This window comes from Cyprinodon tularosa, unplaced genomic scaffold (assembly GCF_016077235.1).
Source record: "Cyprinodon tularosa strain WSP-4 unplaced genomic scaffold, ASM1607723v1 ctg238, whole genome shotgun sequence".
Classification (NCBI taxonomy): domain Eukaryota; kingdom Metazoa; phylum Chordata; class Actinopteri; order Cyprinodontiformes; family Cyprinodontidae; genus Cyprinodon; species Cyprinodon tularosa.
In genome coordinates this window covers 474,379-590,637 of record NW_024038890.1, presented here as the reverse complement: position 1 = coordinate 590,637, position 116,259 = coordinate 474,379, and the positions used below count along the sequence as shown (strand labels likewise).

At 38.4% G+C, this 116,259-nt stretch overlaps 7 protein-coding genes across 8 annotated transcripts; 2 read left to right on the top strand and 5 right to left on the bottom strand.

The window, feature by feature from the left end:
• Positions 1-9,801: 9,801 nt before the first annotated feature.
• On the top strand, positions 9,802-33,023 carry rorb (RAR-related orphan receptor B). Its single transcript, XM_038287265.1, has 10 exons — positions 9,802-10,174; positions 27,567-27,652; positions 27,754-27,895; positions 27,982-28,413; positions 28,695-28,816; positions 29,026-29,158; positions 31,356-31,463; positions 31,553-31,663; positions 32,259-32,371; positions 32,481-33,023. Exons 1-10 carry the CDS (start codon positions 10,168-10,170, stop codon positions 32,643-32,645), a joined length of 1,419 nt encoding a protein of 472 aa, XP_038143193.1. The 5' UTR covers positions 9,802-10,167; the 3' UTR covers positions 32,646-33,023.
• Positions 33,024-37,020: 3,997 nt separating this feature from the next.
• Positions 37,021-71,835, bottom strand: trpm6 (transient receptor potential cation channel, subfamily M, member 6). The gene is given in 42 exon segments (XM_038287266.1): positions 37,021-37,454; positions 39,434-39,546; positions 39,636-39,687; positions 39,781-39,986; positions 40,058-40,140; positions 40,268-40,566; positions 40,667-40,732; positions 40,878-40,928; positions 41,038-41,063; positions 41,143-41,207; positions 41,289-41,335; positions 44,853-44,955; positions 45,067-45,164; positions 45,238-45,499; positions 46,529-46,831; positions 46,939-47,365; positions 47,487-47,619; positions 47,729-47,870; positions 47,872-47,926; positions 48,013-48,127; positions 50,087-50,261; positions 50,345-50,596; positions 50,722-50,850; positions 50,948-51,103; positions 51,180-51,332; positions 52,347-52,575; positions 54,476-54,747; positions 54,867-54,983; positions 55,088-55,222; positions 55,794-55,847; positions 56,514-56,648; positions 56,748-56,848; positions 57,081-57,153; positions 57,234-57,357; positions 59,969-60,143; positions 60,364-60,535; positions 60,620-60,744; positions 62,988-63,201; positions 63,468-63,657; positions 66,297-66,335; positions 66,517-66,596; positions 71,663-71,835. Coding segments are annotated over 42 exon segments (5,832 nt in total). The 5' UTR covers positions 71,666-71,835; the 3' UTR covers positions 37,021-37,371.
• A 2,377-nt stretch (positions 71,836-74,212) lies between these two features.
• Positions 74,213-77,110, bottom strand: wu:fa19b12 (uncharacterized protein LOC560551 homolog). 2 transcript variants are annotated; one of them, XM_038287292.1, is made up of 3 exons: positions 76,868-77,109; positions 76,613-76,774; positions 74,213-74,753 (listed from the first exon to the last, which is right to left on the bottom strand). In XM_038287292.1, the coding sequence occupies exons 1-3, from the start codon at positions 76,982-76,984 to the stop codon at positions 74,589-74,591; spliced, it is 444 nt and encodes a 147-aa protein (XP_038143220.1). In that variant the 5' UTR covers positions 76,985-77,109; the 3' UTR covers positions 74,213-74,588. The 2 variants fall into 2 exon arrangements, with proteins under 2 accessions (XP_038143220.1, XP_038143219.1); XM_038287291.1 differs by having other exon boundaries at positions 76,613-77,110.
• A 1,849-nt stretch (positions 77,111-78,959) lies between these two features.
• carnmt1 (carnosine N-methyltransferase 1) lies at positions 78,960-86,603 on the bottom strand. The gene is made up of 8 exons (XM_038287237.1): positions 86,419-86,603; positions 86,041-86,236; positions 83,624-83,790; positions 83,320-83,460; positions 81,065-81,243; positions 80,813-80,926; positions 79,711-79,814; positions 78,960-79,620 (listed from the first exon to the last, which is right to left on the bottom strand). Exons 1-8 carry the CDS (start codon positions 86,553-86,555, stop codon positions 79,423-79,425), a joined length of 1,236 nt encoding a protein of 411 aa, XP_038143165.1. The 5' UTR covers positions 86,556-86,603; the 3' UTR covers positions 78,960-79,422.
• A 2,708-nt stretch (positions 86,604-89,311) lies between these two features.
• LOC119784938 (dual specificity protein phosphatase 26-like) lies at positions 89,312-95,041 on the bottom strand. Its single transcript, XM_038287246.1, has 3 exons — positions 94,494-95,041; positions 89,622-89,833; positions 89,312-89,535 (listed from the first exon to the last, which is right to left on the bottom strand). Exons 1-3 carry the CDS (start codon positions 94,670-94,672, stop codon positions 89,339-89,341), a joined length of 588 nt encoding a protein of 195 aa, XP_038143174.1. The 5' UTR covers positions 94,673-95,041; the 3' UTR covers positions 89,312-89,338.
• A 949-nt stretch (positions 95,042-95,990) lies between these two features.
• bag4 (BCL2 associated athanogene 4) lies at positions 95,991-100,481 on the bottom strand. The gene is made up of 5 exons (XM_038287296.1): positions 100,215-100,481; positions 99,640-99,759; positions 99,248-99,466; positions 98,394-98,657; positions 95,991-97,410 (listed from the first exon to the last, which is right to left on the bottom strand). Exons 1-5 carry the CDS (start codon positions 100,290-100,292, stop codon positions 96,967-96,969), a joined length of 1,125 nt encoding a protein of 374 aa, XP_038143224.1. The 5' UTR covers positions 100,293-100,481; the 3' UTR covers positions 95,991-96,966.
• Positions 100,482-104,418: 3,937 nt separating this feature from the next.
• lsm1 (LSM1, U6 small nuclear RNA associated) lies at positions 104,419-110,733 on the top strand. The gene is made up of 4 exons (XM_038287240.1): positions 104,419-104,608; positions 104,750-104,818; positions 104,932-105,047; positions 110,180-110,733. The coding sequence occupies exons 1-4, from the start codon at positions 104,563-104,565 to the stop codon at positions 110,348-110,350; spliced, it is 402 nt and encodes a 133-aa protein (XP_038143168.1). The 5' UTR covers positions 104,419-104,562; the 3' UTR covers positions 110,351-110,733.
• Positions 110,734-116,259: the final 5,526 nt, after the last annotated feature.

Sequence of the window (116,259 nt, the reverse complement as noted above, 5' to 3'; positions counted from 1 at the left end):
CACTTTGACTTTATCAGTACATGAACCGAATTTACGAGCAAGGGTATTAGCTTGAACATACAACAATCTATATTGTCTACAAATATCATCATCGTCTGACAGATTTTCTGTGACGATGTGCCCAAGATACTTGGTTTTGTTTGTAACACCCAGCACAGTATTTGACAGCAGAAAATTTGGAAACTCAGTAGATTTATCTTCCTTACTCCTAAAAAGCTGTCAGTTTTTCCAATTGTTATAAGAACAATTGCAAAAAATCTGATAAACAGTAATATCTTTGCTTTGAATAGTTTTATACATTATTAGTTTATGTATTCTTTTTTCCTCAGAGGAAAAAAAAATCAATGCTTGATTTGATTTCTTAATTTTTTCATATGCGTTTCCTGAATATAAAAAAATTTCATCTTTTCACTAACAACATAGAGCTATTTGCCAATCTTTCTACTCAATAATGCATCATTTCATTGTCATTAATGTCTAGGCTTACCTATCAATGTACTGTAACATGCACGAGAAAAAGACTGGCTACAACCCAGAGGGCTCCAAATCCAGCCCTGGAGCACAACGGTACAAAAGGTTTTCTATTAGACCCCTCTGTCTGTCCATCTATCCATCTCAACATTTTCATATAATACATATAATAATGTAAGTAACAATGCTTTAAAGGATACATTATTCTCTGACCTTGTGTTAATTACATTTTCTGGTTCTGTCTCTCCTCAATAAATATCCCTGATTTATGGTTTAAAACTCTGTTGTTGTGTGATTATTCCACAGTGGTGGGGCTACTGGTCATTTTATTGTAAACTATCTAATATATAATGAGATAAATAACTAAGACCACAAAAGCCAACCACATGAGGGCACTACAAAAAGGCAGAGAACATTTTATAACACAAGTCACTACTAATTAGATAACATTAAGGCAAAATATAGGAAAACAGAAACAATAATGAACGCTGTGATGCCTACTGTACATCACAGTTTAACCAGCTGTTCTTTAGCAAAATTCAAAAATGTTGTCATGGGTTCACTAACAGAGCTGTTGCAAGTAATAAGACATTTAGTAGAACCAGATCATGAGACAAAAAGACAGAAGGACATGAGATCCCATCTCAGGGTGCATCGCTGCTCTCTCCTTCTCCTAGTTGAACCCTTAGGCATGGCCCAGTCTGCTCGCTTCCTCCCTCATACCACCATATGGACAGAGCAGCCTCAAGTATATCTCATCAAACACAGCCTCTCAGTTCCTTCTCCCTCAACCAATTATATACATATTTGGTCATGTGAAAGTAATCATGTGATTTTTAGCCATCTCTATGGCTTTGGAGGATGAGTGAATGGGTGGCAATGAGGGGTAATCCTTCTTAATGGAGCCCCCAACCCTCAGATGGATTGGATCGGGCTGGAACTCGTTCTGATTTGTCCAAAATGGAGGAAAGCTTGTGTTCTGAAGAACCTACCCTCCAGCCCAGACTCCCCACCCTCTCTACTGATATCCCTGGTTTTCACCTTTCTTCACCCTATTCTTCTCTCTCCCTGCCTGTCCTTGAAGAGAGATACTACACACTGACCAGTCTGCGATTTGCTCACGCTTGCTTTGGTCATTACATCACAATCATGGAGCTGTTGGTACAGGAAATAAAGGATGAGGAAAATTGAGGGGAGGGGAGAAAAAAGCGACAGATGAAATGTAGGTCAGTGGAGATGTGCTCGGGGCAGTTTCTCTCTCTGTTTCCGTCTGCTCGTCTCACTCCCTGGGCCACAGCTAAAGAGGCTAAGAGAGACGAGGGGCAAAAGTGCGTCTCACCCACACCAGCCATTGTAAAGCTCTACCTTGCAGACTGGCAGACTTTCGCAGCAGCATCCACTCCGATGATGGTCCCTGAACAAGGTGTGAGGCTGACAGCGAGGGGCAGGAGTGCCTTTTGTCAGCAAAGCTACTCTGATACATTTATGACATAATATTATGTGTATTTGTAATTTGCTCACATCTCCCTAAGCAAATAGCAACAGAGGCAATAAAGTGGTTCAGGTGAGGTCTCTAGCAACCAATCTAAAAAGAGACTCACAGACTTTATTGTCATCTATTAAACTGAAATTACATTTAAACACAAAATGTAGGATTCAGCTACTTTACATGTGTGTTTACTGTTTCATAATAATGGTGCTTACATTAATGACATAAGGTAAAATTGAGATTTGTTGACAGCATTAATCAGCTTTGTGGGCATGCTAGGAACTGATTTATGCTAGTTTAAATACTTTCATTGATAATAGGGATGAATAAGAGAGCTCTAACAAGCATAAATAAACTGAGACAGTTGGCAGTCTACTTTAAATAAGGCTAAAACAACCATTCTGTTTACATTTGGAGGATTTACATTATGGATCACATCATTTATAATGTCAGTATATTTCAGTTTACTAAAATCCACAGATGTTCAGTCTTAGTATAATGCAATCCTGGACATAATGTAACATGGAACTATTCTTTACTTTCTATGCCATATTTTTAGCATTTCTAGAGGAAGTAGAGGAACCCCGCTCTGAGAACCATTTATCCGAGCATCTCTGCATTCTGCGGTGTTAGATTTATTATCCTGAATGTCTAATAAATGACCTTTGTAGGCTAATCATGAACAGGGCCAACTAGAGATTAGAAGGCCGTGTAGAGCACTGGAAAGTGGCTCACAAGTTGGGTTTACCAATGTAAATTCTTTTTTGAAAGTGCAAAAGGAAGGTTGATGTTTAGATTTTCATCTTTAAGATGCTTTCACTTAAAGCTACAGTGTGTAACTTTTAGCGACATCTAGCGCTCAGACTGCAGACTGCAGCAACATGATCATCTCCCCCCCACCGCTTCTCCCCCCCAACAGTACGGCGAGCGTTACGGGACAAAATGTCTTCCACGACGTCCGCATCACCTACCTTCGCAACTGATGAGGTTTGTTTACATAGATAATTTTACAGATAGTATTTCATTAGTCTGTATAGGGTATAGATTTCATGTAGACTTAAGATAATAAATATACCCGTTATTTTTTCTACATGGTTGTGACATTTTGGCGATCTCGCAATCACTAGTTTGTTGGCTCTGCGCTGCCGTAGCGCAAAGATGTCTGCCTCCATGGCTGCGAGACCCGCTCCTATGTAATTATAAATAACGAATTCTAAGGCAACGCAAATAATAAGGTTAAGAGGCTGAGCTCGTAGATGATGATAAAATAACATAGTTATGTATAATATATTACATTTCTGACTGTATATCCCTGTAATTATTACACACTGTAGCTTTAACAGGAAACAGTGTAACAGGAAAATATATGGGTTCTTCTATTAGCTGGTTTGATAGCTCACCTTGTATAAAGTACAGACATTTATTCTACAGAATTAGGGACCAATGACCATTTGGATGATCCAGAGGAGTCATGGGAGAAAGTCGTGTGGTCAGATGACTAAAATAGAACCTTTTGGTCATACTTCCACTTACCCTGTTTGGAGGAGGAAGAGTGACGAGTACCATCCCCAGAACATCATCCCTAGTGTGAGGCATAGGGGTGGTAGCATCATGCTTTGGGGTGTTTTTCTGCACATGGGATAGAGCAACTGCACTGAACTAAGGAGAGGATGACCGGGGCCATGTATTGTGAGATTTTGGGGAACAACCTCCTCCCCTCAGTTAGAGCATTGAAGATGGGTCGAGGCTGGGTCTTCCAACATGACAATGACCCGAAGCACACAGCCAAGATAACCAAGGAGTGGCTCTGGAAGCATATCAAGGTTCTGGCATGGCTTAGCTCAGCAACAGCCCAGAAACCTGACTGATCCAGAGAAGATCTGTATGGATGAATGGGCCAAAATCCCCCCCCCTGCAGTGTGTGCAAACCTGTTGACAAACTACAGGAAATGTTTGACCTTTGTAACTGCAAACAAGGTCTACCTTACCAAATAATAACATTGATTTTCTCAGGTGTTAAAAATTCTTATTTGCAGCTGTATCATACAAATACATAGTTAAAAAAAATCATACATTGTGATTTCTGTATTTATTTATTTTTTAGATTATATCTCTCACAGTGGACATGCACCTACGATGACAATTTCAGACCCCTCCATGATTTCTAAGTGGGGGAACGTGCAAAATAGCAGGGAGTTCAAATACTTATTTTCCTCACTGTATATAGGGAATATTTTCAGCAAATGCTTAAAGTTTATTTAGAAGCATTAAATACATAGAAATTAACTAAATGTGTGCATTACAATGAGAACCAATATACACTATATTGCCAAAAGTATTTGCTCACCCATCCAAATTATTGGAATCAGGTGTTCCAATCACTTCCATGGCCACAGGTGTATAAATTCAAGCACCTAGGCATGCAGACTGTTTTTACAAACATTTGTGAAAGAATGGGTCGCTCTCAGGAGCTCAGTGAATTCCAGCGTGGAACTGTGATAGGATGCCACCTGTGCAACAAATCCAGTCGTGAAATTTCCTCGCTCCTAAATATTCCACAGTCAACTGTCAGCTGTATTATAAGAAAATGGAAGTGTTTGGGAACGACAGCAACTCAGCCACGAAGAGGTAGGCCACGTAAACTGACGGAGCGGGGTCAGCGGATGCTGACGCGCATAGTGCGAAGAGGTCGCCAACTTTCTGCAGAGTCAATCACTACAGACCTCCAAACTTCATGTGGCCTTCAGATTAGCTCAAGAACAGTGCGCAGAGAGCTTCATGGAATGGGTTTCCATGGTCGAGCAGCTGCATCCAAGCCATACATCACCAAGTGCAATGCAAAGCGTCGGATGCGGTGGTGTAAAGCACGCCGCCACTGGACTCTAGAGCAGTGGAGACGCGTTCTCTGGAGTGACGAATCGCGCTTCTCCATCTGGCAATCTGATGGACGGGTCTGGGTTTGGCGGTTGCCAGGAGAACGGTACTTGTCTGACTGCATTGTGCCAAGTGTAAAGTTTGGTGGAGGGGGGATTATGGTGTGAGGTTGTTTTTCAGGAGCTGGGCTTGGCCCCTTAGTTCCAGTGAAAGGAACTCTGAATGCTTCAGCATACCAAGACATTTTGGACAATTCCATGCTCCCAACTTTGTGGGAACAGTTTGGAGCTGGCCCCTTCCTCTTCCAACATGACTGTGCACCAGTGCACAAAGCAAGGTCCATAAAGACATGGATGACAGAGTCTGGTGTGGATGAACTTGACTGGCCTGCACAGAGTCCTGACCTCAACCCGATAGAACACCTTTGGGATGAATTAGAGCGGAGACTGAGAGCCAGGCCTTCTCGTCCAACATCAGTGTGCGACCTCACAAATGCGCTTCTGGAAGAATGGTCAAAAATTCCCATAAACACACTCCTAAACCTTGTGGACAGCCTTCCCAGAAGAGTTGAAGCTGTTCTAGCTGCAAAGGGTGGACCGACGTCATATTGAACCCTATGGATTAGGAACGGGATGTCACTTAAGCTCATATGTGAGTCAAGGCAGGTGAGCAAATACTTTTGGCAATATAGTGTATTTTAACAACACACTGTTATTGTCTTGTGTGGGATGGCCTTCGTTGTCCACCAGAAAGTTGGAACATTTGTATATTTTTATTTGAAAAGGCCATCCTTGGACTACTGTGCTCCTACATCTGTAATTTAATCACACTGACTGTTACCCTTTGTGTTTAAATCTCTTGTTACTCTATGTTCGATTGAAATGAACCGAACTGGGAAAAGGGGGTTTATTTACTTTGATTCATCTACATGAAACATTCTACAGAAACACTGGAAATAAAAACCATTTATTATACTGTACAATTTTAAGATGATACTGTGAACATTTGAAATTGCCTCCCTAAATGAAAAGCTCAGCAAAGCTCTCAGACAGTAAGACATTTACATTAAACATGGAGTGTTTGGGTTTAGGTCTGTCTGAGTTTATCAAATAAGTTTTTCACTGTTAACATTGTTATTATGTGTTGTATGAAAGGGATGGAGAGTGTAATGAAGGGCTGACAGATTTGGTCTGGAAATGTACCATGTATTAAAGGAAATTTTGCAGAATATTGTAGTGTTGGTTGATACAGAGCTCATATTAAACATTTATATCATACATTGCACCTCTTGCCTCCATCAGTAGTTTTGATTGACTGTTTTCTGATCAAATTATTTTTTCTTTTTACTTCTGTAACAGTGCAACCACATCATTTTCTGCTCTTGTAAATTAATTCCCCACTGCTTGGATTCTACTGGTCTTTTAATTCTGCTCAGCTCTAAGTCTGCAGAACTTGGATCTCTCAACTCGTAACTTTTCTCTTTTGGTCTTCAATGTAATTTCTACGAATGAATACCTTCTGACAAGTGTTTCTGATAACTCAATTGGTGTGATTGAGATGGATTTGTTGTTTCTATATCAGTATTGGCTATCTGTGAGAAAATTTTGCTTTTCAATGAACTTATCTAACCATACTGCAGATACTCTTTTAAGATTCTTTTTAAAACTACTTTTTAAAAAATAGTATATAATAAGTATATAAATGCCTTTTCCTTTGCCTTAAATGTTGACATTAATAATTTTAATTGGAGTAGAGTAGAGGAGGGTAAATCTGGTACAATGAAAACCATGTCTAATTTTCTTTCACCTGGTTCACTTACACAGATAATTTTAAACCAGTCACCCTAAACTCAAATCAAGGGCTGTTTTCCTTGTGTCCTTTGCCCTACACACCTAAAGCAAATTGCTAAACTACCTCACCAGCATGCAGTCAGGCTATGGAGAGCTCTGCTGGTGAGCTCATATTGGAGTTAGGTGTGTTGAGACACAGATTTGTTTCAAAGTTGCAAGACACCAGTCCTGAAGACACTGCCTCATTAGACCCTGTATTTGCTGTGCAGTTGAAAATGCATATGGTTAGAAATAATCTCTGTACAGGCTTTTTACTTTCTAGACATCCATCAATTCAGATTGACATACTGTTACTATTGAATACTGTTAGATGTTTTATTTAGGCTGTTATTTAGGCTTTAGGCTGTTGATGACAGAAGTAATTTAGCCCCACTGATAGCAAAACCTCCTGATTTAAGACCAAGACAGTAATTTCTTGAACCCCTTTCCAGCCAAAAAAGATGTTTTAAATCCGGGAACAATTCGCTTTTAGTGGCAGTGGGAACAGCTCACTGAGCCGTGTCCGCACGGCAAGCGAACCGGTTAAAATCCCTTTTAAACGACTCAGCTCTGATAATCATCCAGTAGGAACATTGGACCCGGGTTGACAGGCTAATATTGGTGATGCCACTGAGAGCAAGGAATGTTCTAAAACAAAACATTGCACCTGTTGCTTTTTGATCAAACAAGCCAATACAACTCTGTTTACTTTTGATCAACATGGCGCAACACTGGTATGGGGATTCTGACAGATAAGGACAGCAAAACAATACTAAACACTTACTGTGCTCTGGCTTCCTTACATGTTGCTCTCCATTGTTTACTTTCCCACTGGTGATATCATCAACGCAAACCCAGCAGTATTATGTCACCAGACATGCAGAGTCCAAGCAGCTTGCCAGCACGGGGTGTGTGTGGGGGACGGGGGGGTGATGTAAGGTGTTTTCCAACCCTAGGGGAATATACCTGTAAGCTTCCCCATTAGGATCTTTACCAGGATAGCCGAGAGGAGAGAGCCGAGAGTCAAACCTACTCAGCTGGAGGTTCAAGGAGTTGCCCAACTTGTCCACATGTGCTTTGTGGACCTGGGATCGTCTGATCTCTGTACAATATATCATTGATGGGCAGGATTTTAAGAAGCATGCAGCAGCCAGAAGAGAACTGGTTTGTGGACCACCAGGTTTTTCTCCTGTACTTTTAGTGAATGATGTAGTTCTACAGACTCCCTTCAGCTAAGACTTACAGCAAGAGTTGGCATGGTTTATAATTGAGTTTAAAAGTGGCCAGAATGAAGATGAGCTCCTCCAAACCCGAGTCCATATTTTTCAACTGGAAAAGGGTGGTTTGTCCCCTTCAGGTTGGAGAGGAGCTGCTGCCTCATTAGGAATAGTTCAAGTATCTTGCAGTCCTGTTAACAAGTAAGAGGAGAATGAAATGGAAGAGTGACAGAATGATCCATGCAACTGCCCCCATAATGCAGGCCGTGCACCGGGCTGTTGTGAAGACAGACCTGAGCAAAAAATCAAAACTCTAAATTTACCTGTCAATTTAGCTTCACCTGTGCTCATGAAATCTGGTCCGTAACTAAAAGAATAAGATCCTGGATACAAGCAGCTAAAATAAATTTCCTCCACACTTGAAGGGTGAGGAGCTGGGCCATCTAGTAGACGCTCAGACTACTTTAATGCAGCTGTCCAACAGCTGTGGTGCTGAACAGCACGTAGCTTTTTCTTGCTTTTCAAGTCATGTTTAAAATGTATTCTCATTGGTAAAAAAAAAGTTACCGTCAGTTTCATGTTTAGGTCATGTTTAACATAGCGCAGTTACATACTGTATGGACTCTGACTAAATGAACATCAGATTAAGAAGATAAAAAAACAAAACAAATGCATCACTATAAATCAGATGGATGTTTTCTGATGGATGTTTGTGATGCTAATTAACAAGTTAACGAAAGAAACGGGTCCATTTCTCTGAGCTGGTTCAGGGTCGGCTTTGGAGGCGCCTGTGCAGCGTCTTATCTCTCCGCCAAAACTGGCTGTCACACTGCAGCATTGATAGGGTCTAACACAGTTGCTCCTGGCTCATAAATATACATCATTCTCTCTTTATATTTGAACACACAAAAATATCCTTGTAAAAAATCAGCTGATGAGAAATATGTTATAATAATGGGTAAAGATTTTAATTAGTTGAGTTTAAAAAGCAGCATGCCTTTAGAAATAAAACTCATATATGTTTTACATTCATTGAAATACACAGCTTGTTCTATTTCAAAGCATGAAGAAAAAAGTTGATCAATATGCAATAACTCTGTGGAAGGTGTGATAAAGGGTTTGTTTAATGTAAACCCTCAAGTTTTCTGTTCGATTAGGGTCTGATTGGGGCTGAACATATATTAAATTACATTAAACCACCAAGATGCTGTTTTTTAATGTTTACAAGCTCATCGTAGAATGGTGGTTTTATATGCAATCATCATTGCCATTCTGACTGATCTGCGGATACATGGCCTTATATACAGCAAAGGGATCCACTTTGAATTATGACATCTTTCTATAAGAATCCCATTTAACCCTCTCAGGAAGTATAGGTACGAGATCTTTTCTTTTGGATCAGGACAGATGGGGAACCTTTGAGCCCTAAATGCAGGGTCAACACTGGTCCTTTGCTGATCTTTGCTACTGAAACCTATGAAAAACCCAGCAGAGCTGCTGTTTTTGAGATTTTATGACTTCTATCACATTCCTTTGAAGAAAAAAAGTGTTTGTATGCAGTCTGATATAGTGCACCTGCATGAAGAAAAGATCGTGAGTAACCAATTCACCTGTCAGTGATCATAATGTTTGGTCTTATCTCTGTCTACTAATAAAGCTCCTGTGTTTATTAATTGGTCTGCCATGGCAAGGTTATCAGCTCCCTTAAAAATGCTGTCTAGATCTGATCCTGCGCATGAATTTCACAATGCTGAGTGAATGTAGAAACTTTACCGTTCTCAGAAGGTTAATAGAGTTGTGTGTGTGCGGGTCTGTGTGTGTGTTAAAGCTCCAGGCGATTGCAAAGAGAGAGTGGGAGGAGCGGAAAGTGCTCCAGTCCAATCCGGGCCGCCGGGTAAAGCCTCTCCTCTGCGCTCTCCCCTCCCTCAGCCCGCAGAAAACAGTGAAACCCTCCCATAGAGGTGAGAGCGCAGATGTCACGAGAAACGCGTCCACACGTCCAGAGCACAACGACCGACCTCAGCCCGCCTTCCTGCGCCCCAGTCCGGGATGCTGTTTTAGCGCAGACACGCTTTGCACTCAGGGCAGCCGCTGCCGGGGGACGCTGACGCAGATCATCCACGCTCCTTTTGTCGCCGCGGTGTTATTTTGAACCAGGGATCTTTGCCACCCCACAAAAGCAAAGCAAAGCACAGCAGCCACCCTGTTTTAAGTGTTTATTTTTGGTTCTTCATGACTGCTGCTTTGGGAAGCGAGTCTCAGCACCAGCTCCAGCAGCGCCAACACGATGCGAGGTAAGACCATCATCCACGCACACACACCGCTTTATCCCAATATTTACTTATCTGTGTTATTTAGCACTTTTATTTCAGACCTGCCAGAATCACATTACAATAAAAAAGTTTATTTTCTGCATGTTTGTTGCGGAACAAGGGTTGACTTCTAAATCCACTTGGATCAATTGTTGCAAAATTAAAAGTGGCAGGATTCGGTCCGGACACAGTCAGAAACACAAAGTAGTTGACACTTATTTTAACGGGTCTATTGTCGGGTGATCAGCTTTATTGAACGGTGTTGTGGGGTTATAGGAAACTTTTTATGCGCTCCACTAACCCATTTCCTCTCAAACGCTGAACTTTAACGTTAAAGTCGTCCTGAGCGCACACAAATGCGCACAAATTTACGCCCTGTGTTTTACGCATAGATAACGCACTGACCCACGGGTTATCCCAGTCTATAAACCATTTCTTGCAGGAAAATTAAGTTCAAATCGGAATATTCTAGTTTTATTTGAATATCTGCATGCAGGTTATTATCATTTCAAGTCTAATAACATCTTATGATTAATACTTTAATTTTTTGTTTTGGATCTCACTTTGTTTTTCTTAACTTTGCGCATTTAATTATTATTCAGATTACCACATTCTCTGATTATGCATGATAGAGATTTTTAATCTAGTCTTTAAATCAGACTGATTTAACTGGTTAAACCCCCTCGTGGGGCCACAGGCCAAATATGTTTGAAAACATATTGAAAATATATCTGAATGCTTGGATGTTTGTGTATTGAATTCATCGAAAATATTCGTATCCACCTGCAAACATCCTATTAAACTGAATCAGAATTTTCTTTAAACACATCTTTTTTTTTAAAAAGAATTACCTATTCGAGGGAAACCACGAAGAAATTGAACTTTAAACAATATTTTAGTTATTTTAGTCATACATGTGAGAGCATATTATTCAGAGAAATACCAGGTGAAAATTATAAATGCAAAAATGATATTATGATATTAGGTATTAAAATAAATGTACCGATATGGCATTTCCTTGTCGATACCAATATCCGATCCTCTTTTCAGCCTTATCTGCTTTTTTCATTTTCTTCTTCAGGATACTAATTTTAAAACCAAACACTAAACAGAAATGTATAGATTATTCCCCTTTATGTCCCACATATCTCTTAGACTTAAATTTATTTTTGTCATTTTGTATACACAAGAGTAAACAAAAAGAAATTTCGTTTAACACTGCTCTAGACAATTCGATTTTTTAAAGTGCAGTCTTGAAACAGTAATAAATATCCCTACACATCCCTATACATATCCCAAACTTGTATCTGATTTTTATTAAACTTTAAAAAAGTGACTCAAGTACCGACTCGTGTTTATTGGATAAAAATAGTGACTTTTTTAAAGTTTTGGTTGTGTAAGTGCTATAAAGTTTGATGGTTTGGAGCTTTTGACTTGCTCATACCTGAAAAGAGCCAATTAGGTGAACATTGAACAAGATCTGAGATTGACTGATTGCTGGATAATCATTAGGGAAGGGAAAAGTTGTAATATTTATGAAAATAAGAAAAATAAACAAAGAATTTTTAAATATTTTGATTTAGTTTTCAGTTCAAACAGCAGCTTCAAATGCAAATAAAAGTCTCTTTATCCCTCTTAATGTCTTCTGAGGTGATGTGCTGCAGTAGCTTCAGGCTGTCAAACCTTGGGCCACTAAAACCACGAGAAGGCCCCCCACCTCTCGCTGTAATCCCAGGCAAACTCCTCTCATCCACCTTGTATTTTGTCCATGTTCTAATGGGTCTTGCGTCCACTCTCGTGCACAGAGGCTTTTTGGGATGGATGGGGGGGGGGGGCATACCAAAAGCTCCTGCTTTCACTTTATAGCCGTGCTCGGCAGAAGAGGCCCCTGAAGCGTCTCCCTCTCCCCTCTTCACCATGGCCCCTCCCTCCTACCTCCTCTCTCTCTCCATCTTCCTCTCTCCCTCTGCACGCCCCAAAGGGTTTTGTCAGATAGAATTAAATCAGTGTGGGTTGCGCGGCCCCCGCTTCCAACCTGTGTCTGTGTGTGTGTGTGTGGGTGTGTGTGTGTGAAGGCTGAGCTGCCCTTACACAGAAATTTGCTCACAACCAAGGTTATGAAAAATAGAGGCCTCTCATGAGCCGTGGTAATTAACATTTAACAAAAGCTACAACTCCTGAAGCCTCGAACGAAGATGATGTCACCACAACGCCCGGCGTTGAGCAGCCAGGAAAAATAACTGACACAATACTGTCGGAAAAACACAATCAGCATCTAAGGACGTTTGTTCGTGTAAGAAGGGTCAGCACTGAGTACGCCAAATAACTGTGTGGATGTCGATGTACGACGCGTTAGTGACGTTATTGGAAATCATTTCGATGCCAACCAGGCTAGACTTCAAGTTTTTATTAAAGGTCAAAACCACAATATTTATGATTTAATCACTGAGCTATAACTCAGTTCTAAATGTGTAAGATTATGTAATAGATTTTTAATCTGAGAGTCATTTATTACCATCTAAAATCAATATATATAACAAGGCCTGAATAAAGATTTTATCTGAGGTTTGAATGAAACAGAGTTGATTATTTACATTTAGTGTCAAAGGAGGAATACAAAAATCACCACATCCATTCCATCAGAGTGAAGCTTAAACATAAGAACCAGATATCTTTGTCTTACTGTGAGTCTTTCAGTTTTAGCCTATGAGATCTCCTTCTTAGATGCTTTGGGGGTCAAATAAGTTTAGCCACAGTTGGAGCAACAGGGAAGGGGGGGCACTGTCATTTAATCTCTAGGGGTAATAACTTGTATATCACAGCCTTTACTACATTTTCACAGTTACAGAGGTCTGAGAAGCATTAGACGATGCATAAAAGTGGAAATGATGTATCTCAGAGAACACAAAAAACGCACTCAGACACAAAAAAGCTGCTGCGCTACGCATGACGGCCTCATGCCAATAGAATTAGTCCCATCCTGCTTTACGTTGGAGGCTTGTGCGACTATCGATTTGTCCAGCTCCAGAGCAACCCTGCTGATCAATTTTTAGTCAAAGCCATCGGAAACAGTCTGTCCGGATGGATCTTTGGAACATAAACCTAAAAGGCCTTTGTTTATATTTGATGTAAAATAGGAGCATTTTGGGCAAAAACAGGTTACGCATTTACTGCTGTGAGCAAACCAATGATTAGAAATATAAAAAAAAGTGATGTAGGCCTGTTTTAAAACAAAGAGAAAGTGTCTAAATATGGCTGCAGGATGACTGGGCTAATAAAATACCCCAGCTAAGTCTGGCTTTTTGTTTATTCTCCATGTGCCAGGTACCTATGGCCCTCAAAGTTTAAACATCCGATATTTTTAAAAACCAAAGACGGCTAAGTGTAAATAGCCATAAAACTAGATGTCAATGGAAGTCCAGTGTTGGAGGGAAAAGTCCTTACTCTATATAAGTTACAATTACATTTGCATTAGTAGAGGAGAAATAATTAGGCATTTTCATACTGATAATCTGTTTTCTTTGTGTCTGAGATTTGATCTTTTCTTTTTATCTTAAGAAAAATAAAACATAAAGAAATGCAGAAGTTTATTTGATAGAGGAAAGAAAGGAAATTTCACTCATCCCATTTATGAGTTCAAGCCTATGTCTCTAGGGTTTACCTTATTTTCAATTTAAAATTTGGTTGTTGCATTTATACAATGTGAACAGTGAGATTTGTTTGATTTGATGCATTTAATAAATAGGGGGAGAAATCTGAGTTTTCAGCATTGCCATTGTCAATAAATGTTCCAATAATGATCTCTAGTTGATTGATTGGTGCATCTCAAATATTACTGTTATCTGTAGGTCTGCACAAAACTAAAAATTATTACATATGAACTGAAACACTTCATAGTTACTGTTAAGCCAGCAGCTTAGAGACCCGTCAGTTAGGAAACCGGTTAGCGAGTTGTTATTTTAAGCAAATTGGTGTTATCCAATGTTGCCACCAAGTCAGTTGTTGAACACAATAGTGGGTTCCTGGCCTGAGCAGCTCCTGCTGGCAGCGTTATATCGCTGTGATTCTGGTTGGCTTTCAAGCCGGGGATTTTTGTTTGTGTTGTTTATTGTTTTTTGTGCTGACTAATGGCCCAGTGTTATGTAAGAGAGGAGAGATTACCCCGAGCCCATGCAGGCCACACTGTTAATCCTTCAACTCAGCGCTACTGACTGACTGAGGTACCACCAGAGTGCTGCTCTAACATTAATTCAGGAGTAACTCCTCACTGCCTATACAATGAGCTGCAGATACAGACGCTCCAGTCCTCATCTTGCATGTTTTCAGATTCTTTTCCAAACGAGAACTTTCTAAAGGTGTGGCCTTGATGGGGGGGTCCAGTTGCTATCACAGCCTGTGTTTGTTTAGCACAGGCTCAGTCTGCATCCCGTGTTGGTTTTATCCCTCTGTGGCAGTCCAGAGGGTCTATGTATTATTGCTTTGCCTTTTTCTCCCTTTGCTCTATTTTCGTCTCTTCTTTAAATCTTAATACACACAAAGCGTGGGCTATACGGCACACTTTGCTTGGCGTCTCAGCTTTATCTTTGCCGGGAGGGATTTCAGCCCAAACCGCTCTTAGACGCAAAATCTGCCTTGAAATCACACAGTCCTCTGACAGCTCCTTCTGTTTTTGTCAGTTTTCATCCATAAAGGCAGCGTGTCTCAGAGGGCGCAGCGATATTCAATATTCACATTTTCCCCGATTTAGATTGAAATCAAAACTGAGAGAGGGAGTGTGTGTGTGTGTGTGTGTGATGGGGGGGTTACAACGCTTAGCGAGCACAGAGACAAAGTGAATGATGAAGAGCGAGACAAACTTTGGCCCAAGGTCACAGAGCAAGCTACAATACACTTTACCTGTTAATTTAGCTGCTCTAATTTAAAGTAGCTCTTTTACTGTAAATAGAAACATCAGATCATTCTTAATAAGGAACCTGAATGGGAATCCCTGAGCCTTACAAGCCGTAAATGAAAATAGACGAAGAAGGCAGAATGTGAGCGAATGAGTGAGATAAGAAAACAGGGCAAGTAGGAGAGAGACTTAAGAGTTATATAATGACACAATTGTGGTCATGTGCATATGTCTGCTTGTGCAAGAACCTGCACCTCATGCAGAACAACAAGGGAGGGTGTCCTAAAGGCCTGATTTGTGTTTATCTATGTGCACGACTGAACAGTCTGAGAGCAGACACACAGACAGAGGCTAACTTCCATGCCCTCTGATTGTACTTCCACATTGCTGCCTCCCTGTGCAATGAATAACGCGAGTGCCTGCAATAGTTGCATCCAAAGTCCACGACTGCAAACCACCTATTAGACTTTAGCTAACCCTGAAAGCAGATTAGTCTATATACTGAGACAATGTGTTCAAACCTCTAGCTGTTGTATTTCTAACTAATTTAACACAAAAAAAATGTTTTATTTTGTCTCTAAATAGGTTTTTTCTTTATTATTCCTAAAAGTAATCTTTTCCAAAAGAAAAGAAACAAATAATAATAACAATCTCAACTTTTGTACTAGCAAAAAATAAATCATCTCTCCATAGTTACTCTGAAGGTATAAAACGTTTAGATGAGCTTTGATTTTGCACATCATCTCTGAAATAGTCAGAGTAAATCCTCTGCTAAGGTGTTCTATGGCTGCAGGTGAATGGCACGCACCTCTACAATAAGCCCATTATATGATTTGGTCTACTGTTGGCATCTTTTCTTAATGACAAAGATTAAGCTGTTTTAGTGCTGCTAATCCCATTGAGAGGACTCTTATTTGGTCTACCTTCGTTTCTCTTCCCTTTCCCAGTTGCAGCTCTTAAATCTGTGCCTGTGCGCAGATGAGAGAGACTGTTGACATTAGATCTGCCGTCATTCACAAAGAGAATGCAATTAGGAAACATAGACTACTGTTGCCTTCGCGGCTCTCTCGGCTCACATTTAAGGTTCAGAAGATGTTCTGTTGAATCTTCCCACTGGAGGCTGAGAGCAGGTGAAGAGAGGAACAGGCCGGGTCGAGTCAGATTGAGTCGAGTCGTTTGATAATCTTTGTGATCAATTTGCCTCTGTGAGAGATGCCCCTGGGGGCCACTTTGGGGAGAACCTTGTTAGGCTGAGTTAAATTGCTGCCCGAGGCGAGCTATTAGCGGCCATTCCTGGGAGAGGACGCGTACACACGCGGCCGCACATGTGTGCGCTCACACACTCGCTCCCTCTAACAGCCACACTGAAACATAGATGCATCAAAAACAAACAAGCTAATTGAGAACTCCGACGCATCTCTATTCACTCAAAAGAAGAGACTTTTTGTGCTTTTTATTTCCATGAAAGATGCAATAAATAATAAATGATGTACAATTTGATTAGGTAAATCAATAAAAACATTTAAAAACCAGACGTCTGTGTCCCTATTACATGCATCAACACCTAGAACCTCCAACATTTTCACTCTACAAACTAACAACATCTATGCATACAGTGAAAGTCAGACAAAGGTTGTTGTGATGGTTTAAAGTATAATCGGAAACCTTTTTATTCCCAATATTTCTGTTTGATACATAAATATGACATAAATCCAGAGTATATGTTTTTTTTTTACTTTTTGGTTTATAATTCTATGAAGAAAAAAATAACATTTGCATATTCAGAAAAGAGCTTGAAGAGAAGAGCTGATTGGCATCGACTGGGAAAAGCTTGATCACTGCACGTCTGAAAAATGACTCACAGAAGGAAATATCTATCTTTCATTAAAGGAGAAAACTACCTAAAAGGACAACAAAAATACACTTAAATGAAAGATTGCAGGAACTAAACTGCACACAGATGCAGACTCTGAAAAAATTTGTAAAAACTCCAGACAAAGGAGTAATAATGCGTAGTTTCAAGAAGCATGCTTTTCTTTTAAAGTAAGAGGACTTTGGGTACTAACCTGCAGCCCAATACGTGGATTCAGTTTAACGACATAAAACCATTGCTAAGTACTGAAATGTTATTTCCTCTTGCAAGTTTTGACTTTCTATTCTTTACATAAAAGTCTTTTTTTTTTTCAAACCATGACTACAAGAACACATCAAAAAATCAGGTTTTGAAAGAAAGTGGCCAATTTTCATTTTATCCTGTTAGGTGTCTCCACTATATGCAGCTCTCTTTATTAATGCTTTAAAGTCTATTTAATCTGATTTGTACCAATGTTCCTGTTCCCTGGTTTGTTCTGAGTGATCGCTGACTCCACAAAGGAAAAAGGAAAATTATCCTCGTCCTTACGTAAGACCTGCGTTTTTGTCACCCCTCTCTGTTTTTCTATTTTTCCTCTGTATGCTGGAAAAACCACTTTTCCTCTCCCTTCCCCCTCAAAGACCCACACACTCACACTGTCATCTGCAATTAGGCTCAACAGGAACACCATAGTAAGAGGGGCGCGAGGTTGAGGGAGGACAACCATCGCCAACAGATTATTTTTGACACTTTCCCAATCAGTGCATTTTTTTTTTCTGTATTCTTTTATGAGCTGAATGTATTCAACCAACCAAAGCATGAACAGTTTTTCAGCAGCTCAATCTGAACACATGCCCGTTAGTGTGAAGTTAGATGGAAAGCAACTGTGGGGTACAGGAGGCAGGGAAGCCTGCAGTCGTCTGTGTGTGTTCTTGCAGCCGAGTCTGCCGCGGTAATGACCAGATGCAAGCCTCTCACACTTGCAGTTGCTCCTTCCACACTGATGCACTCACTTGGTCCTTAAGGAAAGGTCAGGGGCCATCAGGGTCCTACCGGTCACCTAGGGGGTTGTACTGTGGGACTGTGTATGTGTGTGTACAGTGGCCTTGAGAGACAAATCTAAGGCGGCAGATGGGCAGACTGTGTATACATGCATGCATGTATGTGGGAGTGTGTGTGTCAAAGCAGGGGTCGAGTTAACCCTGTGGATTTTTTCCCACGCCTCTGTCTTCTCTTATCTGAGCGAGGACACGTGCTGCACTGGGATGGAGATGCTTTGTGTGTCTGTCTGCTGGAGGTTAACCGGGGGAGGGAAAGTTTGAAAAACATACTGTAAAGTCCATCGCTTTTTTTGTCTGTTGTTTGAAAGTGTTTCGCAGTGATGGATGCATTTGAGCATGTCTGAATATGTGCTTCAGTCCGCCTGAACGTATCTCCTGGAGTGTGTTAGTGCGTGCATGCATGGGAATCGATGCACTGGATGACAGCCAGTGGCCCCCTTCTGTTCTCTATCCATGACGTCCAATCACTCCGTGGCACAATATTCTCTGTGCAAACTGCAGCTGATCCCAGACCTGCTAGCTGAGCAATTACCCAGAGTGCTTTGGGGCTGCACAGCAAGCTGGACAAGCTCATGCCCTATGACATAGACTATCTCTGTGTTTGCATGCGCATGTGCATTTTATTTGTTTCTGAGGAGGAGAGGGGGCGTTAGGGGTTGGTGGAGGTTAGTACATGTACCCAATCACAGTGTGGCTGTCTTTAAAAGATGGATTAAAACTTGGTTGACAGCAGGCATCACAATGGGGGAAGGGGAGATCAGCCCACTCGATGACATTATGATGATTACTATAAGACAATGCCCAGCAGACTGAGCAGGGTAAGGATGTTTGAACTCATAGAGCAAATACTGGGGGTATTAGATCAGTATGTCAGCCCTGTGGTTCGACTAGCATCAGCCATTATAGCCTCGACAACCAGACTAATTTACACCACTACATGCCATATTAATATGGAAAGGAGAGGGTGGAGTTCAAGTTCAAAAGCTGAACTAAAAAAGTCTGTGAAAACAGATGAGAACAAATCAGACATGGATATGATGCAAAAACATTTTGTCTGTTTTTATTTTCTTTTTATCTCATTAAACACTATAAAATAAATATTTCTTTATTATCATTGTAAATGTTGAATTTCATTTCTGTAAAGGCTCTTCAGACCCCGTATTTGGAGATCCACGACCACAAGTGGGGTCCCAGCCCTAACTTTTTGAATCAGTTGTCTAAACAACTCCAGGATAATTGGTCCCTTTCACAAATTTATACCTACATGTTCCATTGAATCAATTTCCTCTTTCATTTTATGCCCATATCAAATAATTTCGTATCCATGTACTCAAACTATCTGTTCATCTTTGTACAATAACTTCTGAGGGAACTGCATGTTTTCAAACATGTTGGTTCTAACCCCCTTCAGGACCAGTAGATTCTTATGAAATTTTACAACTTTTGATTCACAATCAAATTAAAATAAATCTGCAACCCTCAGGTGACCGATATTCATTAGGATCATTTTTATGGTATGAAACGACCACAAAACTGTAATATGACTACAGCTAAGGAGCAAAATGACTAGCTCCTGATTTTAAACACATCTCAGGTCAGTGATTTCAAAAATATCAGAAAAAAGCCAGAATAGTTGTTTTCATATTAACTTTTCATTAATTAGTTTCTAAGTTAGAACGTTAAATATGGAAATGTCTTCATTTCTTTATGAAATCTAAAGAAAACTGTTTAAGTAAACAGGTGCCCCTTTTCTACTTAGCACTTTTCTCATTTTAAAACAACCTTCCACTGGATATTTTCTATCAGTTTACTCACTAGTAACTCACTTTGATAATTATTTAAAGTAGTTTTATTAATTCAACTTGTTTCCTGTAAGATAACGAGGTTTTATATAGTTTTTGTCATTAGAATCCAGTATTTTTGGTTAAAAAATAGAACATAGTCAGAAAGACCAAAATTATGAAATGCTATAGAGGCCAGCTTATCATCATCGGGTCAGAACTAAAGCAGTTCAAATAAATTGTGTTTTTAAGCCTTAATAATCCATGTTGATCTGGCAAAAAAAAAAAAAAAACCTTCTTACCTTACCTAATTCTTACCTGCTTTATAATTTTACTATTTATCCCCATCAGTAACAGTTTTTGACTCCATCTAATAAGCAGGATGTTTCTCAGGGTTATCTTGGTTTCATGTGGGGTCACAAATATAAGGTTATAAATGTGACAGTTGAACAATTTCCGATTATTAATAAACTTTCAAGAAAAAATAACTGATATATATAAATGTTTTAATGCATGGTTATGAAATGGGAGGAAGGAGGATGGTTAGAATTGACGCAAAATGTATCCAGAGCCCCATAAATACAAGGACACAAAGTAGGCAGTTTATAAATCAGTGCCTTACAAAAAGTGCCTTACATTCTGTAATCTTAACCAAAAACATTCGTGAAGCTGTGTGTTGACATTTCTTGCACAGAGGTTGATATACAGTACGGATGTAAGATAGGATATCTGAAATGTTTCTGATTTTCTAGGTAGCCTGAGAGTCAACCGCTTTCCTTTTTAAGTTCTCAAGATTTCAAACAACTCACTCAGATTAAAACAGCTCACAGCAGACCATACGCAGTGGCATTTTTACATCGATTTTAATAGGACAGCATGACGTGGAAACATGACAGGAGACACGGGGGAGATAACCCAAGTAAGCTCTGCTTTAAGCAATTCCCAGCAGTGTGCATTAACCCACCCGGCAATCGCGCCACCAGAACTTTTCTCCATGCTTTTCATCATCGAATGTGAGACAGAGGGATAGAGTAGGAGCTTGTTTCCCTCTCTAGACTCTGCGAGATAAGACTAAAACAAGGTTTTCCCAGAGAGATGGAAATAGATCATAAAACTGAGAAACTGAAATGATTTCCCAGTCACACAGCCACTTACAGCGAGGCGGAACACAAGTGAAGAAGTCAAACAGACTCAAGTGAAGGGGATGATCGCATAATTCAACCGCATATAGGCATCTAAGATCAGTGCCGCAGCTGTTCGGATTTAACAAGGGGGTGGTGGGGGGTAAAATGCCGATCTCCTTCATTTTCCCCAAAGATATCTAGTTAGCTGGGAAGCAGCAGTACATATTTTTTTAATGAAGAGGAGATACCACCCACATTCATCTTATCAAATCAACCCCTGAGACTATAGCGGGAGTTGTGTTTGTCTTTCAGAAGAGGCTGACACTGGCAGAAGTTATGGCAAAAAGTGATTTTAACTGTTCTATAAACTGCAACAATAAAACGCAAAGCTCTACTCGTTCCCTGGTATTGTTGCTGCTTGACATCTTTTTTCTCTTTGGGTATATTTCCACCATAGATCCCTGCAGGCGAAGCGAATGAAACATGCATGTCCAGTCTGGCCCTTTGGCAACACTAACACATGGGGACCAAACATGTATAGCAACATCTAGTGGCCTTTCTCAGCTAATGCATTGTCCATCCTTTCAAATCTAATGCTTATAGTTCTACCACCAGGGGTGTGTGTGTGTGTGTGTGTGTGTGTGTGTGTGTGTGTGTGGACACTTGCAGACTTCAGAGTGAAGAATTGTGAAGGCATTAGAGCACGGCGGATGGTTTTGGTGGGGCGTAATGTAGATAATTAGGACTCTATTTAGAGAAAGGGCCAGCCTTGGAAATACACAGGAGAACCTCACTTCATTAAAAATCAATTATTACAAAACACGTGCCAGCTCAATACGGCCCTCATAGCCACAGTCTGCCCCACACACACATACACCAATGTGCAACTCTCCTATTACTATCTTTGACGCCTCCTTAACTAACTTTACCTCCAGTAGGTTCTCTCTCCACTGTGCGACGCACCTGATCCTCCTCTTAGCTAAGATATCGCCAGCGTTGCAGTCCTGCTCTTACATAATAACCTGAGGATAACACACAGTCTCCCGCTGGCTGAGGATGCTGTCAGTCATTCCGCTCTGACTGGGTCGGCTTAGGTCAGAAAGATGTCCCCTCCCACCACTCATAAAAGACATGCAGCTCGAGGGCGAACAGAAATGTGCGGCTTTTCTTGCTCATGTTTTCCTTTCAAAGGGATGTCTGTCAAGAAAAGCTTGTGGAATATCTGCTTTAGGTTTCTTTCAGTTCGGTTTTCTGCTGCAGCGCTGAAGCCCCAGGTTGCTTCTGTAATGCAAAATCATGTCACACAGAATAAAGCATTATCAGTGGCTCTTCTTTGCACCCAACAAATAAACATGTCTGGATTCTGTCACATGTATAAAACACGGCTGAAGTTCAAACTGTGCTGATGTACAAGTGGGAGTCTTTTCATAAAGCGTTTACAAAAGCCTCAGCTGCTGAGATCGGGAGCACAGATGATCGCTGATGACATACAGCGTTGGCTCCACACGCGGATGACATCACTTCCTTTAAGAGTGTGACGGCTAAGCACATCATTGCTTCGACATCCAGACGAGTACGGCGAGTGGGCAGTCACCCTGGCAACAGGGATGCTGTCATGACTGTCTATGTATCCCACCTGACAGTCGCCGCTGGCTATACGCATAGCACACACACACACACACCACAATGCTATCCTCCCACACATGCAAACACACACACATATATGCACACGGGGATACATGCATTACTATCCTTGGTTTTTCCATTTTACAAGTTAAAGGCGTCTCCAATACACAGAATTACAGAAATGCACATGCCCACACACCCATGTTCTTTTGGGGCTCAATATGTGACACAAAAAGAGCGTAATCTCTAAAACAAAATGGTGAAGATGTGGCGTAAATACAAAAGAACTGCTGAAAAAACGTTTAGAGCTTTCTTTAACAATAAACATTAGCTATATATAAAAATACCTTCGCTTTTCTTCGCTGTGCTTAATTTTACTTTCATTACAACTTGTAATTTCATTGTTTTTAATTCCTTTATTATTTGATGCATTGGAACAAATAGTCTAAGGAGGAAATTGGCATGTGTGTATTTATCTGTTATCTGTTAATTACGCTCAAGAGTCACAGACTTAGTGAAATGAATTCCACCTGAGTGTAATCTAAGTGTCACATCGTGTGTCAGTGTAAACACACCTTTTCTGAGAGGCTGCTATACACCTCTAAGCAAGAGGCATCCCATCATGTTGATCAAGGAGCTCTCCAAAAAAATCAGGAACAAAGTTATTTAGGAGTACAAGTAAGGGTGGAGATATAGATAAATAATAAGTCTTTAATGTTTCCATGGAATATTATTAGAATCATATTCCTCAAATGGAAGCACATGGTATCACAACAAACCAGTCAGGAAAGGGTCTCCCACCCAAACTCACAGACTGGGCAAGAAGGGCCTTATTATTAGAAACAGCATATAACCCAACATAACCCTGAAAGAGCTGCAGAGTTCCACAGTTGAGATCAAAGAGTCTATCCATATGACCACAACAAGCCGTCCACTCCATATGGCTGGGCTTTATTGAAGAGTGGCCAGAAAAAGTGATTATTTATAGTTAAAAAAAGGGAATGTGCGTTTTCTCAAGAGCATGTGGGTGACTCCCCAAATGTCTTGAGGAAGGTTCTCTGATCAGATAAAGTTCATATTTATCTTTTCAGAAGAGAAAAAGCTTACAAAGAGCAAACTACTCTTATGCGGCTGCCGGCGTACTGATAGTTCTTCTTTCCTGCCCGATTCCAGATACAAGAGGCCAGATACAAGAGGCTGAAATTAGTTTTCTCCACAGGGTGGCCGAATACTTTCTTTTAGATGAGGTGAGGGACTCTGTCATCCAAGAGAGGCTCAGATTAGAGCTGCTACTCCTCCACATCAAATCAGCTAAGGTGGCTACATTTTAGATGTCCTTAGACATCATCCTGGAGAGGTTCTCCACGTACGTTCTAGAACACTCAAGAGGCCCAGTGGACAACCAGGGACTCGCTGGAGGGTCTCTCGGCTGGCCCTAGAATTTCTTGTGGTTCCCCCAGAGAAGCTGGAGGAGGTTTCTGAGAGGGAAGTCTGAGAGTCTCTGCTGAGACTGCTGCCATGGCGAAACATTCAACGTTAGGGAGACAATTACAATATTTGCCTTTTAAGCATCTAAGGAAAGAGGTTATTCCTGATGCAACTTCAACACTTTTCATCCAGCAAATAACAACCCCACAGTGGAACATGGTGGTGGCAGCCTTGTGCTGTGGGCATGTATTCAAAAGCTTTAAATCAGCTTTAACCAATTTCTCTGGTTAAAGCTGATTGAAAAAGGATAGAGCTAAACACAGAAATATTCTTAGAAAGGCAAAGTCAAAGTCCAGACCCCATTCCAATGAGAATCTTTGATTAGAATTGAAGATCACTTTTTACGAGTGAAAACAGGGGGAACAATTTTAAGAAAATGCAAAAACCTCATTGGCACGTTACGAAAAACTTACTCCGTATTTATTTATTTATTTTCCTATTTATGGTTTTCAGTCTTGATACAAAAATTTAGCTTCTTTAAATACCTGGCTGCCCTTTCCCCATTTGTTGCTACACGCTGCTGTTCAGCTGGCTGAAACAGGGTCAGGGGTTAAGCTACTTGGTAGCCAGCTACGTCCTTGCAGCAAATATTGAACCATTCTATGTCATATTGTTTTCCTTCTTGCTCTGTTAAGACCAACAACATCAAAATAATCAGAACTTTTGCATATAAATTTGCAGTACTCAGATAAATGATGTTTACTTTGAACATTACAATCCTGTAATGAAGTTCATCATAGCTAAACTCTCACATATGCTCACTTGGTTACTGTCCAGCCTTCTGACTGCTGCTCATGTTTGGTCTGTTGACATCATCTGTATCTCGGGTGGAACTGACCTGTTTAGTAGCCTATTAATAGTGCGTCACAGACTCACGTTCAGTGACAGCTCTGTTTGGACTCTGTGTTCTGTCCAAGTCCAGTGCTCCGCTCTGACCCAGTTTACAAGCAAGAACTGGTGGAAATGGGTCAATCAGGAGCTGCAACAAAACTCCAGAGCATGAGCTTTTTTCTACTTCAGGTACAAAAAAATCTTAGTCTTAATATTCAACAAGAAAGATAATGTTTTAATATGCAATAGAAATGTGTTGAAAAAGACATGATAAAGTTGCAGATTCAGACCAGATCTTGGTGAAACTGAAGTTTGCTTATAGAGGTAACAAAAACATTCATAGATTTAGTTTAACAAATCATTTACTTTCTTCTTGCTGGAAAGAATATAACATTACAGAGTGACCTGGCTAGAACCCTGGATTTAACCTAAAGATTAGGGTTATGACAAAGAGGGACTCCAACCTGCTGGAGCTCATCGATAAATATAAATCGTAAGATAACCAGTGGAAATGTGCGAAAACCCGATAAGAAATGATAAGGAAAAACGTTGACTCCTATAATTCCACAAAACATTTTCCACCGATTATTCAGAAGGGGGGAAAAAATGTCAACAACTTGGTTTTTATTAAGATGTAAGTAGAAAACTGATATCTTAGTATTCTTCTCTTGCTATCAACCAAATTTCTGGTCTGAATGAAAATAATCTGATCATTTAGAGCTTGTACTTTAAAGGGCATCTATCATGTAAAATAATTTTTTATCAGCTTTTATCTGTACAGCTTTTCCTTCATCAAAATCAAGCACAAATAGGTGTTTAGTTTGATTCATGCATCTCTGAGTAATCCTCATTAATTCTGCTGTCTGAGCAGCAGCTCCTCCCTTACTTGTACCAAGAGGTGGATAATATTTAGATAAAAGGCTCCCTCCCTTAATTTGAAGGCAAGTGTTTTTCTTCCAGGCTAGCAGAAAAAATATATATTTTTCATAACAAATTAACCCACATAGTCCTAAAGCAATTATTTGATCATATTTGCCTATACGTGACTTTGAAAGTCTGAAGCATGATACAGAACCCTTAGTCCTTTAATGTCTGTAGATAGACACAAGAGGACAAAAGAGATATTGAATTAAATAAAAAAGAATAAATTAGAATAACAACAGCAAGGTATCTATGCCAATAATTTGGGTTTTAATTTTAGTGATTAGACATAGTAGAAGTACAAATATTAATATCCAAAATAGTCTTAGCTCAAATAATCTTTACTGGCAATCCAGGGGTTAAATAATTTTGCATCGTCTCTATTTTAAGTTTTCTTAAAATTTGTAAATACTTAATAGTTTTTATTTTATTATTTTTAATAACTTGACATGGACACATATTTGATCTGAACTTTCCAATAACCTAACGTCCTAATGAAGTCATAAATCTGCTTTTGTTTCTCATTGTTTCCCACATTACTGAAAGTAAATCTTGTCATTAGAGTTTATAGATAGCAGCGATCGGCTGTACCTGCTCAGTTGCTCAACAGACAGAAATTACTCCATTGATCCTCATAAGTCATTATCCAATTATGTATACTGCAGACTCATTGTACAGCACACTCACAATTATACTACATTTGTACATAAATACAAGTTTAAATTTTGCACATATAGGAGAAATTACGTAAACATGACTGCAGTTTAAAATCAACATGATTTGGAAATATTTTAAATGTGGATGAAATTACATGAGCAATGCAATAGAAAGTGTGTACACATCAATGACGGAGCAGTTAGCCAATGCTAACACATGCACAGATACATCTGTTCATTTCTCACACAGAATTCCTAAATTCAGACATGATTTCACCACAGGTAGGACTCAGCAAGGAGATTAACACGTGAACGGCTGTTTCTGCTGAGGGTAAGGCAGCACTCAGCAGAGGAGGGAACCAGCTCATAAGGAAACAATTTAGGATTAGTTAGGCTGTCTAATCTCTTTATATAGACTGTGCCATCTCAGCAGCATACCTGCCTAGCTCCACATCCATGTGCATCCATCATTTCATGGGGAACAGGGGAAGCGCTCTTTTTATATATTATGGATAGCGTGCTCAAAGAACACCACAACAGGTGTTTCTCTGAGCTGAAGTAGTTTTTGTGCATATTCTGTGCCTTTATTTGGGAGCATATATGGAGCTGCCTCTTCACAGTGAGTAAGATGACATGGTTTGATGAGTGCAAGTTGTGGCAGAGAGAACAGGCAAGATGAGCATGAACAGAATGTGTGGTGCTTCAGTGATGTAACCAGTTTTCTCATTATGGGACAAGCCTTTTAACCTGCAGGGGTCTCTGTACTTCAGTCCACAAACAGAATCCACTCACAGGCTAGTCATGTACTGGTGGTGTGTGGAGGTTTAAATTCTGCGTTTGTTGCGCACTTATGCAGTCCTAAGTGCCCAGTTAGCAGAAAACTCCTGCAAAGACATAATAAATGTCCACATGTCACCGTGCCCTCGTGAATTTAAAGTCACAAAAATAGGATCCAGGGACGCGTTGCGAGCTCAATCAGGTACTGCCGACGACTTAAAATGAGAACTCCAGCTGGGTTGCAGGAAAGCTGGCTGAACAAGATTGAGTTCAGGGGAGCAGGAGTTTGTGTTAAGTCCAGAATGTAATTTTTAAACCAAATGTTTTCTGTCTTCTCAGTAATTGTTTTTCTTTTCTTCTTCTCAGCCCAAATCGAAGTCATACCATGCAAAATCTGTGGAGACAAATCATCAGGTATCCACTATGGAGTCATTACGTGTGAAGGCTGTAAGGTATGACCTAAGACCTCATTAAGAAATTTAAAACTAAATCACCTGGTGTATTAATCTACAGGTATTTAAGTGTTTGCTTGTTTTTGGTGGCTTGTACCCAGGGTTTCTTCAGACGAAGTCAGCAGAATAATGCCTCCTACTCCTGCCCCCGACAGAGGAACTGCCTCATCGACAGAACGAACCGCAACCGTTGCCAACACTGCCGACTGCAGAAATGTCTCGCTCTAGGAATGTCCAGAGATGGTGAGACCTGGTTTATCTCCATTAATCTAACGGTTTAGTATTAGTTTTATTTTTGCCACCCTGAGTTCTTCTATCTGCTCCTTTAGCTGTCAAGTTTGGTCGCATGTCCAAAAAGCAACGTGACAGCCTGTATGCAGAGGTCCAGAAGCACCAGGCCCGGCTGCAGGAGCAGCGGCAACAGCAAACTGGAGAAGCTGAGACTCTGGCTCGGGTTTATTCATCCAGCCTAACCAATGGACTGTCCACCCTCAATCATGAAATTGGGGGCACCTATGCCAACGGTCACGTCATAGAGCTACCTAAAGGCGGCCACGTCAATGGAGGTGGAGTCCCTGGGGGCTACTATGGGATGGATTCCACCCAGCCGTCTCCAGACCAGTCAGGTTTGGACATGTCAGGCATGAAGCACATTAAGCAGGAGCCAGTTTACGACTTGACGCCGGTGCCAAATCTGTTCAGCTATGGAGGCTACCAGGAGAGCCAGTTTGGACCACATAATGTCAGCATTGGAGAGCTTGGTAAGAATTGCAGAAGTTTAATCTTAAAATAAACAAAACTTCAGGGATTTTTCTTAAAGGAAATTAATCATTACCCGCAAAGTAAATCTGGAAGAAAGTGTGAGTCAGTGTTCTAATCTGAAGGCACAACAGGAGATCAGGCCGGCTTATGTGGCTAGCTGACAATGTGTCATATTACTGTTCGGAAATCCTCCGGCAGATTGCACTTTGTCAAAGTTAAGCACTTCACATCAAATCAAAGAAATTTTGAAAAGACTAAATGGTTTATTCTCTCCCTATAGACCGCATCGCTCAGAATATCATCAAGTCACACTTGGAAACATGTCAGTACACAACAGAGGAGCTACAGCAGCTCGCCTGGCAGACACACTCCTATGAAGAGGTCAAGATGTACCAGAGCAAGGTGAACCTTCAGATCATCTCATTCTCTCATTCTACTTTATGTGTTTTTTTTTCTTCTGAGGGTGTAATAGAGAAGAAACATAAGCAGATGAGAATATTTGCAGGAACATGAAAAATTACAATAAAAATTAGCAGGTATAATTTATTGCTATGAATGCCAGGACCTCAACATACAGAACAAACACCTAAACTTGTTTCGGATGCTTTCAGCCCAGGGATGTGCTGTGGCAGCAGTGTGCCATCCAGATAACCCACGCCATCCAGTACGTGGTGGAGTTCGCCAAGCGCATCTCAGGGTTCATGGAGCTTTGCCAGAATGACCAGATCCTGCTCCTCAAGTCAGGTGAGATGTTGGAGCAGCAGCTGCTACATTAACTGGATTTAAAAAATTTTTGGCAAATTGCTCCACTAATCAGGATTTTGTGGCTGATTTCCAATGATAAACCTGAGGTCTGTCTTTAAACAACATGTAGTAAAGAGTCCATGTTAAGTCCAACTGTAACTGTTTAGATTTCTCTATAACACATAAATCCAGGGCAGTTTTACCCTCAAAGGTTTATTACGTCACATATGATTAGATTAACAAATCAATTAGGAATCACAATAAAGATCACAAAAATCACAAAATGTAACTCAGCTTTTTATCTCGTGATGTCAACATTTTGAAGATGGCAGCAAAACTGATTAATTTACATCTAATGATTGAAAGAACACGAGATTCAAAATATCTGAAAATATTTTTTCTGTGCTAAAGTGTTTTCTGGGGAAAAAAATGTGACTTGATTCTCTCCATCTATAAATATCTAAAGAGTCCACATATAAACCCACATTTTTTTAAAGATCTATCTGGTATATATGGTTAAGAATGATAAGAACACTCCTATTTTGTTTTTTTGATTGTGTTCTTTAGGGTTACATACATTTTTAAATAAGAAAGGAATACATAGAAAATTAATATGTAAGCTTGCATAAATTATTAGACCACTCTTTTTTTTCCTTTGTGTTCATTGTAGTCATTAGGTTATGTGTCTTTAGAAGAAGAAAATGACATTGGTGGTCTAAAAGAAAAATGTTTCCATGTCTTTTATCAAAAGTCCAGCTTAAAACTGAGTTTTCTAAAAGGCTGAAGATATTTTCAAATCAATAAAGAACATAAACACATGTAAAATAGATACAATATTGAATGTTTTTGAAGTATTTGGAGCAAATACAAAAGGTAAAACTGAAAGTTTAACCTGAGCAGGCTAAACTATTGTTACTGTCACTAGTTTGTGGTTATTGAAGTTGGAACACAGAAAATGTAAAAGAGTTAAATTGGATTTTTCTTTGTTTTCATGCAATTGTATATAAATGGCTAAAGGTATTGAATCATAAACAGAATTTTGTACCCAAAAATTTCCTAGAGTAAGAGCAGCACTACTTTAACATATTTCCACTCAGGTAAAAGTAAATAGGAGTCATCCAAGAAATTATTTAAGAGTTAAAAAAGTACTTGCTAAAACAGCTACTTGAGTACTGAGTAATTGATGGCTTATTACATCTGATTGCATATTTAAAATATGCTAATTCTGGTATTTCAAAGTGATAGAATAAAATTAAAGAAAATAACATAAGTAAATAACAGAATTACAATATAACAAAACCAGACAAAAGAAACCCTTTTCCAAATCATTTTATCAACATATAAAACCATACTTTACTGTAGGTAATATATAAATATTAGAAAAGGCTAAAGAACTTCCATATCTACTCCTTACTTTATATAAACCTGATCCCCTAGTACCTCCATAGGTGTGTCGAGGAACCAGCAATTTTTTCAACAGTAGCTTTACTCTCGAAACATTTGTACTTAAGTAAAAATTTTTGGTAAAGTGAAACAACTCTTAAAAGTACAAAGTTCTCAAAAAGTTACTCAAGTAAATGTGACGAGTTATGACCCTACTCTGTTTATAGATCAAATGACGCCATTTCCAGATGTTTACTCTAGCAATCTCTAAAAAAAAAAACTACTAGAAAAAGTGCCACTGGTGTGACTGGGTGTGGAGAGATCATAGGTGGATAAAATATATTTGAAAGAAGTGTCAATCAAATCAATTATTTTAGCATTTTAGTGTAAGAAAGTAATATTTAAACATAAAATACAATATCTTATCAAAACAATAGGCTACATCATTTTGTAACCCGCCTATAGTTTCTGCCCTGTTAATATGAGAAATTCAGTGTTCCGAATTTTAGCCTTCCTGTTATCTGCCATAGAACTCACTCTCCCTCGTACAGTATAAGTTAACTCCAAATATGTCTCACATATCAAACATGTTTTATCTTTTAAATAGATTTCTATGTATGCCACTTAGTTTGGGCTTATGATGCCATGTTTAGAAAAAGATTGAATTTTTCCGTTTCCACCTTCCTGGTCGCTGTTCAAGACTGGTCTAGCTGAAAATTGTTCAATCCCATTAAACATAGAATTTTTATTCTTTTTACTTTTGCCAAAACTATTTCCATCATCATATTAATTCGTATTAAAATAATTCTTTCAGGTTGCTTGGAGGTGGTCTTGGTACGGATGTGTAGAGCCTTCAACCCTCTTAACAACACTGTTCTCTTTGAGGGGAAGTATGGAGGCATGCAGATGTTCAAATCTCTAGGTAAGGCATTTTTATATATCCATGTTTTCTTTTTCCAGAAGCGACAAAGAAGAACAAGAGTAATAACATTCTTACTTTGTCTCTTTAAGGTTGTGACGAGTTAGTGAGTGCAGTGTTCGACTTTGCCAAGAGTTTGTGTTCACTGCAGCTAACGGAGGAGGAGATTGCTCTGTTCTCAGCAGCTGTACTAATTTCCACAGGTCAGTCTTTGTCCAAAACTGTCATAATAGTTCATGTACAAAACAAATTCACAATAGAAAACAAGATTTTTTTCTCTGATGATACTTGTCCTCCCTGAGCTGGTATCAAGATAAACCAAACAATTGAAAAGGTCAGCGTTTCTATACAGCAACACGTTTATAATACTGCCCATGCAGTATGAATGAAAGTCATTTTAAAGAGGCATCAAAGAAAATGTTGAAATGACAGACTTTACTGAGCATCTACTAATGCAATACCTCCCAACCATCTGTTGCTGCACACTGTCAGCTGGCTGAAAGGAGGGTGTTACATCATTTCCTGACTTGCTAGGGATATTTCTGTAAGGGGAAAAAAGGAAAGTAAGAATTACACTCAATCAAATGGAGTGTCACTCATTGCTCCCATTAAGGTAACAGGGTTTCCAAACTGCAGTTATATTAGCTCTCAAAGTAATTATGAAAAACACATAATGACTCAAGCCTTATTGTCTTTTTCATAGCTGGAGAAATTCAGTTCAACCTTAGTGGAGAGTGGAAGGTCAGCTCTATTATTCCGCATCAACTTTAACACTGAAGAAATCTCATGTCTCCGCAGATCGGCCATGGCTGATGGAGCCTCGAAAAGTCCAGAAGCTCCAAGAGAAGATCTACTTTGCTTTGCAGCATATTATGCAGAAGAACCACATGGATGAAGATGCACTAGCCAAGGTAGGCTGAAGAATTTACAAAAAATATTGAATGCAATCATCGCAATCATAGTTTTTTTTCTGGCAACCAAAAACAAATGGTTCTTAATACTGTTGTCCTTGTTTAACAGCTGATCAGCCGGATCCCGACACTATCTGCCCTGTGTACACTCCACACTGAGGAGCTTCAGGCATTCCAGCAACTCCACCCAGAAACCGTCAACGTTCTCTTCCCTCCGCTCTACAAGGAACTGTTTAACCCCGACCCAAACTCTGCCATGGCCATGCCTAAGTGACCGCCCTGCGGTCCAAATGCAATGAACAGTTGAAGAAAACGGACCAAGAAAATGTGTCAGCTGTTATCTGACAAGACACTCTCGGCCATTCTGGCAACTACAGATGTTTTTGGAGCTCTCCCAGGCTCCTTCCAGGCTGGTGGGTGAGGATTCATCAGCTAGAAACTTAAGAGTTACTATACCAACAATACTAGGAATGTCCTGCACTTATCCCATCCTGTTCACCGATACAGTCTGAAGAATGTATATACAAGTGAAGCGTGCCCCAAGCCACAACCTCAGAGGGGGTTCAAGGTGTCTCCAGAAATGAACTGACCAGAAATGTACAGAGTTTAACAACAACTACAAACAATTTTAAGCAGTCAAACTTTTTTTTTTTGTTGTTAAAAAGGTGGGTAAGTTAATTTGATCTTTAAAAAAAAAAAGGTTTTCTTTTTTTTCCAGTGAAGACATTGTTATTTGTGGGAAGCTGGATGGGGGAGGGAACTGTGGATTTAGAAAAGCTATTGTAGATATTCTTCTAGCTGAGAGCAGATTCCAGTATTATTTCTTTTTCTGTTAAAATAAGTTAGTCCTAATTTAAATATACAGCCGCCCAGACTGGCTGTTGATACCTTGTCTATGTGTTCCTATTTTATTTGATAGATTCTTGTGTACAGAATTTGTAAAGTTGAGACTTGAAAAGAAAACTGGGCAAAAACTGGGAGCAAGTTTTGGGTTTGTTGATATTCAGAAGCCTTGTCTGGATTTTGTTCATATGTATAGAAGGTGTTACCGTCCTTCTGATCAAAACTTATTGAAATGTAAAGAGAGGATATGAAGGATTTAAACTACTACTTTTCAATGTGAAGATATATACATAAATGATCTATTTTGCAAGGAAAAGAATCTGGCAGATTTGCCATCCTATCAGTCGTTTATTTCTCGCTGCAATAATTATGTTCGATACTAGCTAGATTGCTGTGGAACAATCAACCAGAAGGAACCAATCAGAAACAGGGGCCTCACATTGGAGCCCGCATCGCCTCCTAACGCAGTCTGCTCTCAAATACACTGAACTATCAGGACTTTTTCGTTCGGATATGAGTAGATAAGTCAGAGACATTTCACACATGTAGTGATTATCCTTAAAATGTGAAAAGAATCCACACAAACTTGAATTAAAAACAGTCACTAAAATCTACATAGGTGCTGTATGCCCTCGCCGTCCAATTTGCACAATCCAGCCAATGGATATCAGCCACTCCCCCCAGGCTGTATATGTGGGACCCTTTTCTCTAGAGAGCAATAACTTTCAAACAGCATGTCTGGTGTCAATACTTTCCATTTCCCTTCTCCTGAGCTGTTATAAACAGGGTAGCAAGTCTAAGGATGCACTGTATTATTTTCTCTTAATTGACAATGTCTCACAATCATGACAGACGGTAGGCATTCCCTCACCAACTCTGCTCAGTGTGGCTAAAATCACATCCCGAAAATGTCAAGAAATGCAGTCGGCGTTGATCTCAACACGCAGACCTAGCTGAGCTTTATCGTCTGCCATTTATGTAGAAAGTTAGACAATCGTTCATTTTCTACACAACGGGTAGCACTTAAAACACTATTTAGTGTTTGCAAACACTGGGCTGGAGCTCCCCATTATCTCGTTTATTTTTGTTTTAAAGGAGGACACATCAGTTGCTTGCATTAGAGTAAAAACAGATCCCTAATAAGCAGTAAGGCATCTCAGCAACATCAACATGAGCCACTGACCAAAAAGAGGAACCAGTTAGAGCAGATTTTCCAAAGTTGGGTTCTTGAGAAATAACTTCCTTCTCAGTGTAAGGTCTTGGCCCCATTTAACTTTAGTCAATTTTTGGATTCAAAAGATGAAAACTTTTGGAAGCACACCTGATTTAATTCCCGCTTCATCAATATGTGTTGGACAAGAAGACGATCTTAGCTAAACCTTTTTTCCCAATTCATCCTTAGATGCCATGATTAATGGGCTAAGATCTTGTGTTTTAAAGCACTCTAAATGGTTTCTCATGCAAATTCGTGTTTTTTGCACAGTGGCCAAATCCTTCAGTGGATCTAGGGATATAACCAGAAACACAGTCAGGCTTTTAATCCATCCGTCAGCATCAGGAACACCAGAAATCATTGCATTGTTATTCGTTTGCTTTGTTTCTAATGTATTGGGGGCAAAATGCCAGAACATTTGTCAATCAACATTCCAATTTTCCACCATTAATGTCCTTGTTGTTCAAAGCACAGTCCCCCCCCCCTCCCAAATGACACCACGGATCACTTTAAAAGACAATCACTTGCTCATTAAGACTTGATGCACTACTCAGCATCTCTCAGGGAGCAGCTCTTTTTCTCACTTTGCATTAAAAGAGGGTTTAATATTTTTGAAAACTTACCGAAATAAAAAAAAAAAACTTTAAAAGAATTACTTTTTAGGATTTTTAAAAAAAATCTACCCAGACAAGGCTTTCATAGGCATATACGTCTACGTATGTATGTTTGTCCGTATGTGTGTAGAGAGTGAATTCACTGTCCGAATCATTGTAGAGACCCAGAGTTTATGATGAGCAATTTCTACTCCCTAAATAAAAAATAAAAAAAAGTCTATAGGAGATGTCACTGTGCTCGTTATTACTGTACGCTCTTGTTTGCTGGTCCCAGGACAGTGGGTGAAGTCCACTGGTGGGACAGCGATCCAGGGACAGTGAATTCCAACTCTGAATCATTTTTGTGAATTTAATTAGCTTGTTTGTTTTTCCCTGGTTAGACTGTGAATCATAGGGGTGAAACTGGGAATAATGAGTCGGGGTGGGAGGGATGGTGATGTGCTGGCAAGAACAAGTGGTAACCAACACTGTAAGTTTAAATACTGTAGCAATAAGAATTGGAGGCATTTACTACTGTCATGTTTGCATTGTAAGTTTATTTTTATGTTATTACTATTTACTATTATTATTGTTCTTATTATGACTACTATTCTTCTATTACTATTAGCCTATTGTTGTTCTGTTCTATTTGCATGACGTTTCATTGCAATGAAATATCCGGGGCTTATTTGTGATTCCTCCTCTCACGATAATGTGAGGGAGACCTTTGAAAAATGGTGGGTTATGGGTTTAGGGCAGATTTCACATCTCTTTAGTCAGTTCAAAACTTTTTTTTTTTTTTTCACAAGCTGATTTTTTTTTTCTAAATAAAATTTCTAATTTATATGGAATTAATTTGAAATTTGTCATTGGAATTTTTTTTCCCCCACCTTCTGAATGTGTGGATTACAAACCAGTAAATGAACAACCTTCTGTAAACGGGCCTTTTTGAAACCCTTTATCTGCTGGGAAGGGGAGGGGGGGTATCAATTCTGAATGTTATGGAGCAGGCTGTTCAGCTTGAGGGGGGTCTGGACACATCATGCGCCTTTTACTGCTCCATCAACACAGAATGACATCAGCAAGCGCACAACAGCAGCCGTCCATGCTGCATTTTATTACAGCTGATTTAGAACAAGAAAAAAATTTCATAGACTTATTGAGACCAAGTCCATACCTCCTCCTTTATATGAAGAAAATGTGTTTTAGCTTGTGTGTGTACGAAAGAGAAGCAGAAGAGCGCGGCAAAGTTTGCTCTACCAATGCTTTGTAAAATTTCTTGATGCATTATAATGTCTGTGCAATTGGAGTTTTTTTTCCTCATTTATTAATTTATTTTTCAGATTGTTTTTGCATCTGAGCAAGAGCAAATAAAAAACTAAAAAGTGTCAATCTGTGCCTGGAAGCTAAAAGAAAGATACCTGGGCAGCAGAAACTCTTAAACACACCTGACAAAAAGATGAAAACATCTAAAAGTAACACAATTTAAAAGTTTATTTTTTATTTTTTTCAAAGTGCCATAGATAGTGAGGCGGTAAAGGATTGGCAGTATGGGGCTTAGATGCTTTACTGTGTGAGTTTACATGAGAAAACCAATACAAAAGAAAAAAACAAAAGGAGGAAACTGGGAGGGAAATGTGTATTTGATTACACTAATGAACTGTTTTTACATTTTATGCTTTTCTTTTTTTACTTGTTGGGGCCTCTGCTGGACTCTGAACATCTGGCTCCACTATAAATAACACATCTACAGCCTCCGTTCTCACTCAATGAGGAGAGCACATTTGCATGCAGGCGTATGTTATTAAAGGGAGTCTCACACAGCCAGAAGTGAAAGACCAGACTGGGGAGAGGTTCAGAGCTTTGCAGGGACCTCAGTGAGTCCTCCTTTGAGATGTAAATACAATGTGAAGGTCTGAAGTGATTTTTGTTAAATTCTATATTTTAATCGCTTTTGTAGACATTTTGTTGTGGGAAGAAAAAAAATAAATGAAATTTAATGAGTGCATTTCTGCCTTTATTTTTCTACTTACAAAAAAAACAGATCAGTTTCATTTTAGATTCTAGCTACAATCTCGTAGTGCGAGTTTACAACAATTCAATGATAAAGCCTTTTAAGAAATCTATACAAAAGTGTAGGTATTCCTTTTAGCTTCCTCTTTATTTGCTTTATGAAAGTTCAGATAAAAACTTAACCTCTGAAGACAGACGCCTATCTCTTCTTATCAGGCAGTTTACATTGTAAACAAATAAAGGGTGATATTGTTCAGAAAAACATCTTTGTTGGAATAAGTGCATTTGTGTTTGTTTTCCCCCTTGCATCCTTCCTTGGTCAAAAGTTACATCTCGTTCTAATGGCCGTCTCCTTCTTTCTTCCCCGACGTCTGCTCTACATCACTGTTATTCTCGCAGTTGCCCGGGAGCCTCCTTAAATCTGAACAACAGAAAACATCAGTTAGCGACACGCCACTCCAATAACACAGTGATTATCACAAGAAAGAGAATACTGACAGGCCTGGGAGGAAGTCCATGCATCCAGCATGAATAATTTGGTTTGATTTGTTGGGAGATATCTTGGAGAGGACACAAGAAAAAGGAAGAGCAAACACGACGCACCTTTGAAATATCAAAACAACTGTGTCTAAGTGTTTGCCTTCGTCTGTTTGTTTGCTGGGCTTGTTTGTTTTCGAGTGCAGTTTCTTTCCACGCAGTTATCCTCTAGATGCCAGTATCGTGTCTACCCAGAGACATTAATTAATAGCTAATCAAAGCTAATGTCTCAGCAGCACATTGCCAGCACAAAGACATGATTAATACGTAATCAAAGGCCGCACAGCACAACGCACAAAGCAGGGCCCACCCCCATGCCTCAAACGCTACTGTTGTTAGAGAAATAAACGAAGACTCGCTGCTTAATTAGCTGGCTGCTGGTGCGTGCCTCCTTCATTTGAAGTTGTCGGGGATTTCTCTCAGAGCCAACGTGGCCTCAGGAGTGACGACACCGAGGTGACATTCGAATAGGCATATGCACACTTATGTGAGAGGGATCAACGCAGTTATGTAAAACAACACAATCAGAAAGAAAACCGGGTTTTGAAGTTATTTAAACATCACCAAACCCACTTTCAGTCCCTTAAAAAAGCATAAATATTCAAAGAGATTAATATTTTGCCCAAAGTAAATGTACAATTTTCTTGATAATGATTCAAGTAGGTAAGAAAAACGAAAAAAAAAAAAAATCACAAGTTTGCAATCACATAATAATACGGAAAAAAATAACTCGAATTATTATATCTCAATTCCTGTCTACAAAGCAGGAGCAAAAAAATGTTACCCCATACTGTGACTTACAACTAAACCACAAACATATGATCTGGATCATCACCAAAATGTATCGTTCTTTAACATGAGATGCATCTCAGGTAAAAACCTCAATTTAAATCCGTTCATAACTTTTCATGTAATCCTGTTACATAACAAACCAACAAACAACTGAAAACATAACCTCCCTGGCAAAAGCAATCATCTGATTTTAGGCGGCAAAATACTCATCCCCTCAGCAGACGATTTCACCTGCCGGCTCATATGAAAGATACAACAAAATATTTACTGATTTTGGATCAACTGTCTCAGTGCTATGCTAGCTCGTTAGATTCAATGGAGAGAATCTGTGATGTTCTACAAAAGATCTTTTAGATTCAGGTCTAGACTCTGATTGTGGATTTCTAATGCATCTGTTTTGATCTAAATAATACTTTTTAGCTCTGGTTGTATGTTAAGATTTGTCCTGCTGGAAGAGTATTAACAGGACATCACAACATTTTTTCTCAGATTTTGCCTACGATGCTTCCTGCCTCAAAAGTTACGGTGTGGTGACATCACAACTCAAGTGCTTGTTCAGGTGGATGACCAAGAATTTGCAGGTTTAAATTTAAATGAACAGCAAGATGATTTTAAAAATCAGCAGTTTTAGAAACAAGCCCTGCTTTAATCTTCATCTCAACAATCTGCTGTGTTCTTTGGTTTTCATGACGGTTTCTAGTTTATCAAACTAAAGGTTTCAGAGAAAAGCGTGAGTTGTGAGTGAAACAGTGTATTTTATTAACTAATAAGGCAATTTTGAAAGCAGTTAGTTGCACTAGATTTTTATTTAGGGGTATTTGAATAAAAGAGGGATAAATATCAAGAAATATTGTGTTTTCAGATTTATCTAAACTTCAGAAAATTTCTGAAAGTGAACTTTCTTCTGTGCTAATTTTTGTCTGTTTATCAGATAAAACCATAAAAAGCATTTAGTAGTTTTTGTGGTTGCAATGAGACGGACTTCATAAAATGTTCCAACAGTATGGATCCCATTCAAAGGCTGACTATTCTTTTATCTTACTGGTTCTGGAAATGTGTGACATTTCTGACCTTTTAGGCCCAGTCTGCGGCAACAGGAGTTACAGGAGTGCTTCTGCAGGAAGCCACTGATGGCAACTTCTCCAAGGTTATCGGGACCAAAGAGCATCTCACCCCTGCTACAGCTACAAAATAGGCAACAAGAGCATCAACCTTCTCCCCCAACCCTAACATGAACTCTGAAACCACAGTTAGTGATTTTAGATCGGAGTACCTTTGGTCATCTGCCATGACGACTGTGGGATCCGTCAGCTGCTCTCCCACTCCTGTCATCAGCACAATAAGAGATAAAACCACAACAAATAGAATCGTACGCACTCATAGATGCATCGAAATATCTGAAATAGTGAAACACTTACCTTGTATGTCCAGCACCAACATTTCTCTCCGTGAATACTCATAGGTCCAATGGGAAAATGCCAACAGCACCTCCTCTAATGAACAGCAGGGGGCGATCTCCTCCCCTGTGTTGTTATTGTATTTCCTGAAGTTGCCTATTAGATTTCTCTCAATGGTCAACCAGTGTCCATTAGAGTGCCAGAGGACCAGGGAAACATCTAGAAATCTAGCAGAGAGGAAGCAAAGGTGAGAACACGCAAACAAGCACCTTCAGAGAACAAAGGAACGCTCACACACCTTGGCGAGTGATCTATATATTTGGGTTTGATCTGGTTAAAGACCTTAATCATCTTTTGGGCCGCTCTCTGCTGCTGGATCTCCTTCAAGAGATTAAAGGTATTGATCACAGAGTTAAAAATCAAAAAGCCTAAAAAAAATTGGTAAGTAAAATAAATATTTTGGCAATTTCTTGCTTAAAAAGCACTTTGGTTTGGTTTGGAGACATACCCTTAAACAGAGCTGCAATGCGGTGCTGCCATGGAAGTACCTTTGCCAAGCACGAATCACCTCCGGCTTAAAGGCTTTGACCACATATATCTGACCAGGCTTCAGCACGTCCTGTTCTGCCCAGGTACACAGCACTCTGCAGCCTTGCCGGAGACCCCCATCCAAGGAACCCTCCTCACTAGAAAGCGGCTTCAGCATTGCAGACAGACCTCGGGAGGACCAGGAAGAGACCGAGCTGGATCCAGATTCAGCTTCAGAGCAGACCTCAGTCAGAGAAAACACACTCACTTCTTCACCTCCTGAAGAAATTTGAAGAAAAAGCTCAATAACGGAGAAAGGTACAAAAAAAAGGTTTTGTTTGATAAAAAGAAGCGCTTTAACAATAATTAAGGATGTTACCCAAAATAGAAACAGGAGTAAAGGGGATGTTGTGAGCCAGTCTCATTAGATTGTTTCTTTCCATTGCTAAAAAGAGAAACACAAAAAGGTAAAGGCATTAAAATAATAAATTATATAAACTAAAAAGGGTAAACAGCTACAAAATAAAAAAGGTAAACAAAAGCATGTATATCTGGTTGAATAACATTAATCTTCTTTATGAGGTCGATACCTGAAAAGTGTGGGTACAGGTTGTCACTGGACTGGAAGGAGGAGCTCTTCACTTCAGCAAACAAAAGAAAATTAGAACTAAAATAATAAAATGTTGATCTCAGCATACTGCATAAACAAACTAATACAGCAAATTCAATGTTCTGAAGGTTAAGAAATACCTTCTGGGGCAAATCCACTCTGCAAACTGCAACACAGATGTAAGGAAAGCTGTCATTGAAATATTCCAAGGTTTCTATTGGTTATGAAAGGAAGGAGAGACTTACGACGACCTGCGGCCCACTGATCGCGCCCGGCTGTTCCATGCTGAATGAGTGGGGCTCCACATCTCCTGTTAATAAAGAGACCCCAGGTTATAATTCAGACATTTTACTCACATTGTAAATAGACTCTTCATAATTCGAGAGTTTACCTGATGGGAGAACAGCTGCTTCTGCATCGAGTCAGTGGAGTCAGAATCTGAAACAATGTTTATAGAAATGCTCAACATAAAGCTGGACCCTTGATAAAGTTTATAAAGAACAATTGCAAAAATATGAACTTTGGACGTTTTTTTAAGTTTGTAAAAGCTTGACATAACTATATATATATTCAGCTCATACTTTAGTGTATCTAAAGCTCCAGGTCGGATGTATGTCTAAACTAGCTTCACCCATTCTTCTTCTGAGGGTTGCATTCTTGCTGGGAAAGGTTGATGCAGCCTCTAGCTTTGTATTCGGCCTCATCAATCAATTTGGACCCAACCCAAAAAAAGCATCTCCACAGTATGATGCTGCCACCACCATGCTTCAAGGTGAGGATGGTGGGTTTAGGTGTATAGTTTAGATCAGGGGTAACCAATTAAATATCAGCGGGCTCTGAATAAAGAAAATCAACCAGTAAAGGTACGGAGACATTTTTAATTACAATCTTTTATTTTAAACAGAATTTAACACTGAAATAAAATGAGTGTTTATGCATCCATGTTATACATTGCATTTTTAAATAGAAAAATATATAAAAAAAGAAAATTTCTCCATTTTAAAATCTAAAGTGTTTTTTGAAGTAAAATCGTTCAGTTTGGTATATAGACAATTTCCTGATTCACATATTTTATAAAACACCTGAACTGACTATTTGTTTTGTTTTCTTTTTCATGGCTTAATGAGATTAAGTGGGCTTTATGCTGCCCTGCAAGGTTTAAACCTGGGTATGAATGGCGACACAGCCATCCTAAAGCACATATCAAGGTGCTCATTCATGAGCCTGGGTCGATATTTATTTTTGATTATGTTCATGGCGGAGAAACCTGCTTCAAGCCAGTTCACCGCAGTTTTTCCAGAAGTCCACACTTCCCCTGCTCATCGTATTCTCCTTTCCCACCGCCCGGCCTGCCAAAGGTTAACCTGCTGTGTCTAAAAGTAGCTAGCAGCAGCAACCCAAACTGACACAGCTCATTGGCTAATTTGTATCACGTGTAGCCTAGGGATGGAACGGCTTATGAAAACCGTCCGAACCGTTCGGTTCGACTGTCTCGGTTCGGTTCGCGTGTGTTGCGTTCGGTTCATGCGCTGCTCCATTTTCTCATAGGCGAAGCGTTTACACTCCAGAGCAGAAGGTGGCGGTACTGCGACCAAAGCCAACCACCAGTAGTAAACAAGAAGAAGAAGAAGCGAAGCAGCATAGCCGGGTGTAGCAGAAAAAAATCAGGTGTTGTGGAGAATTGTGTGGGTATGGCGAGTGGGAAAGAACAGGCAGGGCTCAATGTTAACCATTGCCCGAACGCCCGGGGCAAGTACTTTTTATTGTCGGCATTTCATTGCATTTGCCCGCCGGGCAAGTGCAGTGATCGCAAAAAAAATTATTTATCACTCAAAATTACTTTAAAATCACCGACATTAGCTGAAAACGACCCAGCCGGCGCCATCTTTGTTGTTTTGTACACATTGTCGCGTGATTTGAAAAAGACGCGTGATTTGAAAAAGCCATGAGATTTTTTAGGCAGATGGCGTGATTTTTGTCAACCTAGCGGTAATTTTGATGTAGTTACCAAAACGACAAACAAGCTAGAAAGCGCTATCATATGGCAGTCTTCTGTACAGTGATGCAGGTCATACATTAAAAAATGTTCATAAATTTTTTTCTCTCACACATTGGAGTGGTGCATTTAAATGTTATAGAGCTAAACATGTTAGATTGGTGACCTGTTATGTTATTATTATTGTCTTGTTGCTGCATTTATTTTTTCAGGGAAAACTAATCCATGAGTCAGTTAAAAGTCAGGGAATTCTGAAATTATGTAAAACTGTGGAAACCCTGTATAAAATAACTGTATAATGATTCTCTAGAAAAGTCACATTATATTAATAGTATTATCTTGTATAAACATACTGTGACTCTAAAAGAAGTTATTCATTTGTGATATTGACTTCTATCTTGTGATTTATCTTAAGTTTTTAACACGTCAAGTTTTTTTTTTAGATTTTTAACATTACAATTTGTATTTTTCCCAAGCACACAAAAGTTTAAAGGAAAGTTTAGTTTGAAAAGAATGTGCAGGAAGGATTGAAAGGCATGTTAACACGGTAATGTAGGCTTGAGTTCATTATCTGAGGCATGCATATACACACCAGGAACCTGTAAAATTAAAAAATACTGAATTACAAAAAACGTTTAAAAAACAAACATGTTTCATTGATATATATACAAAAATGAATATTAGGAACTATATTATCAAACATTATACTGGGCAAGTAAAAATTGTTTCTGGGCAATTGAAATGTGAAAGTCGGGCACGTGGTAAAAATCCTTAACCTCAACCCCTGACAGGAGTTGACGCGCCAGCAGCACTTTATAGGTCTGCTGTATGGGACCACTTTGCATTTAGAGTGACCTACGATGACGGCGGAAAGAAAGTTGTGGATAAAAGTGCAACAGTGTGCAAGCATTGTGCAGCACGTTTTGTTTATGCTAACAGCAACATGACCAACATGTCATGCTAACCCCGAAATCCCACATACTCCGTCAGCGCTCCTCCCCGCTGCACTCCAGACCGCCTGCACAAAGCAAAGCCTACAGCCTCCGCTGTGGCTCCCGTCCGCTCCGCTCTGAGTTTCTTGTAGATCGTAGAGAGCATGCGTGAGATGATTAAATTCAAAGCAGCAAAACATGCGGAAATGACCCATGGTTTCCGCGGATCATTAAAAATAATTGCAATTCATTAATTTTTTTGGATTTTTTCATTAATTTCTTTAAAAAAAAATTTCATTAATTTTTATTTTTCGGTGTAACAATAAACATATACCGAACCGAAAACCGTGACCACGAAACCGTGAACTGAACCGAACCGTGGATTTTGTGAACTATTCCACCCCTAGTGCAGCCTGGTCCCGGGCGTTCCGTACTGTATTAACAGGAGAAGCAGCGCAAGAGAAGTTAGACACTGCCGTCGGACAACATGCAGTAATTTATAAGTGTTTTAAATCAGGTTGTGTTCGCATCAGCCAGCAGGTGGGTCTGGATCCGGACCGCGGTCCGCTAATCCGTGACCTCTGGTCTAAATGGATTGTCATCAGCTGATGGGTTTCAACTCTTTCCACTCTCAGAAGAGAGACAAGACAGAACTCTGTGTGATTTTAAAACCTTTGGATACTGAATGACATCTGTCCTAAACTTAACCATTATATTCTCCCAGACTGTATCCCTTGTACTTTTGATACTGGATCCATACCAAACCTGCACTGGTTTCTCTGGATCTTATTCTGGGTTATCAGTTATAGGGACCTGCATACACCTCCCTGATTTCTAATTGAAAAAGAAAATTACACACAGGTGGACTACAGTTAGTAAATGGGTAACTTCTTTAGACAATTTACTGCATTAGACATTATTTAGGCATATCAGACTAAATGGGGCTGGAAACGCACTCTTTACTTCCAAAAGCATGCAGCACTTCAGTGCCAGTTCATTATTTTGTGTGGTAAATGTAGATCCTTACTTAGCTGACTGAGGCTGGCTGAAGCTGACCAACATGTAGCTCCTCCAATAAGCCTTCGACGTTTTTTCCAGAAGGCATCAGACAAGCGGGACTCCAAGGTCTCCTGTTTTCATAAACATTTGAGAGACAGAAACAGAGATTTTGTGCATGGTCAGCATAATAATCACTCCATCTAGAAGGGGAAACGTGAGTGTTGTGTTCACGATCCCATTACTGGATCTGGAGTGCTGTCTTTTATCTTTACGGTCTTCCGGTTGGGGATTTTCCCTCTGCTGTCCATGTCCTGGCAGAAGGCTGGGGACTTTGCCCATTCTGCAGACACAAATAAACAGGATAAAAAAACAATATTTAACCCAGGACATAAAAGTTGTACAAGTAATCTTACCTTGGCTTTTACTGCACCGTAAAGGAGCATCATCTCTTGACCCTCCTCTGTCAAACATGATCTCCTTGTTCATAGCGTCTTTGAGAGATGGGAAAGATCCCTTCGTTGGACTGAGAGGAGCACCAGAAAAAGCCATGTTCTCCATGCTGGAAGACAGAGACCTGCAGTACCCAAATGGACACACTCTGGGTGCACACGTCCACCTGGGACATATCGGGGGTTTCCTCCAATGGCTAGAATGTCTCGATGGAAAACTTGTTTCCTGAGAAAAGGTTATAAAACATTGTGAAAGTCAGGGTCAGACAGTGTTAAATTAACAGGATTTCAATTTTCTCCTTGCCTGCCTCATACTCCTGTCCCTGTCCTTCAGCTCATTTCTGCCCCTTCTGAATATTGCTGCCACTCTCCTATTTCACCTCCTACACTACCCCTCCCACAGCGGTGAGAATCGCCAAGAGTTGCTCAGGCTCCCGTTCTCCCAGACGAACTCAATCATCAATCATCATGACTGACAAATTATGATGACACGTGCTTCAGAGGATATTTTTAATTACCGGTAAATCATATTTGTCATTAAATGTAAATTCATGATCAGAGTTTTCAGATCAGTTGCTGGAATTATTTCAAACCACTATGCTGCCAGCAGAGTTCTCAGAAGATTGAGATTAAAATAAAAAAACATTTAGATTTATCTTCCAACTGTATTACATTCAGTGGTACAAACACGTGATAAATCTCTGTATCGAAGAAAGTACCAAACTTTTCTGGATCCAAAGAGCTGTCTGGTAGACAATTACCAGACAGCTCTTCCTCCATGAAAGAGGCAATTTCTTCTATGAATTTATTGTGATAATATTATGACTTTATATTGTTACATTATTCTCTTAATGTTATGACGTTATTCCCTTAAAAACAAAAATCTATAGCCTAGCCATAGTAATCCATTGAACTGATAATTATGCAGTAATTGTTTACTATTTGAGTTTGTTTATCTCATTCTGCAGAAAAACATTCATACATCCTAACAAAATCGGATCAGCTGACGTTCATTAAAAACATAATTTACATAAGGAAAGGGACTGATGAGTTTGCCTGGGCGGACAGAAGCCTGAGCAGCTCTATGAAAATTCTCTTACCGGTGGGAGGGGTAACATTATTAACCGGTTGGGGCGGGCCTGCTGGTTTTTCATAAGAAAGGTCATTTTAACATGGCGTGGGGGACTGAGGCCAAACAACTTCCGCCGCAGTTTAACAGTTCTAGTGTTGAACATTTACCACAGGCCACAAATACCTCCATGTGTGGTAGATCTTCCTCTGTTATTTCTTCTTCCTCAGCATCCTCTTCTCCTTCTTCCATCGTAGCTTCCTGCTGACTGGAATACAAATACGGCTCATATGTCCAAGGTTTGTTATGTGGCGTCCCGAAGGCTTTGAGAAAAGTAGGAGACCCGCAGCGGGACGACTCAGCAGACTCAGAAGGCGTCTTATTCTTTTGACCACCAAGAAAGAAGTGAGGGGAGGAATCGTGTGGTTCAAGTCTAGAGTCTCTGAACTGTTTCTCATCAAGATCTTCAACAAAGGCCAATGTGGAAACCTGTGGAGAATATGTGTTTACTTAAATTATATGTTTGTGATCATTTTACTCATTTAGAGATAAACAATTAAGTTAGAAAATGTAATTATAGCTTGGGCTTTAGGCACCTCTCCTGCAGTTTCCTCTCCATCTTTTCCCTCTCTGCCTCGTCTGACTTCAACGTGGTGCTTCTGAGATACTTGTCGACTCCCCTCGAGAGTGAAGCCCTTTAGTAAAGAGGGTGGGGTGCTTTTACAGCCTTTGATCATCAGGCGGCGCGCGTTAGAAACGTCCCACTCTTCTCCTCCCCTGTGAGGAAGGGCCCAGCTGTGAGGGAGGACGTGATGGTTTGCTGCAGAGATGCGACGACATTGCGCCAGGCGGGCCTCTTCCTGATGAAGGCTGTCGGAGGCAGAGAGCAGGGTGAGGGTGTCCACAGCCAGCGCAGAGAGGTCCTGAAGCTGCCCGAGCTGACCGTCCAACTCTGACAGGCTGTCTTGGATGAAGTCTACCTTCTCTGAGACCTCTCCCACCATTCCACACATCTCATCAGCTCTAGAGGTACAACAACAGATGGTTTTCTATAGTTACAATGTTATTATACCAACTTACAGTAATGCTGCTAAAAGGTTTCATATTTTTTTTGTTCAAGCGTGCACCCCAAAATCCAACAAACCTCTCAGCTGTGGCTCCAATCCTGCTCATTTGAGTGCTGTGGAGATCTTTATTCTTCTCATGAAAGTAAACTTCAACACATTTCTCCTCAAACTCATACAGCTTCTTTTTATCCTCAAAACCCAGATAGAGTTCTATTTCAGAAAAGAGAAAAAATAAATAGAAATGCTTTTACTGAGCAACATGATGGAGTAAAAAAATAACAGCACAGTTCTGCTCACCACAAATACTTTTGGTACTCACTTAATCCAGAGCGCTTCTCTTCTCGCTCAGCATCTCCACAAAACCTCCTGTAGATCTTTCTCACAGCAAGAGCCATGTGACTGAGGAGGATGAGGGGTGGGGGCAGCCACGGCCTCTCCTGATAGGTCCTTATGTAGCGGTACCCGGTTGTACTTCCACAATTTGTTGGAAATTGAGGCCATATCAAAATAGATGTTGCTATTGGAGACGAAGCAACATATATTTACATCAAACCGTTTTTGTCAAATTTATATTTTCGCTAGACTAAAAGGAGAGGGGCTCACTTGAAAAATGCAATAAGGATGTTGACCATGATAATGTACTGGACGAACATGTAGACGGCCTGTAGAAGTGGGGATAGAAAATATGCTGGAGGACAGGAATCGTCTTCAGCACACGCTGTGAAGACAGAGACACACCAATGGTACAAAGGTTTGAAACAGTTTCAAAACTGAAAAAATACAAACAAAAAAAACTTCTGGATGATTAACTAGTTACTGCACTGCATATGACGGTACCTTTACACTAAATAAAAACTCTGATTCTGAAGAAAAATGGTCTTAAACAAGTGTAATCATTCATTTAACAACACTGAATTTAGATTTTTGTGTGAACTTGGACATTTAAAATAAGAAACTAAGTCTTAAAAAGCAGTGTGATGAAATGGTGATAAAGTTCCTAATAGCAAACCGTAACATCCAACTGAACACAACAATAAAGCTAAAGATGTGATATTAAAGTAAACAAAACCTTTACAACCAGGTTAACAATAAAAAGGCTTTATGCATGACTGTGTCACGCAACAGAACAAAAAACATGGCTTCCTTCACTGAACTAGACGTGCATATCACAGGAAGCCGACCAAATATTTCATCAGCCAAGAAAGTAACCAGAGCATCGATGACCACTACATGAAACACTGATGAAATGCGTTAACTGTATTTTGTTTGAATCGTATAAATGATGTTTATTCAATTACCACAGTGATTAAACTTAGCAGCAAATGCCACATCTTAAAATTCTCAATTCAGTTTTGGAGGCAAAAAAGATCAAATATCCACCAAAGCATGATGCTATTAAAACAGGGTTTTTCAACATTATGATGCAAAAACAGAAGTTAAAGATTTTCAGAGAAGAAATATGGGAAAAGAAGTGGTTTTAACTTTTTTCTTCTCTTGGAAACCAGAACATTAATTCCAATGAAACCCAGAACCGCAGGCCTGAGATAGGTTCAGAAAAGGATAATTAGAAACAATTAGAAAAATATGGAAAGAAATCTGACTTCTTGGAACTCGCAGCATAGCGAAAAGTCCTTTCAACTAAAGGTTAAATTTTCAACCGAAATAGATGTTTGGCAATAATGCAAAAATAGAATATTAAAACAAAAAAGAAAAAGCAGGTGTAAGTAATATTGATCGAGAACAGCAATGAAGGATGAAATATGTGTGTTTGATGTGCATCATCACATTTATATCAACACACACAAAAAAAAAAAAAAAAAAAAAAAAAAAAAAACCCAGACGGGCTCTCTGATGCCACCAAATATCACAAGACAGAAGTTTTTAATAGTCAGTTAAGAGAGCAGAAAAATGCATTGAAATGTGTTGATTTGACCCCATAAACCCAGAGGGTTTTAAAACTAATTTTAGCCTAAAGATATTTTATTTCAGTTATCAGATCTTTATGCAAAGTCCAAATTTTTTGTTACAGTGTAAAGGTAATAAATAATGTGGAGTTAGGAAGCTGAGACAGAGGCATTTCTTGCAAGAAAAAACGTTCAAATTTATTTAACATCCTCAGACGGATAGATGAGGCTCTGACTGAGGCAACCTCAGTACAAACATTTATACCTTACAAAATTACACACACTCCCCCCGGGGGAACCAACCCACCCCCTGAATAAAGAACCATGTCACACTTGAACATTTGGACGAAAAACAACTTGAGTTGTTCAAGGCCAATCCCTGTCAGGTTAATATTTCTTTCACTGGCCAGATGAATCTTCTCCTAAACAACAGTCCTCTCCTTCATGCTGGAAGGAAGCTGTGTAACTCATTCTTATCTCTCATGACCTTCGCTTGGAGCCTGTGTTGCAGAGATACCTCCAACTTTTCTTACTCCACAATAGTACTTTTTTTGTAGTTTAAGAAATGTTGTAAATGCTAATACAAACTTTTTTACATTTATTACCCCCCCCCCCCCCCCCCCCCCCCCCCCCACAGTACTGTAAACCACTAGGGGGGTTTAGACAGCCCTGTTGATGAGGTTATGTTGTAGAGCCATGTGAGCCTAAAGTCTCAGCTAAATATAAAATTCTGATGCAGTAGCAATTGAACAGTTTTCTAATGATCCACCTACAGTCAAGTTCTCCAGCGTAGACTTCTCCAAAGATCATCCAGTAGGGCTGGAAGACTATATCTCGAGCTAGATACCATGATGGCTCCTGATCTGGGGACAAGATGGCCTTCCTGGACACGCCGAAGCTCAGAAGTACAATTGCCATCATCACCACGATGAAGGACATGTTACTGGTCTGGGTATACATAGGAAAGAAAAAGACAGGGATTTTTCCACTTCATAATGATCTCCTTTGTGGGCAGAAGAGGTCTTACTCACCATCTTGGTGATCATGGTGAGGTAAGGACCAGCATGCTGATTGACAGCTAGAAGATCCAAAACTCTGACGAACCAGAAGATGATGTCTAAACAGTAAGAAATGCGTCCTGTAGTGTGGTAGGGATCACCAAGCCAACGCATCACCAGCCCAACCAGGAACAGAAGGATGGCAACAAAGTCTGATATGTTCCAGTACTCTGAGAACCAAACCTTCAGCTTCTGCCTCAGCTTCCTCGGTTCAGACATTAATACCTAAAAAGAAGAAAATGTTTTAAAACCGTTTTTTAGTGCAGTGACATTAACTTTATTGTACTATAGCCAAAAAATGTAAACACCAGCTTGCAAAATGACCTAAAACTCTATGCAGTGTAACTCACTTCTCTGGTTTTCTCAACTGCAGTGGATATAATGTAAGCAATAACCAGCCACTCCAGAACACTTGGCGATTCCTCCATCTTCACCAGGATGACATAGGAGAACAGCATCAGGAAGCACAAGTAGAACATCTAGAGACAAAAGAATTCAGGGAAAAACTGATTTAGATTTGCTCTTTACATTGATCATAAATGTAAATCATACAGAGAAACAATGCACCCAACCTACTGTGTGGAACCAGAATTTGACAACAGGAGCGGTGTAAAAATCATACATCCGTTTGATCCAGGAAAGGCACTGTCTAAATGCATTGGACACCATTTCTGATGCAGAACCGACAGATTTATCATGAAACGGGAGGCCTCGCTCTGCATCCACACTGTCCTGCAAGGATAAGAGGAGAAATGATGTCATGTGATGAAACATTAGAGAGAGAGGAGTCTAGAAGTTGACATACTACCATCTGATCAGATCCCTTAGGAACTGGCAGTGATTTCACAGGCTCAATCCCAAACAGCGGCGTCTCATGGCTCTGTGGCACGTGGCACATTTCAGCTTTGCTTTTGAACTCCAGGAGCAAGATGGCAGGAGGCAGGAGAAGGCTCAAAATAATCTGAAAGAGAAACAGTAGGTGCTTCATGATCCCTTAGCAAATCATAAAATAAAGGAAAAAATTTGGAAGAAAAACTAAGTTCTGTGTTTTTTTAATGAAACCAGTTAAATGATATACGTCACTGAGGGAAAACCTATAAGATGAACTCAATGAGACTCCCAGGAGTTTGCATAAGTACTTTCAAGTTCGAAGCAGTGGACAAAAAAAAGGGTTTTTAGAATATTTTTTTCAAATTGTTTTAATTCTTGAAAACCTGAATGGTGGGACACGTATCTGCATTTAGCCTTACTGAGTCAGTACCTTATATGTCAGTCCCAGCTGTGCACATCTTAACTCGTAACTTTTGATAAAACTGGATTAAGACTTTCCATGACCAGCAAATCTAAAGTCTTACCAAATATTTGTGACTTTTCTTAGTACCTCTGGCTTTGTGTGTACAGTCATCTCAACCCGTTTAGAGTTTTCCAGCATTATGCTCCATCATTTATACCATTAAATCCTAATAGCTTCTTTGTCCATAATGGGGGGGTTTCACAGCAAGATGGTGCTGCCACCATCTCACTGACCAGAGTATCTTCTACAAGTTTTCTGTGTCTTCTATCTGGATTGAGAAATGGCTTTCTTGGTAAAGGAATGGATTTGTGGAGTGTATGATTTACTCATCCAGTGCACAGACTTTTCCAGATGAGATGTGCATCCCTTCATCTTCGGTGAAGGCTGGAATTTTGGATCGTGTAATCCTCAAAACCTTTTCATAACTCTATCCCTGACCCGTCTGTTATGTTCCTTAAACTTTACATTGCTGTTTGCTCACCAGCGTTGTCTAACAGGCCTTCAAAGATCAGCTGGATTTATAGGGAGATCAAACTATTAAAAAAACATTCCATTTCCCAACAGTAATAGTAAAAGTGAGATCCATGCTTGGACCTCATTAATAAGACATTTTACAGTATCTCCCAATAAGAAGAAGGAAATCCAAGCATGGAGTGCCTTTTTCCCTTATCTTGTGTTTACCTTCATAAAGGAGTTTTTTCTCATGTTGAGTGGACCGGTCCAGAGATCTGTGAGCAGAGTCTGAGTGCAAGAGTGTGACACAAATGGCCTATGACACGAAGAGACAGCCAGCTGCAGACATGTGAAATTACTCCATGCCTCCATCTCTGAGGTTAACAGTTTCATGGCCATTTGCTCGTTCTGCTGAAATGCACAATCTAACACGTCCACTGCCAGCTGACCAAACTCCCTGGTGAACATGGAGAGAGGAAAAACAAGCGTATTTGCAGTAAAATAAAACACAGTTCTATAATTTGCACTAGCCCACAAACCAAAATACAGGTCCGTATTAAGACAATAAAATACCTGAAATATTTCAGTTAGTGCGCAATGAATCTAAAATATATGAATGTTCAAGTTTTATCATAACATTATGGAAAATAATGAACTTTATCACAACATGCTAATATTTTGAGAAGGACCTGTAGGTGACAAAAAATTATTACAAAAGGAAGAATTTTTAAAATGCAATATCAATTAAAATATTGGCCATATTTTACATGTACAGCATTCTAAATAAAAAAACCAAACCAGAGATGACTCATTTGTCCATCAAACAGCAAACAAGTTAAAAGCTTATCTCTTAAAAAAAAGAAAAAAAATGAAGAGATGCACCGATCTGTTTAATAATACCTGGATTGAGTGTATTCACAAACATCTGATATTGACCTGATTCAACAATTGAATGAATTGAATAAGGATGCAAAGAAAATTTGGCCACCAAAAACTTTCAGCAGAAATTTTAGGTTTTTGGCTGATAAACATTTAATTTCGAAACAACATGGCCGAAACTTGGGATGATGTGAAAAAAACGGCACATCCGAAATGGAGGGAAAGGACAGCAAGCGAACAGCACGCAGAAATGCTGTTGACTATGTGAAGAAAAGGAGTGAAGCAAAAGAGCATAGGTGGCGCAGCAGAGTTTGTCAGAGTTCAGAGCGCAGCAGACAGGCTTTTTGTTTTGGGTTTTGGCTGACAATTTTTCTTTGGTTGCAATCCTAGAATTAACCATATTTCTTTTCATGTGAGTGAAGCCTTTAGCCTCAATGTAAACATTGAGGCTAAAGGCACATGAACACAAACATAAAAGGTGATCTATATTACTTATGAACAAATAAGCAGCAAAAAGCAAAATAAAAAACTGTGCTGAGTAAACGGGATGGGATCTCCAATATCAGATATCAAAGCACTTATTTTAAATTATTCTAATTAGTCAATATTGGAGCCGATATCAGATCCACGTATCACATCGGTGCATCTTAGGACTGATCTCCAAAAGACATGACTTGCAATGATATAAAGTTAATGAAACTTTTTGAACCATTGTGATAAAAACTGATTCAATAATCAAGATTTAAATCATTTTTCTCAAACTTTTTGGCATATGACCCCTCAAATAAAAAATAGTGAGTAGCGGAATGGTCTCATGACCAAAAGTATTGTTTGGCTGGTTGGGATATGAACATTTCTAAGTAGCCTATTAACCTTAGGTACAAGAAAACAGCATGAACAACTTATGTATTTGCTTTTTCTCTATTTAAGTGATGTTTTATTATCTTTAAACATAATATTCTTAATCATTATTATTTTTATCATTTAGTTTAATTTCAGTAGACAATTTAAGACTCCATACTCTGAGAGGGTAAGCAAGATGATTTGCCAATGAATGAGTATTTTCAATTGTAAACTGAGATAATTAGCTATTATAAACTTGACCTAATATCATGGAGTTGTTTTTGTCTTATCTTAAACATACATTATCTTAATTTACTGTCAAAATGTCTTACTGACCTCTGGAAATAAAGTAAAAATGCATTTATTTTAAGAAAATCGACCTCTACATACTTTAATTTTTGCAGTACAGGACCTAAGAATGAGCGCTTTTTCTTAAATCCTAAATTTCATTTGTTTATAAACTCTACTATGAGTTGATCAGCTGATTAAGACTGAATAAAGTAGGGTAACCTTGCCGGATTGATCAGCAATGTGGTTTCCCCCCCTTTTTTTAAAGCATGCTATTAAAAATCCACCCTTAGGTGCAGATCATTTTAAATGTGATTTATATTGTAGAATGTTTCTAAACTACTCACAGTGAATATGCCTTGAATCGTTCCGCAATAATGTCATCCATGTTGCTCTGCCGCGCCTCAAAGGCCATGGAGCGATAAAGCTTACAGCCCACAATAGCTCTCGCCAGCGCTTCCTCCCCATGTTGCCACAAGAACAGTGCCATCTGCTGGCGTTGCTGGAGTACAGCCCAGACAAACAGGTCATTGAAGTTGAAAGGACAGGGCAGCAGGGTGCCAGTGACACTGGGAGTCAACACAACCAAATGAGTGCTCCCAGTTGACACAGTTTGATCCTGGAAACAAAAAATAAATGAAATTTGGGAAAGATAGCAGTCAAGAGAGTCCACCAAAAAGGATTTTCTTATAAAATTAAGCTTATGATGAGTTTTTAAAAGACAGTCAGGTCACCTACTTTGCTTCTGTAGGGTTGGGCCGTTCTGAAGAAATGCAGATCCTGGAGACTTCTACTCTTTAAGCTCATCCGTCCTCTTTGATTACTAAAGGAACTAGAGCTGTCCTGTCCACTCTCCTATAAAGAAACATGAAAAAAACTCTTAAACATCTCGCAAAATACAAACATTGTAACATTTTAGCAGGAGAGTAAAAAAAGACAAACTAAGTTCCTCTGCTCACTCTGCCCTGCATGCGACTGTAAGCAGCTCTGAAGTTTTTCCGAGTGTAGGAGCTTCGATATGCCCCTCCGATGAGGTATTCTATCACCAGGCCCATGTCAATGAGAGACGGGCGGTAACCTATAGGAAGAGAGGTCTACCCACACAAAGTACATAATGAATAAACACGCTGGTCTCGCTGCAAGTAAAATATCACTGACAAGTTTGTTTGTTTCAGCAAATCCAATCCAAAAAGTGAAAATAATATGTTATATAGAAAACATTAATTGTATCTTTCGTAGCACGGCTACAATCATCACTAAAAAAATTCCTAAAAATCTCTACAAAACTTTTTTTGTGGACATTTAATCCCATTACTAATGTCTTTCATTCAAAAGGCATTTGATGATTATTTTGGCTATAAAGTTATATGTATGGATTAAAAATCCTTTTCAATGTTTTGGATTTAAAAAAAAATGTAAATAAACAAATATTCTAAGATGGAAATTTTTGCTTTTTTATTACATTTAAGACATAATAATAGAAATAACAGTAATAAATGTTTTAAATATACGACTGTGCATAATGAATCTATATCAGATTTTTATTTTTTCTTAATACTTATAAATTAAAATGTTCTTTTCGTTAAGATCCAAATGTCTAAACATGCATCTGGGTATGAGCTGTAAATTTATTTGGTTTATGTGTGTGGTGATATTTTCATTCACCTGTTTTGCATCTTCAACAAGGTGCTGCAAGAAGCGCTGAGTCTGACCCTGTGACTGGAGAGAAACGCTTGTTTGACTTTACTTATAAAAAGGAAAAGAAAATGTGAACTTGGAAAACACAGGAAAAAAAATATTTTTAAACAGCAGCGGCTCTCAGGATATTTCTGTTTTCTAATTGGATCAAGAGTTGAGAATAATTAGACTAAAACACATGAAATAAAGAGAGTGGAAAATGAAAGAATATAAATTATCTGCAAACAGCTTTTTCCACAGTAAAAGCATCAGAAATCAAGATCTGCCTGAACACCATGGATGTAGATGACCTCTAAACGTACTGAGTTACTACTAAAAGAGCATCAGTTTTGTATAAATAAAGCAGATTTTTTTTTTTTTTTTTTTTTTTTTATAGACCAAGACTAGAACTATACAGATATATTGTTACTTTGAGTAATTAAAAAAACACTATTCAGTTTGATTTAAAATTTTTGCCGGTAATGTTTCTTTCCCCCCATTTTGATGAGATTGTACACTTTAACACCAGTTTTGGTTAAAGCATCACAGAAAAAAATTTAATCAACCAAGAACTGCTTTAACGCACTCTGCTCAGCAAATACAATGTTATTTGGTTGACATTGACCAACATAATTGCACAATCAAGGAAGCAAAAACAAAAAGAGAATGAGTAAGAAAAAAAAAAAAAGGAAATAATAGTAGGATTACTGAGTTGTAGAGCTCCTCAAGACGATCCACTGTGAGGAAGCGGCTCATGGTCATGCCATTGTCGATCAGCAATTTCACAAAACTGACCCGGTCCATCACCAGAGCATCCAGCATTGCTTGTTCCAGGGAGCCCATCTACATAACGCAAATGATATGATGGTAAAGAAAGACAAAGAACGAAGCCTGATTGAGAATTAAATCACAGGAGCAACTCCTGTCCTCAGCGGCTCTTACATGCCAGTGCTGACCATACACCAGGATGTCTTTCTGTGCAATATCAGCTCGATCCCAAGCCAGAGCCAACCTCAGCTGTCCTGATGGACTTGCTTTGGTTCCTGTTTCATTCAGAAAAAAAAGTTCAAAATAAGCAGAGCCAATTTCTCTGCATTTTTATTTTAATATTTAATCTAGTTTATTGAACTTCTACAAAAGAAATAAACGCAATTTAACAAAGATTATCATTTGGTTCCTAAATTATTTAAATGATAAAAGTTGTGATGTGTTACTAAAATAGTGTCCACTTATTTGAGGAGTCAAGACTTTTATGTAGAAGGAGACCAGATGTACCTTTGAGAACAGAGCTCAAAATGGCTGCATCGATTGACATCTGCTCGTCTGAGTCGGAGTCGAAGATGGTGATCTGTTGGTCGAAGAGACAGCGATGCAGCCGTTTGTATCTTACAACACACCAAACCTGTTTTAGTGGGAGGCTTTACTCACAGATTCTCTGTGATCCATGCACTGCTGGAGAAGAGTGTAAAGGTGAGCAGCTTCAGGACTCTCAACTCCAAACGCATCCCCAATCCTACCCAGGAAGTCCTCCTTAATGTCAGATTCCAACTCCCTGAAAGAGGGGTGTGTATTGAAAGTTTATTTACAGTGGATCAGAAAAGCCAAGAATACACAGTGAGAAGAAAATGAAATCTTGAACCTATGGCTTTTATTTGTCCTCAGCCTTTTAACGTCAAGTGTATCATATCTGATACATGAGTGTTTGAGACCCTTACATCAGCGTGATATCTTTATTTTTCTAAAAAAACAGATTCATGCAATGGAAAATGCATAATAAACTGCACAGAAATGTCTAATGCATCATAAACGATATAAATCAATTTGTATTTAAAAATCTAAAAACTGATATTTTGTCATTTCTCAGAATGTTAAATGAAGAATTAAATTTTGACTTTTCTGAAAAGTATTTCAGCATTTATACCCCCATTTAAAACAATTAACTTTTTTTGATGTGAAGATGGATAAAACTAAAAGAAAGATGATTCTAGTAGGTTTAGAAAAAAAGACTTGAAAGTTGAGTGGAGGTTCATCAAGTGGAGCAGGACAACAACCCCACATGAAAAGCTGCAATGTTTTTAGAGATGGCACAGTCAGTTCAGGGATAAACCCACTGCTGTTTGCACGCACCGTCCATCACACAATGAAGCTCATTTTTAAGGTCTAATGTCTAAAGACAAACCAAGTGGCAGATGTAATTGGACAAAGGTATCACCCAACTTCTCAAATAATCTTGATCTTCCTTCCATTTCAGTTTTATGTTCCTTTAAACTATTACATCAAATTCCAGTAAATAAATAAGAAAATTTAAAAAACACAGAATTTTAAGTTTAAAAAAGTTAAATATCTTGGAAAAGAACTCAACCTTTTATGGCAGACATTCTATTTACATTTCTATTTAAATTGTTCCAATATAAGAACAGTTTTATAACATGTACTGTATCTTTTTAAATACTTATGGAGGAAAAGTTAATTGGATTTATTGCTGCAACTAAGTTTTCATCTCTGTATAAAAACACTGACGAGATTTTACATTACAATTAAAATTCTTTTACATCACCACAGCAAAAAAATGTACGGTAGATCACTTTTTGTAAGAAATTTTAGTAATTTTTTCTGAAAATAAGTGATTTTTTTTCTTGAACTAAACAGTTAAACGAGACACTTTGCCAATGGAATAAGATAATTTACATTTAAAATAAGAAAATAACTGCAGCTTCATATATCAAATGCAATATATCAAAATATTTTACTTTAAGGGCAAAAATAATAATTTCATTGGCAGATCGTCTTATTTTCCTTCACAAATTAAGGGTAAATACACTTATTTAAAGAAAATTTTACTCATCTTCAGAACGTTTTTGCAGTGACTGAGGATTCCATATTCTTCAACTAACTTAAGACATTTCTAGTAGTACATCAGACCATTGATCTGTGAAAGAGTCAAACTTTCCCTGATTTTTCCTTCATTTCCCGTACTGAAGGTCCTGATCTTCAGAAGGTTTATGTCTTAAAGGTGCAAACATGTTTTTACACACAGAGCAGATCTTCAAAGATGCAAAGGGATTTATGTTCGTAGTTCATCAGATATGCCAGACATTTTTTGCATGTATAAAATGTAGACCATACTCCAATGTCCTAACTGCATAAATTCATGATTAGAGGATATGCAAATGTAAAGAGTTACCACGTGCACAGCGATTTTCTAAACCTCAAACTCAACTGCAGCCTCAGTTTTTGCATCTTTTTTAGTACTTATGAAAATCAGGTGCAAACTGACACCCAAAAAATATCTGCAGTCATTGTTGCCAAAAATGAGGCTTTGGGAGGATGCCAGAGAATTGAGAGAGATTCTGTGCTCATGCAAACATATTTGGATAATAAGAAATAACAGTAGAATAAACGCTGATGCAGGCAGGAGCACATTAATAAAGCGAGACGGCAGACGATCCTGATATTTCCTTTTACTTTTGATCAAACCACATTTAGACAGGCCATGAGGATAATATTATTATCTTTCTTATAAGTAACAGTATTACCTCCATCTGAATGGCTTTAAACCTCATCTTTTCTTTATGGTCACTCTCAAACTGCCTGTAGAACATGCAATCTGCTCATTTTAGTAGTCGGAACCAAATCAGTTCGTACATCTTAACATTTGTGCATCTTTGTAGCTCTCCCACAACATGCCTACTTATTACATCTACTAAAAAACAGACCTGTATGTGCAATTCAATCTAATCTTTGAAGATCAGACCCTGTGTTTTAGAGCTAAAAATATTTTCAGTCTCTGTTTAACAAATGTTTTCTATTATGCTCTTTATTTTGATTCTAAATTTAGAAGAAAGACTTCAGCTTGATGATACATTATCTCTTAACTTTTTATTCATAACTTCTAGCCCTACACAAGAACCCGAAGCACGTTTTTTATTAGAAAACTTTATAAGATTAATCTGTTGAATTAAAATACATTTTTAAACCCTTACAGTTCTGAGAAGAAAAATCTGTCCCATAATACAGATTAAAGAAGAAAACTGCAAACCATTATCAGCCAGTGAGAGCCTGATTAGTTCACCTGTCTATTGCAAACTGTGCATGGTTCCATTTTTACAAAAGCAAGTAAAGTTATATGACCATCAGCTTAACATCTACAACTACTTGTATACCTATCATTAGCGGTCTGCTTGTGTAAGAAGGCAAAGAGGTCTGCCGCCCGGCCCGACCCCTCAAATATAAACACTGGGACAGGGGGCACATTGTTGACATAGTTCAACACGGTGGATATAACAGCAGGGCCTCCTTCCACCACCACGCACAGAGCAGGCACTCCCTGGTTCAGTCCTGGAGAGAACAAACGTAAAAAAAAAAAGCCAATTATTTCAACTCTGATGTTTCAAAAAGTAATGATTACTAAGAATTTAAATACAGCCTGAAACAAACAACAATGCCTCCAATACAAATGTTGCAATATCTATTTTGTCATTCTACATGATGAATGAGCAGTTGGACAGAAAGACGCTGCCCCATCAGGATGAATTCAGACACTGCCACACTGACTCACGGGGGTGTATCTTCAGCAGTTGGATATGTTTCTCCAGTTTTCTTCTGAGGCCTTGATGACAACACGGTTTCCCTGACGTCCCGTCGTCCACAAACAGGAAGTGGGAATGGAAACCATTAAGACACGCCCTCTTGCTTAAAGGGTTTCCAAGCGGCTGGTAGGGCCTGAATACCTGAACAGATGTTGAGTAACTGAACTAAGATATACGATGTTTTAAACATGTTTGTTGTCATGTTACATGGTTTTTAGTACTAACATCTCTGCCGATAAGGTCCAGGTTGTTGTCAATCATTCCCCATGGTGCAATTCCAATAGTGTTTCTCTTCCTCAGGTCATGGCCTCCAAATAGCTTCACTGCTTCACCAACGTACTTTGACACACCTAGAAGGTATAAATAACCACACTTTGCAAATTCAGCACTTTCCAAAATATATTCTTACTTTCCTTTAGCTTTTCCAGATTGTGCTAATTATCATTAAGATAGGGAACACCACAAAGTCATACAAAAATGTGATTTTATATTAATATGATCAATAATACGATTAGTCAATAGAATCAGCCTTAAGGCCTGAACACATCGGTTGCATATGACTTTTTAATCCCCAATCTGATTTTTTTCCATGTCACACTGAATGTATAGAGAGATGCTTCGACTAGGCAGTGTGAGCAGATCGGTGCTGATTTTTTTCACTTCTCTCTCTGTGCCACACAAATTACAGTCATTTCCCACATTTGACTTGGACCGATTCTGAAAAGTTATAAAAAAAATTAAATTAAAAACCACCGGCACATTCACTAAAGCAAAGCCCCACTTAAAGAGTCTGTAGCATCTCAAACCAGAACAGATTGAGAATGTTTCTATGCCTATATTAAAACATAATGAGATCTACATCTAAAGAAAAGAAAAACACAGCAATGGAACGGTTTCTATGCTGACTGAGGCAGACAGGTGAGTCTCACAGAGAGATCTGAGAAGTTTAAAGTTTTTCCTTTCTTTTGTTCATAAAGAAGTGAGAGATATACGCCACGCTTACCTGATCTGACTGCCTCTCATGTTGTTTTTTGTGAGGCTCAAAGAGGATTGGTTTTACTATATCCGATTTTTTTCTCCTCCTGAAGTTTTTTTTTTTTTCCAGAATTTTGATAAACTGCGTTTTCGGTCCCTTGTTTTATGCGAGGCTAAAAGAGGATAACTACTTTATCAGTTTTCGGTCCTCCTGAACTCCTATTATGAGTAAAATATTCTAATTTTTAATGTTTCATTCACGGTTTTTGCATGAGTCTGTCCCACTTACTATATAAGTCGCGATGTGCAACTCCAAAACTGACTCGTTCCCCATGCAATCAACAGATTTTATTTTGTATTTTTCTCCAAAGTGGATGTGTTTTACTTTCTCTCATCTCTCATCCTGTCAGACCCGCTTAATTGCTGCTTAGTCCGACTACAACAGACCTGGGATCTATCTCAGTCAGACCTACACAAGCCCCCCTTGCATAACATTGTGTCGAGGGTGATAATCCTCACTGACTTTCAATGAACACTAAACGCCACAACCTCGTCCGACACGATTTTTCTGTCGGATCGGATCCAGAATCGGATTAAAGGTGTTCTTGCCTTTAGATGTCACTGGCATCAAAAAATGAAACAAGGCTGTTCCTGTTGTGTTTTTCAATCAAACATTAAAAAGTAGAAAGAGTAACGCCATAAATATAAACCTACCAAGACATGTGCCTTCACCTAACCTAACAAGGAGAGCATTATTTAGAGAAGCAGCCAAGAGGTCTGTAGAAGCTCTGGAGGAGGGTCAAAGAGGTGGGTTGGAGTTGATGCAAACATCCAGAGTCATTCAAGGTAATACTGAAAGAAGTTTAGGCAAAAGGTTCACCTTTCAGCAACAACCCTAAATAAACCACCAGGGTCTAGAAGGGAAAGGTTTAGATGAAGTGAATGGTATTCATGCACATGATCCATTATCTGCCTGAGCTTTAGTGAATACAACAAGCAGATTCTTCCAAGTGGTTCTAAAATGGACTGGGGCTGCATATATACAGGCTTTACTTTTTTGATTTTGCAGATATTTTTGAAAACTCATCAGTTTCTTTCACTTTACACGTAAAGAAAAATATAAAGTGTTATCACTAGTAGGGGTGTGGGGGAAAAAACAATTTGGCAATATATTGTGATTTTCAGCTGTCTGATATAATATCAATCTTTTAGTTCCTAGTATCTAGATTAAAAAAAAAAAATGATGGAAAATTGGCTACATCTGCATTGCCACACTGTAGAGCCATTTTGCTGAACGATGCAGCACATTTTCTGTGGTTGAGGCAGTCACAGTGGAAGACATGGAATGACTAAAAACCCCAAACATCATAGATACCAAAATACACCTCTTAATGTATCTCTTCTGATGAACATATACAGCATTTGCTTTTTTTAATCTATACATTGAATTTGATAGTTGGGGAAAATATTGCGAATATAGTGATATTGCAATATCGTGATAATATCATGTTGTGACAGTATTGTGACATGTATCGTATTTCGACACACATGCCAATACTCAGCCCTAATTACTACTTTAATAAGCCACTGTAAGAGAGGAGATCTTTCCTGTTCTTACCTGTATTGACCCCATCAGTGATTATCCATGCTCCTGTGCTTATGGCAGCCATGATGAGCCCCTTACCGAAGGCCTGCTTCACCTTTGGAGGCAGAAGGAAATTTTCTGACCCTCCATGGACAGTCAGCAGTAGCTTCGGCCTCTCCATCTGCCATTCCTTCAGCATCAGCTGGAGTAGCGCCTCTGGCTTGGAGTCCACAGCCACGCGAACATACTGGAGGAACATGGCAGTGCTAGATTACTTGCAGCATTGCTCAGGGGTTCCCATAAGACTGTTTTGTCGCTACTGCAGATAGCATCTTTGCTTTCACTAATCATGTTAAAGCTGCTTTCACCATAGCAAAGCAACATTTATACAAACATCATGAATCTAGACTTCCATCTCTCAAGCATCCAATGAAAGGGAAGACTAACTATAGTTATTTAACTTTTCAGTGTAAATTGAGCAAAATCAACCATTTAGTTACTGGATTTACAAACCTTTGCCCGACAGACACGTGTGGCGGTATCCTGAAAGTCTACGATCCCATAGGCGTTGGTGGGACTGGCCTTTGTATGAGCCTCCATGGACCACTCCTCCTCCATGTCCTGTCCTGGGCTGGGATAGAGGGAGGTCGGAGGACAAGACTCCTCCCAAGAGTGTTCCCCCATCAGGCGGCCACAGCAACATCTACTCAACAGATACAGCAATTTGGAAGCATCAGAACAACATGTGGTTAGATTTAACAGAGAAAACTTGTCTTTAAATAAAAAAATAAAAAAAAACCTCAGCTGAGCAGCTTCTGCCCTGACAACAGAAGGTAAACAATCACCACCACTTGAGACATTTTAATTTCATGATTTACTTTATTTAAAAATATATATCTAAACTCAACATGTGACAAATCAATGTGACCAATTCTGGGTTTAACTCTTCCCATATTTTCAACCCTATTAACTCAGCCTGCTTCCATAAAACACCCGAAAATATTTCATTAGAATACATTTAAACCATCTCCTGCCTGTTTCTTTCCTCTTAGCAGAAAAGCATTTAATGAATTATGGACATATTGCCAGAAAATGCTACTTTGATTTGTTTAAAGTTCTTTAATAGGATTTTATAGGAATCTATTAGCATTAATGTTATGATCCATGTACTACATAATGAATGAAAATGATAGAAAAAAATCCTCCTATTAGAACAAAATGACTAAAATGTTGACATCAAATCATTAGAGATAGCAGTTCATCAGAAAACCACATTTCCCCTTGTTGGTATGAGTCATTTAGGTGACAACGTAGGTAGGCAACAAAACTGCAAAGGTAAAACCCCCTGAAGAGCCATAAGAAGGTTTTATAGCTGAAAAAGATTTAATAGCTTAAAATTACCATTATTAACTGAAAGTGACCTCATTGACTGACAGTAATTTTCTGAATAACTTTATCAGTTCTTACACATGTTGTCTAGATTAGATCTAATCTTTGTTGCTAGATTGCTTTTAGTCACTATCCTAAGTCTGTTTCAATTTGCATGTTGTCTAAACAAAAACAAGGCTTTGTTGGGCTACCATATAAAGCCTCAAACTCAGCGATATTCCTGACATTTTGAATTGAAAAAGCTTCCAGGATTGGAAGCAAAACTTCCTCAAACTTGGAAACCAAGTCCAGTGGATTGTGTTTTTTTTTTTACTTTTTTTAGGAATATCCTAAGCGGACCCCTTTCTAAAGGTCTCCCCATGGTAATTAAATCACATGAGGGGTCTGGACTTTGACTGGGCCACTGAAACAGCTTGATTTCTTTATTTCTCAGCCGTTCTCTTTCAGACTGTCTTCTGTGGCTGGGGGCATTGTCCTACTGCATTATGTGCCAAGTCTGAGCTGAACTTCAGCTCTTAGAAAGATGGAAAATATCTCACTTTGAATTAGTTTGATATTCCAGTGGTGTAAAGGCTAAATCAATGTGTGCATGTACTTTAAAAACAAACAGCATCTTCAAATATTCTCCAATCACTTCTGGTATTTTGGTTCCCTATTTCCAGATTTTTTAAATGACTTAAATAAAGACTAGCTACCATGAGTAGGTCACTTAGTTTTTAGTTTACTTAACTAGTTCAAACATGCAATTAGTACTAAATAAAAATAACATGTAACATCAGGTTTTTGGTGAATATTAAAATAACACAATAAAATGCGTATAACCCCATGTAATGACAGTTATTAACCATATAAGTCACACATGTTGCTGTAGGTAGATAGACAAGTAATGATTTGCTAATGATTTGGTCTGAGAAATAGACAACATGCGGGAACAAATGGTGAACACGTCAAAGGGTTGACTGACACCAAATCTGATGATTAATGTAACTATACAAAGCAAAGCAGCAGGATCAGGATTTTAAACACAGTGGGTTACTTTAATTTGTTCTAGTCATACGTTATGTCACACGCTCTTGTTTATTTTAATCTTGTCTTGAAAAAAGAACTAGATTTCTTCATGTTTGAGCCTAAAAGGTAAAGTGTGTAATAATACTAGGGATTTGCTGAAATATATGTTACATAATATCTATATGTATGTTATTTATTATCACCTATAAACAAAAGTCTCAATCTTTATGGTTGCCTTGCCTGATCAATTGCTATTCATAATTACATAGGAGTGGGTCTGCATTTGTGTCTAATCTATCAATAAAATATGTTGAACACACTGGACGTATTACACTGATAGATTATTGTGCAAAAAATATGAAAACAATAAGTTGTAGCAGAGGTTAACCCTTTAATTGCAAGTTTTAAGGTAACAGTAAAAAATAAATCTGTATAAGTGATTTAGACAGAGCTAAAACTGTTTTCCAACTAAACAAGTGATGTTGAGAGCTTAATCACACATTGGATGCCATCTGCCATTTTCCTCAACGCCGATGTGTGCAACAAAAGTGTGTTGTTAATTTAGCTATAAATACAGATTGTTTGCTTATCATGTTCAAAACCCCAGCTGACCATGCCTCCCCTTCCTACGTCCCACCCTTCCTCTACAACTCCCTTTGTCCTTGAGTCTACATATTTCTGTTTTATTGTGTTATTCATGCCACTAACTCTCTTCAGTTGTTCCTTTAAACATATCCTTTACTGTTAATAACTCACTGACTCACTGCATTTTGAGGTTTTGCGAAAAGAGCGCAAGTTAAATGGAAAAAAAGAAAAAAACGAGGCAGCAGTAAAAAGAAAGCAAACGGGAAATTGTAAGAATGCCTTTCCCATGTGGGCAGTAAAGTGTTGAAGTCAGAATGTGGCCACAGATATACAATATAACAGGAAATCATTAAGAAATACCTGATCAGGCTTTGGCATACTTGACACACAGGAATGCATCTAAAAAGAAACAAGAAAAGACATGTTCAGGGGGAAAAAACATGGTTCCTGGAATAAGAGGACACGCTGCAAAATGGTTGTTCTCAGAAAACCTTTATTCCCACCCACCGCTGGTAACATTAAAGTACAAACAGTGTTCCAGGAATCATAAAATTTACAGTGCAGCCACTGTAGAGCTTACCTGTGTTGGTCCCAAGAAGAAGGGATGAACTTCACACACTCCCTTCTAAAGAAGGTCTCCTCAATCCAAGATGCTCCTGTCTGAAATAAGGACAGATCAAAGTGAGTTAATAAAAATAGGACAGTATACTTAGCTTTGATTAATTGATTCTGAGGCAAAACAAACATATGTCTAAGGGGAAAAAAACAAAATACAAAAGAACCTTTTCAGTGAAGTTCATAGTAGTCAAAGCAGAGGTCTACAAGATAAACTCTAGCTTGTACTGCAGCAACTTCCCTCCCACAAACAGAGAAACACTGAAGGCGTGAGAGCAACAACCCCAAACTCTACCTCATGCTTCTCAAAGCCTTTGCTACTTTTAAACAACAGATTCAACAATAGTCCCAAGAAGCAGAGCAGTTTGTAGGAAATGTACAAATATGCCCTTCCTGAGATTAGGCCACATGGATGGGGAGCTGGTTTACTCCCTCCCAAAACGGAGTCAGATTGTGTAAACACTTAGCGAGGCTCTGAAGCGTAGCTGTGTTTTAGAGAAAGCAGATTTTCCAATAGATAAAAAAAAAAACTTTTGTATTTAGCCACAGGCTGCAGTTTAATGTCTACAGAAACCACAAAAGGGCTTAATAGATCTCTAAGGTAATTTAGAGTTGAAGATGTACCAATTTTATATTATGCTAATTTTCAAATGACATAAAACCAAAGATCTAAACATCAATTCCTAAGTTAAGTAAACAATTCAGCAAAAGTAATAGAAGATCAACCATTCCAGGGTTTATACAGGAATGAGTAATTCTAATTTAATGCTTTTTAATGCTCTTTTAATGCTCTTAGAAATCATTTAATGCCATCAAGTACCCATATATATATATATATATATATATATATATATATATATATATATATATATATATATATATATATAAATTTATATACACACACATATATGCACACACACACACACACACACACACTCTGGCTTCCTCCCACAGTCCAAAAATATGACTGTTAGGTTAATTGGCTTCTCTAAAACCCCTTAGTTGCGAGTATGTGTGTGAATGGTTGTTTGTCTCTGTGTTGCCCTGTGTTGGACTGGCGACCTGTCCAGGGTGTACCCCACCTCTCGCCCATAGACAGCTGGAGATACGCACCAGCACCCCTCGCGACCCCACTTGGGATTAAGCGTGTAAGAAGATGGATGGATTATATTAATATTTTCTTTTTGTATTATCAATGTTATGATCTGCTTATATTGATCCTCTCATCCTGATACAGTAACATATTTGATTTAGGGCAGACCAAGTTACACAGAAGACACTTGAAATCAAAATATAACCTTCTCTTTTTGTGCATTGTTGAAATTTGCTTCTTCCTATTCTCTAGCTTTTCTCCGCCTCAAGCTTCTTTTCCAAACATACGGCTTTACGATAAACCGGAAGCAGTTCCGTGCAAAAAAGCTGAACCAGTTATATCTGATAATGACAAAATAATTTTTTAATAAAGCATCTTAAATGCCACAAAAATCACATTTAATGAATTTTAATGCCAATTAAGGCCTGAATTTAAAAAAATAATGATTTAATGAGCCGCGGAAACCCTGCATTCAGACCAAACATTGCAGGAACTCTGGCACAGCTTCTCACTTCCTGTAATACAAACCAGATGAAAGTGCGCATTCAGCGTCTGCTCTGCCGATAATGCAAGCGTAGAAGAAGAAATGTGCTGTTTACCTGTGCAAAGAAAGAAACAACGAAAGAAAAATGTCAGAGGACTTCAGTGTTGAGGAAGAGCATGAGTTCTTTGCCGAGCTGAATGCGCACTTTCATCTGGTTTGGCCTGCCGCGGTTTCCATAGACTCGTGACCGCGCTTTTAGGAAATCCTATACACTACTGTTTATGCTCTAAAAACATTCTAAACGACTTCGTTTCGAGTAAATTCTGGATGCTACCCACTCAGGACACTTGGAATACATTGGACGAGCAGTATGGAGGAATATAACATGGAGGACACGTTTTTTGTGGACTTTTATGGACCTTTCTGCCTCGGGCGCCATAGACCTCCATTATTTGAATGTCAGCAGAGAGCAAGAAGCCTCCCAGATCTCCAGATGCATTTGAGATATCAAAAAAGTACTCCAGAGTGTTGTTCAGCGTGGGGGTGAGTAGAAAATGAAGGCTAATCATGTTTTGGGTGTACTATTCCTTTAACATCTTAACAGATTTTTTTTTTGTTTAGGGGAATTTGTGTTAAAAATATGATTATTATAGGGATAATCTTAATCCAAAGAAAAGAAAAACATTCAAGGTGATTCTGTGGGAGGAGCTCACTATTAGGGTGATGTCAAAGAGGCCAGTTTAGACAGGTATAAATAATTGGTTCTTTAATGAACCAATACAGTCAAAAAGTTACAATTTATTGCAGAAGATTTTCAAATTGAAATTATATGGAGCTAAAATAGGGCCATTACATTTGCTAAAAAAAATGCTCAAAAAAAGACATGAAACCTAAAAAAATATATAATATACCTAAAAGAAAAAAGTGTGTTCAAAAAGAAAATACCTGAAAAAAAGTTTGTTCAAAAGCCAAACAACTTTTCAGATTCAATTTTTTTTTTGTAAAATGTTCAAATTCCTACCGAACTTTCAACCTTTTTTCCTGCTTCAAAGTTATGGCCTTGTTTTGGCGTAGATAGCGTGGACTCAGATGAAGGGGTTGGGGAATCATGACTAGCGAATTCCCATGTGCTGAACGTAAAGCTGAAGAACCGCCAGACTGAGGAGGTACGCCTCTCTGCAGAAAACCCTAGACCCAGCAACCCACAGCCTCTGCCCATAGCTCTGGTAGACTTTTAGAATCTACTCTTTTCCTGCTGTTAGCCTTCTTTGCTCCAGAGCAGGGCTTTGGTGCCGCAACTCTGTGCCGCTCTGGCACACTCCACTCTGAGATCCATAAAGTCAATCAATCAGTCAATCAATACCAGGGTTTCAGAGGAGGAATGGTAGATTGCAGCAGGATTGTAGATTCAGGCTGAGAGTGCTTATAGAGCTGGCAGAGTAGACTGTACCCCACCTGGAGCAAAGAGAGACAACAGAGAGCTCTGGAGGTCAGGCTGAGTGAAGCAGAGCAGAGGAGATGTCAACTCTGGGAGAAACGCAAGGACGAATAATGACTGCATTAACAATCCTTTTATGGGCTAAATTAAAAAAATAAATAAAAATGTTCTCCACTGCACCTTTTCTTAGTTTTTTTGTTTGTTTTTGTAATAATGAACTGTTAAAAAAAAAAAAAACATAATCTTTTAAAATGTGAAGTACCATGGACAAGTTTTTATTATTATTATTATGTTTTAACAAGAATAACCAATTAATATTTTGGGGAAATTTTCAACACAGACTTAAAACCCTGTACAACTCTGGCATGATTCGATTTTATCATCTAAGATTTGGGTTGTGTACTCATATAAGGTGCTTTTACCATTGAAGCATTTTATTTATCAAAACCAGTCGCATATACATAGAATATTGACAATGTTTCAAAGACATTTCCGGTTCTCAGGGTCTCTGTATGCAACAGCTAAAAATAGATTGATCAGCAATTGTAATGAGCTTCCTAATTCCACACCCCATCATCATCTGTTTTGACTCATCAGAGCCAAAACAGGGCGAGTGTGAAGGAAGCTGAGAAACTTCTGCAAAAATGCAATCTGAAAAGTATTTTTTATTTTTCAAGGTTATCTTTTTTTTGTGGTTTTTTTTTTTATGGTTAAATGTTTCTCTTTTTCATGTGTTTCTGTTTATTTCTGATTTATATTCTTTTTATCTTTATTACATACTTTATGGCCCCAATTCAGCAAAAAAAAAATCCCTTTACATTACTATTTTTAAGAGGCACTAAATATGTAGAAAATGTGATGAAAGAAACATAAAATGTCAATTTTCAAGCATAAAATATAGATGTTTCCAATCTGATATTTAGAACACAACATGAACTGACACCTGTGGGTTAATTAGTCAGGTTATCAGTTCAGGTATGATGATTAACAAGCATGTTACTTGTACTTTGCAAAGAGAATTTTTGAACAGCTTTAACAGTAAGAGTAATGGTGATAATGTCAGTGTGATAATGTTTAGTTTCCTATCAATAAGCACATTTTTCACAACTGGGAATACTGCTCAGAACCAAAACTACCCTAAGTTAAAAATACACTCTAGTCTGGGGTTCTTCTGGACTTCCTGCCCAGCAGGTTTTAGGAGTTTTCCTGCCTCCAAACACCTGACCTGAATACATAGATGATTTACAGGCTTCTGCAGATCCCTGCAGAGCAACTAATAAATCACTTGATTAAGGTGTGCTGATAAAGAACACACATAATACATAAAGTGACTCTTTTTCTAAATAAAAATGATTTTACCTTTATTACAGATTTGTTTCCAAAACTGTACCCCCACCAAACTGGACATGGTTTAATGTAATGAATAATAAAATATATACTGAATGAAAACCTTCCCTTTAGCAGGTTTACAACATTTAGATAAGGACTCCGACCCTACAAAAAAATGTTAATAATTTCTTCTTAAAATAAGTTTTTTTTTTTTTTTCCTTTAATTGAGGACATAAGTGAAATAGTTTGCTAATGGAACCAGAAATGTTTTGTTTAAAATTAGAAAATACTAATTTCATTGGCAAATCATTTTATATACTTAATTAAATTAAGGGTGGATATGGAGATGTTTCCATTAAATTATTATAAATGTACTTTAACTTGAGACGTTTTTTTAACAAATTGCATGTAATATCAGTTTTTTTTAGATTTGTTTTTTTTTTTCACTAATCAGAAAAATACTTCATTAGCAGCTCCACCTAAAAGCTTCTTTCTTCTGCCAACCAACATATTTTATAAAATATGTGAAGAGAAACAAAGTCAGCAGACATGTGACTTTACTAAAACTCTCCTACCATGAGCTTAGCTAACAAGTTCAACTTAGCCAATTTCACGATAGCTTATCAGCTAGCCACGGCTAATTTACTAGATAAACCGCGTCAACTTTTGAACAGCTTCTTTATTTTTTTGTTTTTGCTCGACCCCTGCTGTAGAAAACAAAATATCTTCGGTGAATTGATGTCATTCGTTTCTTCTGCATAACTTACCATGGCTTCGTTCAGCTGGAAAAACACCAATAAACCGCTGAAGTGTAACGGAGACCTTCTACCAGATCCCACCGCTTCATCATCCTCAGTCTGTCGGTTCGGTTTTTATCAGCTGCAGGTCCAAAGGGCACCGAGCCTTTTCCAAGAAGCCTTGAGGAGCTCATGACCTCCAACCGAACAGCCCTGTTTCACAGCTGCTGAGCAGCTGGTTCCCCCTTCAGACCACAACCCAGCAGCAGCAGCAGCAGGATCGAGTTAAACTCCAGAAAACAGTCCAGCAACAAGTAGTTTCTGATTTTATTCAGCTTAATAACATCCATCCCACTCCATTTAAACCAGAATAAATCTGAGCAACCTCACCTTGATAGGTTTATTTGAGAACCAGAACTACTTTTAAATATTTCACATCTAATTTCTAAACCTTGTACATTTTCTTCTTTACCCAAAGCGCATTTCTAAGATTAAATAAATATTGTCCTAGAAGGAACTATCTGGGTTCGATTCCCTGCCCGGGAATTTGCATGTTCTCACTGTGCATGCGTTCTCTCCAGGTACTCCGGCTTCCTCCCCCAGTCCAAAAACATGGCTGTTAGGTTAATTGGTTTCTCTAAATTCTCCTTAGGTGTGAGTGTGAATGGTTGTTTTTCCTGTTTGTCTCTGTGTTGCCCTGTGATGAAAAACCGATCTAGAAATAAGTAAAAAAAAATTATCTTAAATTAAGTGTATTTACCCTTAATTTGAGTGGGTAAATGAGATAGTTTGCCATTGGAATGAGTATTTTTACTCTTAAAATAAGATAATTAGATAATATGCACTTGAAATAAGACAATGCAGTTGTGATTTCTTATTTTATTTGTAAATTGTCTTGTTCCACTGGCAATTTTTTTCTTTTACCTCCTTAATTCAAGAAGAAATGCACTTATTTTAAGAAAAAATGACATGATGTGAGGTGGACCTGTCCAGGGTGGACCCCGCCTCTCGCCCGTAGACAGCTGGAGATAGGCACCAGCACCCCTCAGGATCCCGCTTGGGATAAGCATGACAGAAAACAAAAAAACGGATGTCCTAGAAGGATCTTGAAGAACTCATCCATGCATTCATCTTTAGCCGATTCTTTACAAATTTCCCTAAATGCTTTCAGTTAATCCAGGATGCTGCTGCCAGCGTCCTCACTTAAACTAAGAAAAACAAGCACATCCCCCCAGTTCTAAGGTCTTGCCTCTGCTCTATTAACAGACTTGGTAGTTTATAAATCACTGGGGGCCAAATACATTATAGATTTGTTGTCACAGCATAAACTTTCAGACCTCTCATGTCTTCTGGCTCTGGTCTGCTGCATGAAAGCTATGTTGCTCTTGTTTGATCCATTGGTTGTTTGTTACTGACACAAATGTGGTCTGGTGCATTTAATAATAATTATTGAACTTTATTGATCTCACATTGGAGATATTTACCTCTGCATTTAACCCATCCCCTTGGGGAGCAGTGGGCTGCCATTGTGTGGCACCCAGGGAGCAATGGAGGGTCTTGCTTAGGAACTCAGAGTGGAGGCTGTGGGGATCAAACCAGGTACTTGCAACCCAGCCAACACTCTCCCCATTTTGTGTTTGAGTTAAGATGAGTTCTTGTCTGAGATCTAAATGTGCAATATTTTTAATGCTTATACTTTTAAATTATGCTGGCTTCTTTATCTAATTTCTTAAATCACATTTCATTTCTTCTACAGGGGAAAAAATAATAAGATATATTGTGTTTACCCAGAACATAAAAGAGAACCAACATTTGTTTTTAAATCAAAGTTAAAAAGCCATTTGGAGAATAGAATTCAACTTTATTCAACTTTATTAGAATTGTGTAAAGTTGCCCTTGACTGTTCTAAATATGTTTATTTCTTTTTTTAGGCAGCCTAAACTCTAGTTTTTCATTCTTTTTCCTACTGATTTCATAGCTTTTATCTCTCTTTTGAGAGATAAATTTGATCACTGCTGCAATTTAAGGAATGGAAATAAGATAGCTGTACAAAACAAAATTTTGTTTTCTGCACACTATGTGTACGAAAGGACAATAAAAGCTTTCTAACTCTTTTCTAGTTACTCTTTAGTAAGTAAAATGTATTCATATAGCACATTTCAGCAGCAGGCAATTCAAAGTGTGTTACATTATAAAAGCATCAGAACATTCAAATCATTAAAATATTAATCAATTACATTGGCATACACAGAGATTTTAATAGGTAGGGGTAAAAGAAGAAAAGGAAAAAGGGTGAAACATAGTGCATCCTCACCACTGTAGGGGGAACTTCAGCTCACATTTGTGAATTATTCATATTTTATTTCCCTGCCATTACTCTATTCTAAAATACTTTGAATTGTCCTTCTACTGAAATATGCTAAAGAAACAAATCTCTCTCGTCTCACCTTACCTTCCCAGACTTTTTAAAGGCTTAAGAGTTCTCGCCTTTCCAGAATACCAGGTGCAAAAAAAAGATTTATGCAGCAGCTGGGCTTTAAGACTATCTGCAAATACTTTACCAGAAAAGACAAAAAGAAATGAGCAAAAATTGACATGTATTTGGAACTGAAAAATACTGGAAAGTCATTTGCAAAGTAACACTGCAGTGGGTTACAGAACCGACTTGAAATCATCAGTTATTAAAAGCGGTATGTGACACCCATCTTGATGAAACCTGGTAGGTTGAAGAAAAGTCTCCCCAACCAACGTTTCCTCCGGTTCTGATGCAGATTTGCAGCATGTTTGAATGAAACGTCCCCCGTGGCGTTTACAAGCCTGCTGAACTTAGAATCTTCAGAAAGGCCAAGAGCTGATCCAAAAAGCATCACTGAGATCTTAGATCATATCGCAAAAGACATGACAAACAGCATGATGCTTTGCTCAGGTAAATAAAGCCTTAAAGTGTCCATCATCTTCAGCTCTCCATTGCATCTGCAGACGTGGTATTGTCTTTGGACTTGTCTTTCATTTGGGACTGGTCACTAGTATGTTCTAGCAGTAAAAGGTCAAGTTCAGGTAAGGGGACCCTCCAGTACTGAAAAGAGTTATAAGTGTCATCTTCAGAGGAGTCCTTGTCTGTCTGAAAAGAAGAAAAAAAAGGACAAGTGAGCATCCAGAAAACCCCTGTATTTACAAGTATTTAGTAAAAGCCAATAAGGAAGAGAATCTGATTGATCGAAATTTCTTTAAATAAGATTAGCTATGTTACTTTCACTCAACGGTTGAACTTGAAAGGACTTTTAATCGATTCAACGTAAGATTTAATTTCATATTTCCAATTGTGTAACAGCAAATAAATTATTTTCCAAGAAATAATTAATGCACAGAAAATCCTATTTATAATACAGAATCATGGTACTGTGCAGTATATCCACTCAATACCTGATATGCTCTCCTGTTTGCATGAGCTGTTGTTTCATTACAGACTGAATTGAAGGTGATTAGCCTGTCATGCTACTGAGAAGTTCAGGAGGCCCAGGCAGTAAATCTCAGTTAATCTTCTTTCTTAGCGCTGGTAACTGTCATGTTACACTTAACAATCCATGTCTCTTTAAGGGTTTGGTTCAAGTGGCAAATAGTGAAACTATAGTCATTTAACCTGATTTTGGTGCAGAATGAGTGTCTTCCTACAGTTTTCTGGTAAACTTCTTTCCCAGCTTTTATTTTTATTGTCATTACTTAATGAACTCTCTGCATTTAACCCATCTCCTTGGGGAGCAGTGGGCTGCCATTGTGCAGTGCCCAGGGAGCAGTGTGGGGTTAAGGGTCTTTTGCTCAGAAAGCCAGAGTGGCAGTCTGTGGGAGTGGGGCTTGAGCTCAGAACATCAGGATTCCAAGCAACGCCCTAACAACTAGGCCGCCGTTCCCCATTGATCACTTCTGCATCAGCTTTGAGCTTGATAAAAAGCAGTGGACCAACACTGCCAGAGGATCTTTAGCATCACTAACTGTAGAAACAAAAGGTGTCGCGGTGCAACGTTTTCATTTCCAGGACAATACCAACATTGCAGCTTTGAGAATGGGCCGATACCGATATCAACTCAATACAATATTAGATTTCATTACTAATTTTATACTGTAGAATGTTAGAAAAGACTTGATCAAGTAATATTACTAAAATGGAAAAAAGACAACAACAAAAGGTATCAAAACAACAGACCCATGTAAAAATAACCAATAACCTACAGAAACTTTAAAAAAGCAAATTGCTTCTATCAGCATGAAACAAAGGCGATTATAGATGCCAGCTGATAAAATTCCACATCAGTTTTTTTTTGGCTTATTTTGGACAAATATCCAATATTTACTTCAGATTAGGGCATACTTCTGGATATAAGCAATCAAACTATTGAATGAGATTTGATATTAGATTTGAAATTCAAGGTGAACTTTTTTTTTTGGTAGTTTTGAATGACCTTTTGTTATCATTGACTGTATGCTGGAAAACCTCCAAGTCAGCAGTCTTTCACGTGATTGTGTAGAAAATGTCTGCATTTTATAAAAGATCTTTGGTTTTTCTAATTTGCTACTGGTCCTCTTAAATTTAGATAAATCACTTTTGATACTATTGATACAATAAATCTGGAAACAAACAATTTTTGCCCTTTTAATTAAGTAACCAATAAAAAGCTAATTTACTTACTTACATTTTTCATATAGAATAAAACACATTTAATTTGTCCAAAGTGACTGGATGTGAATTAGTTAAGTGTGCAAATGGGGACACCTAGTGGCGGTTTTCCCTTATTACATCATCTGCTTTTCGATGAAGTAACGTTCAGTCAGGTTGTATGAAGGCATTAAAATTACGCATTAAATCTGTGAATGGGCCATATGGTGATGCTTAAAAGTATAAGGTTCTCGCCTCAAATGATCTTAAAACGTACTTTTATTGAACAACAGGTTGTGCATGTTGCCAAATTAATCCATGTTACCTACTTTATCATTTCCTGCAGGTCTAACTGTGTCCGAACCAAAACTGTCATCTCTGGGTCTCTTATTTCGTGAAAGTGTACAGGGCCCCCGCTCGTCCTGGAAACTTCCAGAAGGTGGCTCCTGCGACACATCCAATGCAAACTTTCCAGAGTCCCATAGCGAAACCTTGGGAAATAAATCCGATGCTTCATTATCGGAATAATGAGGCCTTTTTCGACATCGGCTGCCCAACAGAGTCAGTATGGACGGGGAACTCAAACCCCCTGCTGAAGCCATGCTCTCTGGCTGCATGCCGACACAACAGAGTGGAGCAAGATGTCTTCTTTTAATGGGAGAGTCCAGCAGTAAAGGTTCTTCCGCGCGTCTCTTTGCCATAGAAAACTTATATGATAGAGTGAGTGAAACAAGGCAGCAAAATAAAAGCCCCGTCCTTCTGTTTAACACAAGTGCGCAGCGTGCACAACAAACCCGGTAGTGATGACGTACAGGAGTTAAAGAAAAAGAACCAATCGTGTAACAGCCGTGCTGCTTAAAGGAATAGTACACCCAAAACATGATTAGCCTTCATTTTCTACTCACCCCCATGCTGAACAACACTCTGGAGTACTTTTTTGATATCTCAAATGCATCTGGAGATCTGGGAGGCTTCTTGCTGTCTGCTGACATTCAAATAATGGAGGTCTATGGTGACCGAGACAGAAAGGTCCATAAAAGTCCACATAAAACGTGTCAATATTCCTCCATACTGCTCGTCCAATGTATTCCAAGTGTCCTGAGTGGGTAGCGTCCAGAATTTACTCGAAACGAAGTCATTTAGAATGTTTTTAGAGCATAAACAGTAGTGTATAGGATTTCCTGAAAGCGCGCACACGCGCGCTCAAGACGCTACGGAAGCCGGCAGATCAAACCAGATGAAAGTGCGCATTCAGCGTCTGCTCTTCCAATAATGCAAGCGTATAAGAAGAAATGTGCTGTTTATCTGTGCAAAGAAAGAAACAAATGAAAGAAAAATATCTGAGGACTTCAGTGTTGAGGAAGAGCATGAGTTCTTTGCCGAGCTGAATGCGCTGGTTTGGTCTGCCGGCTTCCGTAGCGTCGTGAGCGCGCGTGTGCGCGCTTTCAGGAAATCCTATAAACTACTGTTTATGCTCTAAAAACATTCTAAATGACTTCGTTTCGAGTAAATTCTGGATGCTACCCACTCAGGACACTTGGAATACATTGGACGAGCAGTATGGAGGAATATTGACACGTTTTTTGTGGACTTTTATGGACCTTTCTGTCTCAGTCACCATAGACCTCCATTATTTGAATGTCAGCAGACAGCAAGAAGCCTCCCAGATCTCCAGATGCATTTGAGATATCAAAAAAGTACTACAGAGTGTTGTTCAGCATGGGGGTGAGTAGAAAATGAAGGCTAATCATGATTTGGGTGTACTATTCCTTTAAGGCCCGCCCACTTCCCCCCCCCATCTCTCGCTTTGGCGATGTTTTTTTTTTTTTTTTTTTTTTTTTTTTAGAACTTTAATGACAATTGTTAAACAACACATATCTTAGGAAAAAATAACTTAATTTATAGAATAAACAGCTATGGGAAACAAAGCGTTTCTAATAGTAATTCAAAATGATTTAAGATTTTTTATTGTTTTTGCAAAATCAGTTCTCTTTGCTAAAATGATTTTTTTTTTAAATCTATTTAACATTTTGTACTGATTGGGAATTTTAAACGAGTAACTATAAGCATTTGCATTGCTTGAAAATTTTTTATTTTTTTTTGGAGATAATGTATAATTGTTATTTACAGTAGGAAAAAATATAATAAATTCGATATAGTTTGGAAAAGATTCTTTTTGATTTTGTTCATGACTGTATATCAATAAGGTAGCAGAAAGAGGAAGTTCCTCTAAGTGAGATGCCAACAATAGTAGAAGCTAGTGACACAGGAACTTATAACTGTGTCATTACATTTACACCCATACAAAGAGAGCCCTTATAATCAAAATTGAAAATTTTGCGATGAAGCTCCAGAAATCTGTTTGCAAGAGAAATACTCCATTCAAACGTTTTTTTTTCTCAAAATGCTTGGCTTTATTTCAAAGAAAAAGATGAAAGCTTTACAACTTAAAAACAGAAACATGCAAATAAGCCTACTTAAGTACAAATAAATACGTTTCAAAATGTATAATTCAGTTGTAGAGGCACATGTGAATGGATACAAACTGGCAAGGTAAGTCGGGGTAATAGAAATAAGTTAAGAGTGTGTGATATAAAAGCCAAACAAAGTCAACTGCTTGGAAATCACAAAAAACGGATTTAAAAACAAACCTACTAGAGGCTGTGGGTAACTCAATTAAATGAGATACCAGGGAAAGTGTCGGATGGAGAACTTTTTTTTTTTATTAATATATTTTTTACTTTTATACGGATCAGTTCCATATTTTCCCCTCAGCCACTGCTTTGCAATACAGATCAGCTGACAAAAAGACTTTTCCATCACTTACATGGAAAGAAAAAAATGTTTAATATAAAGGAAAAACATATAGTGTGATGCATTTCTGCTTTGAATTTCGGTCAATACTCTGACATCATTAAAAATTCTTCTTTTCCACTCAGTTATCATAGCAAGAGAAACTCATACTGGCCCCATCCTGCTTTACTAAACCCACAGTTTCAGCTGTACTCAAGTGCTCTCTAAAAATCCATGAGGGTGGAAGCACTTTTCAGAGAGTGGCAATTTAAAAGTTGTATTGAAGGAGAAAAATATTGGCGGTTAAACCTCTTCAAATTTACCATGTTTGCTTAATGGTTTTACGTCACGTTAGCCTATTGCTACCCTCCCGCCTGGACGACTTGGCAGCTGGTGGAGAATTTAGCTGTTGCTCTGCTTCTTCTACAGCATTAAACTGCAGCTCAGCAGGTTTTCGAGCAACAAAGAAGATGCAGTCATAAACGTATCTCAGCATTGAGCAGTCATTCTCAGTGTAAGTCGTCTGTAGCGACTCCTTCTCCGCCTGTAACAGGAATAGGACTGCTTTTAGAAACATAACGATGGTTTTCAAGAAAACCAGAATGCAATCAAATTAAAAATGATACCCATTTACCTCAAAGATGAAGCCATATTTTATCATCGCTGTCCTAATGTCCTCATAGCTAAGCTCAATAGAGAGCTCATTGGCTATATTCTCAAAGTGATACAGCAGTGGGCCTGAAAGACACAAGATGCAGAAACAAATTACTTGTACCTACGGTTCGTTAGCCACAGATCTAAGTTGAACTCAAACAAGCAAAAATGGAGACATACTTCATCTAAAAATGTATTTTTAAAAATATACCAAACATGCAGGTATATATATTTTTAACGCATCGCTATTACTTTGTACACAACTTTATCTTTGGGAAACTAGGAGTTCCTAATTGTCACAGCTAAAGTACAAAGAAGACTGAAGCAGTATTAGACAATGCTAAGGGTGGACAGGTGAGACCCTTGTCTCCCCCAAAGGCACACAGTAATTCTGTCTTGGTGCACAGAGTTTCTCCTAAGTAGACCAGAAAACCTCTGAAACCGTCTTTAAAACAGATCCGGTCAGAGTTTCAATGGAGATAATTTACATCTAAAACAGCAGACAAAAGTTTGCATTTCAAACACAGATGTGAAAAACAATTTTTAACATGATTTAAGGCATGAGGACTTTGTAATGAAACTGTTGACAAAACATAACTGTGCTGTAAGCTAAGGTCCTATTTAGTCAATACTGGAAACCTTACAAGCAGAATGTGGTGCAAAAATCAAGAGTGTTATAGTCATGTACAAAATAGGACAGTCGCTCAGAGTGCAAAGAAAAACCTTTTTTTTTTCTTTTTTTTTACTTCACTCAGTAGCAAAAAGCTAACCTAAACATGTAGAAAACTAAACTATGAACCTCTACAAATACTACAGAATAAAGTTAAAATAAAGCAACCCAAATAAGGTCGTCTGTCAACAACGGACTCATATTAAGTCATATTTTACCCACAATGCAAAATATAAATACCTTAAGTAGCGTAAATATACCAGCCTGGTGTTTTGGCATTGATCTTGTTCATTTGGGCTGGGATGTACATTTATTTATCCAGATTGATTTGTTAGAAAAAGAACATATTTAACAGAAAATCAACTGTCAGCAATGATTCCAGTCTACCTTAGTTTTCTTTTAGTAGACTCACCAAGGTTGATCCATACTCCGCCAGGCTTAAGAATCTTCCAAATTGTGTCCACATACTCCAAGACGTTATTAGCAGTATCAATAAAGAAGCAGGTTGCCACACAGTCCCAGCATTCTGAGGGGAACACATGATATCACAAGGTTTACTGTTTACTGAACATTAATGAAAGAGAAAGCTACTCGTCAACCAAACATTGATAGATTCGTTTTCAGATGTTTAAATCAGAATGAATCCCTGTCAGCTTTAACATACCCGGTTCACTGTAAACCTCCACAAAGTCCCCCGCTACCATGGAGAAGTCTGTGTTCAGCGGCAGGCTCTGGGGGTTCACGTCCGGGAATCTGATCGGTCGAGTTTGGTCGGAGGATTTCTTGTTGTTGCTGAACTGGTGAATCCAGGGATACAGGGTCAGGGTATTCTCTGTCTCACATCTAGATAAACAGATTAAACTCATCAGTGAATAATAGCAATAATCAATGTCTCAACACTTTAAGACCCTTTCAGTATCAAGATTGTTTACATTTAAGGCCTAATGAATATAAAACACTACATTTATGAAATTAACTCAGGTTAAATACTAATTTGTCAACTTAATTTGGTGCCTTTTGGCTTCGGTCACTCATGTAGCTCCTAAAGTACTTTGTTTCAACCCCTTAGAGCAGTGATTCCCAACCTTTGTGGACTTGTGTACTCCTTGGCCATTTTATCATGAGTACCCCCTTAGTGTACGCGTTATTTTCCAAAAAGAGTGTGTACAACTGATATTAATTGAATGATTATGTTGCCTAGAATGTGAACCTGCAAATAATTGGCTTTTAGTGGCAGTGGGGACAGCTGACTTGCTATGCCCTTGCTCCCTTCTATGTTGTTTTCCAATGTTTACTTGGTGACAGCATCAACGCTAACCTAGCAAGAGAGCATCAACAAAGTTGCAGCAGTGGGGGAACAGAGGCCATGCAGCTTGCCAACAGGGGTCAAATCCGGCATTTTTTTGCCAATGGAAAGGAGCCATTTCCTGAATGTTAGCGAGTCGACCCATGTTTGAAAAACCTGCATCAACCCACTAATTTCAGTGGAAAAGAGTCTTAAAGGTAGCCTTGAAAAGTAGCACCACCCGGCAGCGGCCAAAATCATTTTTGCCTGCGAGTGGTCTAGCCTCGATCAATGGCCCAGGCCCTAGAACTGGCGGGCTAATCACGCGTTTTGAATTTTTGGAAGCAAAGTGGGCGGGGTTTTGAGGGCGGGACGACAAAGCTGCACAATGCTGGAGAAACCACAACATGGAAGATGGCAACAACTATTGAACAGTAGCAAGCATTGCTGCAGCAGCAGCTTTTAATGGAGCGCTCCGTTGAAAGTTAAAAGTTCTATTTTCTGTTCTGCTCAATGAAAGTACGTTTTAAGATCATTTGAGGCGAGAATATTATACTTTAAAGCATCACTATATGGTCCATTTACCGATTTAATGCATAATTAATAAAACAATTTCCGAAGTTGAGAGGATCGGGCAACCAGCGGATCTCCGAAGCTAACGGCAGCCAGGGCTAAAAGCAGACCGTCTGCAGCGGCCCTCGCTCGGCATAGTCGTGTGTGAAAGACCGCTGCCTCTGATGGCGATTTTTGACTCAGCTTGGGAATCAGTTTTGGAAGGATTAGACTTGGGGGTTTCGTTGAAACGTGAGCAGGAAGAGGCTCTACGCTTATTCATTTTTAAGAGGAACGTATTCGCAGTTTTAATGACAGGCTGTTTGTTTACACTCCCCCACCAGATTCCTGTCACGCTTCCTACGTCACAGTCAGTTGCCATAATTGGTCAGAGCGTTGGCCAATAGGCACAGACAGCGGTTTGAAAAACAATGGGTTGTTCTCATCCACGATCTTCCGATATCTCATCGGGGCCAGACTAAATTACACATTTAATCTCACATTTAGTCTGGTTTATCAGGCTAGTTTAAGGGTTAAATGTTCAAAAGAATCGTAACTGTTAACTGGCTTCGAGCGAATCAATCAGTCAGACTCAAAGATTGTTGCTCGTCCTCCTCGCCCAGAATTCCTGGGCATTTATAAATTCAAATAGATAGAGGGGGTTTCCTAGTTTATGCTAACATAATCCTCTTGTTGCAGCCAGGTTTCTGTCAGACAACATAAATGAGATATCAGATCAAGTCATTAACATTTAAAGAGAAATGTCTTACAAACCCCATTTAAAATTTTTCTTAATTGGAGTCTTTTTAATTTTCATTAGATTATCGTGATTTTGACTGTAAGCAAGACATTGTCTGGATAGAGTAATGGGTGGTTAACAGTAACGAAGCTGTACTGCAGAGAAGTGTGTTTAACTATGATTCTGCTTGCTGGCCTGAATTATTTGATTAACTCATCTCGGTAAAGTACCTTGAAATTATATGTAATGTGAATTAAGGCTATATAAAGAATGTGAATTGAGATTGAACCAATTTCAAATAAAAGCCCAACTCTGATCACTGAAGCTAATTTCCATGCTTTACCTGTTGAGAACAAAGTTGGAGGAGAAAAGCATGAAGAAGCTCCATTCGTTGCCCTGGCATGCGTACCCCAGCCGAGCTATCTCCCAAGCAAGTCGACCAAGCCCCGCACCAGGAATCAGCACGCTCACCTTAGACACATCACTGATATAATAAAACGCAAAACAATGCACACATCACATAGAAAACACGTGACTTTTTTTTTAAACATGGTTTGTGAAAACCTAATTAGACTGAAGTTAAATAGATGTGTTGTAGTTTAAATGTCATGCATTTAGCTGTAAAAGTGAGCAGCTACAATCCCTACCACTGGTCACTTGGGAAGAGCCTCTGGATCTCTTGGATGATGGGTTTGTAGCAAGTGTCCCTTTCAGCCTTTCCTACTTCACTCCAGTCTCTGACAAACTGCTTTATGGTGGATTTCAGTTTGTCCATGTCAAAAGTAGAGGATGGGCGTGTCTTTCTCGGATCCTCCTAAAATCATAAAGCGGAAACAGCTGAACAAGACTTTCAGCAGACAGCACAATTAATATATAATGACATTCCAATGAGGAGAGAGTAATTGTGCTTTTAAATGTAAATAAAACTGCTAACCAGAAAAAATATTTAGGCAGAAGTTATCAAGAACAATTACTTCTGTAACCCTTTATACATTACCAAAACCTTTAATCAAAACAGAAATAAGCTACAAGGTTTTGTTCAGATACATCTTTAATTTCTATTAAAAAATAAATGGCTCATTTATGTTGTGTCAAAGGTTGTTCAAGTACAACAGAGCAATGTTTTAAGGTTTTTCAGTCTACAGAAAAGGCTGATGAATACAAACTGAAGATAAAAAAAAACAGAGACACAGGTTAGCCCGAGTTTCAGTGGTCATGCAGGAGGACATCAAGTGATATCAGCGAACATATAGTTTTTTTTTACTTGCATTTTTTATAAAGGTAAGAAGATTTTTGTTCATCTGATCTATGATGGTAGTTAGAAGCACCTTGATGCTCTATCTGTTCTGTTATTTTCCCTGAAAAGAGATCAATCGGGACAAACTTTAAATAACATTTAATCACTTATATGTATTAAATAACCAGGAGACATGACAACAGATTCTGATAGAAATTGTAATCTAACTCAGATAAGAGAAATTGCTTAGAATGTACAGAAGGCAGATGCTCACCTCTCAGGAAGTGGCCCCGATTAACAGTTAAAAAGACATTTTATACATCTCCAGTCTGCCACTTCATCTTATTTTACATCATATATGTTAGCAGATGATTAGACATCCATACTACACTTCATTCTTAGCTGAAGGACACCGCTCTCATTCCATTTCCAAATCTTTGCCACGTACAGAAGGAAGACTATAACTGTATATCCAGACAGAGGAACTATCCTAATTAGATTAAAACATCAGTTCTGACACGCAACAGGCAGCCAATACCAAGGTGTAATAAACTGACACATCTCCAATGATAATTATTCTAACAGTAATGAACTAAATCGAAAACAGAATCAAATCAAGCTTAGACCAAAATCAGAAAGAAACCAGGCCAAAAATTCCTCTATGCCAGAACTGAAGCATTGTCTGAGATATAGACAAAGACTTAGGCTAAGCCAGGATAAAGCCAGACTCAACAAATGTCTGCACTATGGCTCCATATACACACATGAATATATAAGATAGAGAGCGCGACAGACAGAAAGTATATGCTGTACATTAGGGGTCTTTAACGATTTCCAGGCTGAGGATCCCCAAACTAAAAGCGTGATGGAGCAGGGACCCCCTAATCATATATATTGTATGAAATTGTGTTATAAACTGGTCCTATAGTCTCTCTACTACATATAGAGTCATGTAACGAAAATAATTTCACGCTTAAAGTATTTCTGAGTAGGATTCCTGGTTGATGGGACAGGTGTTGTGAATGAAACCGTGCCCAGCTTGAAAGAGCTCCTGTGTGTCGCTGAATGTTTGCATTGATGACTGAAAGACATCTTCTGCCTCCATTTATCTGTTTACTACAGTGTGTTAAATTCATGTTAATGTGTATTTAAAGATATTTCAATTAGTGGAAAAAATTGCATGGGGGAATATAAAAAAAACAAAAAACTAATCAATCAAAACTTTTGCGACTCCCATGCAGTACCTGCGTGGACCCCCTGTTGAAGACATCCGCTGTACATTATGGAAATAACACAGTTTTCAGTGCCATCTCATGAGGTTATTGCAGGTCAGCCAGCTTATAAAATAATAGAGTGTTGCAGATTGGGCTCTATCTCTACACCTGGATGGATTTCAAACTGAGATCTGCACGCCCTTTATGACTATGTAAACATAAGAAGCTAAGGAATGCATTAGAGATACTTTATGAGACATTATGCTTTACCGCCTTAAATTCAATCAAATCAGATAGAATAGAAAATCCCTTTATTGTCCCACAATGGGGAAATTCTGCTATTACAATAGCAAAATATTATAATAAAAAGTGTAAAAGAATAAAACCTTGAGAAAAATAAATATATAGCTGTGGACATTTTTACAGTGATGGATATTGAAAATAGCAGCAACATGAGAGATGTGCAAAATGACAGCAGCATGTTATTTAACTGTCTAAGGTAGGAACTGTGTAAAAATCAGCATGAATGTAACAGCTGATTGAGGTTGTTGGGAACAGTGATGGTTATAATGATCACCATTGAACAATAACCATCCAAAACTGAAAAGCTTACCCTTTCCCCATACTCCACGTTCTCAAACATGTGAAGGCTGTTGTGAACGATAGCCTCCAGGACATCCTGGTTGTGTTCGGCGCACTGCATGATCCGACCAAGGTTGGCCAGAACACCGGGTAGCATCGTTTGGTGCCTTTGCGACAGGCTGTAAAACTGACGCTCAGCCCGTTTGACCTGCTCTTGGACATGAAACCTGATGGAAGGAAAATAAAAACATCACCAAGTGCTCAAAGACTAAACTTCTTTAACGACAGACATTTTTTTAGCATAGTTCCCGTGTCCTTGTTAGCAAAACAACAACAATACCACGACGAATCGACACAAAAACAAAGCTTCGTGGCTCGTCTTTTACTTTGTAGATTCTGTTTGTAGCACCTGTAAGACCGAAATGCATCGATTATTCTCCAGAAATGCTGCCGCTCCAGCTTGGCCTCCTCCTCTGGGCTGTATTTCTTCCTTTCTTTGTGAAAATATGCTCCAGTTAGCGGCTCCTTAGCTGATGGTTCCGCCATGTTTGAAACTAACCGACGGCCATCCAATCACAGCTCCACTAACGTCTTCTTCTTCTTCTTATACGTAGAGATGATTTGGCGGTTGGCAAAAAACAAAAGTGGAGCACTACCGCCACCAACCGCTATGGATTGGGATACAGCCTTAGTGTAATTCAATTCTACTTACCGGTAATTGATCACTATCTCAAATTATTTTAATCTAATTTGTTTGCTTAATGTATAATATGTAATTACGTATTAATACCCTGTGCAATAAACTGTTTCTTTATATTTAATACTTAGACTTAAACAGATTTATTTTGTCATTAAATTTCATTTAAAATAGCTCTAGACAATTTCATTTTTTTAACTGCAACCTTTAAAACAGTAATAAATACATAAAAATTGTAATATAAACATATGACTGTATATTTGCAGTGCTAACATAAATGTTTTTTTAGATATTTTTAATACATAATTCAATAGTTATATACATACACATCTATATAAATACCAATGTATATACCCTGTGCAATAACCCTGTATAACAATCCTGCTTTTTTAAAATTTAGCTGTCATATAAATATATGCATGTATGTATTTTTATGAACTCAGCCCCATTGTGTATATTTTTGAATAAAACTAAGTGATGAAATATTTATCTTCTGCACATTCAAGGTATTTCACACATGCATTCATTTTACAAGATAAAACCAGCTTCACATCAAGAATTTTTTAGAATATAATGCAATACCTTAAAATGACTGAATATGGGTTGCTAGTTTTAACACAATTTAAAGGAAGGCAAGAATTATGGTTTAGTCCTGCACAAAATTTTAACTCAACTGTTGATGGCTTTCATATGAACAGAGCAAAACATTGGTTTAAATATATAAAAAATATATTTATTTTATTGCAATCTGTCCTAATGATGGGGGAAATATGCTGTATTTTGGTCAGACAGAAAAATAATAACATCTGCCAATTCAATTAAAGTTTATCAGGTTTCAAAGCTCCTTGGACATTGTACTTTATGCATGAGTAATTTGGTGTATGAATGATTGAAAATCTGTTTCTGTGAAGATCTTTAAAATCCTCATAGTCCATATTCTGCTTTAAAACTAGTATACAGGCAATTTACCACATTATTTTAAGTGCTTGCTACGTATTATTTTTAGTATATATTTTTTTCTTCAATGGATCACATTGGGGGCTAATGTAATATACCTACTTAACTAGTTGCTTAACTAAAAAACAAAAAAAAACAAGTGTGGTTTGCTGCCATCTAGTGGGAAGATTATATAGTACACGTGTTAAAGGTTTAATACTTCCTAAATTAAATGTCATGAAACTTTATGGAATTTGCTATAAAGAGAGTAACTTGAATAATAAAAAAGGTTATATTTGCTATAATGATCTAATCTCAATTCACTAACTTGCAAAGTATAGACCTTCCTGTTGTCTGATGGTCTTTTATGAAGAGTCCTGTTCTTCACCTCAGAGAATGAAGGAAATTTATTTAAAAAAATGTCATCCAAAATTCACAAGACTCTTTTCATCCGGCTCATTGACATGGCTCCACTCTTTGCTTTTCAGAACAAAGAGTTGCCAGGCAGAGAAGTAATCCTACCTGGTAAAATGGACTTTCCCTCCAACACATACAGAAATTTAAAGCAAATAAAGCGGACTGGAATTTCAAGATCAAATGGGTAACAAATATAGAAACTTAACTGAGTAAAACAGCACCAAATGTAAAAATTAAGTTAATACTTGCTTGGTGCTATTTGGTCATGTCTCTCGGCATGACCACCATGTTCTCCATTTAGATCCCTTCATAATTAAACAAAAATACCCTCTCTGGAGTACAGTTTAAAAGACGTATTTCTGGGGCAGATGGTCATACTTAGGTCCAAATTAAGAAACAAGCCATAAAAAGTGTCTCAAAGCTGTAGTATACATCATTATTTTGTGGCGGACATTAAAATCTAGTATGGACAAAAGGTTACCTTTCTGGAAAACCTTTGTCGGGGTTTTCTAGCAGAAAATTCGATTTTATTTGGTCAGAATCTGAGACTTTTGGACAGACGATAGGTGAATTGTAAAAACGTTCTGATAATGAGTCAAAATATCTTAAAATAAGTGTATTTACCCCTTCAATGGAATCAGCCTTTTTACCCTTAAAATAAGATAATTAGATATTATGCACTTGAAATAAGAGACTACAGTTTTTCTCATTTTAAATGTAAATACCTTGTTTCATTGGCAAAGTGTCTCACTTACGTCATCAATTAAAGAAAAAAATCACTTATTTTAAGAAAAAATTACCTACTTAGAATTACATTTTTGTGCATTGTGATTTGTTTCAATATTACCTGTGTAAGTCTTTGATTTACCTCAGATTGTCCGATTATTCCAGGGTTTAATAAATAGTTAAAATGTGTGTTTCTTGAACTGCAGGAAATTGTATACTATATTGAAATTAGGATAATGGCATAAAGGAAATAATGTCTTCTTTACCCAGAAGATTATTCATAGACTGGATCAACACCAAGGTTCACAAACAGGCCATCTGCATGTCTTTATGTCAAAGAAGAGGATTGTTACTAATTACTTTGCTTTCATTTTGGGATTTGAAACTGTTTTCGATGCCTGTACTAAAAATTTTTTTTTTTAAATCTATCTAAAATGCTCATTTTAATCATTATGTTTCTGCTATCTCTTCTCTGCAAATATTTAGTCCAGACTAGTAGAAGTGAACAGATCTGAGACGATGGCGCTTAAATGAAAGCTTGGTTCCTTATGGTTTAATGATGTTTGCCAAAGAGCTGCTTGTCCAGTTGGATGAGCTGTCGGAGGAAACCTCGATTCGGGATCACACCCCGATTGTCCTTCACAGCACAAATAGCCTCCACTAGAGTCAGCTTCTGCTTCAGCATGAGGTAAGCCAGCACCAGAGTGGCAGAGCGACTGACACCAACATGGCAGTGTACCAGAACTTTGCCTGAAAATCAGAGAGAAACATGAGATTTAAATATATTCTTCTTAAACAGAGTGTAAATGTGTCCAAGTTAATCTATTTTCTCTAACCTCCTGCATTTAGTCCTCTGTGGATAAAGTCTGCAGCAGCCTGAAAGTTGGTGCTCATGTCATAGTTGCAGGAGTCATGTGCTTCTATGCCCATGTAGTTGATCTTTAGTCCCTCATATATGCCTGGCTGCCCTCTCCTTTTACTGTGAGCTGCATTCAGGACATGAGTGAAGCGATGTTTCGATAGATCTGCCTGGTTTTCTGCACTCAATCTTAAAAACACAGAAAAATTGGAGGCAAAGTTTCAGCACTGCCAAAACTCTTTTAAAAATACATATAAAAAATTCTTAGAATGAATATATTTTCCCTTAATTTGATAGAGATGATAATTCAATATTATGAACCTGAAATTCTTATTTTAAACATTTTATTCTAAAGTATTTATGTACTGAGTGGCGTGACTAACAACATTTAATAACTTATCAGGCAGACAAAAAATATTTATGTATATATGGGCAAATGTTAATATTATAAATACAATAAAATAAAAACAATAAAAGTTGAATTGCATTGCTAAATGAATTCTAGAATAAATAATTTTTCCTTTTTTTATTTGTGAAACCTTTATCATTCACAGAAAGGCTTGTTAAACTCTTTAGTACCTATTTTGTTAAATATTATAGAAATGCATGCTGCTCCATCAATTCTAGTTTTTCCTAAATTCTAATGTTTACTTTTTTTCCAGGTTCCATGTTATTTGAAGCAGATCTCTTTTGTCAGGATAAAAGTTACCATCATCACTGTAAAGTCACAAGGTTAGGATAATAAGAATGAAAAGCGTACATACAGTGCTGGCCAAAAGTATTGGCACCCCTGCAATTCTGTCAAAGAATACTCAATTTCTGCCAGAAAATGTTTGCAGTTACTAATACATTGGTATTAATATGACCATTTATTTTGCACAAAAAAATCCCAAATACAAATTGGCAAAAAGCCAAATTGCATATAATTGCACACTCAACACGACAAAAGGGGGCAGACAACAGTATTGGCAGCCTTTGAAAAATCCTGTGATGCTTCTCTAATTTGTGTAATTAACAGCCCCTTTTACTTACATGTGGCACATTACAGGTGGTGGCAATAACTAAATCACGCTTGCAGTCAAAATGTAATCAAGTGGACTAAACCTCAGTCCCGTGTCTTTATGTGAAGCACACTGAGCATGGAGAAAAGAAAGAAGACCAAAGAACTGTCCGAGGACTTGAGAAACAAAATTGTGAGGAAGCATTGGCAATCTAATGGCCAAGACCTCAACGTCCATGGCAAACCTCCCTAGATGTGGACAGAAGTGAAAAAAATGAGAAATTTCAGAAAAAAATTGTGCGGATGGTGGATAAAACTCGACTTACATCCAAACAAGTTCATGCTATCCTGCAGTCCGAGGCTACAACAGTGAACTGAAGAAAAAAAAAAAAAATCTAGAAATAAGAAAAGAATTCTTAAAATAAGTGTATTTACCCTTAATTTGAGTAGGTAAATGAGTTGATCTGTCATTTTTGCCCTTAAAGTAAAATATTTAGATATTGCATTTGAAATATGAGGCTGCAGTTGTTCTTTTCTTATTTTAAATGTAAATTATTTCATTCCATTGGCAAATGGAATGAGTATTTTCACTCTTAAAATAAGATATTTAGATAATATCCATTTGAAATAATACAATGAAATTATTTTTTCTTATTTTAATGTAAGGTGAAAATGGCTTGACTGTATTTGGATTTTTTTCCTGTGTAAATTATCAGTTGGCGTCTGAATGAATAGGGACTCTATGGTAGGATATCCAGGAGGACCCCACTTCTAACCCAGACATAAAAGACAAGATGGAGTTTGCCAAAAATTTACCAATGTTCTCTGGTTAGATGAGATAAAAGTAGAGCTTTTCGGGAAAAAAACATCAACATAGAGTTAACAGGAGAAAAAAACCCAAGGCCTTAAAAGAAAGGAACACCGCTCCTACAGTAAAACATGGTAGAGGTTCCCTGATGTTTTCGGGTTGCTTTTCTGCCACTGGCACTGGACTGCTTGACAGTGTGCGTGGCATTTTGACGTCTGAATAACTAATTTTGCAGCGCATTGTAGGGCCCAGTGTGAAAACGCTGGGTCTGCCTCAGAGGTGCTGGTTTTTCCAGCAGGACATTGACCCAAAACACTTCAGATAGCACAAAAAAGTGATTTGAGAGTAAGCACTGGAGACTTCTAAAGTGTACAGCAGTGAGTCCAGCCCTGAATCCCATACAACACCTGCGAGAAGATCTCAGGGATCTGGAGCAGTTTGCGAAAGAAGAATGGTCTACAATTCAAACAAGAGCATTGTAAGAAACACATTGATGTGTACCAGAAGCAGTTGTTTAGTTATTCTGTTTGAGTTTTGAGGGAAATAATTGATAAATTAAATTCTCTTTTGTCTTTTTTATTGTAAGCAAAATAAATGAATAGATTAATAACAAAGCATTTGCAATTGCAATCATTTTCTGGAAGAAACTGAGCATCTGACAGAATTGCAGGGGTGCTAATTCTTTTAGCTAGCACTGTAGATATGTCTACATCAAGAAAAAGGCCGCTCTTAAAGTGGACATAGGCCTGTAATGCAAGCAGTATAACATTTGGATTGGACATTAAACGTCCCATATTATGCAAAATTCCCATTATAAAGCTTTCGTAACTTTCGTGTCCTGAAGCCCGTGTATGAGGTTCCCAAATGAAAAAAAAAAAAATTTTAATAATAGTAATAATACATTTTATTTAAAAAGGCGCCTTTCTGGACACTCAAGGTCACCGTACAAAAACGTAAAAAGTGTCAGAAAAAATAAAAATAACAATTATAAAGACATTTAAAAAAATACAGAGGCTGTGACAGTAAAATTGATATTTTTTAAAGAGAATAAGCAATCTTGAACAGATGGGTTTTGAGTTGCATTTTAAAATGGAGAATTGAGTCCGTATTTCGAAGTTGGGGTGGTAGAGAGTTCCTCTATTATTACCTATCTCCATCTCTTACCTGATGAGTGTGCTCAAAATTTGGGCTTATCTCCTCTTATGATGTCATAAAGGGAAATAAGCTGTAACAGCCCATCGGTCAAGCTACGGCCTTCATCTTATGTATCTTTCCATGCTCCTAGGCTATCTTTATGAACTCTGACATCCAGTGGAAGACTAAATAAGAAGTATTGTGGTAAAAGGCTGTCTGCCTAATCTGGGAGGAATTTTCCTGCACAAATGGCAAAAACATGCTCTGAGGGCCTCATAGTTAATATTTTTCTAATATCAAATTTAGAATAATAAGGGGTGTTAAAATAATGACACAGCCTATCAGAAAGGCAGCAACTTGGTGTGACACAGTAAGAACCTAAAGAACCTGATTTTCAGGGCTTATCTCCATTATTTTGATGTAAAAAATTCTGCATTTCTCTCTAATAAGCTCAATTAAAAAATGTTTAAGCCCTGTAAGAAAAAGTGTTATTTATACTGAGTTCTAATTCAGCAGCTGCGTCCTGCAAAGGTCAGATTCGTTAGCCAATTAGTTCATAGCGGGGTGCCGTGACCTGTTTGGATTAGAAGACTCCTCTTTATGCCAACTAATACACCCTTCTTTTCGCCTGTTTGGAAGGACAGGTATGGTGTGTCCTACGTAGCCTTGGGTATCCCATGATTCATTGCGAGTCCAAGCAAGCTGGCTGCTCCGTTTTCAGAGGTAAAAGGGAAATGGCGCCAAACGGTGGTAAATATAGTAAGCTCAGTTTTATATAATACAAGTATGTGAATTGTCTGAAATGAATGGAAATAACAGTTTTAAATGGTGAGTCACATATTTGGTGGGTAATGTTTGATTTATTGTAAGGTTTTATGTTTCCCTGTGCAAATTGGTTTGACTGATATTTAAGCTCAGATCGCTATGTCTGCAGCGTGGGGACTATAAATCTGATATTTGTGATGACGGTACTGCTGCTGAAAATGTTATTAAGACACAGAACAACAGTGAGAAGTTTGGCATCCATTCTTTTCCTGCTTTATGTGTCGACTGTCACTGTTGCTAGGCAACACAGTGTACGCTGAGTGAGGGGCATTGGACGCCGGAGAAGGCTGGACCTGTATGAATCCAAAGCGAAACTCTTTCGTCCTCCTTACTTTCTCGCCCCTAAAAGGACCCAGTACAAGTAGAACAGGTCCTTGCAGGACGCAGCTGCTGAAATCGAACACAGCCTTAGAGTGTTACTGAAAGAGGCAAAGAGAACTGGGAATAACCAAAGGCGCCTTCAGGGTGCAGTAACACACATTACCAACCAGTATTTAGAATAAGCATCATGTCCCCTCCAGTAACAACTTTTAATGTTTGCTGTATACCAAGCTAAGTTCTAAAATTCAAAAAATCTTCAGCAGATAGAAAGTAAAACTGAACTAAATTTTATGTAGAGGCAAGAAGACTAATTTTAACAAAGTTTTTTTAGTTGCATCATTGTTTAAAACAAGTTTGTTTTCCATTCATTTAACTTTCACTCCAATATAAAAGCTAGATGAGTTTCTCTTTCTATTATTTCTTTTTAGCTGTATTATCTTTTAAAGGCACCTGGATGTGAAAACCTTTGGCTAACCATTTATTTTTTTATAAGCCCGATAAATTAAGCTTGCAAATACTTTGAAAGTGACTGTCTGATATGTAGACCATGTGAAGTATGCTAAAGGGAAACCAACCAAGACTAGAGTATGCTTTCATGGCTTGACAAGGATTATGTTACTCATTTCCTTTTTAAAACTAATTTACGATCCATTTCGGTTTCACACACAACTTTATACATATTTCAAAGTAGTTAAAAAAAATAAAAGATGCTTGTGCAGTTAAAAAGGAAAAAAAACTGGAGGAAAAGATGAAATTCTTACTGATCGCCAATGTAAAGCCTCGGCCAAACCTCATCTGCATGGCTGATGATGGCTTTGCCTGTAAACAGGAGTCTCTCCAGCTCGAACACCGCCAAACCAGGTGAACTAAGATCAATCTCCACTTTCCGACACGGTCGCTCATCATTCCAGGAAGCTGGAAGCTTGGATTTGTATGACATTGCTGCTTCCTCTCACAACTCAGCTAAATTTCAAATGAGGAAAAGTTGATCCACTAAAATAAAATGAGAAGTAGATATTGCTGTTTTGTTTTTTTTAAACAGCTTTAAGACTCGGTGGAATCCTCTGCAGCCACTCTGACGAACACAACACACTGAACAACACCGGGGATTTTAGTCTCAAGCCTCTGATTTACTCACAGAAACACCGGATCTCCGTGTTGTAAGGACATTTGACCCTTACGCTGAATCTAGGCTGCATGCCTCAAGCCTTCAGGGGTTTGAGTTATGCTTTTAAATTAAAATAGCAGCCTATTTAAAGATGCGAACACTGGCTGGAAGAGTGTGGCCCCAGGGCAAGTTTCCATTGGATGGAAGAAAGGACAATTCAGTTTTGTATGCCACAGAATAGCTGCTTTTCCAAGAAAATACATCAATGTAGTTTAGAGTTTTAAAGAGTGACTTAATAAGGAAACTATAAAAAAGGAAATTTTTTTGCTGACTAATAATAGTCTCCAGACAAAGATTTCCATCTTGCATCTTGTGTTGGAAACAATATATATCAACGAAAATAATGCAAAAAAAAAGTTGTTTTCCATGCAAACCTTTTGTTTGTTTTTAATATTTTTCTTTCTGATCATATATATGTATAAAAAAAAATCACCATAACAAATATGGCACTTTTTTCTTTTTGAAAAAAATAAAAATAAAAAAATCAGCATGACTGTTTTAAACAGGGGAATAAACAAAAAAAAAGAAGAAAAAAAAAAGGGAAAAGCGATGCACATACACAGCTTAAACAAGAATTTGTGCCGTAGACCAGTGGTTCCCAACCTTTTTTTTGACTAATGTTCCCCTTTAGGCATTTTGTCTCACTATGAGTTCCTGATGATTGTCCAAAAGTGGAACATACAATAACGGATAATAAAATAAAAAATTTTTATCTTTTGAGCATTTAATTCTTTGGCATTTTAACCTTTCAATCTCAAAAAAATAAAATACAATAAAAAATATGTTGCCTTGAAGTTAGTAAGGAATCGAAATAAATACAAAATAAAAACATATTATAAATCTGTATTTATAAAACTGGAGCTCTTCTGAGTAACTCTGTTATAGTCAGATTTAAATTTGATGAATTTGGAACAAAAATTATAGTCAGACAGACCCAATTAATTTTTTGTTTTCAGCAAGACACCTGAGCTGCTTTGATGAAAAACCGCTGATACCAGGCTGTTCTCTACATCCAATCTGTTCTTCTGCTTGGTTTTGATGCGTGAGAAAAACTTGTGTAATTGTCCAACTGAGTCCTCACAAACCAAGATAGATCACAGATCCATTTTATTCTACTACCTAAGAAATTAAACATTTTCATGTACCCCTTGCAATGCACTTACGGACCACTAGGGGTACGAGTTCCCCCGGTTGGGAATCACTGCTCTAGACAAATAAACCAACTTAACCTTTGTGCATACTGGTGTACTCAACACTGCCTTTAAGGATAAACCTTGATTGAAATATTTAAAGCTTCATATTTTTACTTTAAAAGAGAGTATGAAAAAAATCTACTTTTAAAAGTAATTATTATCCTTAGCTTCTAGAATGAAATACATAGAATTCACATGTAGGTCTTAATTGTACGACTCCACTGCCACGGCAAAAGTAATGAGGACAGCGATCTTTAGGGGGTTTTCAATAATCTGCTACAGTATGGGCTGAGTGATAGGCTGAGACTGCTTATCTGACACTACAGTGCATGCAAGGCTGAGAGATTAAAAGAACCACTGCAACAACTGCTGCAGAGACGGCGCCACAGGAGGGGACAACAGTATGACCATGCAGATGTTCTGATTATCAGCTGAGAAAGGGTGTGTTTTGCTCCAAGAATGATCCAATGATATCGGACCACAAATCCAGACAATGTTCTAAATGTGTAATGACTTAATAAACATTAACAGCTGCTGTGTAGCAGGACGCCATGTTGGTGAGGGCGTGACGTAAAGATGTGTTGAGCCAGAGTATCGGGACGCGTAGCGAGCTCAGTCACTCACAGAGGCTGAAAGTCACTTATGATGGACAAGTTTTATGCTGTAGGCAAAACCACTCCTCAAAGGAGGTTTAATATTTAGATCAAAATTGCATCTTTACTTGGGGTCTATGTCATTTTCTCTAAATTATGACATTTTGTAAGGAAACATTGTTACATCTCTGCAGAAGGAGACTGAACCCTCAATTTTTCCATGGAAGATCTAAGTGAAGAAAAACAAGAATAAGTGATCAACAGGCAGACAAAGTCCACTTTAGAAGGCCTTCTTCTCCAGCCGGTCCAGAATGGCCTGAATTCTCTGCACCGCCTCTTTGCGGGCCTGTCGAACACTGTCCTGTCCCTGAGTCTCCACAGAGTCCAGCTCCAGCAGCTCTTTGGTCAGCAGTTCCTCCAGATACCGGTAACTCTTGTCTGTTTTTCTCCCAACAAACTCATCCACGTCTTCCTGAAGCAGCTGAACCCTGGCCATGACCTGCTGGACCTTAGCTAGCCCGGGGTTGCCGCTCAGAGGCTGAGGTGCAGCCTGAGCAGCCGCTGGTTGGGGATCAGTTTGAGAAGGATTGGGATCACTTCGCCCGGCTTTGCTGTAAATCTGGGGAGGAGAACTTATTTCAGCAGGTTTTCCGTTGGGGGGATTTGGAGAGGGTGCTGGCCTGGGTTTAGGTTCCACCTGAGGGTTTCGCTGGTGCAGTTGCTCCTAAAAAAAGAAAAAATAATCATTTTTACATTTGACTTGTGCCTTTAATGCAAAATTAAACAAAAGAATAACGTATTTCATAAGAATTCACCTTTTCTTATATAACAAAAGCAAACTTTATTGCATTCTGTTGGGATTTTATCCGATAACATCAAATTGCACAGATTCGTTTTTTTGGCAAATAGAATCCTGAAAAGTCTGATCCATATTAGGCCCATGTGAGTCAAATGTTTGTAGAAACTTCTACTAGTGAATGATTCTACCAGCTCTGCATATCTAGGGACTAAAATTTGTGAAATATCTGTAAAATTGAAAGCTGAGTTCAATTGAATGGAGGTAAATTATGAAAAACAGTTTTCAAATCTTGTAAAAGATTTCCAGCTGAATTTGGGTCTGAGGTTTGTACCAATCCAAACCGCTTAACTGTAGCTCAGTGTCTGGAAGATGAACTACTGGTTGTCTCGCATGACTGCCCTGCTGAATATTGAAGTGTAGTCTGCGATATGTTTATTCCACGCCACAATGCAAAAGGGGAAAAATCACCAATCAGAGTCCTTCTGTCTGCAGTCACCTACAATTTGGGAGAGGTGCAGCAGAGTGTCTGCGGAGGGTGCGGGGACATCTCTGCGTTCACCGCGACACCTAGTTTTGAAGTATAAGTCAGCCTTTAGTCTTCATCATGCTATCGGTTCAATTCTAATCTCTAACAAACCTAAGAGGACTTAAGAAACTCAGCTGCACTGGACTTTATGAAGGGATATTGGAGAAGTGGTATCCGAATAGAAATTATGAACACCATTTTCAGATTTGTATGTATAAAAATAATTTAAAAACAACACTTTCTATGCAGCAGCATCTCTTAGCACGTTACCCTATAAAATCCCAATAAAAAACACCAATATTTGTGGATGTAATGTCAAAAAGAGTAAATAATTATGCAGGCATTGCATGCACTTCTGAAAGTCAACTTCACATATCCAGACCTTCGGCTGATAAGGAGGTGGAGCACCGGTTCCTGTTCCTGGCCACGCTGGAGGGTGTGCAGGGCGGACATAGTGGTTTTGTGAGGGCGGCTGCCCTTGGTGCCACTGCTGCTGAGAGGGAGCGTATGGAGCCGTGTGCCCCCAGGCATCGCCCTGAGGGCTGGGATGATGAATAGGCTGCCCGGTAGGATATGGAGGATTGGGAGGCACCGCATGTCCACCTTCACTGTAGTGTGGGTAGGGTCCAGATGGGTATCCAGGACCCTGAGAAAACAGACGATACAATATTGTTTTTAACTATCATTTCAGAGTTGTTTGGATGAACACATCAGTATTAAATAGACCGGGGTGGGCAATTCCAGTTCCTGAGGGCTGGTATCCTGAAGGTTTTACATCCTTTCTTTATCAAACACACCTGAAGCAAATGGCTGAGTTACCTACTCAGTATGCAGTCAGTTCCTCACAAGTCCTCTCAATCAACTAATAACTTGATTCAGGTGTGTTGAACCAAAGGCACATCTAAAAATTGAAGGAAGAGTCAAAACAAGCCTCACTTCCTACTAGCATCCTTAAACCATTCAACAAAGCTGCTGTAGGGAGCGAGATGACAGACTAGACCTCAGTTATAAAGACCACCTGCAACATGGCGGACTCCTCAAGCTGTTAAAAAGCTCAACTGCAGTTAAGATCATACACCTCTTATTTTTAACTCTTAGTTTTTAATTACTTTCCTCACAAATCTGTTACAAATTTAGGAGAAATACTGTCACTGTTTTGGTTGTTGCCCTTTACAGAATAATAAAACCAAGCAGATCTGAGTCAAGTTATGCATTTCATTCAAAATTGCATTATACCCCTTGACATTGTGGACCAGAATAATGATGATGATGCTGAGTGTGTGGTTGCCCAGGAGGCGCAGCACTCTGATCAGCCGGACAGCCTTGGTTTGGGTAGGAGCTCCTTGGAGGGTCAGCACAGTAGAACGGGTTGGATGGATGGAAACCCCCTGCTGGATATTGGTTTTGTCCAGCACTGTAGACTCCATGACCATTAGGATATCCTCCAGGCATCACCTTGGACCAAAGCAAAGGGGTTTAACTATTCATCTGTACAAATGCACTGCTAGAGAGATGTTAACGTGGGATAAAGTTGGACAAAAGAAAAAGAATACCAGAAAGTCTAAAGCAAAGTAAATATCAACTGGTCTGGACTAGAGGAACAGGTTATGCTGCATAGTGAGACTTACCTGTGGATTGTACTGTGGCTGAACATCTGACCCAGAGCCATATGCGTTTGTATAGTGGCCAATGGACTGAGACTGTGGATACCAGTAATGTGAAGGGTAACCTGGATACTGGGAAGCATCCTGTAAAGACAATAAAAACAAACAAAAGGAAATTCTTTTCAAGTTTAACAGCCTTGGTTGTTATAATCAGAGTGCCCTCTTAAACAAACAACATCTAATCGCAGTTAATCAATTATTGCGCTTCCTAAACCCTTTTTACGATGCAGCTACATTTATACTAGACTACGCTAACTTTATCAGTTTACTTGCTTCCTGCCAGATGCCATTTTCCACTATACGCACGCTGAATATGATAAATAAAAATAGCAGGAACAATAACAGCTTAACAGACAGGCTAGTTGTAACTATTACATAATGCAAGCTAGCTGTGTTAGCCTTGTAGCTAACGGCTTTCTACGTAAGCCACTACGGTATGATTTATACACTGTTTTACCACATATTTTCTTGATAAATAAAACGGTGCATTACATTTTCAATAGCAGGTCTGGTTATTCTAACCTTTTTCATTCACTCACCATGGCGGTGTTCAAGTTTCCTTGGTTATTTCCCGAGTTAGAAGTCGCGGGCCAGTCAGGTTTCAGATTTGACTGCATTTGATGGGGAGGAATTAGCTACGCGTGTTTCCCGGCAGCCGTCCCGTCATCTGTCATTATAAAGAGAAAAACCTTAAACTTGTTCACCGATACTTGTTTAATCCCCCGGCATTACCGGAGTGGTTTCTTATCAGAAGTATGGGTCAGGAGACTGACGCCAGGAAGCAGTTATATCCAGGCGGAGCTAAGGGAAATGCTGCACTGTCTCTTTAAAGAAAAGATAACAAAATGTCAAGATGTCTCACTAAGTCTCATTCTTATGGCATAGTAAATATCGTTTTGACAGTATAATTTGTAATTATTAATGTTCTATATTGTTCATGTATGTTTTTTTGTTTAGTTTTTTTTTGCGATCAAAAATAAGATATATATCTTTTTGACAACGTGATCGGCTCTGTACGGAGAAGGATTAGGGACACTGAAAAATAAAAAAAGGTTAACTGATTTTTAACATTTAGTTCAGTATAATATGTCAAAAAAGTCAGAATTCTAAGTTTAAAGTGACTTTAAACTTAGAATTTTGACCTTTTTCTCATAATTCTGACTTTAATCTCAGAATGTTGACTTTAATCTCAGAATTCTGACTTTTTTTCTCAAAATGCTGACTTTAAAGCCAGACAGACAAGCTCTGAGCCAACTACCACGTCAGAGGATGAAGAGAGCACATCCAGCCAGTCACAGTCAGAGAAACAGGATTACACTGGAAAAACAGGCCGATCTCAAACATCTGTAAACAAAGGTGTTGATGGCAGTTCCACATATTTCTGGTATTTCTCTCCAGGATGGAGTCACAGCCAAACAGGAACAGACAAGACAAAGCTACTTTGAGAAAAAGCAGAGAGAGCAGAACGTTAGAGATTAAACTAACAGATTCTGCAGAGTGGGGAATAGATATAGAATGAAGCAGAATAATGAAATAGGGGTCCCTTAATCTAAGCCTATAGCAGCATAACTATAGAGGTAGCTCAGGATAACCTGAGTCCCTCTAACTATACGCTTTACCAGAAAGGAAAGTTTTAAGCCTACCCATAAAAGTAGAAAGGGTGTGTGCCTCAAGGACTAAAACTGGTAGTTAGTTCCTCAGGAGAGGAGCCTTATAACTAAAGGATCTGCCTCCCATTCTATTTTTAGAAATTCTAGGAGCCTACAGTTACTAAAGTTGGATATTGGAGGGATAAAACTGCCGGAAATCTGTTTGTATAATGAAGCACTGAACATTTCTTTTTTTAGCTATATAAAACTAGAACTAGAGCTTAAGTTCTGAAAAAAACAGTCCCCTGACATAGTTGCTCCCATAAAACAAAACATTCAGATAAGTGCTTTTTTTAATGTTTTTTTTTCTTCTTTTTTTTTTTTTTTTTTTTACAGTTGTCAACCATGATCTCTTTCTTTGAATAGCTAGAAGCAGATATAGGATTCCCCATTCCAGATAAAATGTCTCAAATGCCCTTGTGTGCAGTGGTTGGGTTGTTTGCACTTGTCATTGCACTCTATGCACTATGCTTGAGCTAACATGGAGTGCACATAAAGTTTACAGATTTGTAGTAGCTATTGACTTTGAGCACTATGGGCTCAGCCCCTACTGAACCCACTCTAGGATTTTATTAGACTTGCCATATTATGGCTGAGTTGATGTTCATCTGTATCCCTTCCAGTAGTTTTGTTTGTGTCCTTTCATTTGCTCCCATATTCAGGGGTCATCGCAGCATGTCATTATAACTTCCTCTGACATGACAACGTTTTTACACCAAAACCCTACCTAGCCAACCTGATTTGATGGTTATGTAACTGTAATAGCAAATGCCTTGTACTCAGTCAGTACAACATAGTGATTCACTAAGCTTATAAAAGTGGAACACGGCTTACAAAAAGGCTTACATTTGTCAGTAAGATCTGTATATTTGTTTGTTAACAAAATATTCCAATAAAAAAAAGTACCCATGAAGGAGCCCTCCCCTATGACTTAAAAAGGTTGGTGACTCATATCAAACACAAACCAGCAGAAATGGTAGCAATTATAATAAGCTTAGAATGGGTAGAGGAGGTTAGACCAGACAGGGTAGTGGTCTGTACTGATTCCCAACAGTTTTCGAAAGTATTCAGGTAGAAGGAAATTATAGAAAAGATTTAGTATTAGAAATCCAGCACAGCCTATTTAATTATATAGGGGTGGCGTTGATATTTGGTTATGTTGGGTTCCAGAACATGAAGGTGTAAAAGGAAATGAAAAAGCAGATATACACTATATTGCCAAAAGTATTTGCTCACCCATCCAAATTATTGGAATCAGGTGTTCCAATCACTTCCATGGCCACAGGTGTATAAATTCAAGCACCTAGGCATGCAGACTGTTTTTACAAACATTTGTGAAAGAATGGGTCGCTCTCAGGAGCTCAGTGAATTCCAGCGTGGAACTGTGATAGGATGCCACCTGTGCAACAAATCCAGTCGTGAAATTTCCTCGCTCCTAAATATTCCACAGTCAACTGTCAGCTGTATTATAAGAAAATGGAAGTGTTTGGGAACGACAGCAACTCAGCCACGAAGAGGTAGGCCACGTAAACTGACGGAGCGGGGTCAGCGGATGCTGACGCGCATAGTGCGAAGAGGTCGCCAACTTTCTGCAGAGTCAATCACTACAGACCTCCAAACTTCATGTGGCCTTCAGATTAGCTCAAGAACAGTGCGCAGAGAGCTTCATGGAATGGGTTTCCATGGTCGAGCAGCTGCATCCAAGCCATACATCTCCAAGTGCAATGCAAAGCGTCGGATGCGGTGGTGTAAAGCACGCCGCCACTGGACTCTAGAGCAGTGGAGACGCGTTCTCTGGAGTGACGAATCGCGCTTCTCCATCTGGCAATCTGATGGACGGGTCTGGGTTTGGCGGTTGCCAGGAGAACGGTACTTGTCTGACTGCATTGTGCCAAGTGTAAAGTTTGGTGGAGGGGGGATTATGGTGTGAGGTTGTTTTTCAGGAGCTGGGCTTGGCCCCTTAGTTCCAGTGAAAGGAACTCTGAATGCTTCAGCATACCAAGACATTTTGGACAATTCCATGCTCCCAACTTTGTGGGAACAGTTTGGAGCTGGCCCCTTCCTCTTCCAACATGACTGTGCACCAGTGCACAAAGCAAGGTCCATAAAGACATGGATGACAGAGTCTGGTGTGGATGAACTTGACTGGCCTGCACAGAGTCCTGACCTCAACCCGATAGAACACCTTTGGGATGAATTAGAGCGGAGACTGAGAGCCAGGCCTTCTCGTCCAACATCAGTGTGCGACCTCACAAATGCGCTTCTGGAAGAATGGTCAAAAATTCCCATAAACACACTCCTAAACCTTGTGGACAGCCTTCCCAGAAGAGTTGAAGCTGTTCTAGCTGCAAAGGGTGGACCGACGTCATATTGAACCCTATGGATTAGGAACGGGATGTCACTTAAGCTCATATGTGAGTCAAGGCAGGTGAGCAAATACTTTTGGCAATATAGTGTATTAGCAAAAAGGGCTTTAGAGGGAACAATAGCAATTACAATTCCTTTTAGGAAAGGGGAAGGAAAATCACTAATAAGAGTTAAGAAATGGAAAAATGGCAAAAGAGGTGGAACAAAGATAAGAAAGGAAGAGGATTGTATAAGGCACAAAAATCAATATTAAATAGAATCATTAATGAGAGAAACAGAAGGGAAGAAGTAATAATCATCAGATTAAGAGTGGGTCATACCTATTTAAATGACAATTTATATCTAATAGGGAGGAAAAATAATGATAAATGTGAAGGATGTGGAGAAAAAGAAAATGTAGAACATGTACTGATGAACTGTAAAACTTATGAACATAAAATCGAGAAATTGAGAAGAATGGTTGGAAGGACATGCCAAGAATGGATTCTTAAAGGAATATTGGGAAATGAAGGAAATATAAAGGATATTCACAGATTAAGGAAAGCATTATTTATTTATCTATAGAATAAAAAAATAATAATAGAACTTGATGTAAAGTTATGTTGCTACACTCCCATACAGTAGGTGGCGGTATGCACCTTAAGGTTGTTTGCGATCCGCCATAATAGAAAAGAAGAAGTCCTACACAAACTCCTCACCACTTGGTGGCGGTATAGTGCAACAAATAGCTCTTTGTCAACCAGCATTAGACACGAGCAAGAAGCAGCAGCAGGAGACACTTCCTGCACTGATGTTAAGAGCATTATATTTCCAAATATTAATGGCTTGACAGTAAATAAGTGTGCTGGAAGTGAACAAACTGAAGCTCAACATGAACTACGTACCAGGGACCGCTAGCCTCATTGACGACATCGATAGTAAGCTGGAAGCATCGGCTCCCCTTTCATGATCACAAAACATTCATTGGAAGAGTTATTTTCTACTGAGACTTTAAATACCCATATTTAAAACATATATAATTTAAATTAATGGTGTTTATGTCTGGTTTTACTTTGCAGAAAAGCACCTGGTGCTGCTCCGAGATGGCAGAACTCTGATTGGTTACCTCAGAAGCATCGATCAGTTTGGTACAGCCTCTTAAAAATCAATGAAATTAACCATTTATTAAAAATAGTTTGATTTTCACAGGAAGTTTATGGTTTTAGTTGTTTCTTTCATGCATCCTGTTTCCGTTTCTCAGCCAATTTAGTGTTTCACCAGACGGTGGAGCGAATCCACGTGGGGAAAAAGTTTGGCGACATCCCGAGAGGAATTTTCATCGTGAGAGGAGAAAATGTGGTGCTGCTTGGAGAGATGGTCAGTATGACATTCTCACTCTGCGTTTGATATTGAAAGGAGGGAAATAAGAGTTCAGCAGCTCCTCTACATGGCTAATACTGCTGTGTTTCATTAAATACAAGGAGCCCAGTCAGTCAAATCACTTTTTTTATTTAAGTTGATGAAAATTAAGTGGTCATATTTCAAAATATAAATGTAAGAGTGCTAATATTCTTGACTATCAGAAAATACACTGAATTATTTAAGTTTTTGGTTGCACCTGAGCAACCTGAGTTACTTAAGTAGAAGTAAAAAACAGAAGCCACTATATGAATTGAAAGCTCAATCTTTCGACTATTTTTAAATATTCTTTCAGATATGGCCAAGGATGAGGGAGGTCTAATTGGTCTCCATCTCCTGATCTGATGCTTTCGCCTGTGTCCGACCTTTCAGACATTTCAACATCTTTTTCTGAATCCAACATTTTAGCATGGCATAGACCAGGCATTTCCAAAAGTCGGTCCTTGAGGGCCACTGTCCCGCAGGTTTTAGAAGTTTCCCTGCTTTAGCACAGCTGATTTACATTGATAGTTGATTAACAGGCTTTTGCTGAACTGCAGTCATCAGAATCAGCTGTGCTAGAGCAGAGAAACCTCTAAAACCTGCAGGACAGCGGCCCTCCAGGACTGACTTTGGGGATGCCTGGCATAGACAATTCACGTTTGAAGAACACCTGCTTGCATCTAATGATTTCCTTTAGCTAACCAATGAATGTTTGTGTTATATGACTCATCCAAATACACTAGTTTTCACTAGATGTGAATGGCGCCAATGATCTGCATTGGGTGGCGCACATGACGTGAAATACATTTTTATAAACTTTAAACCGAAGCCAAGAGTAACGAGTAACGTTTGTTTTAAAAATGTAAGGAATAGAAAGTACAGATACTTGTGTGAAAATGTAATGAGTAGAAGTCAAAAATAGGAGGAAAAATAAGAAATGGAGTAAAGTATAAATACCTAGAAAGTGTACTTAAGTACAGTAACAAACTATTTGTATTTCATTACTTGACACCTCTGCACCTGATGGTTATTTAGCAAATCAATTAATCTGTCTGTTTATTTAATTTCTATTCAGTTAATCCATTAATAATCAGATAGCCAAAGGTTCCTTAAAATTAAACAAGCTTAAACTAGAACTTTTCCACTTGAGGAGTTCTGGATAGAGCATATTGACAGCAGGGCTAAAACGATCGGATCATTATTAATCGTTTATTGAAAATAATCAACTAATTTAGTAATCGATTAATCATTAAATGTAGTATACAGACTCTAAAATGTGCCTTTAGCTGACAGAGCGGCTCACTTAGAGCAGTAAATAAACCAAAATTGTAAAAAAAAAAAAAAAAAAAAAGTGTAAATGTTTTGTTCTCGCCTGTCAATATGCACTATGTGGAAAAGCTTCATTTTCACTTGGTTTAATTTTGCAAAAAGTTTTTTTTAAAGGAACCTTTTGCTGTCCGATTATTAATTGTAAAAAAATAATTGACAGATTCATGGATTTGCAAAATAATCGTCAGAATAGTCAGTTACAGCCCGTAATTGACAGATGAAAACAATTTTTTTTTAATCTCGAATGCAAAATGTTTAAATGTTTTTTTTTTCCACAATTTTTGCTATAATTACTGCTCTAAGTGGGTTGCTCTGTAAGCTAAAGGCGTGTTTTAGAGTCTCTATACTCCATCTAAGGATTAATCGATTACTAAATTAGTTGATGATAATTTCAATCTTAAAATAGTCTTAAGAGGAAACGGAGATTTATAAACGGAATTGAAAAACCTTTTTGTGTTTTTCTTTTTTTTTTTTTTGGTTGCCAAAATTATAATTTTCACATCAGTGAACTTTAAAATTAAAGTTTTACCATGATCATTTATGTATATTTTTTTTAAATTAAGGCAGGTATTTCAGATTAAATTCAATTATTTTTATATCTCCACCAGGTAAGCTTTGATATTATTTATTTCAGTTTTCCAGATATACGACTTAAGATATTTCTCTTATAGTTCATTATGTGTAGAGTATCATAAAAAGAGTTTCAAAAGGTTTAATCTAAAGCATCCCAATGAATACCGGTTTTGTTGGACCAACACTTTTACACATTGACCTGCAAATTCAGGAAAAAGGAAAAGGGGAAAAAATGGTGTTGGGTGACATCCTGGGTATTTTCTCCTTCTCTTCAGGAGCTCTTAAAGGCACACTATGCAACATTTTCCAGTTAATTAATGTGTTCCATAACGTTTTGGATGATTAAATGAGTCATTTCAGGTTGAACAAAGGTATTCTCGGCCGCCCTGGTGATCTGTGGGGGAAATACTGCACTTGCAATTGCAGGAGCACCGACCCGCACCCACAGGCTCAGAAGTCTCGCGAGAGTCGGTCTGGCTTTACGGCGATAACTGCTACACGCCCCAGTTAAAAGCATGCTCGTTGCTAGCACAGTGGCAATCTTTGTGCAGTCATTCGTTGCATTCGCCTGTCTGCTAAGCTCAAAACAACCCCGCCTGGCTTGACGGAGAAACCAGGAGAACAGCTGTGCATATTTACGACAGTGCACTTTTACTTTTGCCCTCTGGGGGGAGCCTCGCTGGAAAATCAACACCGGTTGCATAGTGTACCTTTAAAGCGGCCTTTTTGGGGGGTTTTTTGTAGAAAAATAAAATTCTGTTTGACACCGTTTCATGTTATAATTTAGTTGAAAAATTGCAGCTATAGTTTCGTATACATTCATTTTTTAATGTATATAATATTTAAAAAAACTGCGATATGCATAAATAAGCATAATGCAATACGTTTTTTTTATTTTTATTTTTTTTTTAACCAAAGATAGCTTCCTGTTTTCCAACATGTTTCCACGTAAAATTCATGGTTTACTTTTGGTGTGTTGATGGTTTCATCATAATTCTGTTACCGATTCCTTCTTACTTTAAAACATAGTGGAAAAACAAAACGGCAAAAAAGAGGAAACTTTTAAAAACAGCAAATGGTTGAGATTAATTCTAATCTTTGGTATGCTGACCCGCACGCTTAGGCGTTACCCCACACTGCAGAGACAGTCGACCTCCATGGATAACACACAGAGATGAGTCATTGAGTCAAACTCCTGTCTCTCTGTAAACATACATCATGTAATTAGTCCAAAATTGTGCTGGCATTAGTACAGCGTGTTCTATTACAGTGACATCAGGCTGCTTTTTATGACCGTCTATGTTTGTAGGATTAGCATTTTAGCAGCCCTGGTAAAGATATGTAAAAAGCCTTAAAATCAATTTGTATTTACTATTTTTATTGCAGTCATATGATCTCTAAACTCTAAAATTGTAGAATATGTTACCTGTTTTAGTACATTGATTCAGTGCGGCTTTCATCCTAGACTGAGAAACATTTGTTTGTTTTGAGATAATCACAATTTTCACTCGGGAAAAATTCCTTTAAGAGTAAGTAAAGTATTTATTTTTTACCCTTAGCTTTTTTTATTTTGATCAGGTGTCAAAGATCACTCTTTTTCTTTAATGTCAAAATAATCAATTATTACATATAATGGCGTATATATTTTGTTATTCAAAGTGGGAAAGAGGGAAAAAAAACATGCTTTTTAAGTGATACAGATGTTAGTTTGTCTTCATAGATCTGAAAATATCTATAAGAAAAAAACTATTTTGGGCTAAAAATTAGGAAGATGCAAAATCAGAAAAGCTCATGGTAGATCAGGAAAACTGGTTGTCTGGGAATTCCACTGGAGGGCCATCTTTTAATCATTTATTTTACAAAAACGAAAATTTACATGTTGTGTTTGTACAATATAGATAAATTATTTGCCTATGAGTACCAGAGCCGTTTACTCCACAAAAATGATATCCAAAGATGGGTTCCTAATAGCAAAATTTATTAAAATGAAATAAATACTGGATCTGGCATGAAAGGATTTAGGCCTCTTTTTATAATAGTAAAGTGTTAGAACAGTTGGGTTATATGCATGCATAGGAGAAACTGTTAAAACCAGAACCCAATGGGCTCTATGCACAACTCCACTATGTCCTGAATTTGAGGCAGCTCTTTGTTTCCTGTCTTTAATTAATGGATGGACTGATTAATCCACATGTGTCTGGATTAATCAATTCATCCAGTTGAAAAAGACAGGAAACAAAAGAGCTGCCTTTAGTTCAGGGAGTAGTGCATTTGTGCTCATTGTGGAAGGTCTGAGCATTTCTAAGCAACGGATACAAAGCAGCAACCCAGGGAAGCAATAGGCCCATAAGTGGTATTCAGTTCATTTTTGTAGGCTTTCTTCTCTTCCAGAAGCTGCTAAAAAAAAAAAAAAAAATATATATATATATATATATATATATATATATATGAAATTCGAAAAGTAAAATTCTTGTATTTCACAACAGATCTCAATATAATTTTGTCATCGAGTCTCTGAACAGGAGAACGATCCAATACACCTGGGCAAACAACTCATCAATGAATCAGGAGATACAAAAATCATCCAATCAGTCACCAACCCATAAAAAAAAACGTAAAAAAGCAAATCATGCTGCGTTGGTGAGCAGAGAGTAAGAAAGAGGACCCTGAAGTCTGTTGACTTAAAGATATGCAAAGAGGAATAATGAAAATGTATCTGATTCCTTCAATTAATGTCTTAAAGAAGTTTTACACAGTATAACCAGCAGGGGGCGCTAATAAGTAAAAGTTTAAGCTTTTATTTTAGGTTTATGCTGCTCTAATAAGATTCATCCATTTTTAATGACTTTTACACATCCTAATAAGCGGTTTTGGCAAACGTGGAGGCTGTTTTTACAGGTCCAGTTCAATGTATTGGCTGTTTACGCCTAGGATCAAAGGTATGAATGTGGTATAAACGTTATCATTCCTTTAAGTTTGGCTGATCGTTCAGTCCATTTTCAGTTTAGCACCACTCCTTATTACTGATTAAAAACACGGATCAGTGGTGGTGATGTCGATTATTGGCAACACCCATTTATGAAATCTGAGATGTCAAGCAGTTGGGAGCAATTTTTTAAAGAAAATAACTTTTAGCGGGTACTCTGCAAAGCCGCTTGTTTAATAAATAAAGCAGAGTTAAAACCTGGGGCTTTGTCTCCCTGCAGGACGTGGACAAACCCTGTGACACCATCCTGCAGCAGGTCTCCATTGAGGAGATCCTGGAGGAGCAGCGGCTGCAGCAGCAGGCCAAACAGGAGACAGAAAAAGTGAAGATGCAGGTCCTGAAGGATCGAGGCCTATCCATTCCCAAAACGGATAATTTGGACGAGTACTAAAACAGCCTTTTTTTTTTTTTTTTTTTTTTCCGTCTCTTGTAAACCTCTCTCCGTTTGTATCGGACTGATAACTTGTACTTTTGATCCGATTGTGTTGTGTTTTGGGTTCTTTGTGCAGATCTGTCATTTTGGATCCATTTACTGTACTGGTCAGATTTATTTTCAAGTATTTTGAGAAAAACAAATGTTTGCCGGCTTTTCAAGATCATATAAGCAAAGTATAAAAATGTATTTTTTTCTGAATTACTGGTAGTAGTTTTAAGTTTACAAAAGCACTTTTTATTTTGTCAGAATGTGATGAGCTATCATGTTTAAGGATGTCTGCTCATGACGAGCACTACTCAAATAAAAGAATTAGTTTGTCATTATCAGAGCTGATATTACATTTCTCTATATTGTATTTATTTATAGAACATCTCATCTTATGACTTGATAGCATAACAAACTGGATGTACCCTTCAGGTTGCAGAGTTACTACCTTTATTGGACTACAAACAAAAGGCATCATTCACTATGGTAATTGGATTAAAGGGTATCGGTGGATCAGACAGCCTGTGTCCTGTTAGAGATCAGGGCGCGTCCGGACTGATTGATCTTATCTGCCCTCGACAGTCAATAATAATTCCGATAATTATTTAGACTGATGATGATCATGAATCCGAGCTGCTGTAAGGGAGACCGCTGTAAAACCAATTACTGCCGCTGCCACATGGACTTGCCTTCTTCCGCTGTTCGATATATTTAATGACATCAGTATAACTTGTTTCAATGGGGGGGACAGTTTCCTTGGGGATTCCAAGCAGGTTCATGTCATCTGGACTCTGAAATGAAAGCTATCAAATCTGCATAAAATAACAGGCTTCTACAAAATCTGTTCAATAGAAAGGAAAAACAGTTTTTATTTTTTCAGATCCTGATCAGCATCTTAAATTTATACTTTGGCGTTTGTACAGTTGTCTTCATTTTAGTTCCTTTTTTCTATCCACTTCCTGCAGGTTATGCGCAGTGCTGTGCTCTAATTCAGTGTACCTGCATCTAATGGCTGGAGAAGTAACATCTTTTAGGGCACTAAAGGATGCTGTCCAGCCAAAACCTAACATATGTTAACATGGAATTATAGTAAGGTTTGAGATTAGGAAAGATGTCCACCAGGATCTGTTTAGAAAGATGGGCTAATCTAAAGAGCTGGGTTTAACAGACCTCAGCAGTATGATGCTCTGCAAGTCTTGCTAATAATTCATTTTGATTTGTGTTGAGGCAGATGGACATCTAATGGCTGCAGGAAGTGGTTTGAAGCTTTTTAGAGCTGCTTCATACGGATATAACGTTTTGTGAGACGCTGGATGCCAGTTCTGACTTGAGCCCCAACCTGTCTGCTGTGTTTATGTTACTAAGGAACCCTATGAGATCTTCAAAGGAAATATAGATTTTATAGAAGGTTAAATTACACAGGATATGTGAAGAAGAGAGATACAGTAAGGGAGCACGTCTTTGGTTTATATGTAAGAGATTAAAATAATTATAGATATTTTTCTAATTTACAGCTCTGTTCTTTTCTGCTTTGTGTTGATTTAACACTTAAGATTATAATACATTACATTTAAAATTTTAGCTATAAAGAAAAAAGCAAATAAGAATCTTAAGATGATTTTTGTATTAATGCAAGAATGTAGTTCAAATTTCAATGTAAAATTATTTTACAGATTATTTGAACTAAATCTATTCAGATAGCTTTAAAGCCCCATCCCCGTTAAGACCAGGCTAAAACTGTAGCCTGACATGTGAAACCAACAAAGGAAATAGCAGGAAGTCATGGCTGAAAGCCCCTGGTTCTTCATCATTCCTTTATGTCTTCAGAAATTACATTTCAAAAGATCAATAAAAGTTTTAACAAACCAATATGAGAGGAAAATGACTCCTTATCACTTAGCTGTTTTTCATTTGACGTAATCCATCAAACGCATGTAGTCGATAGAGCGATATACATTAAACCAAAAATTTTGGGTGTTTTTGGTCAACGCATCACTACCATCTCTACTGGGAAAACTCGTTATTCCTCCCTGTTTGAAAAAACAAAGTTTAAAAATATGTTTTATTTGCTCTGAAATGTTTTTTCTGGGTTCAATTTTAGGTTGAGGAAAATAGCCTCAGACCATCTTTACATGTTCTTTCCTAAACCCTAATTTGCAGTGAATTATTTATATCTTTTTTAAATTACAATAAAATGAATCTCTTAATTTGACCAGTATGCCAAGCCTGCCTACGGTCCAGTAGTAGAAAAATGGAAATTCTTTAAAGTTTTTAACCAATCCACAGAACATGCAGATCATTAGTTCCATGAGCTTTTCAATATGGCCGACCCTGCAGAGGACAGAGAAAGGAGCTAATCGGAGCCCCTGGCTTCTGTCCAGGGTTTGTTTCAAACTGCTGCACAGCTTTCTGCATATTTTTAACAATTTATCCTCCAGTCAACTAGGTGATAAATAATTTTTTGCTCCATTATTGGAAATAAACAAAACAGGTAACAATAAGCTATAAAAATTAATCTGATTTATTAGTCAAATTAAGCTACATTATACATACATAACTTACTGATTGTTCTCATCAAACGCTGCGCTGAGGCTGCAGACTTGCCTCCGGTACCCAGACTTTGTAGAATGAGAGGCAGATATTTCAATCACCTCCCAATGTTTGCTGGTGAGGAACACTCAATCTCAACTATTTACACACTCAAAACATTCATTTTGATCTTTTGCACTAGATGATTTTTCTAAGAAATTTAATTTTAATATGGTTTTCTTTATCAGCTGTAAAACAGTGCTGTGTGTGATTAACCTATGATTTATACCCGGTTAGCTTTGTTCATAGTTGTCACTGCCATAATTTTGCATTGCATGGATTTAACATGGCTTGAGAAATTTCTCCTCAAAGATGTTGGTCTATATTGATATGATCACATCAGACATTTTCTGCTAATCTTTTCTCAGCACATCAACCACATCTAAAATGACAGATGTAGTGAGCGCTAAATGCACAGCCCTTTAAAATAACCACTAGGATAACAGCTTTACAATAAGTAAAAGAAAAGAAAAATAACAAGGATTTAAAATGCATTGGGAATATAAGCAACAGAAAAATAAAAAAGAAAGTGATGTATAAAAAAAATGTTGAAGAGACCAGTTTAAGGTGATTTGAACTTTTTGTGTATGATCCTGTCGAGGGACCAAAACCAGGCCAACAATTACCTTAATGACTCTCCTTTTCAGACGCATAGGCCAGTATCGGGTTTTGCAGGCCAACAAAGACCTCAACGACTCCCTATTACTAAGGGGTGGACCTGTTCTTCTGTTTCAATTTGCATGTTTTCTGAGACTTAGATTTTATTTGTCATGTTGTACACACAAGTGTAAACAAAAAGAAATTTCATTAAATATAGCTCTCTAGACTATTTCATTTTTTTTAGAGTGCAGCCTTGATAAGATAAGCAGCAGTGATACAAACATTGTGATGAAAAAAAGTGATGTAAACATATGACTGTATAGTTACAGTTCTAACATTCATTTTTTTTTTTTATAACCCATTTTACATAGCATTCAGCAGTCTAATGGCAGTGGGGAAGAAACTGTTCTGGAATCTGCTGGACCTGCATCGGATGCTTTGAAGCCTCTTCCCAGAGGGCAGCAGGGAGAACAGTCCATGGTGGGGGTGTGAGGGGCCATTTATGATGTTACAGGCTCGGGACACGCAGCGCTTGGATGAAATGTCTTTAATAGAGGGAAGAGGAGCCCTGATGATCCTCTCTGCTGTCCTCACCACTATTCTCACTTTCTTCCAGTCTGAGGTGCTGCAGCCTCCACACCAAACAGTGAGACAGCTGGTCAGAACGCTCTCTATGGTGCTTCTGTAGAAGGTGGCGAGGATGGGTGGGGGCAGGTGGGCTCTCCTCATCCTCTGCAGGAAGTACAAGAGCTTTTGTGCCCTTTTGACCAGTGAGGTAGTGTTTACAGTCCAGGTGAGGGTATCTGTGATGTGCACCCCCAGGAATTTGGTGCTGCTGACCACCTCTACAGCTGAGCTGTTGATGACCAGTGGAGCGTGGTTAGACCGGTTCTTCTTCGTCTTCTCCACGTTCAGTATCAGGCTGTTATCTTTGCACCTATCCACCAGCTGCTCCACCTCTTCTCTGTTGTTCTGGTCGTTGTCGTCACTGATGAGGCCCACCACCACTAAGCCATAACAAGGCTTTGTTAGGCTACTCTATAAAGCTTGGAACTCAATGCAGCGTCTTCAAAATTGGAAAACTAGTCCAGTGGTTTGTTTTGTAACTTTTAAAAAAAACATTTTTGGGAAAAACATTATAGGGAGTTAACGAGATGAGAATATAAAGATCAAAACTAAACTAGAAAGCTAAACATTGAACAAAAATAAACAATGGAAATGAACTTATGGCAAAACCTGAATAGACACAATAAACAAAATAATGAAAAACCTAGTAAAAACCAAAAACATGTGTTAAAATCTTGAGATATATTTTATTATCTCTTCTGTTAAAGATAGGCTTTGTGTATGCACCTTGATGCTCTTTCTCTCTGATTCTTTTCCCTGAAAAGAGATCACTTCATAACTTATATGTATTAAATAACCAGGAGGCATGACAACAGATTCTGATAGAAATTGTAATCTTACTCAGATCAGAGAAGTTGCTTAGAGTTTACAGAAGGCAGCTGCTCACCTCTCAGGAAGTGGTTCCAATTAACAGTTAAAAAGGCATTTTATACATCTCCAGTCTGCCACATCATCTTATTTTATATCATACACGTTAGCAGATGATTAGACATCCATGACTCAAGCCTTATAAAAATATTACACTTTGTTCTTAGATGTAGGATACCGCTCTCATTCCATTTCCAAATCTTTGCCACTTACAGAATAAAGATTATAACTGTATATCCAAACAGATGAACTGTCTGAATTAGATAAAAACATTAGTTCTGACCAGTGACGTGCGGTGAGGTTCATAGCTGGTGAGGCACTGACGTCATCAGAATCAGATTTGCAAATAGATGCATAGATTGACAGCAGTTTACAGGTTATGTTTCACTTCTGCATCCTTACACATACAAACTGTAGCTCACAAAACACACATTTCCTTAAAAAACAAAACAAAATAAATGTTATTACTGTCTTACCTTTACTTATAAATGAATAGAAGTCCTCCTTATCTTCCTTCAGTTTTAAAAGTCTCTCTGTCTCAATGGAGATCACTGCCAGGGAAGAAAGCCTTCCTTGATCCGTCCTGTTCCTGCCTTATGTTTTCAGTCTCTTGAGCACCCCCTGCCATGAGGCAAGAGAACTGCCTGCCTCACCTCGAACTTGTTCTCTGCCGTTTATAATCGCTCATTACACGAAACACGTTACACAAACACAGTTGGTGACAAAAAGCTCTGTACATTATATACATAAGCCAAATTATTAGAAATAAGTTCACATATTACATTTGTTTAAACCATTTTATTGACGCCGTACAGCAACATGCTCTCTCCGCTTTGCAGCCAGCGCAGAGCCAGGGGTTGCGCAATCCAAGGTGAGGCAGAGCTCGCTGCTGCCTCACCGGCATCGCTTCCAAGCATTTGAATGGGAAAATAAGAAAATTCAGCGATTTTGAACAAATAAAAATCGAAATTGGTGAAGCTACATGAAAAATGAATATTTTTTAGTACAAACCACCGGATGAATATAACAATTTAAATTACTTTATGATTATATATTTTCTTTCTTTCCATGATGGCTGGTGAGGCACTGCCTCACCTGCCTCCCCTGACCGCACGTCACTGGTTCTGACACACAACAGGCAGCCAATACCAAGGTGTAATAAACTCACATCATCAATGATAATTATCCTAACACTT

Bases quoted from the DNA above. Each gene is read 5' to 3' on its own strand.
- rorb (XM_038287265.1), top strand. The intron at 27,896-27,981 runs GTGAGACCTGGT...CTGCTCCTTTAG, and splicing joins TCTAGGAATGTCCAGAGATG to CTGTCAAGTTTGGTCGCATG. The intron at 31,464-31,552 runs GTAAGGCATTTT...TGTCTCTTTAAG, and splicing joins GCAGATGTTCAAATCTCTAG to GTTGTGACGAGTTAGTGAGT.
- LOC119784938 (XM_038287246.1), bottom strand. From the start codon at position 94,672: ATGTCATACAAATCCAAGCTTCCAGCTTCCTGGAATGATGAGCGACCG. The intron at 89,834-94,493 runs GTAAGAATTTCA...TGTGTTTTTAAG, and splicing joins AGGCTTTACATTGGCGATCA to ATTGAGTGCAGAAAACCAGG. The intron at 89,536-89,621 runs GTTAGAGAAAAT...TCTGATTTTCAG, and splicing joins CAGAGGACTAAATGCAGGAG to GCAAAGTTCTGGTACACTGC.
- wu:fa19b12 (XM_038287291.1), bottom strand. From the start codon at position 76,984: ATGGCAAAGAGACGCGCGGAAGAACCTTTACTGCTGGACTCTCCCATT. The intron at 74,754-76,612 runs GTAGGTAACATG...TCTTCTTTTCAG, and splicing joins GACCTGCAGGAAATGATAAA to ACAGACAAGGACTCCTCTGA.
- carnmt1 (XM_038287237.1), bottom strand. From the start codon at position 86,555: ATGGCGGAACCATCAGCTAAGGAGCCGCTAACTGGAGCATATTTTCAC. The intron at 83,461-83,623 runs GTAGGGATTGTA...TTATTATATCAG, and splicing joins CTCTTCCCAAGTGACCAGTG to TGATGTGTCTAAGGTGAGCG. The intron at 81,244-83,319 runs GTAAAGCATGGA...CTGTTTATCTAG, and splicing joins TCCAACTTTGTTCTCAACAG to ATGTGAGACAGAGAATACCC.
- lsm1 (XM_038287240.1), top strand. From the start codon at position 104,563: ATGAACTACGTACCAGGGACCGCTAGCCTCATTGACGACATCGATA. The intron at 104,609-104,749 runs GTAAGCTGGAAG...TTTACTTTGCAG, and splicing joins CCTCATTGACGACATCGATA to AAAAGCACCTGGTGCTGCTC. The intron at 105,048-110,179 runs GTCAGTATGACA...GTCTCCCTGCAG, and splicing joins TGGTGCTGCTTGGAGAGATG to GACGTGGACAAACCCTGTGA.
- bag4 (XM_038287296.1), bottom strand. From the start codon at position 100,292: ATGCAGTCAAATCTGAAACCTGACTGGCCCGCGACTTCTAACTCGGGA. The intron at 99,760-100,214 runs GTGAGTGAATGA...TTGTCTTTACAG, and splicing joins GAAACTTGAACACCGCCATG to GATGCTTCCCAGTATCCAGG. The intron at 99,467-99,639 runs GTAAGTCTCACT...CTTTGGTCCAAG, and splicing joins AGCCACAGTACAATCCACAG to GTGATGCCTGGAGGATATCC.